This window comes from Phyllobates terribilis, unplaced genomic scaffold (assembly GCF_046119375.1).
Source record: "Phyllobates terribilis strain yellow unplaced genomic scaffold, ASM4611937v1 Scaffold_13__5_contigs__length_258822181, whole genome shotgun sequence".
In the NCBI taxonomy this organism is placed as follows: Eukaryota; Metazoa; Chordata; class Amphibia; order Anura; family Dendrobatidae; genus Phyllobates; species Phyllobates terribilis.
This window is the reverse complement of record NW_027362773.1, coordinates 111,150,300-111,275,633: the sequence shown is the minus strand read 5'-3', so window position 1 is coordinate 111,275,633 and position 125,334 is coordinate 111,150,300. Positions and strand designations below refer to the sequence as shown.

Here is a 125,334-nt window from a genome sequence, read left to right as displayed (position 1 = left end):
AAAAATAACAAAGGTTCGTCAGTAGGCCATCAGACAAAAGGAGCAATCATTCATTTTGGGTCGATTTTTTTTTTCTAGCATCCAGCTATTTTCTGGTACAAACTCCCTTGCTAGGATTTTGGCTTACAATTCACCAACGAGGTTCCCAGAGGTGAAAAAAAAGTAAATTTCCACTTTTTTGTAGTAATTACTGGTGAGTCTGGTTGGCTACTGTTTTGGGCAGTCTGTGGCATTTATTTGAAAATTGTTACTTGTGCACAGAATATCAGTATTACTTAAGCATTATATGGTAAAAACAATCAAAGACTAAAATGCATTATTGTATAGACAGTGTTAAATAGTATTTTTAAGCCATGTTTGATTATTTTGGGGGGGATTTTGTAGGGCGCTGTCTTTGGGGCACAGTAAAGCAGTATTGTGTAGGGTCTATATGGTACTGTCATACCTATGCAATGGCTATTGGGAAATATACAGAAAAGTAATAGAGTAATAGAGAGGGGGTTTTAGACAGATCTCTACAATCTGGACTGGGGAGAAAGCTTGTACAGTCTCATGGAGGGCAGATAAAACTGGCTATATATAAGAATGAAAGCACATGAAGGAGTAATAACTACAAAATTAGAGCTATGCTGATATATATATATATATGAGCTAATGAAGATCACTGTACTCTGGACACCAGGGTTCACATCCAGCCGATATTACTTGGAGAGAAAGAGGGCAATACTTAAAAATATTTGTGTTCTTTTGAAAATGGGGCAAGGGGAGAGGCTCCTGCTGTAGAGGGACATAGTTGTGCTGCAGAAGAGAATTTTTTAGCTGTTGCTTTTATTAACAATATGAGATAAACTATTAGAACATTAAATGGGTTATCATCACGTTTCATTCAAAATTTGGCCAATTCACACAGGCTTCACTGTAATACTATTACACTTACCATTCCAGTGCCACCCCTCCACTGCTCCCTATCAGGATTTGTTGATAGAGCCTCAATGGGGATGTCATGTCTTCGCATATGACCACTGCAGCCAATCCCTTAGCTTAACTGTAATGTGCTGTCTATGTCAGTATGACCTTTGAGCCCAGTGATTGGCTGTTGAAGTCACATGTTGTAGACAGGAAATCATCACTGCAACCTGTCAAAAACACCAGCAAAGAGCAGCTCTGGAGAAGCAAGGACAGCAGTAGCAGTAGGTAATGCTTATTTTATTATGTTGAAGCAAAGGCGGCTTTGGCTATAATTTTTTCATGAAACTGGACTATGGGTTTTGTATCCACTGCATATCACTCCTGTGTGCATGTACCATTTAGGTATTTGCACATCGCATTGATCTGTTGCAGAGTTTCCACAGTGGAAAAGTCTGGACACAGCAGGCGTGATGACATCTCAAGATCGTGGCTGCTGTGTGGAGACACACACAGCACAGACCGCAGTAGCTAATCGGGGAAATGGGGCTAGCTGAGCAGATAACTTTCTTGTTGTCAGTCCCATTGTTGGAGGGCCTCATAATGTGTGTGGGGGAACTGCGGCAGCATCAAACTGTGTTGAAGGGCTCTGTAGGGGCATCATACTGTGTTGGGGGCATCATACTGTATTGGAATATGTATTGGAAACATATAGGGGGAAATCATACTGTGCCTGGTAAATACAGGGGCCATCATACTGTGTTGGGGGCACTGTAAGGAATTATACTATGCTAGGGACATAGTAATGGCTTCATATTGCGTTGGATGGCACTTTAGGAACATCATATTGCGTTGGATGGCACTTTAGGAACATCATATTGTGTTGGGGGCATTATACTGTATTGGGAACATACAGGGGAACATTATACTGTGTTGAATGGCACTATAAGGGCATCATACTGTGTTGGGGACACTGTGGGGCATCATACTGTGTTGGGTACATACAGGGTGAAATTATATTGTGTTGAAGGGCACTATAGGGGCATCATACAATGTTGGGGGCACAGTGGGGCATCATACTGTGCTGGGGACATGCAGGCAGCATTATACTGTGTTGGGGGCATCATACTATGCTGGGGACATAGTAAAGGCTTCATACTGTATTAGAGGGCACTTTAGGGGCATCATACTGTGTTGGGGGCATAGAGGGTTTATTATGCTGTATTGAGGACACTGTGAAGCATTATATTGTGCTAGGGATATAGTAGGGGCTTCATACTATGTTGTGGCCATTGTAGAGGCAAAGCATTTTTGGGTGCCTCATACTGTATGGGGTCCATTAAAGGGATATCATATGAGTGAAAACACTGAGAGGCTTCAGTGGTTTCTATGTGCATGTCCCTCTCACTGTGATTGTGCGTATGTCCCGTGACCCCCACCACATTATTTATATATATTTGGAGGGGGTCAAGTTAGACTTTAGCTATGGGGCCCCATTATTCCCCTTAAAGAGTCCCGAGTCCTTAGTCAGGTTCAAGTAAAGTTTATAAATCCGCCTTCTATTCCTTAAATTCATGAAGCCTCAGGTTGAGATCTAGTTTGGATCTTCGGTGGAATGTCGTACCCGCTAATCGTAAAATTCCGTGGGAAATCCTTGCAGCGTCTGACCTTCATTTTGGTGTATAAAATATTAGTTCTATAAAATCTGCAGCTTAATCTCCCCGCCTTTACTCCTCTACCTTATAGGTTGTCACATTCCTTTCTTATAGTGACTGAATAAACAAACCCATTGACGCTCACATGTGAGTCACGCATCATCACACGCCCAGACACTTCAAATTGAGCCTGAAGGGTTACAAAAAGGATTTTTATTGTGGTCAGCATTTTACATAAGATTTACAGTACAGATTTGGAATACACAATATGGGGGGGCTCCGAGTGCTGCAATTTACGACTTTCCATTTTTCATCTGTGTAAGGCTACGTTCCCATGATGAGTATTTCACGAGTTTTTGATGTTGAAGATTTTCTGCACTTATTTGGTAAATTATTTATTTGCATTTTATTGCGTTTTTGACATTGATTTTTTTGTGATGTCATGTTTTAAATAAAGTTGCTTTGTTTTACTTTTATACTTCCTGAGTTTTGGCTTTGACAAAACTTTATTGACGCAGTCATGTGCGGATTACATGCTTTTTTTTACCTGCTGATTTTCCGCATCTAATGCAATTCTATGGGGAAAATCTGCACATAAAACGCTGATTGACAAAAAGGTTGGTACATTATACAATTATTTAATCATTTCTGAGGCTTCTAACCCATGATATAGAAGGTCTTTAAGGAGCAGTTATTTAAAAGGGTTGTTCAGCCATGAGAAAAAAAAAACACCCAAAATAAAAACACTGCACTTTATTTTTTCAGTTTGGACAAGCATGGCACTGCTGCAGCCAATCACTGCTTGCCTTTAATCACAGCAACAGTTAATGAATAGCTGCAGTGGTCATGTCTGCTGAGACCCAGCAGAAAGGATGAAGACCTGCCCGGGACCCTGCAGCACAGTATCAGTGGAAATCAGTAAGGTGACTATTTTATTCAAAAGCGTTATGGATGTTTATTTTTTTAAGTAGATCTCTTATTAGATTTCACAATAGAAACTGCATACTTCGGTAAAGAGTTATATATGAGACCCGATGAGGCTGGTGTACTTACTTTGAAAATATACAGTGGGGGGGGATAAGTATTTGATCCCTTGCTGTTTTTGTAAGTTTGCCCACTGACAAAGACATGAACAGTCTATAATTTTAAGGTTAGGCTAATTTTAACATTGAGTGATAGAATATCCCCCAAAAAAATCAAGAAAATCACATTGTATAAATTCAATAAATTTATTTGCATTTTGCAGTGAGAAATAAGTATTTCATCCCCTACAAACCATTGAGTTCTGGCTCCTACACACCAGTGAGACGCTCCTAATCAACTCGTTACCTGAATTAAAGACAGCTGTCTTACATAGTCACCTGTATAAAAGACTGCTGTCCACAGACTCAATTAATCAGTCAGACTCTAACCTCTACAACATGGGTAAGACCAAAGAGCTTTCTAAGGATGTCAGGGACAAGATCATAGACCTGCACAAAGCTGGAATGGGCTACAAAACCATAAGTAAGACGCTGGGTAAGGAGACAACTGCTGGTGCAGTAGTAAGAAAATGGAAGAAATACAAAATGACTGTCAATCAACATCGATCTGGGGCACCATGCAAAATCTCACCTCGTGGGGTATCCTTGATCATGAGGAAGGTGAGAGATCAGCCTAAAACTACACGCGGGATCTTGTTAATGATCTCAATGCAGCTGGGACCACAGTCACCAAGAAAACCATTGGTAACACATTACGCCTTAAAGGTTTAAAATCCTGCAGTGCCCGCAAGGTCCCCCTGCTCAAGAAGGCACATGTGCAGACCCGTCTGAAGTTTGCCAATGAACACCTGGAGGATTCTGTTAGTTATTGGGAGAAGGTGCTGTGGTCATATGAGACAAAAATTGAGCTCTTTGGCATTAACTCAACTCACCGTGTTTGGAGGAAGAAGAAGGATGCATACAACCCTAAGAACATCGTCCCAACCGTGAAGCATGGTGGGGGAAACATTATACTTTGGGGGTGCTTTACTGCAAAGGGGACATGACGACTGCACCGTACTGAAGGGAAGATGGATGGGGTCATGTATCGCAAGATTTTGGCCAACAACCTCCTTCCCTCACCAAGAGCATTAAAGATGGGTCGTGGCTGGGTCTTCCAGCAAGACAATAACCCAAAACATACAGCCAAGGCAACAAAGGAGTGGCTCAAAAAGAAGCACAGTAGGGTCATGGAGTGGCCTAGCCAGTCTCCAGACCTTAATCCCATAGAAAACTTATGGAGGGAGTTGAAGCGCAGAGTTGTCAAGCGACAGCCTCAAAATCTGAATGATTTAGAGATGATCTGCAAAGAGGAGTGGACCAAAACTACTCCTGACATGTGCGCAAACCTCAACATCAACTACTAAAAACGTCTGACTGCTGTGCTAGCCAACAAGGGTTTTGCCACCAAGTATTAAGTGTTGTTTGCCAGAGGGATAAAATACTTATTTCTCACTGCAAAACGCTAAAAAAATTATCTAAATTATACAATGTGATTTTCTTGATTTTTTGGGGGATATTCTATCTCTCAATGTTAAAATTAACCTACCTTTAAAATTATAGGCTGTTCATGTCTTTGTCAGAGGGCAAACTTACAAAAACAGCAAGGGATCAAATACTTATTTCCCCCACTGTATGTAAATAAAATAATAAAGATTATAATAATAAATATTTGTATACTCCTTTTGTGATAGTTTCCCTGCCCAATATTAAAATAAGCATAATAATAGTCCAGCCCTGTCTTGTGTATGTTTGTTTATTTTAGGATTGCATGACTATATCGGACATGGGCTTTCAAAGTAAGTACACCAGCCTCATCAGTTTCAAGGATGAACAATGTATGTAGTAGGTATTGGTGGCAGATCCACTTTACAGATATTTCAGGGCTGGACAACCCCTTTATATGTAAAAGACCTAGGTAGAATCAAGTATGAGTGATTACGTATGGTTGTCTATGAGCATATAGCTAAAGAAAACTTATTTTTAAAAGGGGTTAGCATCAGTATTAGTAGTGGTTACAATTGTAAAAACAATTAACTTTCTTGATAAAAAAAAAAAATCCTCTCCAGTCTCAAGTACAGCGGGCTTTTTTTCAGTATGCACTTTATCTAGGTTATCAGCCACCTCTGCAGGGGTAGCTGAGCATGTGCAGTGCTTACAAGTGCTGTTCTAAATCTGGCCAGACTCGATGGAGCACACAATTTGGCCAGTTTCAGTCCCTCGCACTCCTCCAATGCTTCAGAGCCAAAGCTACCATTGCTTGGAGCATGGAAAAGTGCACAGTATCAGCCAGCGGTGCTGTCTGAACTGTCAAGTCTTCAGTAAGATTTAATTGAACAACCCTTGAAGCAAAATAAACTAAAAAAACTTTTACTTCATGCCTAGAGTAGACCATAACTCGTTTTTTTTTCTTAGATGTTCTTTGATTCTCTCTGTCATCCACTGGCCCCTCGGGCTCTACAGCAGGTATTACGTATTCTCATCATAAATTTCTGTACAGTCTATACCATAAGTCTCTTAAATATATGGCACATTAAAGAGGAATAGACCACAAAAGTATACAATCCTCCTTTAATTGTAGTTTATAAGAGTTGTGAAAAAACTTGGTGTTTATTAATAAGGTATGCATTAAATGGATGTGGACAGCACAATGGTTTTGCAGCACTTTAATGCAAATCCCAGTAAGGACAACATCTGCAAGGAGTTTGTGTGGGTTTCCGTAGGGTTCTTATTTCCTCCCAACACTCCAAAGACAAACTGATAGGGAATATAGATTGTGAGCACCAATGGGGACAGCGATGATAATATATTTGTGTATTACTTGGGTCTGTGATAAAACTAATTGCAGTTTAATGGAACTACTACCCAAGAAGAAAGGTATCTTCAAGCCAGGGAAGCTCAGGGACGGTAACGGTATCTTCAGGCCAGGGCCACCCAGGGGCGGTAACGGTATCTTCAGGCCAGGGACGCTCAGGGGCGGTAACGGTATCTTCAGGCCAGGGACGCTCAGGGGCGGTAACGGTATCTTCAGGCCAGGGAAGCTCAGGGGCGGTAACGGCATCTTCAGGCCAGGGAAGCTCAGGGGCGGTAACGGCATCTTCAGGCCAGGGAAGCTCAGGGGCGGTAACGGCATCTTCAGGCCAGGGAAGCTCAGGGGCGGTAACGGCATCTTCAGGCCAGGGAAGCTCAGGGGCGGTAACGGCATCTTCAGGCCAGGGAATCTCAGGGGCGGTAACGGTATCTTCAGGCCAGGGACACTCAGGGGTGCTGCGTCTCTGAACTTACCAATCAAGTCACTCAGCACCTTCCACAGCATCGATTTTCGGGTGTCTTGGTAACATCACTGGTTAATCAACCACTGGATCAAAAAACCTCATTGGGCCAAGTTTAGTACTATCCAATTCTTAGCCAGTGAAAACTTAGACTAGACTGTGTTAAAATACTCCATATTTATCAGATTTACCAGACCACATGAACCGCCAAGTGTACACCCCCCTATTAGCTGGCTTACTTAGTGTGGCCAAAATTATATGTTGTGTCGCACATTAGGTCACACCCCTTTCCCAGTAAACCACTAAACTTTAGGCGTTGACATACCCGATTTTGAGCTGAGTGTCGGATCATAATCAGCAATGCAAGTCTATGGAAAACATTGGACCGCACATATGATGCTAGAGTGCTGTCCGATTTTCACTGACAGACTGGAGAAGGTGGGAGAGAGAAAAAAACAAACAAACACTGATTCCCCCCCCCCCCCCCCTGATCAGCCTGATCTGCATAAATCGGACATTTTTTCTTAGATCAGAGAATACGAGAAGAGGGGTCTACACCTGCCCTTACAAAGCACGAAAACTGTCTAACATACTAAATGTGAAAAAAATAACTTCTGTCAGGGAGTGTATTACCCCACCCCCTCCAAGAAAATTATGTCGCTTATCCATGTTATGTAAATAAAAGCTTATAACCTGATGCTAAATTCATCCATTGGTTTTATAAATTACTATTTTGAAAGCTGAAACCCTCCCAAAATTTGGTTTAGGAAATAATAAGAAAATAAGTTGGCATCAATGCTGAAATATTGATCATTTAATCAAACACAGAATGGTCAGATTTTGGCAAGACAAAAGTTTTGTCGCCTGGTCATATAATCCTAGTTTACATCCTCACCAGTGCTCAGTAAATGATCGATTAATTAGTGGGTGTGTATAAAAAGAAACCCAGCACCCTGCGACCTTCACTTGAACTGCAACTTGAGCTCTGACAACATGCCAAACATCCACCCTGCGACCAAAGCCTTGATTATCAAGAGGCTGAAGACCAGATCCACTGCAGAGGTGGCTGCCACCTTTAATGTGTCTCAGCGTCAAGTACAAAGAATTAAAAAAAGATTAGAAGAGACTGGAGATGTGTTTGACAAGCTGAGGTCCGGCAGACCCCACAAGACAACTGCTCAGGAGGAACGTTTGTTGGTTAGAAAATCCAAAGCAAGTCCCTCTTCCACTGCAGCAGAGCTCCAACAGGCCTGGTCACCTCAAGTCCCTGTGTCAACTAGAACAGTTTGTAGGATTCTGTCTCGAAATGGCCTCCATGGTCGAATCAGTGCCCAGAAGCCAACACTAAACAAAAGGCAAATAAAAACCCGTGTGGCATTTGCAAAGTCCCACAGCCTGCTAAACAGGTGGACACAGGAAAAGTGTCAGAAGGTGGATTTCTCTGATGAATCTTCAGTAGAATTACACCACAGCCGCCGCAAATACTGCAGGAGACCTACTGGAGCCCGTATGGATCCAAAATACACCCAGAAAAGTTACATTTGGTGGTGGAAAGATCATGGTCTGGGGTTACATTCAGTATGGGGGTGTGCGAAACATCTGCAAGGTGGAAGGCAATATTAATAGCCTAAAATATCAAGAAGTATTAGCTACCTCTTACATTCCAAATCATAAAAGGGGTCAAATTCAGCAGCAGGATGGTGCTCCATCTCATACATCCATCTCTACAACAAAGTTCCTCCAGGCAAAGAAGATCAAGGTGCTCAAGGACTGGCCAGCCCAGTCACCAGACATGAACATCATTCAGCATGTTTGGGGTAGGATGAAGGAGGAAGCTTGGAAGACAAAACCAAAGAATCTAGATGAACTCTGGGAGGCATGTAAGACGGCATTCTCTGCTATTCCTGATGACTTCATTAATAAATTGTATGAATCATTGTTGAACCGCATGGATTCAGTCCTTCAAGCTCATGGAAGTCACACAAAATATTAAATATGACTCTACTAGCACCACAACTTCATTCACCAATGTTATGCAACATATATTTGTATTTTAAGATAATTATTTGTTAGAATATCACATTACTTTCTGTGGGCGACAAAACTTATGTCTTGCCAAAATCTGACCATTCTGTGTTCATTAAATGATCAATATTTCAGCATTGTTGCCAATTTATTTTCTTAACCTAAACCAAATTTGGGAGGGTTTCAGCTTTCAAAAGAGTAATTTATAAAAACAATGGATGAATTTAACGTCCGGTTATAAGCTTTCATTTACATAACATGGATAAGCGACTTCTGTCAGGGAGTGTATAGAAATGCACTGGGAGTTTTTATTTTTCACTACTGCCTGTGGCATATAAGTGGTTGGACAACATGAATAGGCCCCCTCCCCTCCTTGTCCTCTCATTAGCTTATCATTACAGGAGGTGCAAACCTGAACGAGAGAGATTTTCCAGCTCCAAAGTCTGGGTCCCCATTGATTTGTTATGGGGTTCGGGTTCAGGTACAGTTCTGGCACCTGAACCGAAATTTAGACTAAAGTTCGGTTGAACCCGAACTTCCACGGGTCCGCTCATCCCTACTTATATCATATCATTGCTGCCAGGAGCTTGCCGAATACTACTCCACCCACCCACCTCTGGCATCATGCCACTGCTACCTTGAATGAATGATGATGCTGATTTATTAAGGTGCGTTTTTGAAGTTCTTTTTTTCTTTTATTCTGTGGAGTTTTTGGAGCAGAAACTCTGCAAAATTTTTCTAAGAGAAAAAAGAAAACCTCAGTTTGTAACCCCCCCTTAAGACTTTGCTAAATTAAGAAACTTGCTAGTTAATATTTTCTTAACTGTGGAATAAGCTGTTAGCTGTTTCTTAGCTGTGGAATAATTTCACAAAAAAAAAAAAATATATATATATATATATTTATAGCCAAAAAAGGGTCATTTGCCAAAAGACTTTATTGTCTACTAAATTAATGGATATAAAAAAATACATTTATTTTGTGCAAAAAAAAAAAAGTATATAGGAAAATATTTATATACTATATCTGAAAACTTCTGTTCATTCACCACTGTCCAGCCACACAGAGTGTCCTAGTTGAAGCTCTATAAATCCATTAGCACACAATTCACACCATTCACTCCACACACCTCAATGCTAGATTAATTCCCAACATGAACACAGCGCTCTAACTCTGCACATTACATTCTATGGTGATCGCCACGTTGTAGAGGATCGCTCTTCAGCCGCGCCGCAGTCAGAGTGAGGCCGCGCTCATTTCCCTGCCCTTCTCACTGAGTATTTGCCTTTCTGCAGTTGTGAAACGTAGATCTTTGTTTTGCTGCTGTCTCCTCGCCTCAGCCAGACTTCTCCTGTGCTTACTGCTGTGATCACCGCCCTGCAGACAAGAGGAGCGCATCAAAAAGAGAAATGCAAACCAAAAGACCCACAACACACTCCGGGGCATAGGAACACTTTACTTTTTTATATAGTAAAGTTTTTTTTTTTTTTTTTACTTTAGTTAATATTAGAATGAAAGGTAATAACCTAATGTGACTGCTGAAAAGTCAGCTGTACAAAACAGGAGGTGTCTAAACTTTTTTCCCTTTCTATATTAAATAAATGTCTATTAATATGTAATAAATATATAAAAAGGGTGTATATATATGTTTTTCTTTTAATTACTAATATATATATATATATATATATATATATATATATAATTAGTAATTAAAAGAAAAAATAACTAAAATTATATATCTCTATAGAATATATATATATATATATATATATATATATATATATATATATATATATATATATATATATATATATATATATATATATATATAATATATATTTATATTTTGTATACACTGCTCAAAAAAAAAATAAAGGGAACACTTAAACAACAGAATATAACTCCAAGTAAATCAAACTTCTGTGAAATCAAACTGTCCACTTAGGAAGCAACACTGATTGACAATCAATTTCACATGCTGTTGTCCAAATGTAATAGACAATAGATGGAAATTATTGGCAATTATCAAGACCCACTCAATAAAGGAGTGGTTCTTCAGGTGGGGACCACAGACCACATCTCAGTACCAATGCTTTCTGGCTGATGTTTTGGTCACTTTTGAATGTTGGTTGTGCTTTCACACTCAAGGTAGCATGAGACGGACTCTACAACCCACAGAAGTTGCTCAGGTAGTGCAGCTCATCCAGGATGGCACATCAATGTGAGCTGTGGCAAGAAGGTTTGCGGTGTCTGACAGCGTAGTGTCCAGAGGCTGGAGGCACTACCAGGAGACAGGCCAGTACACCAGGAGACGTGGAGGGGGCCGTAGGAGGGCAACAACCCAGCAGCAGGACCGCTACCTCCACCTTTGTGCAAGGAGGAACAGGAGCAGCACTGCCAGAGCCCTGCAAAATGACCTCCAGCAGGCCACAAATGTGCATGTGTCTGCACAAACAGTTAGAAACTGACTCCATGAGGGTGGTATGAGGGCTCGACGTTCACAGATGGGGGTTGTGCTCACAGCCCAATACCGTGCAGGACGCTTGGCATTTGCCACAGAACACCAGGATTGGCACAGTCGCCACTGGCGCCCTGTGCTCTTCACAGATGAAAGCAGGTTCACACTGAGCACATGTGACAGAGTCTGGAGACGCCGTGGAGAGCGATCTGCTGCCTGCAACATCCTTCAGCATGACCGGTTTGGCAGTGGGTCAGTAATGGTGTGGGGTGGCATTTCTTTGAAGGGCGCACAGCCCTCCATGTGCTCGCCAGAGGTAGCCTGACTGCCATTAGGTACCGAGATGACATCCTCAGACCCCTTGTGAAGCCATATGCTGGTACCGTTGGCTCTGGGTTCCTCCTAATGCAGAACAATGCCAGACCTCATGTGGCTGGAGTGTCAGCAGTTCCTGCAAGATGAAGGCATTGAGGCTATGGACTGGTCCGCCCGTTCCCCAGACCTGAATCCGATTGAGCATATCTGGGACATCACGTCTTGCTCCATCCACAATGTCACGTTGCACCACAGACTGACCAGGAGTTGGCGGATGCTTAAGTCCAGGTCTGGGAGGAGATCCCACAGGAGACCATCCGCAACCTCATCAGGAGCATGCCCAGGCATTGTAGGGAGGTCATACAGGCACGTGGAGGCCACACACAATACTGAACCTCATTTTGATTTGTTTTAAGGACATTACATCAAAGATGGATCCGCCTGTAGTGTGTTTTTCCCACTTTAATTTTGGGGGTGACTCCAAATCCAGGCCTCCGTTGGTTAATAAATTTGATTTCCATTGATGATTTTTGTGTGATTTTGTTGTCAGCACATTCAGCTTTGTACAGAAGTATTCAATGAGAATATTTCATTCATTCAGATCTAGGATGTGTTATTTGAGTGTTCCCTTTATTTTTTTGAGCAGTGTATAATAAAAGTTATAAAATTATAGCTGCACCAATTTTCATGAAAACAGCTTGTTAGTGATGCACACTGCATCACTAACAACGCTATGGGGGCAGTCTAGAGGGCAGCTAGGACGTGACAGGTTCCCTTTAACAAGCCAATTCGAAAGCTTTGAAAAGGCATTGTGCATTATGGAGCCTTTAGTTTCTCAAACTGTTTAGAATTTATATTTGTTTTACATTGAAACCTAACAACAAACCAAGCAAAAAAGTGACTGCCTCAAGAAAAGAAACAGAATTCCTTACTGTGAAGGTGGTTCATCTTTCATGTCAAGAATAATGGCTTCTCCCTTGGTAAAGCTTTCTCCTTCATAATACAGGCAGCCGTCTTCACAACGAGCACTAAAATGCTGCTTTTCACCTTTTATTCCTAAGATGACCAAGAAAACAAACAAACCTTTAATAAAAGTAAAATATATTAAAGTAACAACTGTTTAAAGCAGTAAAGAGGGATCTCCTTCTACTCCAATATGCTGGAATTCACCGGCCTCATCACAACAGACATGGGTGGCATTTAAATTTTGTCACCAATGTTTCATAATGTTGCATGAGATCGTCAAGTTCTACTATAGTTCTCAAAGACATTGGCTTTCTGTGCCACAAACACAAGGAGTTTGCTAAGGCTTCCTCTGCCAGTCAGCACAATACATATAGGAAGGGAGCATATACTGGGGTCCTGCCCATATCCACCCCCCACATAGATAATCAGTCATTCACAAACCCTTGGTACTATCAGGGTTAATGCACATTTGTTGTGGAAAGTTCTTGCAATAGTCCTTTCGTCAGAAACCTCCCCATACAGATACAAGGAAGCAATCGTAGAAATTTCCGAAACACAAAAACTTGGGAATTCACCTTTAGGTTTGTCCTTACATTTTATGTTATTTTCACCTATTTCTCAGGTGTCGTTATATTAAGGAAAAAAAAATTGCTGCAGATCTAGCAGTTCTCTGAATGCTGAGACCTGTATAACCCCAACCCACACCACAGATTGCCAGCTTTGTGTGTACACTGTGCATAGGCAGAAAAGCTGCCAATCAGTGCCGGGAGCACAGAGATCACATCTAGTCCTCTAGTGATAATCTCTTGCTGATATAACAAGTGATTTTATCTAGACTGCAGCAAGCAGCACAGTAAGTGACACATCGCTGGAATCAAGGTCTCTGTCCCTAAATTATGCTGCACTCAGATGGGCAGAGCAAATATCTGATGACAGATTCCCCTTAAAAGATTTGTGACATAACTATCAAAAGGACTCCGCTCGATGTTTAGAAATGAAGACTGAGCTCAGGTCAGTAGCACCATGTCACACGTTTCCTTACCGTCAGATTTTCGCTTTTGTGGGGAAACGGATGCTTTGGCCTGAGAAGGAAGCAAAAAAAAAAACAAAAAAAACCAAAGTGAATCCAAACAACAGACCTTTACATGCATAATAATGGGAAAACACATAAGAAGAAAAATGGAGGTGTTAAGAAAGTCTATGACCTCCATTGCAATGTTCAAAGTTCCGGGATAAGAGAAAGAAAGAGACAGAGCAAAAGTTTTCTGCCTCAAAAGTTTGGGTCCTCACCGTTTTCAATGGGGTTCGGGTTCTGGTTGAAGTTCTGGTACAAAAAAAATAAACTTTGGAATAAAGTTCGGGTAGGGGTTTTTATGGACAACGCTGAGGTTGTGAAACTCCCATTACGGCGGTTTAGTAACTTAAATACTGGAGAGAATAGTGGCGGTAGGGCCTCCTTCAAAAATGATCAATCCTGTATTTTTTCACACTTGCCACAGGGATTTTTTTTTTTTGTAAACGTATATTTCCCATCTGTTCGGGAAGAGTTTTCAGCAGGCGCCTTATCAAAGGCAGGAATACAATGACACCTCTATACACAGCAATCACAATAGGCAATGTCACAGCACCCCCTCCCTTCACAATGACCTTTGCACACGCTCATTAAATGCTTCAATAGAAAGGACAGAGTCCGGCCCACTGTGGCTATGTACATGTGTTATTTCCTGAAACATCAGGAAGATAGATTTAAAAAAAAAAAAAAAAAAAAAAAAACACATCCAGTAGCAGGTGTGAAAATGGCTATATTTCTATCCATTCAACACAAAAAATTTTTTCATTTTCTGATGACAATCTCTTTAGGTGGGTGGGTAAGAAGTAAAATCTGCACTGTAATTGCATTTCGCTTCCCGGCAGACCTGTATTTCTCCAGGTTTCTCAGCCAAGTAAATCCTACTAGACAGGATCCCAGCGCAGGGTCCCGTGACCCCACAGCTTCTCTCCTGTCCATATCAGACTTGATGTTGAAAAAGTAATAGCTGAAGGGTACGACATCTGTCATAGCAAACATGTCAGGCCATTACTGAGCATTCACAGACTTAGATCACTTGATAAAAGTTATTATTTTTTTTGTTTTACTTTTTTGGGGGCATCAACTGAAAAACAGCAGTTTTGGCATTCCCGCCCTATACAGCATTTTCCATATAGGTTAAATTTGATATTAAATAGTTTGAACTTTGGAGACTATTCTTTAGAGGAGGCAGGACAGTGATGAGATTTTTTTCATTTTTTTTGTACTCAAATGAGGATTTTTTTTTACATACACCCTATAATGCTCGCATGAGGGTATAGTTTAAAAAAAAAAAAAAAAAAAAAAAGATCCTAGTTACTTACCGGTAACGGGATTTTACAGAGCCCATGACAGCACCACCTGAGAGAGGGTATCCGCCCACCAAGGACAGGAACCTACTGAATAAAAAGGCGGTACCTCTCCTCCGCATCAGTTTTGTTTCAGAGCATGAGAGGGCCTCCGAAGACAGGTTAATACATAACCACCACCTCAACATATGTACTAAACACCTTAAAAAAAGTGCACACCACAGTGATAAAGGGGAGGGAATTAATAGGGTGCTGTCATGGGCTCTGTAAAATCCCGTTACCGGTAAGTAACTAGGATCTTTTCCCCTTCTCCCATGACAGCACCACCTGAGAGATTTATAGAGATCAAATACCAGAGGGAGGGATCACCGCTTGCAACACCCTTCTACCAAAGGACAGATCAGTAGAAGAGGAAAGGTCAAGACGGTAATGTTTGTAAAATGTAGCGGGGGATGACCAAGTTGCCGCCTTACATATAATGTCGATGGGCACATCCGCCTTCTCAGCCCAGGAAGCAGCTACCGCTCTGGTGGAATGGGCCTTCAGGTTCTCAGGAACCGGCAGATTGCTAGAAGAGTAGGCTAAGGTAATAGTATCCCTGACCCATCTAGCTATGGTCCCCCTTGTAACCTTAAGTCCTTTCCTAGCCCCCTGAAAGGATATAAATAAAGCGTCACTCTTTCTCCAGGCTTTTGTCACTTCCAAATACTGGACTAACACCCTCTTAACATCTAAGGTGTGAAGCTTATGTTCCTCAGAATCCCTAGGATTAGGATAGAAGGAAGGGAGAGTGATTACTTGCGTCCTATGGAACTTGGAGGCTACCTTTGGAAGATAGGCCGGGTCTGGTCTTAAGATTACTCTATCCATACATACTTGAGTGAATGGATGGTTAACGGATAGTGCGTGTAAGTCACTGACTCTACGAGCTGATGTCAGGGCCACCAATAGCGCAGTCTTTAAAGTTAAGATTTTTTCTGAAACCTTCTCTAAGGGCTCGAAGGGAGGTTTGGTTAATGCTTCCAGAACTAAATTAAGGTCCCAAGGAGGCATTCTTGGAACAGGAATAGGTCTGGATCTATGACAGGCTTTAATAAATCTAATGATCCATCTATTTGCTGCCAAGTCATAATTATACAGTGCCCCCAGAGCCGATACCTGTACCTTAAGAGTACTGGTGGCTAGTCCCATGTTTAACCCCTTCTGGAGAAATTCTAGTATGGCCTCAATAGGAATCCTCCCTTTGGCAGACTGACCCGAGGTAGACAAGAACTTAGCCCAGGTTCTACCATAGATTCTAGTTGTTATCTGCTTTCTACTTGCTAGAAGGGTAGTAACAAGATCCGGAGAAAACCCCCTTTGCGTCAATAGCGACCTCTCAAAATCCAAGCAGTCAAATGCAGGCCCGCTCTTTGGGGATGACAGACTGGGCCCTGCCTGAGGAGATCCGGGATGTCCGGAAGAACCCATGGATCTGCTTGGGACATTCTCTTCATCCAAGTGAACCATGGTCTCTTGGGCCAGAACGGGGCGATCAATATAACCCTCGCCCGTTCCTCTCGGATCTTCCTCAGGATAGTAGGGATCAGTACTAAAGGGGGAAAAGGCATAAGCTAGAGTGAAATCCCACTGAATCTGCAGTGCGTCCACCGCAAACGCCCCCTCTTTTGGATTCAGGGAGCAAAAGGTTTCGGTCTTCCGATTGTGTCTGTTTGCAAACAGATCTATCTGGGGCTGTCCCCACCGATCCACAATCTGCTGAAAAACGGCTGGATTCAACTCCCACTCTCCTTGTTTCAAGATGTGACGACTCAAGAAATCGGCCTTTATGTTTTCTTCCCCTTTTATATGCAGTGCCGAGAGCGTAACCAGCCGACTCTCGGCAAACCTGAAGATCTGATCCGCTATTAACATCAGAGGGAGAGACCTGGTACCCCCCTGATGATTGATGTAGGCGACTGTTGATCTGTTGTCTGACATTATCCTGACGTGAGGACCCTGAAGAACAGAACTGAATTCTTTTAGCGCGTTTCTGGCTGCCAACAGCTCTTTCATGTTGGAAGAGAGACTTGTCTCGCTGTCCGACCAGAGGCCTTGTACAGAACGATCCCTTAGGTGAGCTCCCCAACCTTCCGCACTTGCGTCTGTTGTAATTGTATCCGACACCTGGAAGGTCCAAGGAACCCCCAAAGATAGGTTGACCGGAGATGTCCACCAGTCCAGGGAGTTGATCACAACATCTGGAAGAGATATTTTCCCATTCAGGCGACCTTTGAGCCGCCTGTCCGCTGCCAGAATCTCCTGTTGAAGACATCTGGAATGGTGCTGGGCCCACTGAACCGCCGGGATGCAAGACGTCATTGTACCCAACAGAGACATTGCACTCCTCAGGGTCATGGTCGGATTGCTGACAACCTGAGATGTTAGGGATCTGATCTTCAGTTTCTTTTCCTCTGGCAGAAGACAGATTTGGTTTTCTGAGTCCAGAATGAGACCCAGGAAAGACTGAACCCTCTTTGGTTCCAGCCTTGACTTCTCCAGATTTAACAGCCAACCTAGGCGTCTTAGACTGGCCATGACGTCCGCCAGGGCTAGAGCACAGAGTTGACTTGATCTGCCCACTACTAAGAAGTCGTCCAGATAAGGGATGACCAAAATATCTCTTTCCCTCAAGTGCGCTGTGACATCCAGAATGATTTTTGTGAAGACTCTCGGCGCCATGGAAATGCCAAAGGGAAGAGCTGCGAACTGAAAATGCCTTACGTGCCTGCCGAATTGTACAGCTACTCTTAGAAACTGTTGATGATCTGGCAAAATCGGGACGTGGTAGTAGGCATCCTTCAGATCGAGGACGCACATAAAACAGTCCGGAAATAACATCTTTATGGCCGATTTTATTGTTTCCATCTTGAAAGGCCTGTAGATTAAATGGTCGTTCAGTCTCTTTAAGTTCGCAATGGTCCTGAAGGAGCAGTCTGGCTTCTTTATTAGGAAGAGGGTCGAATAGAATCCTCTTCCTTGCTCGGGTGCAGGTGTTTCCACCAGAACTTCTTTCATGAGCAGAGAGAGAACTTCCTGCTGTAAGGCTATCTGTTCCGCTAAACCTCTGGGGGCTGATATTTTGACAGTGTTCTTGGGCCTGCTTTTGAACTCTAATGTGAGCCCCCTCCTGATTATCCCTAAGATCCAAGAATTGGATGAAATTTCCTTCCAGGCAGGCAGGAAGTGGGACAATCTTCCCCCCCACCTGGGGGGGGGACTGTCACTTAGGGGCTTTCTTATTCTCGGAGGAGGGACCCCCAAACATGAAGCCTCTGCTATACGGCTTTCGGTCTTTCCAGCTACCTTGGTCTCTGGGAGCTTTACTGCGGCTGTATTTTCTCTTCCGAAAGGAACTGTTAAATCGGGAACCAGACACCGTGGGAAATCCATGTTTTTTGTCTGCGGCTTTATCTAGGATGTCATCTAGACCTTTGCCGAACAAGAAGTCCCCCTCACAAGGGATTGAGCACAGTTTAGACTTTGACTGCACATCTCCTGGCCAGCTCTTGAGCCATAGCGCCCTACGGGCTGCATTAGAGAGGTTTGCAGACCGGGCAGCCAGCCTAACTGAATCTGCCGATGCATCTGCCAGGAATGCAGCCGCTCCCTGCACAAGAGGAAGGTCTGATAGAATTTTCTCCCTGGACACATTCCCCCTGATCTGGTCTTCCAATTGTTGAAGCCAGATCATCATAGATCTAGCAGTGCAGGTCGCTGCTACTGCCGGTTTAAGGGCCCCTGCTGACGACTCCCAGGTTTGCTTAAGGAAGGACTCCGCTTTTTTATCCAGCGGGTCTTTTAAGGCTCCTAAATCCTCAAAGGGCAGAGTGGATTTTTTTAAAGATTTTGAAATGGCCACGTCAATCTTAGGGGTTTTGTCCCATTTAGCCGCATCCTCATCCTCAAAGGGGTACCTCCGCTTGGAGGATGACGGCAGCTGACCCTTCCTCTCCGGTTTCTTCCATTCCCTTTCTATCAGAGATTTAATCCTGTCATTGACCGGGAATGAGCGTCTCCTCCTTTGGTCTAAGCCCCCGAACAGAACATCCTGGACTGTTCTGGGCACTTTGGTATCGGTAATACCCATAGTCCCTCTGACGGCTTTAACTACTCTCTCAGTATTATCAACCGAAAAACAAGGTCTGCCCCCCCCATCATCATCCGAAGACTCCGATGACGATGAGGAGTGATTAGAGGAGGAAGGCAGTTCTCTCGTAAAACGGGACTCCACTGATTCCTCTGATTCTGAAGAAACTAGTTTTCGCTTCTTCTTTTTGAGTGAGGTTAAGCCTCTTAAAGACTCTCTGACCTCTGTCTGGATTAGATCCTTTAATTCTAAAGAAAACCTGGGGGACTCCTCTGCAATGGTTTTCTGAATACAGTCCGAGCATAGGTTTTTGGCATAGAAGGTGGGAAGACCGATTTTGCATAAAGCACACTCCCTGTTTTTACTTTTAGCACTACACTTCTTTGCCTCCTGCCCCAAGAAATAAAAGGAGAAGAAGGAGGAAAAGAGAGAGAGAGAGAAGAGCACATTATTCAAGGTGAGACTTTCACGAAGATCATTCACCACACTGCCGTTCAGACTAGGGTACCGGAGGCGGTGGTTGCCGTTCACATGAGGGCTCCCATCTGGCGGAGGTGGACTGACGAAGTCTTTTCTGACCAGTCTTGCCGGAACTCGTACGCCCCTCACTGCTGTGACTTTGTCGATGGGAAGATTCCCGTTCCATTTGTTTGAGCTGCTTGCGCTGCTTTGATGGCTGTGGCTGCTGCTGTACTTCCTGTGGCGGTGACAGCTGCTGCCCAGGTGACTGCGGTTCCTCATCCATCATGGCGGGGATGCAGACACCGCCATCCTGATTGCTCCCCATCCTTAAAAGCAGTAGGGCTCCACCTCCTTTAGGCTCCTCCCCTTCCGGCAGCGTGCTCATCTCAAATCTCTTTTTTTTTTTTTTAAATTTTTTTAGCCAGCTGGCACGCTACCCGCAGATCCACCTGCCTCTGCGCGTGCGCAGCCCAGCGGCACCCGGCGCGCTTGCAGCGGGATGACAGCTTCCCACCCGCGCATGCGCAGACCCGGTTTCCGGCGCACTCCGTGATAGGGCGCGTCAGCACCCCGCGCGTGCGCAGCCCGGACTTCCGGCGCGCTCCGTCACAGGGTGCGACGCGACCCCCACGTGCGCAGCCCGGAAGACCTGCCGGCCGGCGCGCTCAGTTAGTCTTTGCGAGGCGCAGACCCGGCCGCAGGCCCCGGCGCACGCGGGGAGGAATCCAAAAAAACAGCACCTCCTCCCCACCCGCAGACCCGGGCAGCAGCCAGACGGGCTGGAAACAGGGACCATCTGCTGCTTCCACGGCCTCCAGGCCGCACCGTCCATAATCCAGGTACGTGAGGTACCACCTGGTGAGGCTCCCATCAGGGACAGGAACCAAAACTGATGCGGAGGAGAGGTACCGCCTTTTTATTCAGTAGGTTCCTGTCCTTGGTGGGCGGATACCCTCTCTCAGGTGGTGCTGTCATGGGAGAAGGGGAAAAAAGTGTTCATTATGTTCCCAGGATCGGTCATCTAATACAAAGGGTTATCACATTTGCATGGATGAGTGTTATGTGCAGCAACATTCCCTGCACATATAGATTACAGACCGGATCAGTTACCTTCTTGATAGCCGTCCAGTCCTCCAGGATATCCAAATCCCGCAGCATGTATACAATATAAGGACCTAGTGTAACAGTCAAGGAGAACTACATCTTTACATAGAGATCAGAAATGAACAGCGATGTTAGCAGAGCGTTTATACAATGAGCCAAAATAGAAATATCTGTAACTTTAACCACTGCTGCCAATCACTGGAACCAGCAGTCTTCTACCAACTATATCTTCTTCACTATTGACCGCAGTGAACCGCCACGGAAGTGAAGGCCTGTCGACATGGATACCAAGGTGTCCTTCCTCAACCCAACATATCCCTAGATGTATAGTACAAGATGTTAAAACACGTAATTAAAAGAATAAAATAAAAAAAGTCACTCCCCCACTCAAAAAAAAAGTCTAAATAAATTTGATAATGCAGCATCTGTAAAAGCCCGGCCCTTCAAAGCATTAAGTTAGCTGACCATGACCAATAAAGTAAAAAAAACAAACAAAAGAAACAGAAAAGACACACAGACAACCTTAAAAAAGGTTAGGCTGAATTCACACATCCGTAATGCTCTCCAGGCCCCAACTCAACAGCCTCCATTTGTGGCTATCAAATTTGGGTCTGGATCCCCACAGCCAGCACCATGGTCCATATATACAGGCGCTTGACGCACCCTTATCTCTGTAGAGCAGTTCAGTAGGTATTTATTTCCTCACTTCTTTCTTGATTGACGGCCCTGGCTTTACAGGGGGCAGGGGAGGATGTAGATTGATGGAAAGGGAGCACTGAACGATTCAGCCACCACGTCAAGGGTGCACCGAGCGCCTGTGTTTGGTTTGAACAGTCATTTTGTGCTGACGCAAAACAAATGATGTAGATGGGTCAGGATTCTGCCATCACACACTATTACTGTTCCAGCAAAACTAGATAAACTTACAATATACGGCAGATCATGTAAAGGATACCAGAAACCAATGGGACCCTCCTCTTCTTCTCAGATCGGAATGAATCCCATTTTCTGCGGCTTCGTTTTGACCTTAATTCTTCATCCCACCACTCTAATGAATGAAAAACATGCAAGCTGTTTATGCTGGGTGAAGACTATGCTGCCCCATAGGATGAGAAACCTCTTTAGTTTATTTTCTAATGCAATTTTCTCTCCGTTTTTCTTACTGTTTAACTATTGAAGCGCTAGCAGTTAGCATCCATCAATGGAAAATCTGCTGGCCTGGCACGAGCCGGCATTCTCCACATAAAGTAGCATTATAGCACATGCCCTTCCCGATTCCTCCAGAGTGACAGCACCCACAAGTGTCGGATACATGTGGGAACTGTACAAGTAAGCATTAGTGTATCTTACAAAAAAAATCAGTGTACAATATAAGGCGGTATTTACACAATATACTCTGATGAGGTTTCATACCGGATGAAATGTCGATGCTCTGCCGATCTTCCTCCAGCCTCTGGATCCGCTCTAGAAGCTCACACTGCATGTTATCGAACAGCAGGATCTTCTCACTCTGGAAACAGCAAAATACATGTGTAAATGAACGATATAACAGTGAATATGATATTCTAGTAATGAAGGTTTTATTAGCAGTGCGAGATGTGTAACAGAAGAGAAGAACTGAGCTTTGTCTCTAAACAAACACGTTAGCAGCTGCAGCTCTCACAGCTCTGCTGGCCAGTGAGATGGAAGCTGAGAGGAACCTGCAGATGTGTCAGTTATAATCACACACAGCTCTGCAGTGAGATCAGGAGAGCTGACTGTCAGTCATTACATGTCTCACACTGGTAATGCTCCCTTTCATTTATAAGCAGCTCTGGAGGCTGATTCTCAGAGAGATCCATGTCCGGCCCATAGATCTTAACAGCTCATTTACATATAATAAAAACATGCATTTCTCTGGAATAAGACATCAGATCACAGATATCAAGGTATCACTTTATTCAGCTTCCTATGACCTACATGAGGATAGAGATGGCTTAGGAGGGCTGATCCTACTGACAGATTCCCTTTAACTCAAATTGAACAAACCAATAGACAGAAGAAAATTAAACGTTAAGGGTAAGTGCACAAAACACAATACAAAGAATGAACCTAATGCACAGCAGTGTCAAAAGCACTTGTACATATGGTCAGTCTTTGGTCACCTCTTTCAATCGCTTCAAGATGCGAAAGCCATGAAGTGTCTGAAAGTGACTTGACCGTTCTTCCGTTTGACAGGCGGAAGAAAAAAGGAAAAAAAAAAGACCTTCAGGAAAAGAAACCACTGGTGATTTTCAGAAGTCTTTGTTTTGAGAAACTCAGCAGGTCCACCAGCATCTTAAAGGGAACCTGTCAGCATGATTTTGCCAAGTAAGCTACAGGCATCATCATGTTGAAGCTGCTTCACTGATTAATATGATACCTGAGGTGAAGAAACCCGCCTTGTGTAATCAGTGTTTGCAGCTTTGAGTTAATGATATGCTCGTGTTACGGGGCAGTCCTATAGGCAGGTCTCATCTTGTGCTCTAGGCCAGATCAGCAAGAAAATACCTGCCCACGGGCCCGCCCCGAAGCACAAGTATATTCAGAGAGACTCAGGCAGACCCTGGCTGGCTGTCTGTCTCTATGATGAGGAACATACTTGTGCTTCGGGGAAGGCCCGTGTTTTCTGTCTGATCTGGCCTAGAGCGCAAGATGAGACCAGCCTACAGGCCCGCCCCGGAGCACGAGTATATCATTAACTCAAAACTGAAAACACTGATTACACAAGAACCACAAGACTGATTTCTTCACTTCAGGTATCATTTTAATCAGTGCAGCAGCCCGAACATGACACTGCCTGTAGTTTACTTAGCAAAATCCTGCTGACAGGTTCCCTTTAAAAAGACTTTGGGGTGGTTCAAAGATTTTTGCTACATTTCTTGTAATTAAAAAAATTAAAAGTTGCATTTTTTTTTTTTGCCACAGCACGAAGTTATGCAAACAAATGCAATTTCTGGCACTTTCAAGCCATTCTCCCTTTCCCCCAGCTCTGTCTAAATGCGAAGAGCTGGGGTGACCCCTGCCCATAGGGTATTTGCAGAGAACCCTGTGGAAGTGGAGGAAACAGAAAGGCAGAAGACTTCCTTACCTCTAAATGTTGCTTTGCACCCTGCAGTTCACATTCATATCGGTTTTTGATGACATCCAAACAAAATCCCTTATAGATGCCTAAAATAAGAGACAGACATGACTCCTGGAGAAATCTGTCCAGTGGTGGCAGCGACCGCACCAGAATGGAAATAAGATGCTACCTGCCACTTCAATGCGGATTTTCATGTTCTTCTGTAAGTCTGCAAGAGGACTGATGTACTCCAAAGCTTTTCCGGACGTCACCTCTTCCAATTTGGCTTTTAGCTGGCTTAATCGTTCCTTAAATAATCTGGAGACAATATATTTCAGTAGAATACATCCATCCATATCTCAGTCATGGTAATACATTGCAAATCCAAGGGGGTTAATAAACTAACGTAGAACAATATTCAAGCTCTGGGAATAATCAAAACTAATCCTAATCTGCAGTAGGACTCTGTATAGATTCTGTATGGACAAAAGTCTGTCTACGATCAGCTTAAGGCCACGTTCAGTATTTTACACCAGTATTTATAAGCCAAAACAAGGAGTTGAACAATCAGAGGAAAAGTCTAATAGAAACACGTCATCGCTTCTGCATTTATCACCCACTCCTGGTTTTGGCTTATAAATTATCAGTATTTCTAGTTTTTTTTATTTTATTTTTTTTTTTAAACTCACTTTTCCTTCAGTTCTGAGAACTGTTTTTCCAGATGGCACATCTCATCAAGACACTCATTTCTACGACGTTCACAATCCAAGTCATCCATATCTGTTAAAAGGAAAGATTGCAATAACCGGTCTCATACAATGCACCAGATTTCATTGACACAAATAAAAAAAAAAATATCCTAATGCCAAGACGTCTAATAATTATATTATTTGTATATTAAATTATTTTTTTCTGAAGAGTTTTCAGGGCACAGCATCCAAGTTTTTAAGGAGTGTTTGGAAAGTTTCTGTTTCTGCTCCAAAACCCTAGGATAGGTGTGTGCGTGCACCTTTTAAATTTTTTCCCTCCAGTTTAATTTTTTTTTTTTTAACTACATATTTGACCAGGGCAGAAATGGAACTTAAAGACATATGTTATCGGGGATTAATAAAAATGGAGTTTCCGTCTGTAATCTTCATTTTTTTTTCTGATGACCACCGATAAGAAGTTTGCATAAAGATCCAATTTTCTTATTTTTCTCTAGGGTGGGTGAGAGTTCAGGATGCACTTATTTCCTCCTATTCCAAAGCCTTTTTCCTCTTCCCTCCTTGAGACTCTAGATACTTAGCCCCCTCTCCACCATGTGTAAATGTGTACAACTCCCTCCCGGCTGCCATTTCTTGTATTAAGTAACCAGGAAAGCAGTCACAACCAGGAGCAGAATCTCTGATGGATTTGGAACATCTTTTTATAAAGCAGAAGTTTCCAGCCAGATATACAGAAGTACAACGTAATAAATAACATGGCAAACACAGACCAGAGCTCTCCTCCTCGGAGTCCGACTGACTGACACTGTCCTCCCGCTCACTGTCCACTTCATCTTGCCCGTTCATTTCTGTAGCTGAATCTGCTTCAGGATCCATTATGAGAGAATAAATTCTGTTCTCTTCTGGGGGGGTATAAAGGAAAAAAAAAAGGCTTTTATTACAAACATTTCTCATTTTTTATGAGACCTTTAACAAGAGACTGAAATTTTCAAAAATTACCTTTAGATCAGATACAGAGTTTACAAATATATATTTAATCACAAAGATGCCCTAATCTACAAGTACCGGCCTCGGGCACAGCGCCATCGGCTCCATTATGTGATAGACGTAGGAAAGTTTTCAGAAAAGTCGTGTGAAGCCAGACCTTAACCCCCCCCCCTTTCACTGTGCAGTAAGGGGGTGACACAGGAGACTCCTGTGTTGAACATAATCCAAAAGTGGAGTGGCACTCCCACACCTGCCAATCAGGGCAGGGCAACCCCCACAGATATAAAAAGTATATTAGTAAATTCCACTTACTTACCTTTGCTCCCTGGTCTATGACATTTCTGTCAATAGAACCTTAACTGCTACACGGACAATAAAAGGAAGGAAAATGTATATTTACAATATGGTCACCCCCCCCCCCCCCCAACACCTTCCCCAAGGAAGTATATAAAAAAAATAATAATGAATGTTTCCACTATCTGTACACCAATGCCATAACTAAGCAACTAGATAGAAGCCTGGATGTATCACTATTTGTGCAGGTCTTATGTTCGGCCGTCTTTTGTGTTTTGTTTTCTACAGAAAACCCGAATAAAAATATCTGATATTAACGAAAAATAATCTGCAGTATTTGGGGAGAGTGTCACTTCCCCATCCCTAAACAAATGTCCTTGTGCTCCCATGGAGAGAACCACCCGTCTGCGGTGCTCCAGGGGACCACATGAACCCCCCTCCTCTCCTGTGTGTAATCAGACAGGGGGAGAGCAGGTGCTGGGACGTCCTTGATGCTTTTTTAAGGTTAGTCGTAATTCTACCGAGCGATAAGAATCAGTAGCGCTCCATTGTGATCAGGGTGTTTAAAGGGAATCTCTCACCAGTTTTTTTTGCTCTGAGAGCAACATGATGTAGGGGCAGAGACCCTGATTCCAGTGATGTGTCACTTACTGGGCTGCTTGCTGTAGTTTTGAAGAAATGTTTCATAACCCCGCCCACACCTCTGATTGGCAGTGTCCTGTGTATACTGTGCATAGGCAGAAAGCTGCCAATCAGTGGTGGGGGTTATACAGAGCTGATGAATATGAAGGACTACATGGCAGCGGGTTACTAGTCCTCAAGTGATAATCCCCTGCTGATAAAACTGATTTTATGAAAAAACTACAGCCAGCAGCCCAGGAAGTGATATATCGCTGGAATCAGGGTCTCTGCTCTGACGTCATGCTGCTCTCAGACTACAGACAAATACCTGCTGACAGATTGGTCTTTGGGACTCTTCGGGCCTGGGTGTGACCCCAGATCCTGCACCCTCTGTATTTCCCCCTGGTAACACACAGAAGGGCACAGACACTATTTTGGGGTCACATCTGGAGCGGTTCCCATTGTCATACACGCATCCAGGCCCCAGGAACCTGCAGACTCCCTGCAGTCCTGCCTGGGAAACCCAGCACGCTCCCTTATACAGACCCCCCCCCCCCCCCCCCCTCTCCTGAGTAACCCCATGCCCCTGCAGGTGGCCAGCCCCCCCGATACCACCTGAGGTCTCCACACCGTGGCAAGAGGTCAGCGTGGACCGGTCCAGCACAACCGACCCGTGGCTGCTCCTCGCCCGCCACACACTCACCTGTGCCCGTTACTCGCCGCCTTCTCCCGTTTCATTCACTTTTCTCGCTTCCTTTAGTTTGGCCGTGACGTCATCACACTGTTGCCTTCCTCCACATCGCTTCTCTCTGACCGACGTGAGACTGAGCCAATCAGAGAAAAGCGCGCAGAGCGGGCAGCCAATCATGCACGAAGGGGGCGGGACATCTGTAAGACCCCGCCTCTAGTGTAAAATAAACACTGCGTCCAATCGTAATAAAGGAAATCATAGAGTTCTGCAGTGCGGCTAGAACGCCCACAGAGCGGTGCATTGTGGGATACGGAATCAAGCTTGAAGTCTTCCTGTGCTGCGTCCCTGAGCAGATTGTGGTGACAGTGAGCACATGGTACAGCTAAGTTCACACCTGCTTTTGTGCTTGAACACAGAACAGCAAATGGAATGTCCGAACACAAGTGTGAACAGAGCCTTACAAGGAAGAGGTCACGTCCTTTTGTCATTCATCTATACCAGCTCAATCCTCCACATAAATCCAAGTTTCCTGTGCCGAGAACAAAAAATGCATACCGCAGGTGTGAACAGAGCCTTACAGACTAAACATTGAATTGCCAGTATTGATTTATAAAGCGACAGGAATTAAAAAACTTTACGTAACGGTGTATTCCCATCTCCAAGATGCTATCCCAATATGTGGTAGGTGTAATAATAATAATAATATTAGCTAATACCCCCAATTAGAAATGTAGTATAGTTCTTCTGATTATACCAGGTGCAGGGCGTTGCAGCAGGTCAGGTATCCATGGTTACAGCCACTCATCTAGTGACAGTTAGTAGTGGTCGTAACCACAGATACCTAAGCTCCTACAATGCCCTGAACATGCGGTAAGCAACATAGCTAATCAGAAGAACTACATTTCTAATATTATTACACCTACGACATACTGGGATAGGATCGTGGAGATGGGAATATCCCTTTAATGTACCGCTAAATCAGGGATTTTATGAACTGCCCCCTCTGTTAGCGATCAATAACGTATGTACAACGTGCGCATTAAAATTCTTCCCGTCTGCCGTCTTCTGCAGTTTCCAGCGCAGCGCTAAACCTCTCCTGCATCATGTGACAACAGCTGTGACCTCCCGACGCACGCTGTGTCGTCTTGCTAAATTTAAGTCTATGAGACTCAGAACAAGGCTCTCATCAGCTTACAGTAACAAAGGAGCTAACTGTCCGAGGTGTGAGCCCAAAAGAGAACGACCTGCAGCCATACGATGCAGGAGAGGCAGTGGAGCAGCGCAAGAAACGGCAGCTGCTCTTTCAGCACACATTACTGATATTATTGCCTCTTCTGTAAACTAATAAAAAAAACAAAATCGCTCAGGTGCAAATTTAAAGTGATCATTCAGGATTAGGTTACATTTTTTCATATTAAAAATAGTAAGGGCAGGATGCCAAGCACTGTACATTAGGGGGAAAAAAAGGGCGCTGGCACTGTAATAAGCATTTCTGGGCACTATTACGGAATTTTGGTTCCCTACAATAAATTCTCGAGAAAGCAAGATCGGGTGAAATAAACAAACACTTCACTAAAAAATGATTTATCTATGTGAATCCAAAAGGAAAAAGAAAAAACAGAAAACTGGAAATGCAGAATGGCACCCATTGGCTTGACAAAGGACCATGTAGGTGTGAGACATGTTGCCTGGGAGCGCAGCGGATATTTCTTTTCTGCATTTTTATTTTTTGTGCTGTTGTGTTCAACCATTTTTTGTGCCTTTTATTCTTCTGGATCAATAAAGCAATTGTTCTAAGAAGATGTGAGTGCCGGCTATTGTTTGGACTGTTAGTAGCAGCCATAGCTTATGGTTGTGTACAACTCAGAGGATACATGGGGCAGTAATACATGCGAGTGTAAATGGATTATAATGTTTTTTTTTTTTTCTATAAGAAAAAAATAAAAACAATGAAACAGCTTGCAGAAAACAGTTATCCCTTCCATACAATTGTGTAACGTGCTGTGGTTTTCTATAAGCTGTAAACGCAACTGGATCACATTTTACAAACAAGAAGGTGATTATTAAAAATCAAGCAAAGAAACCCCACAAACTAGATTGAGCTTTTTTTTTTTTTTATTATAGCTCCAAATACTGCAAGTATACCGACAAGAAGGAGAAAAGACAGGAAAAAATAAAAGAGAATAAATATACAGAAGGATAACAGAAGTTCAGCTGTGGTAAAGCAGGAAAATGAGATGTTTCAGGTGAGTGATCGTACAATACAGAAAAGAGCAACGGGCAATACTTATATTAAAGGGGACTCTGATCACAGATTGACTGTTCAAACCAAGCACAGGCGCTCGGTGCATCATGGTGCAGCCAATCATTTATATACACCTTCCTGCTGCTTGGTTTCTATTTATTTCAACCCTTCTCTCGCTCTATGAAGCCAGAGCTGTCAAAGAAGAGGAGGTGGAGATTGTGGGAAAACAAGCAGGTGGGAAGGTGTATATAAATGATTGGCTCCGCCATGAAGCATTGAGCGGTAGGACTTAGTCTGAACAGTCATTCTGCGCTGGCGGAGTCCCTTTTAAAAAAAAAAAAAAAAAAAAAAAGTATATTCCCACTTTCTGTGTTGTGTGCGGCAGTTATCCTTCCTTCACTATTGGGTTCTTGGTGTATGAATACAGGGAGGGCCGACAGTCATTTATCAGGCTAGGCCTGTTTCCCGAGGCAGTGACGGACCGCCGGCGGCTCTCCCGGAGTGTTCAGTTCAGTAAATGTTTTAGTTGTATGTAACCGGTCTAACACTGAAAACTTTCTTTAAAAAAAAAAAGAAAACTTTTTATAGAGAGTAGGAACAAGGAAGACCCATTCTCCTAAAAAATGACTGATGACCAGACTTCAGGAATACTGGAGGAGGATGATCTGACTGATAAATGCAGTCTCAGATTCTCAGTAGTCGCACACATCAATAAATAAAAAGGTATATTACGTCACATTGGAGGGGTGGCGGGGTCGCTAGATTTGCTAGATGTAGACCCATCGCACAATTCTAAAAAAATACAGAGTCCATGACCTACATCTCCCACTCATCACACAATCCAGGTCATCAATACTATTAACAGCGTCTGCTGGAATCGGGGTACTTCATCTTCAGCTCCTCCTTGAAGCCCCTGTAGAGTAAGCGGTTTCTTTTGTTCTCCTCCTCTTTCTGACTGTGGAAGTCTCCGGGAAGCTTATGACCTTTATGAAGCAAAAATGCAGAGTCCAGGACCGCAAAGGAGAAGCCGGCCATATTCAGCTCACAAGCCTACAGGAAAAAAAGCAAAGATACTGTCAGAGCTCATGACCGTATTTTTTTTTAAAGATGAGATGATCGAAAAACACCAATTTTGACAGTTTAAATTTTCTGTATAGCATAGGAGAGAATTAATCATTTCACAGATTAGACAGCTATGCAGGCGGTGATGCCAAATTATTTTTTTAATTTACTTTTAAATTGGGGAAACGGAGAGCGGTTTAGACTTTTATATATCTTTAAAAACGGTTTTCAACTAACTTGCATTTTTTTTTTTTTATTAATAAAATCTCCCTAGAGAAATTGATCCTGTGGTCTTTATATACTGTAGTATATAACACAGGGTGGGCTTCATGGGAGTACAAGGATAACGGCATCTGGAGCCTTCAGTAGACAACCCCCCCCCCCCCAACAACGCAGACCGATCACAACTAATTCAACGCCGCTGTGATAAAATGACAGCAGCACCAAAATGGTTAAATGACAGCAATTAATGTCACCTCTGGTTGCTGTTATAAGAAGTCGGTGCTGGCTGTATAACACAGCTGGCACCAGGTTTGTATGGCATCCTCTTCATACTCCTGCACCTAATCTAGGATGCACTCTAACATCTTAGATTGGGAAGAAGCCCACTACTGGGAAGCCCACACAATAGGTCATAAATATTAGATTAGTTGGGGTCACACAGGTGGCACCCCCACAATCAGCAGTTATTAGCTCCAGCGATGGCTGGATGTATACCGTGTACTTAGCGAACAGCACAGCTCCGTTCAATGTATAGTAGCCAGCTCTGGGCACTGGATCTCAGATCACATTCAGGTGAATAGGAGCTGACCTGCAGTACCTGGCAGCAGCCACTACACGGTGTGCAGCGCTGTTTTGCTCCACTCCATACACCCTTTACATCTGGCAATTGCCAGAGGTATCAGCTGTCGGACCCCCATTAAACATATATTGAGGACCTACCCTAAGGGCATCACAGTAGTGGACACTCCCTTCAACTTGCCCCCAAACAGAAACCACAGTGTTTATAAAATCTATCTGAACCTTACCTGACTGATCCTGTTAAATCCGTACTGCTTGAACCTCTCGTCGTAGGCTGGCACATCCTTACTCCCGATATAGAACGGTTCCCAGGGATCTCTCCACTCCACCACATAGGCAACCGCCAGTCTGCCAGAAGTGTCCTTCTCCGGTAGGTTTAGCCAGACTGAATAGTTAGTAGGTGCTTGGCATCGTGGGCACAACTCCTCATAAAACGCTCGCACTTCTCCCACCTGATACAGTCGCAGCAATTCCTCCTTGGTGCCAGGCAGCCGCCTAGTATGTCTAATTTCAAAGGCTGGCACCACAAATACCAGGTGAGGATCAACCCCCTGAGCGGCCAGATCTAAAAAGCCTGATCTCAGCCCCTGACTGGGCACCATATCGATATCGAGCACCAGTACAAAGGCTGCATTGCCCGTTCCGCCCCTGGCGACGTTTCGTAGCAGGTTGTTGGGGTAAGATGTGTTCCCTGCATAGTTTATTATATTTGTGCCCAGATTCGCTGCCTTGGCGAAGACGGCCTGACAGGTCTGAAGATGGGCAAACTCAGCTGCATCATCTTGTTCCGAGAAGACGGCTGAATCTCCGGACTGGCACACCAGATGGACGGATACCCTCTGCCTCACTGACGGGCACAGCTGGGCAAGGGTATAGGTCAGCACAGTGGCTAGTTTCACCTGGGCACCGCTAGATGCAAACAGCGCTAATGAGATCCGACCATCCCACCGCTGTACCAGCTCCTGCAGATGCCACAGGTTACTCAGGCTGGCGTGAGACGCCAACGCCAAATCTTTAGACTGCGCAGCTTCACGGGCCAAAAGATGGCGATAAATGCGGTACTGTCCCCCGGTATCTAGGACGCCACCGGACGCCAGCACTGCTTTCAGGTGGTCCTTCTGCTCCCGCTGCCATCTTGGCTCTGCCCGGGGTGTGCCCGCCAGTACTGGGTGGGCAGAGCGCTGCTGCTGCTGTCCATGGAGGTTAGAAAGAAGCGAGAGGTAGAGGAGCTGGAGGAGCGCGACGAGGAGGAGGGCGACTAGGACCACACGGAAAAAGGAGCAACGCACCGCAGTTGGCATTGCCCCTTTTTTGGGGGGTGGGGGGTTTGAGTCCCACTTATGGTGTAAAATCAACCCCTGTCCTTGTAGAAAGAGACTGACAGCTGGTGGGGTGCACCCATCACACTGCTCTGCACCCAGCACTGCAAGAGAGGCCAGGAACAGCGCCCCCTGCGGCCACCACCACTCAGGACCTGCTCCCCCTGCGGCCACCACCACTCAGGACCGGCCGCACTCACACTTCACCCTGCAGCCCCCTCTCATCACACCTCACCGTGACGCCTCCAGCTGCAGTCATTCGCATCTGAGTGAGAACTACACGCCGACGTGCTGACGTACACGAGATGCTCCGCCCACGACCCATCATGCCCCAGCAGGAAGGGAAGAATCATCTGCGCATGTTATCGTTAAATTCAGAGCGCCCTCTGCTGTCCCGAAAGAGAAAGCGCAAGATAAAGGCGTGTAGAATGGCTGGGAATCTACAGCTGGACGGAGCATAGGAAGCAATAGAGGAGAATAGAAGGAAGCGGCCGATTACACCACTGGCTGAGGGTGAGTGCGTGACTACAGACACAGCTATGTGAGAGAAGGAGAAGCTGTGCTGAACTCATCAGACGAGGTGGCCGAGTGGTTAAGGCGATGGACTGCTAATCCATTGTGCTCTGCACGCGTGGGTTCGAATCCCATCCTCGTCGAGTTCTTTTATATTTCCTTTTTTTTTTTTTTTTTTTAGAATTAGTCTTTTTTCATATGGGTAAAAACCATTAATGACGGTAGCAGCGGCCCTTATTGCACCCACTGGACTGGAGATACACAGTGATTTGGGGACGACACTCGCCCTTACTGCTGCATCACAGCGTAATGTTAGTATATGGGGGAACATCGTGACCTGAAAGTTATAAAAAAGATAATAGATTTTTTTGCAATAGCGCCAACTGCCATTTTATTCACTGACATTGCATGATTTTGTCCTGGAGCCTTCTCGGAGCAGTCTCTGCACACTGGCCTCATCCACATCCCGTCTGTGAGCCCATAATTACAGGTACTGGTCCAGAGCATAAATCCAACCACACTAGCGCATTAACCACACTAGCGCATTAACCACACTAGCGCATTAACCACACTAGCGCATTAACCACACTAGCGCATTCGCTTATTTTTTTCCATGCAAACCTGCGCTCCCTAACACATGATGCAGTTGGTCCATATGTGTGGCCGTGCTCTACGACCGGGGGGATAGTGTTCCCCAAAGCCAAGATCAGCGCCTGCCATCATGGAGACGAATAGCCAGAAAATAATGGGGTTAGGGGTTCGCTCACATCGGCGTATAAATACGCGGAGTGCAATGTGATAAAAAAAAAAAATTGCATTGCGCTCGCACCAATGTTATTCAATGAGGCAGTGCTCATCAGAAGTTTTTCCTCAGCTGGAATCGGGCAAAGGTAAAGCAGACAGCTGTGAGCTGATATTATCAGGCTGGGAAGGTCCATGGTTCCCCGCCTAAAAATACCAGTCTGCAGCCGCCCCAGAAGTGGCGCATCACAGTAGCTCTTCCCGATTGCACTGGTGCGGTGGCAATCGGGGTAAGCGTAGTTGGGGTTGATGTCAGCTGTGAATTGTCCAAAACCACAGCTGGCATCTAGCCCTGGTGTTACTAATTGAGAGGTGTCTATCAGACACCCCCATTACCAACCCAGTAATAAAAAGAAAAAAAAAAATACTTTATTTAAAAAAAAACACTCCCGACTCTTTCCCCACAGCGATACCAAACTTGTATCCTTTATTTTTATATTTTAGTGAAAGAAAAAAATGAGGTCAGCACGCTGGTGAGACGTCGGGCAGGTAAAGCGCTCTATGGATGAGCTGAAGAAATATGCTTTTATTTTAGATGACAGGGCCAGGGGAAGGGCACATAAAGGGGCAATGGAGGACATTATGGGGCAATTGGCAGATTGTGATAGGGGGCATAGTATAGCAAGGGGCAGTGGGGACAATATGCAGAGAGGCATTGTTGGGGAGATAGGGAAAGAGGCAGTTTGGGGTGATGTTATAGAGAGGGACAGTGTGGCGGTTTATTATATAGAGGGGGTATATTATGGAGAGGGGCAGTGTGGGGGGTTTATTATGGAGTGGGGCAGTGTAGGGGTATATTATGGAGGGGCTGTGAGGGTAGACATTATGGAGAGGGGCAGTATGGGGGAGTATATTATAGAGGGGCAGTATGGGGGAGTATATTATGGAGAGGGGCAGAGTAGGGTTATATTATGGAGGGGCTTTGAGGGTGGACATTATGGAGAGGGGCAGTATGGGCGGGGACATATTATAGAGGGGCAGTGTGGGGGATATTATTGAGAGGGGCAATATGAGGGGGATATTTTATGCAGGAAGCATAATGATGGGCAATTATTTATGGGGCAGTATAATGATACTTTTATTTTTAAGGGCACCGTGTTGGGAAGTGCTGTTGAAGACCAAGAAGAGGGATGTCTGCAGAGACAAACTTTGGGCACAGAACCTCATCATGGCGTCTGGACAAAATGGAGAAGAAAAGATCGACTTCAATCAGAACAGGTACCTGGATGTAAATATGTCATACTGCCTGCGACTCATCAGTACCGTGGTGCCTGTATTATGAGGAGGATTTGGCGAGTTTCTGCTCCAAAAACTCTGTTTAAGTTAGCGTGTGTTCACGCTAATTTTTTTTGTTAGCAGAAACTCTCAAAAACTTGGTTCTGGGGATGTATTAATGTACTAACTGTTGTTCTGGTGATGTATTCATGTAATTACCCCTTTACATTTTTTTGAAGCCCTTGGGATTGGTTCAATATGGCAATGTGGTCCTTGGACCAAAAAATTTTGCACACCCCTGGTGTAAGCAGGGCTATGGAGTCGGTAAGCTATACCTCCAACTCCACAGCCCTGTCTCACTGCTGAGCGTGTACATAAAGTGCAGCACACATTTATCTCAACTAAAAGCCAAGATCCTTAGATCAGGAACAGAACAGACATTTATAGGATATTTCATAACTTTCCCAAATTCTTATGAAAAGATTTACAGCACATCCGGCATTGTACTACTGAACCCAATTTATTATAGATTGTAGGAGTCTGTCCATTTTATACCCACTGTGACTCCACCAAAATAGACAATGACTTCACTCCACAGCCCTGGGTGTAAGGTCTTATTTTTTTGCATGGTGAGGTGGTGTTTTTACTAGTATCATTTTGGGAAACCTAATACATTTTATTAACTTTTTTCATTTCATTTTTTAAGGAGGTGCGAAAATGAAAAACATTTTTTTATTTCATTCATCTTGTTGGTTATTTTAGATTTTCAAAAACCGGACTTTTACAGATACAATGATGCCAAGTGTGTGTGTGTGTGTGTGTGTGTGTGTGTGTGTGTGTGTGTGTGTGTGTGTGTGTGTGTGTGTGTGTGCGTGTGCGTGTGCGTGTGCGTGTGTGCGTGTGCGTACACACACTTATTTTTTTTTATTCATTTTCAGTTGGAGAAAAGGTAGTATCTCAATCTTTTATGTGCTGTGTTAATAAAAAAAAGTTAATATTTTTAATAACTTTTTCATGCAACCTTTTTTTTATTATTAGTCATCACTAGAATCGGAAACCATTTGATCGCTTGTACTATATAGTGTTATACTTCAATATTTTAAGTATATAGTAAAAATAATCTCCTATTCCACAGGATATTACAGGAGGGATAGAGCGGCACGCAGAGCATTTCTTCCCGTCACAACAGAGGGTGCGTTATCGGTCACACGATAGATCCGGTAGAGCAGGATGAAGGGTCCCCATATCATTAGCCCTTATTTTTTTTTTCTACTTTTGTTTTTTTCCTATTAATCTTTGAAGAATCACTTGCATTTTATTATTATAGCGCCATTTATTCCATGGCGCTTTACATGTGAGAAAGGGGGTATACATACAAGAACAATTACAATAATCTTGAACACAATGTGACGGCAACTGGTCGAGGAGGAGCGAGGACCCTGCCAGTGAGGGCTCACAATCTACAAGGGATGGGTGAGGATACAGTAGGTGAGGGTAGAGCTGGTCGCGCAGCAGTATGGTGGAGCGAGGGTTACTGCATGTTGTAGGCTTGTAGGAAGAGGTGGGTCTCCAGCTTCCTTTTGAAGGTTTCCACAGTAGGCAGTAGAGTTCCAGAGTAAGGGGGATGCACGGGAGAAGTCTTGTATACGATTGTGGGAAGAGGAGATAAGACGCACTGCTTTGCATCGAAACGCGTATGTTTTTAATGTGTGGACTGTGACTTAATTGATTTTATACTATTCGAAGCTATGAAATAAATGAAAAATTGATTTTTTATGGACTTATAGCGCTAGATTTATTCCTTTCTAAGTTCTGAAAACTTGCCGCACAGCAGGATCCGTGCGCTCCAGGAGGTGGTGAGCAGACATTAACTTTTTTTGTATGTTTTTAAACTATTTTATCAGTCCTTTTTCTTGTACGTGGAATAATTAGACGTGTGAATGAGGCCTCATCAATACAATACTACAGATGTCAATGAGCATGTAATCTTAATGACTTGTGTGCAGCTGTCAGGCATGAATTCCCCACCCATGTAGCAGAAGGCATCCCTGAACGTCATAGCTCTTACTCCTATATACGTCTGCAGATCACTATACCAGGTCTGGCCCGGCTGGATGTGTTGATAAGACCGTATCCTATGATAAGTTACTCAGCTCTTACGTATAACCCATTTTACTGATAAAAACAAGCGTACAGCTAAGAATTTGCATTATGTAATCTGTTAGGAAACGATGAAGCTATAGAATAAGAGACGCCTCATACTACTTTTTCTCCCTGATATGTGGAGAAAGGCAGCATCATTTTGCACCGCTGACTACATGTCTAGTACGACTACAAAGCTAACACAAGCATGTGCTCTCAGCAATTCCTCTCTTAACTTCTCCTGGGTGGAAACGTCTGAGAGACGCTGATCTCCTCCTCCAAATGTGCATGCTGCAGCTTGTCCAATATTAAAAAATTCATAAAATACGCAGCGACAAGTTCTACAGTGTCCGGACCATCCCTGCAAAGAATAAGATGATTATTTTGACTTTTGATCTTACAACCTGTGCGGCCTGCAGATCTAGACGTTACAGGATGGAATTACTCAACGGTTGTTTTAAAAATCATACAATGAAACTGGTTTATCACAAAAAAAATGTTTTATTTATATAAAAATAAACTGATAAAATGTTCCCCCCCCCCAACTTTTGAGCATTTAACATAAAATAATAAATGCAAAAATGAAGTTGTTAATCCGCTTTGTAACAGCAACATCCTATGATACAGAGTAGTATCCCATACACTGGTGACTGAAGCTCCACTACATTGTATTATATACCCGGGTCGATGGTACTGAAGTGCTCCATGTAAAAAGTCATGGAAGTATCTCCTCTACCCTGGACCTCCATCTACTCCACTGACACGCATCTATAAGGTTCAATCTCGTGAATCCTACATGTAACAGGGACATGACATATGTACTTGTGTTGATTTGGGTGAGACCAGAGCCATCTAATATAACAGGATAAGATAAAAAGTATAATATTAAGCATTTTACACACAATATATGAATGTTGCATCAATACTACAGCAGCAGTAAATGGAAAGGAGCTTATAATACAAGCGTTGGAAAGTACTTATATATTCATTAACAACTACCCATCACTATTCAGTGTGTTCCCTTTCCAACCCGACAACTAAAAAAAAAAAGTCCTAAAAATAAAATTGGATTTGCTCCCTTTAAAATCCTATAAATAAAATTAGCTAAAGTAATAAAGATAAAAATGTACATTTTACAAGTTTATTGCTAAAAACTTTAAATAGAGCTGCAAGTGTGCAGGGAGATATAGATCCTGTATCAGAGGGAACAGGGTGAAGATATATTCTTGTGTAGCCCCCATCAGACTTGGGCCGCATTCACATTCATCATAGGCAGCGATTTCTGGACCGACCCTGACCAACAAGCTGAACCAATAATTTCAGTCATAGTTCAGGTCTGGTGATGCGTAGTCTGTCCGGAAATTGCCATTTGTACACGGGACATGTGGATCCGGCTTCAAGGTGGATTTACAGGGCAGTATCTGTAAGCAGTGTGTCCACAACCTGGAAGAAGTACGTACGTCATAAAATCTCACGTGTCACCCTGGTACTGTAAAACGCAGTGCTATGAGTAGGGTACATCTACATGGGATGAAAACTGAGCAGAAAAAAATGAAAAAAAAAAAAAATCTACTGTGAATCCATGGCAAAAACTTGCACGCAGATTTTGCTGAAATTTTTTCATGGATTTCACAGGTCAACTTCTGCGCTGATTTTTCTCGCAATGTATAGATGGAGTTTGGCACAATCTCATCTCATTTTGTTGCTACTGTATTTAAGTTTGGAAAATAAAGACGTAAAATCAGCAGATTATCCATCCTGTGTGAACATTCCCAGCACACATCCCCAGGTCACTTGCTTACACTTTTTCCCGTAGAACTAATCTCTATTGACACCAAAAATAGATTCATGTGGACCATTTAAGACCTGGAAGATGAGAGAACCAACTCTGCAAGACGTTCTGATCAATTGTGGTCATTTTGATCCCGGACACCGACATTGTGACTCATGGTCAATCAGCTACAATAGTAGCAGACAGGATAAAGTTCTTCTCATACAATTTCTAGAGCAATTCTTGAGAAGGAAATGGTATTTGATCATCTGATGCTTTTTTTCAAGCACGTTTTGTGATAAAAAGTCTATAGATAATATACAATTTAGCAGACTGTAGTTTCCAAGATGCTACATGCGCATTCCTATTTTCAATATTACACCTAAAAAAATAACCCCAAAAAATGGCTTCAGGTCTGAATTTGTGAACAAAAATAGTTTAAAGGGGTATTCTCATCTCCAAGATCCTATCCCAATATTTAATATATGTAATAATAATAGCAAATACCTCCAATTAAAAATGTAGTATAGTTTTTCTGATAAGCTATGTCGCTTACTCCATGTGCTGGGCATTGCAGTAATGGTCGTAACCATGGATACCTAAGGTAACAGCTAACTGTCACTATGAGTGATCATAACCATGGATACCTAAGCTACTGCAATGCCCTGCACATGGGGCATGTGAAGTAGCTTATCTCAAGGGCTATACTACATTTGTAACTGGAGGTATTTGCGAATATTATATATTATTATACCTACTACATATTGGGATAGGATCTTGGAGATGGGAATACCACTTTAAGGATAGTCTTCTTATGTATAAAAATGTAGCAGCAATGATCATTAAAGATGAGAGACAATAAACTGAAAAGAAGTAAAATAAAGGAAAAAAACAAAAAAAATAAAACAAACACTATAAGAAAGCAGTAAACAGCCGAGATCAGTGCAGATTTCTCCCTTGCAGGACACGACTGAGGGTCAGGATAGGAGGACTATTGTATCTGTAGATGGAGATTCAAGTCTTCTACTTATAAAAGTACTTTGAAGCCGAAGGATAACCCCGCTCCTACTGACAGTCCCAATGCCAAGAAGAAGGTCATGAGGGCCCCTGTAGTTTCACTCTCGTGTTTTAATACTTTCCTGGAAAAGAAACAAAGGTTGTATATATGTCGTATGTAAAGATGCCTCATCCCAACAAGTTATTCAAATATTTTCATTATTCTTTGTGCAGCAATTCCTCCCTTGAAGACCAATGGAAAACCTGTGATCATCAGCAAGTTTACAGTGACTGGGGATGTGCACAGGGAGGAAGCACAGAGACATTGCTGACTCCACACAGAAGTAATCTGAGCAACCTGTGACTTTGGCCAGAGACGCTGGATTACATTATAATACACACAATCCACTATATGACTCAATGCTCTCATACAGTACTCCAAGCCTGTGTGGGGGGCCAGTGTCAGCACCTGGAACATTACGGATTACAAGAATGTCAACAAAGCACAAACTAGGTGAATAGGGAGAAATGTTAAAAGGCAGAATCTGTGTGTGCAATGGTCTATCCATCTTGAGCCTGTATGGGAGCCTCAGGATGGTGCTTTGCAGGTGGAGTGGGCAAGCGCTGAGTAAGCTGTGGGACAGATACAGCTCTGCATCATGGTAAATATAGGCATAGAGGGAAACAATAACACTCTACAAGGACAGCTGCAGGGTGCTGAAGTGGTGTTAAACAATGAAAACAATATTAACAGTATGTTTGGACTCATTACTGGGACGTTGTTTTTCATTACTCATTTAAATGAGCCAATAATCGTGATCAATTTTTCAGTTGTATAAACATGACAGCGATCTCTCCACAAATAAGCAAAGCACTTGTTCATGCCAGCAATAAAAAAAAAAAAAATCAACAGTCCTTTGTAAACAGGACATGTGCTGCCGGTTTACAATTGTTCTGTGTGCGCACATAGGATTCGGGTCGACCTGTCCGGACAGGCTATTAAAAAACTGCCCATTGGCTTGCATGTAGCAGATTGTCACTTGTTTATCCGCCACAGTCGACTCAAAGTAAATAGGACTTTATTTGAAGGGCTTATCCAACTTTCATATATGTATATATATTAAAATAAACATTTCTCATCTTCCCCCGTTAACCTACAGTAGCATTAAGGTTTTCGTCAGCCCTCTTGATGCAATAATGGCATCATGGCTGCGGTCACTAAGTAGCCCTAATGCCAGTAGTTCAGCACATGACTGCAGTAGCCACACACTGGCTGAAGTGGTCACATACTGATCTCTTTTGCAAAGGCAGGAAGGTCTGCCAGAGTACTAATGCTGGATTACTGGGAAAAGAAGAAGCGCGTACATGTTATTTTATACTAGTAGTAGTTCTTGGAAAGACATTTGATAACTGTACAGCAAGTGCTGTGCTGCCTGTCCCAACTACAGGTGCATCTCACAAAATTAGAATATCATCAAAAAGTTAATTTATTTCAGTTCTTCAATACAAAAAGTGACACTCATATATTATATAGAGTCATTACAGAGTGATCTATTCCAAGTCTTTATTTCTGTTAATGTTGAAAATTATGGATTACAGCCAATGAGAACACAAAAGCCATTATCTCAGTAAATTAGAATACTTTATAACAACAGCTTGAAAAATGATTTTAAAATCCGAAATGTTGGCCTACTGAAATGTACGTTCAGTAAATGCCCTCAATACTTGGTCGAGGCTCCTTTTGCATCAATTACTGCATCAATCCGGCAATGTGGCATGGAGGCGATCAGCCTGTGGCACTGCTGAGGTGTTATGGAAGCCCAGGTGGCTTTGATAGCAGCCTTCAGCTCGTCTGCATTGTTGGGTCTGGTGTCTCTCATCTTCCTCTTGACAATACCCCATAGATTATAATAGATTCTCTATGGGGTTAAGGTCAGGCGAGTTTGCTGCCAATCAAGCACAGTGATACTGTTGTGTGTAAACCAGGTATTGGCACTTTGGGCAGTGTGGACAGGGGCCAAGTCCTGCTGGAGAATGACATTTCCATCTCCAAAAAGCTTGTCGGCAGAGGGAAGCATGAAGTGCTGTAAAATGTCCTGGTAGACGGCTGCGCTGACTTTGGTCTTGATAAAACACAGTGGACCTACACCAGCAGATGACATGGCTCCCCAAACCATCACTGATTGTGGAAACTTCACACTAGACCTCCAGCAGCTTGGATTGTGTCCTCTCCACTCTTCCTCCAGACTCTAAGACCTTGATTTCCAAATGAAATGCAAAATTTACTTTGCATTCACTTAGTGTCAATCACTGCCTTTTGGACATCTGTCAAGTCAGCAGTCTTTCCTATGATTGTGGAACCTACTGAAACAGACTAAAGGACCCTTTTAAACGCTTAGGAAGCATTTGCAGGTGTTTTTGTTAATTATTTAAATTTACTGAGATAACGAGTTTTGTGTTTTCATTGGTTGTAAGCCATAATCATCAACATTAACAGAAATAAACACTTGAAATAGATCACTCTGTTTGTAATGACTCTATATAATATACTAGATGGTGGCCCGATTCTAACGCATCGGTTATTCTAGCATATGTCTTCCGACCCTCCTTTATAATGCCCCATGCAGGAAGTCACATCCCCCGTATATAATGCCCCATGCAGGATGTCACCTCTCCCCCCATATAATGCCCCATGTAGGATGTCACCTCTTCCCCCCCATATAATGCCCCATGCAGGATGTCAACTCTTCCCCCCCATATAATGCCCCATGCAGGATGTCAACTCTCCCCCCCATATAATGCCCCATGCAGGATGTCACCTCTCCCCCCATATAATGCCCCATGCAGGATGTCACCTCTCCCCCCATATAATGCCCCATGCAGGATGTCACCTCTCCCCCCATATAATGCCCCATGCAGGATGTCACCTCTTCCCCCCATATAATGCCCCATGTAGGATGTCACCTCTTCCCCCCCATATAATGCCCCATGTAGGATGTGACTTCTCCCCCCATATAATGCCCCATGCAGGATGTGACCTCTCCCCCCATATAATGCCCCATGCAGGATGTCACCTCTCCCCCATATAATGCCCTATGTAGGATGTTACCTCTCCCCCCCCATATAATGCCCCATGTAGGATGTGACCTCTCCCCCCATATAATGCCCCATGCAGGATGTCACCTCTCCCCCATATAATGCCCCATGCAGGATGTCACCTCTCCCCCATATAATGCCCCATGTAGGATGTCACCTCTCCCCCCCCATATAATGCCCCATGTAGGATGTCACCTCTCCCCCCCATATAATGCCCCATGCAGGAAGTCATATTCCCTGTATATCCATCCTCCCATAGTGCCCCATGCAGGTCCCCTATGGCCCCATACAAAAAAAAAAAATCCAATACTCCCCTCCCTTCTCAGCTGCTTCTCTGGACTCTGGCATGTTGACGCTGTGACCGGTCAGGAGAGAGCGCGGTGTAAAGACGTCACCGCGCCCTCTGACCTGACACGTCACAGAGCATCAGCGGAAGACACAGGAGCTGCTGCGGAGGCACGGGGAGGGGTAAGTATGACGCCGGTGCCGGGGTCCTGATCGAGCGGGGGGAGGGACGGGAGGAGAGGGGAAGGACGGGAGGAGAGGGGACGGGAGAGGAGAGGAGAGGAGGGGAGGGGAGGGGTAAGTATGACGCCGGGTGCCGGGGTCCTGATCGAGCGGGGGGAGGGACGGGAGAGGAGGGGAGGGAAGAGGAGAGGAGGGGAGGGGTGTCACACTTGTCCTCGGGAGATAAGCGGCCGTAGCAGCTGATCTCCCGACGATAGCCGCATGTAGGTCAGCGGCGCTTGCGGTCGGGGGACTTATGCTGCGAGTAGCCGGCTGCATCGCCGCTGACCTCCGTGCCGCACATGAGCCGCTAACGCCCGCCATGTTTTTCAGAAATGCCGCATCGCTGATTGGCCGCGGCCGGACCAATCAGCGACCCGGGATTTCCAGGACAGACAGACAGACAGGATAAGACAATTATATAGTAGATGAGTTTCACTTTTTGGATTGAAGAACTGAAATAAATTAACTTTTTGATGACATTCTAATTTTGTGAGACGCACCTGTATCTTTCACAGTGAGCTGAATCTGGGACAAAATAGACAGGAACAGTGCCTGACTGGCCCCACTGACTTATAATGGGGTACATCATTTAACTAGACAACAAAGAGCTAAATGCATAGAGATCTGAACAGCACAGAAAAAAGCATGTTAGAAATGTTACAAAATGAAAAAATTGAAAATAAAATGAAAAAAATGTAATTCATGTGGTTCTATTTTTTTCATGTTTTAAAAACAAACTTTTAATAATTGCACATAAATGCACGAAAGCAACTTTTTTTTAAAAGTCTATATTAACCCCTTTACCCCCGAGGGTGGTTTGCACGTTAATGACTAGGCTAATTTTTACAATTCTGACCACTGTCACTTTATAAAGTAATTACCCTGGAACGCTTCAACGGATCCCCCTGATTCTGAGAATGTTTTTTCGTGACATATTGTACTTCATGATAGTGGTAAAATTTCTTCGATATCACTTGTGTTTATTTGTGAAAAAATGGAAATTTGGCGAAAATTTAGCAATTTTCAAAATTTGAATTTTTATGCCCTTAAATCAGAGAGATACAGTACAGACCAAAAGTTTGGACACACCTTCTCATTTAAAGATTTTTCAGTATTTTCATGACTATGAAAATTGCACATTCACACTGAAGGCATCAAAACTATGAATTAACACATGTGGAATTATATACTTAACAAAAAAGTGTGAAACAACTGAAAATATGTCTTATATTCTAGGTTCTTCAAAGTAGCCACCTTTTGCTTTGATGACTGCTTTGCACACTCTTGGCATTCTCTTGATGAGCTTCAAGAGGTAGTCACCGGAAATGGTCTTCCAACAATCTTGAAGGACGCCATGTTGCATTTGGGGAGCCCCTGATGTGCCTAAACAGTGGAAACCCCCCACAAGTGACACCATTTTGGAAACTAGACCCCTCAGGGAACTTATCTAGATGTGTGGTGAGCACCTTGAACCCCCAGGTGCTTCACAGAAGTTTAGAACATTGAGCCGTAAAAATAAAATGTTCACATTTTTCCCACAAAAATGTTTTTCAGCCCCCAGTTTTGCATTTTCATAAGGGTAACAGGAGAAATTGCACCATGCAGTTTGTTGTGCAATTTCTCCTGAGTAAGCCGATACCCCATATGTGGGGGAAAAACACTGTTTGGGCGCACGGCAGGGTTCAGAAGGGAAGGAGCGCCATTTGACTTTTTGAATGTAAAATTTACTTGAATACTTCAACCCCATCACAACCCTAACCCTAGAGTTTATTTTTTACGCCGTTCCTCGTGCGGTATAAGTGATTATTCTTCGGGTCGGTGCGATTACAGTGATACCAGAATCATATCAGGATTGACAGCTGTCACACACAAAAAGACGCATTTTTTTGCAAAATCCAGTTTTTGCATCTCCATATTTTTGAGAGCTATAATTTTTCCATATTTTGGCCAACAGTCATGTGACGGCTCGTTTTTTGCGGGATGAGTTGACGTTTTTATTGGTACCATTTTCAGGCACATGACTTTTTTTTATCACTTTCTATTCCGATTTTTGGGAGGCAGAATAAACAAAAACCAGCAATTCCAGAATTTTTTTTTATGTTTTTTTTTTTTTAATGCTGTTCCGCGTGTGGTAAAATTGATAAGGCAGCGTTATTCTTCGGGTCAGTACGTTTATAGCAATACTACATTTATATAGTTTTTCTATGTTTTGGCGCTTTTGCACAATAAAAGCTATTTTATAGAAAAAAATATTTTTTTGCATCGCTTTATTCTGAGAGCTATAACTTTTTTATTTTTTGGCTGATGGAGCTGTATGGCGGCTTGTTTTTTGTGGGACAAGATGACGTTTTCAACGGTGCCATTTTTATTTATATTCGTCTTTTCGATCGCGTGTTATTTCATTTTTTGTTTGGCGGTATGATGATAAAGCATTGTTTTTTGCTTCGTTTTTTATTTATTTTTTTTACCGTGTTCACTAAAGGGGTTAACTAGTGGGACAGTTTTATAGGTCAGGTCGTTCTGGACGCGGCGATACCAAATATGTGTACTTTTATTGGTTTTTTTTTTTTCATAATATGGGTACATTATATTTTTACTTTTGGTGTTTTTTTTTTTTAAATATTTTTACAATTTTTTTTCTCAATTTTTTAACACTTTTTGGACTTTTATTCTGTGTCCCATTCTGGGACTTTCACTTTTTTATTCTGATCACCTGTATAGCACAGGAATGCAGCACCATTCCTGTGCTATACAGGCTGTCAGTGCTGCACAGGGAGAAGATAGTTTGGTCATGCACTGCGCATGACCAAAGAATCTTCCTGCTGTCTGGTGACCCGGATATTCTCATGACGACATCGGGTCGTCATGGCAACATCCGGGAAGCCGCGGCAGACAGTGCTGGAGGCCGGAAGAGGAGGTGAGTATTCCGATCACCTCCTCTTGCCACCGCAATGCTGCGATCGACTTCGATCGCAGCATTGCGGGGGTTAATGTGCCGGGAGCGGTGCGGGACCGCTCCCTGCACACAGTACCGGGTGTCAGCTCTGACTATCAGCTGACACCCGGCAGTGATCGCCCCGCGCGATTGCCATATGACCTAATAGTACGTCATTGGTCCAATCGGCCCAGGTCACCAAGACGTACTATTAGGTCATACGTCAGAAAAGGGTTAAAAATATAAAATCAAGAATCCTTGAAATGTTCATGATAGGTCTAATATTGGACTCGTACTACTTGTTCTTTTCAATAGGCACATGGATAGGCAGCAATAGACTGGTTCTGACATTAAAGGGGTCTCTGACATCATGTCCTCCCTCTATCTGAAAGTGAATCTCTCCGAAATTGATTCTCTCCAAAACTGAACTTCTCGTGTTTCCTCCCTCTACTAACCTAGCTATACCCGATACTGCAATTTCCTTGGCTGGTTCTACCATAACTCCTCAGCAGCATGCTCGCTGTCTTGGGATCATATTTGACACAGAAATTTCCTTTATTCCCTATATCTGATCACTCATCCGCTCTTGTCACTTGCACTTTAAAACCATATACAGAATCCGACCTTTTGTCACCTTTGAAATTGCAAAAAATCTTACTGTCACTCTTATTCATTCTCGTCTGTACTATTGCAACTCTCTACTGATCAGTCTCCCTCTAACCAAACTTTCTCCTTTCCAATCCGTCATGAATGAAGCAGCCAGGGTCGTATTTCAGTCCAGCCGCTTCACCGATGCCTCCACCCTGTGCCAGTCATTACACTGGTTGCCCATCCGCTACAGAATACAATACGAACGTATCTCTCTCACCCACAAAGCTTTCCACAGTTCTGCAACACCCTATATCTCCTCCCTCATCTCTATCACCCTACCTGTGCCCTCCGTTCTGTAACTGATCCAAGACTAAATTCCTCCATAATCCAAACCTCACACCTCCATCTCCAAGACTTCTCTCGTGCTGCACCAGTGTTCTGGAATGCACTACCCCAGATGATCCGACTAATACCTGGCCCCCATGTTTTTAAGCGTGCTTTAAAAACACATCTTTAGACAGGCCTATCACCTCAACTCACTAACCTAACTCGCCCCTGTTCCCTCCTATTCATCTGTCTTCACATCCTACACGCACCCAATAGCACAATGGTAACTGCACTTAGACAGATACCCGCTGATGACCGGGTCTAGTGTAAGGCCTAGTGGCCAGTGTGAAAATTGTGAGTTTTTTTTAATAATAATAATAATAAATTAAAATAATGATATGAAAAAAAATCATGAAAAACATAAAAAAAAAATAAATTAAACAGATTTAAATAGGTCATTTTCTGATGACACGTTCCCTTTAAAAGATCTCTGTGTTACTAAAGACAATTGCTCCTACATAACACCATTTTGAAGTTAAGTCTTCAGAATATCATATAGTGTAAAACGAAACTTAGTTTGCTAAATTTTACTTACGTGGGTGCCAGACACATGGGGAGAGATACAAAGTAGCCATTGCTGACAGAGAAGAAGACCATGAAGATGATAAACCAGGCATCACTGTAGAAGAAGTTGTAGAGGTACGTGCGGTCGGAAATGTTACAAAACATAAAGAGAGGTACAAATATTGAGCGGCTCGCAGCGAGTAAAGGCAGGTATTTACAATCAGGACCCGGCTGAGGAAAGAGAAGAGACAATCAAACAAGTTACATAGTAATAGATTTTAATCAGCAACTATTCACTAAATTACTAGTCATTTATAAGATCTGCGTATTTGATATCGACTTGGATACAGCAAAACATTATTTTTATGTAATTGGCAATCATGACTTGGCTCTATTCTTTGCCTAGAGAGTTTCCAGCCATGCGAAAGGGCGCAGTCTGAAGGTTCCATGTAAGCAGGCGTCCTCCCTTGATCACAAGGGAGATAAAAGATTCCTAGCAGTACAATGTTTCACTCTTAAAGGCCCATATATTTATTTATTTTTTTACGGCCTTCATCTTAATCTCGAATCATGCCAACTTGATAGATGAACAATCTGTAGGAAGATTGATGTTCTGCGAGCCCAGATAGGTCCACCAGGGTCTTCTCCACCATTATTTTGATAGTATCAAGCCATCGGGTTGCTGGTCTTCCTCTTCTCCTTGTTCCTTCTATTCTTCAGCCTATGATGTCCTTCTCCAGTGATTGCTCTCTTCGTATGATATGTCATAAGCAGCCAAGTCGTAGCTTAGTGATCCTTGATTTGAGTGACATGTCTGGCTTGATTTGTTCCAAAATTGATCTGTTTGTTCTTCTTGCCATCCATGGTATTGAAAACATCATTCTCCAGCATCACATATCAAAGGCATTGATTCTTCTTATTTCTTTATCGTCCAGGTTTCGCATCCATACGTTACTACAGAAAAGACCAAACTATGTACGAGTCGTGTGTTTGACACCAGTGAAATGTTCCTCGATTTGAAGACCTTGTCCAATGGTTTCATTGTTGATTGGCCCAGAGCTATTCTATTGACTTCCGATGTCGTCGCTGCATCTTGAGAGATCATCGATCTGAGTAGGTTGAAGACTTTTACAACTTCCAGTTAGGTTGAATACTTTTACAACTTCCAGTTTGTCGTCATCCATCTCAAATGTGTCCAGGTCGTACCAGGCAGTAGTCAATATCTTTGTCTTCTTTGTACTGAGTAGCAGTCCCAAGTTCAAGTTTCCATCTTGACACTCTGTGATGAGTCCAAAGTACCATAAACATTAGGCTAATGTCGGCTGAACCTGCCAATATCAATCGTGTTTAGCAGATGGTCTAATGTGTATGGGGTGCCAGCCGACTGACGGTAGGGAGAGAAGTCGTCGTGCATGTCCAATTTCGGACTGTTGATTGCATTGTTCACAAAAAACGTGTCAGTTGGCGGCTTTCTTGTAGAGAACACAGAAGCGCTTGGCCAAGTAGGAAAGTTGGATGAGATGGCCATCAGCCGAGCGATCACGATAAATAAGCAGTCTGATATAGAATATACTCCATTTATCGCTTAACAATGCAGGAATGGCATACATTTGTCTCCGAGAAAAACTATATACTGAAGCATTTGACAAAGAGCTGGATAAAAGTCAGCCAATAAAAAAGAGAGATGTGTATGAGGTCGACTGAAAATAGGATCCTCACGGACATAAGCAGCAGCCAAAAATGGTCTATCAGCACTTTATACAAAAGGGAGATGGGAATAAACAGGGGCCATGCTAAGCATATTTCTTAGTCAGGAGAAATATCAGTCGGTTGAACGTGTGGTCAGCCGAAAGTCATCTGGCCAGGTTACATTTCACAAACAATAACTCCTTTGCTGCTGCATTCACCTAATGGTATGTGCACAGAGGGACCTGCCTGAGAAAGCGCAAAAAAATATAACGCAAAAATAGCAATGTAAAAACGACTTGTTGTTCATATATTCCATTTTTTCTAGCTTCTTTTAACCAACCAGGCTTCCAAAGCCGAAAAAAGAAGTGACCTGACCATTTTTTTCTGGCTGCTTCTGCTTTGAAGCTACTCATTATTAATACATACAATAAAAAAGAAATAAGAAAAGCAAAAGATGTCAAAATATGGCAAAATATTCCTGAAGCAACTTTTGTAGGAAAAACTCAACGGGTACGCTGGCGTCTAAAAGGCGCTATGTGCATATACCCGAAGGAGTCTTTCTAGGTGGAGCAACAATTAAGAATTCAATAGGGGTAAGGGTGGGAGAGGGGGGCGCTTTTCCTTTGTTATTACAAATAGGATGAAAAGATTTAAATTTATGGATCAACACTCACCCACAAGGTTTTTGTAGTAATACTGCGTCCAATCCAGTCCATGATATTAAAAATCAAGAAGCAGCTAACAGGAGTGAAGAACTTTTCTACAATATACAGTAGCAAAAACACGAGATGAAAAGATCAAATCAGAATATAAAAGCTTAAATGAATAAGAAGAGAAAAAAAACAAAACAAATGACACTCACTCCAGCCTTCATTTTCACTATGGCTAATGACTTTTGCTGTGATTGCAGGGAATACAGATAGGGTTACCCCAAATGTGATCACAATAGTTAGAGCCATCACCCAAATCTGCAGGAAAAAGATAAAAAAAAAAAAAATTTTGCATCAGAAAAATTAATAACTCATTTTAGAGGCAGCATTTCCAAAACGGAGTTTTCACTGCATGAAAGAAACGAGCTCATGTTTTTGTGATTTGCAATGCAGAGGTTTCCAATACTAAAATCAATGTTTTTTTTTTATAGGTTTACACCAGGACTTTCACATTATAAAATCATGTAGGCTACTATTCGAGTATGTTATGGTGAAAAGACGCATCGACGACAGCCGTGTATAGCTGTAATACAGGCTATACAGCAGAATCGTCATTTCTCCTGCCTCTACTATAAACTTGTTTTATGGGGTAAGGAGAATAAGCAGACAACAGACGCATGTAGATTTACAACCATGGATAAAAAGCCTTAGGTCAGGAAACACACAAACAGGTTTCTTTTAAGCCAAAACCAGTAGTGGATGGAGCAGGAAGGAGAGATACAGAGCTTTCTTTTATGTTTCCCATTCCTTTTGAATCCACTCCTGGCTCCGGCTTATAAAAATGCCTTGGCTTTCTTCCACTGCAGCTTTTCATACCATTTTTTTTTTTTAAGTCAAAGCCAAAAGCTGATGCAAAAGGAATTAAAAATATAAAGAAAGGACGTCAAGTACTTCCTGCGGCATTAATTACTGACTACTGTTAACACCTTAGTGACAGAGCCAATTTTTGCCTTGAAAGTGAATCGGTCATGTCCCCAAACGCTATTAACCTGCGGATATGGGGTTAAACTGTAGGTTAGTAGCCGTGCGACTGCCGTTCTGAAGGCCTGGCTACTGTCAGGAAATGAACTTTATTCCCGTTCACTCCCTTTTAATGACCAAGCCTCATTTTTCACGTCTGCCATGTGTCACTTTTTATGGTAATAATTCTGGAATGCTTCAACATTTCCCAATGAGTTTTCTTTGCAATAATACTGGAAATGAAAGCAAAACAGGAATCTGGAGAATGACATTTTGAAATAACACTGTTCACTTATGAAATTGTAAGAATTTCTTACTTATTAGGGTGTACAGTAACTTGTAATAGATGGATGACTAGCGAATTTATTACTTGTAGAATCTAAAATTAATCAATCATATTTTTTTTTTTTATTTAACCGAATTTTTAAAAAATAAAAGTAAAAATATTATAACTTGAAGGGGTATTCCCATCTCCAAGATGCTATCCCAATATGTAGTAGGTGTAATAACAATAATATTAGCAAATACATCCAATTAGAAATGTAGTACAGTTCTTCTGATTTGCTATGTCTCTTTCCTCATGTGCAGGCATTGCAGGATCTTAGGTATCCATGGTTACGACCACTAGCAACTAGCTAACTGTCACTGTATGAGTGGTCGTTACCTTGGATACCTAAGGTCCTGCAATGCCCTGCACATGGGGTAAGGGATACAGAGAATCAGAAAAACTATACTACATTGCTAATTGGAGGTATTTGCTAATATTATTATTATTATTATTATTATTAAATCTAATACATATTGGGATAGGATCTTGGAGATTAAAATACCGCTTTAATAATCTATCAGCAACAATAAATTAACTTAGCATTGAAGAGTTCACATCTTATGATTACATTTGAACACGAACAATGACAAAATAAGACGAGACAATGACACATAGGAAAGGGGGAATTAATCATATTTCCCAATCATTTGTTCTGCCACGTCATCAAAAGGCTAAAAAAATTACTGAAAATTTCTTTTCACTTAGATACACTAGAGTGATGCCAACTTTTACACACAATAAAGAACTTAAAGAAGCACTCCCCTGAAATGTTTTATGCCCTAAACCTATATACATATATATGTAGTGTAAGTGCAGTGATATACTCGCTGATCGCCATTTTCCCCATTTTTAGCGTCGCTTTGATCTTTTTCTCACTACAATTCCAATTCGCTGGATCATACCCTGGTCCGTGTAAGGGTAGGAAGTTGTTTTTACAATGTAAGCCTCATTCTGATGTTCCATAGACTTACATTGTTAGGCTATATTCACACGTTCAGTATTATACATCAGTATTTTTAAGCCAAAATCAGGAGTGAAACAATCAGAGGAAACGTTTAATAGAAACACGTCACCACGTCTTTATTTTTCACCCTCTCCTGGTTTTGTCTTACAAATACTGAGGGAAAATACTGAAGGTGTGAACGTGACCTAAGAGAGACATTCGGCTCATGCAGAGACCGCAGTGTGATCCGGCAAGTTGGAAAAGTGACATGATCAGGAAGAGGACTGAAGCGGCGCTGGAAACTGGAGAAATTGGCAAATATATTACCGCACTTGCACTTCATTAACAGAGGCTGAGGGAATAAAACATTTCTTTAAGAAAAATGGTAAAAGAGGCATCAAAATCCAAATGCTGATTATAATGCATGAAACAGACTCATCTGAATATCTTAAAGAACAAAATGTTCTTACCTTATTGAAAACAATCCAGACAGATACGCTTTGCTTCTGCTCGCCAACACCTCCAGACTCTGCATCCTTTAATAGAAGAACAGCTTTCTTCTGTCCTGCCGCGTCTCCGTTTTCCTCTCCTTATAAGAGAGATAATATTTTAGCATTCATAGACTTCACCAGCAATGTGTCTGTGCTGATAGAATAGGCCTGTACCTTGGTGTAACAGCTCAGTTTTTGTCTCGAGCTCATAGGACTTTGAATTGTTAGTGTTGGACTTGGAGAGATAATGTTGTGCAAAATCCTGAATTAAAGAAAATAAAATAAAGAAAAGTAAAATAAAAATGATTTGTTACTACACAGACAACAGGTTAGAGACAGCATGAAGTGCTAAATTGAAAAGCACTTGCATTATTATCTCAAAATGATTGAAAATTAGATTTGCGTTCAAAATACAATGTGTTCCAAATTATTATGCAAATAATATTTTCTCAGATTTTCCCAAATTACCTATATGAATTGCAGTCATTGTAATTTTCCAGTCAAATAACTATTAGAGTACAATTGAAAGGTTTTTGTACAAACTGCCTATGATAACAGTATATTAAAAAAATAAAAAACTCAAACTGCACTCAAAATGCATGTTCCAAATTATTATGCACAGCAGAGTTTTCAACCTTTTCATTTTAATAAAGAACAAAAAAATGGTCATTTTTGCAATTATAAGCATTAGCAGGTTATTACAAACTGAAATCAAACAGTTTTCACCTCAAAACTTTATTCTAGGTGATGTTACATTTACACATAGGACCCCTTGTTCGAAAGGAGCTTCTGAACTCTCTCATCCATTGAATGTCAGGTTTTGGATGGTTTCTGCTTCAATTGTTTTGCATGAGGACAGAATACCCTCCCAGAGCTGTTGCTTAGATGTGAACTGCCTCCCGCCATCATAGACACTCCTTTTGATGATGCTCCAGAGGTTCTCAATGGGGTTGAGGTCAGGGGAGCATGGGTGCCACACCATAAGTTTGTCCCCTTTTATGCCCATAGCAGCCAGAGATGCAGATGTGTTATATGCAGCATGAGACGGGGCATTATCATGCATGAAAATGATCTTGCTGCGGAATGCACGGTTCTTCTTCTTGAACCATGGAAGGAAGTGCTGTTTGAGAAACTCAACATACATTATGGAGTTCATCTTTACCCCTTCAGGGATCCTAAAAGGGCCGACAATCTCTCTCCCCATGATTCCAGCCCAAAACATTACTCCACCTCCTCCTTGTTAGCGCCGTAGCCGTGTTTGCATGGGGTGTCCATCAACCAGCCATCCTCCACTCCATCCATCTGGACCATCGAGATCATTTCATGCATGATAATGCCCCGTCTCATGCTGCACATAACACATCTGCATCTCTGGCTGCTATGGGCATAAAAGGGGACAAACTTATGGTGTGGCACCCATGCTCCCCTGACCTCAACCCCATTGAGAACCTCTGGAGCATCATCAAACGGAGTGTCTATGATGGCGGGAGGCACTTCACATCTAAGCAACAGCTCTGGGAGGGTATTCTGTCCTCATGCAAAACAATTAAAGCAGAAACCATCCAAAACCTGACAAATTCAATGGACGAGAGAGTTCAGAACCTCCTTTCGAACAAGCGGTCCTATGTGCAAATGTAACATCACCTAGAATAAAGTTTTGAGTTGAAAACTGTTTGATTTCAGTTTGTAATAACCTGCTAATGCTTATAATTTCAAAAATGACCATTTTTTTGTTCTTTATTAAAATGAAAAGGTTGAAAACTCTGCTGTGCATAATAATTTGGAACATGCATTTTGAGTGCAGTTTGAGTTTTTTATTTTTTAAAAAATATACTGTTATCATAGGCAGTTTGTACAAAAACCTTTCAATTGTCCTCTAATAGTTATTTGACTGGAAAATTACAATGACTGCAATTCATATAGGTAATTTGGGAAAATCTGAGAAAATATTATTTGCATAATAATTTGGAACACTGTGTAGAAAAACATTTGCTTAGTGGTTTAAAAGGGGGTTCTCCAGGCACCACATACATATGCATAGTGTTAGGGTTCCCCTCTATTGCCAGCTCAAATAATCATGTATGTGATGTGCATGCTGGCGGTCTTGTGCTGACTACCTTCTCATCCGCTGTTCTCACTAGAACATTGAGAGAAGCAGGAAAAGTTGTTAGTCGGCACTTGATCGCCATTATGTGGCATGTGACGATCGTTCAAGATTGCAATAGTATTGTATAACACATGGTCAGCATTGGGTAATCTGCAGTCACACACTGCAGACATTTATGTTTAGCCTGAAAAAATAAAAAAAAAAAAAAAAACCTTTAAATGATTTATAATGTAATACTTGCCATACGATAAAGTAGGAAATAACAGGCGATGGAGATAAAGGTCCCAACACAAGGAGTGACAAAATACCAGAGGGCTGTGGTGCGGTGATCTGCCCCACCTAGGATGAAAGAAAGAAAGTGGTAAAGAATACGAAGGGATCTTTCCTTAAATAATTTACACAGTAGGGAGTGAGAGTAGAAAACCCATCTGCTCAAGACAGATGGTTAAACATAACATATAGGCAAACACGACAAATGTACAGTGGGTACGGAAAGTATTCAGACCCCTTTAAATTTTCACTCTTTGTTTCATTGCAGCCATTTGGTAAATTCTAAAAAGTTAATTTTTTTCTCATTAAAGTACACTCTGCACCCCATCTTGACTGAGAAAAAAACAGAAATGTAGAAATTTTTGCAAATTTATTAAAAAAGAAAAGCTGAAATATCACATGGTCATAAGTATTCAGACCCTTTGCTCAGTATTGAGTAGAAGCACCCTTTTGAGCTAGTACAGTCATGAGTCTTCTTGGGAATGATGCAACAAGTTTTTCACACCTGGATTTGGGGATCCTCTGCCATTCTTCCTTGCAGATCCTCTCCAGTTGCGTCAGGTTGGATGGTGAACGTTGGTGGACAGCCATTTTCAGGTCTCTCCAGAGATGCTCAATTGGGTTTAGGTCAGGGCTCTGGCTGCGCCAGTCAAGAATGGTCACAGAGTTGTTCTGAAGCCACTCCTTTGTTATTTTAGCTGTGTGCTTATGGTCATTGTCTTGTTGGAAGGTGAACCTTCAGCCAAGTCTGAGATCCAGAGCACTCTGGAAGAGGTTTTCATCCAGGATATCTCTGTACTTGGCCGCATTCATGTTTCCTTCAGTTGCAACCAGTCTTCCTGTCCCTGCAGCTGAAAAACACCCCCATAGCATAATACGGCCACCACCATGTTTAACTGTTTGGATTGTATTGGGCAGGAGATGAGAAGTGACTGGTTTTCTCCACACATACCACTTAGAACTTTTTGGTGACAATTCTATCTTCGTCTCATCAGACCAGAGACTCTTATTTCTCATAGTCTGGGAGTCCTTCATGTGTTTTTGAGCAAACTCTATGCGGGCTTTCATATGTCTTGCACTGAGGAGAGGCTTCTGTCGGGCCACTCTGCCATAAAGGCCCGACTGGTGGAGGGCTGCAGTGATAGTTGACTTTGTAGAACTTTCTCCCATCTCTCTACTGCATCTCTGGAGCTCAGCCACAGTGATCTTGGGGTTCTTCTTTACCTCTCTCACCAAGGTTCTTCTCCCACGATTGCTCAGTTTGGCTGGATGGCCAGTTCTAAGACTTCTGTAGGTCCCAAACTTCTTCCATTTAAGGATTATGGAGGCCACTGTGCTCTTAGGAACCTTGAGTAATGCAGAAATTCTTTTGTAACCTTAGCCAGATCTGTGCCTTGTCACAATTCTGTCTCTGAGCTCCTTGGGCAGTTCCTTTGAGCTCATGATTCTCATTTGGTCTGACATGCACTGTGAGCTGTGAGGTCTTATATAGACAGGTGTGTGCCTTTCCAAATCAAGTCCTATCAGTTTAATTAAACACAGCTGGACTCCAATGACCGAGTAGAACCATCTCAAGGAGGATCACAAGGAAATGGACAGCATGTGACTTAAATATGAGTGTCTGAGCAAAGGGTGTGAATACTTATGACCATGTGATATTTCAGTTTTTCTCTTTTAATTTGCAAAAATTTCTACATTTCTGTTTTTTTTTTCAGTCAAGATGGGGTGCAGAGTGTACTTTAATGAGAAAAAAATATGAACTTTTTAGAATTTACCAAATGGCTGTAATGAAACAAAGAGTGAGAAATGTAAATGGGTCTGAATACTTTCCATACCCACTGTATGTCCAAGTTAGTAAAATTCATTGAGAAGCTTTGCTATCCTAATCATGAAATATTCTCTTGTACTGACCAAAAGTAGCCATGGCATCAGGGCTGTGGAGTCAGTAAGCCAAACCTGCGATTCAGACTCCTCAATTTCCCTTACACCGACTGACTCCACGACTCCGACTCCCACATATATTGCTTATATTTAAGTGAAAAATTTATTGAAGTACAATGTGAACATCAGACATTTAATCATTTTGATGATACAATAATCAAGATATTTAGATAGAACATAATATATATTTATTGGAATACAACTTTAGAACACAAAAAACTAATAAATTGTAACTATGTAATACACTATTTAATATCGATTACACATTATAATATATATATATATATATATATATATATATATATATATATATATATATATATATATATATATATATATATATATATATAACACTATGTAATAAACTATGCAAGTGGCAAAAAACAGTTTTCAACGAAAACATACTAAATAACATTTGTGCAGTCTATGAATTTGTTCTGAGAAATAGTATCGCCTCCATCAGATCCTCCTTCATAGATTACCTCAAATCTGACCTAATAATTTTAAGGCTAGAGAACAACCTCTCTACACTAACTTGGGTTGGAGGCAAAGCCGTAACCACATGGGCAACATCTCTAACAATTTCCGGGTATAAACGAATTGCCTCATGCACAGTTAGTTTTGATGAACGGTTGAATTTTTCTATTTCTTTGAGAGCAAGTGAAACATTTTGCTGAAATATGGTCAATCAGCTTGCTATAGGAGAAGGAGTGAAATCTTTTTCCTTGCGGCAACGCTTTGCCTGCTCCATGTCATCCAAATACTTGTCAAAGTCAAACTCCTCATCTGATGAGGATGAAGATATGGCAGCAGTGGCAGTGTCAGGACCCAAGTCCTCTTGCGCCTGGCAGTCCTCCTGTAGGCCACTCATCCTAACTGCTACCTCAGTCAGAGCTTCTTTTCCTTTAGTAACTTCAGTAAGCTGTTGATCATCAAGCAGTATACGATGACTTGGGTCCACAAACAGCAGCCAGAAAATTTTTTATTTTCCTAATAGCTGTGTCTCTCTCCGTTTCATTGAAGCAGAAATGCCATCTTCGATTAAACCTCCTCTTTGGGACAGGCAAAATAGCAAGTTCTTCCACTCTCTTATGAAAATGCCAGGAGTTAAATCCTCAGCTTGTAATTTTTTAGTCACGGTAAATGGGTGATTAAGCAATTTCTTCAATTCTGCCACCTGTGTCCATTGACCTTCATTTAGGGTTACCTGAGGGTTCGCCATATCTATAAGAAACGGTTTTAGTTCAAGCAATCGCTCAATCGTTAAATAAGTGCTGCCCCACAGAGTGGCTTGATCGACAGTTGCCCCTTTCCCAGCACGTCTCTTCAAGATGGAATCAATTTTAGGGGTTCTTGCGGCAATAACCAATTTCCTCACTTTTCCAATCAGATTTCCAGCATGTCCCTCTTGCAGACTATCTCTTATTGCCAGCTGCAGCGTGTGCACAACACAGCGCATGTGATGAATATGAAAGTGTTTTGAAGCAGCTTCAACAAGATCATCTATTTCTAAAGTATAATTTTGCTGTTCTTCTGTTGTAATATCTGTTTGTTCCTCAGTTACATGAACAGCACTGTGGCCTTCCATCTCAAACATACTGAATCCTAAATTTTCTTCTAGCTGTTGTTTCTTCTAGCTGTTGTTCATTACTCTCATTCATCAGTTTAATTGTACTTATCATGTTTGAAGCATTGTCCGTTACAATAGCAAGAACCTGTTCTTTTTTGAGTTTGTAATCTTGCAGAACTTTTTCCACTAAGGCCTGGAGAAACTGGCTGGTGTGATGAGCTTTAGTATCTTTTACTGCCAGTGTCTTGGTAACAATTTCTTTGTTGTCATAAATAGATGGATAGATAGAGGGTTGGATAGATAGATGAATACATGGAGGGATAGATAGAGTGTGATAGACAGATGACAGCTATAGACAGCACATTGCACATATCGCACATATAGTTCACACATTGTACAGAGAGCACATAATAATCACCTACAATATTAGCATTAGTTACCTTCCTGTGACAGAGATGAGCAGTAGTACTTTCACTTTCTCCAGCTCGGGGCCCAGGAATCGGATCCTGTGCAGGGCAGGCACCCCTCCTCTTTCTGAAGACGGCAGAAGACAGGACAGAGGAGGGGAGATTGCCCCCTGCAGTCTGGAGCCGCTGCAGGATGGGAGCACTGCAGAATACAAGTGAGTTTTGATAGGTGTGTGCCCCTACTTCTGGGGGGGGCAGCTGCCCCCCCTGCCCCTCGCTGGCTACGGCCATGATTCACACTCAGCGTTTTTGCGGATCCATTTTTTGCAGTAAAATGCAGCGACTTTGGGCATCCCAGCAAAGTCAATGGGTTTCAAGATATGACAGACACATCGTTTTGTGAGGATCCGTTTTTGGGCTCAAAAACGGATCCTCACAAAGAATGAGCATGTCAGTTTGTGTGGCATTTTTCTAATCTGCTTTTGCTATTGAAAACATTATCTATGAGCTCAAAAACCTTTCAGGTGATGCGGTTTTTTAAAAAGCTGATCTGCTTTTGCAGCTGAAAAACGTATCCTCAAAAAACGCAGCAAAAACACTGTGTGAATGTAGCCTTAGATCAGGAATAGAACAGCCATTTATAGGACATTTTATAATTTTCCCAAATTCCTATGAAAAAATATTCAGCACATTCTGCATTGAACTACTGTACCCAATTTATTATATATTTTAGGAGTCGGAGTCGGTCCATTTTATACTGACTCCGACTCCACCAAAATGAGCACCGACTCTGACTCCACGACTGACTCCACAGCCCTGCATGGCATCTAGCGACTAAGTTTTGCAAGACACCACTGCAACCGCTCAAAACACCGCTGCAACTGCTCAAGACGCCACTGCAACCGCTCAGGAGGTACAAGTTTCCACTGTGACCGTTCAAGACGCCACAGCAACCGCTCAAGACACCACTGCGACCGCTCAAGACACCACTGTGACCACTCAAGAGGTGTGAGACATTGCTGTGACCCCTCAACAAGTGCAAGTTGCCACTGTGACCGCTCAAGACACCACTGTGACCACTCAAGAGGTGTGAGACATTGCTGTGACCCCTCAACAAGTGCAAGTTGCCACTGTGACCGCTCAAGACACCACTGTGACCGCTCAAGAGGCGTAAGACATCATTAGGACCGCTCAAGAGGCACAAGACACCGCTGTGATCCTTAGAGGTAAGTCACCGCTTTGACTACTATTATAGAAAGCGCTCCTTTATAACTATTGCATTCAGTGGGCATGCAAACCTGTAACTAATACAGTGCCTACAAGTAGTATTCAACCCCCTGCAGATTTAGCTGGTTTGATAAGATGCAAATAAGTTAGAGCCTTCAAACTGCAAACGAGAGTAGGTTTTATGAACAGAAGCATAAATCTTACAAACCAAAAAGTTATGTTGCTCAGTTGAATTTTATTAAATTTTAAACATAAAAGTGTGGGTCAATTATTATACAACCCCTATGTTTAATATTTTGTGGAATAACCCTTGTTTGCAATTACAGCTAATAATCGTCTTTTATAAGACCTGATCAGGCCGGCACAGGTCTGTGGAGTTATCTTGGCCCACTCCTCCATGCAGATCTTCTCCAAGTTATCTAGGTTCTTTGGGTGTCTCATGTGGACTTTATTCTTGAGCTCCTTCCACAAGTTTTCAATTGGGTTAAGGTCAGGAGACTGACTAGGCCACTCCAACACCTTGACTTTTTCCCTCTTGAACCAGGCCTTGGTTTTCTTGGCTGTGTGCTTTGGGTCGTTGTCTTGTTGGAAGATGAAATTACGACCCATCTTAAGATCCTTGATGGAGGAGCGGAGGTTCTTGGCCAAAATCTTCAGGTAGGCCGTGCTATCCATCTTCCCATGGATGCGGACCAGATGGCCAGGCCCCTTGGCAGAGAAACAGCCCCACAGCATGATGCTGCCACCACCATGCTTGACTGTAGGGATGGTATTCTTGGGGTCGTATGCAGTGCCATCCAGTCTCCAAACGTCACGTGTGTGGTTGGCACCAAAGATCTCGATCTTGGTCTCATCAGACCATAGAACCTTGAACCAGTCTGTCTCAGAGTCCTCCAAGTGATCATGAGCAAACTGTAGACGAGCCTTGACATGACGCTTTGAAAGTAAAGGTACCTTACGGGCTCGTCTGGAACGGAGACCATTGCGGTGGAGTACGTTACTTATGGTATTGACTGAAACCAATGTCCCCACTGCCATGAGATCTTCCCGGAGCTCCTTCCTTGTTGTCCTTGGGTTAGCCTTGACTCTTCGGACAAGCCTGGCCTCGGCACGGGAGGACACTTTCAAAGGCTGTCCTGGCCGTGGAAGGCTAACAGTAGTTCCATAAGCCTTCCACTTACGGATGATGCTCCCAACAGTGGAGACAGGTAGGCCCAACTCCTTGGAAAGGGTTTTGTACCCCTTGCCAGCCTTGTGACCCTCCACGATCTTGTCTCTGATGGCCTTGGAATGCTCCTTTGTCTTTCCCATGTTGACCATGTCTGAGTGCTGTTCACAAGTTTGGGGAGGGTCTTAAATAGTCAGAAAAGGCTGGCAAAAGAGATCTTTAATCCACACATGTGAAGCTCATTATTCTTGGTGCCTGAACTACTTCTTAATACTTTTGGGAGACCAAACAGAATTCTTGTGGTTTGAGGGGTTGAATAATAAATGACACTCTGAATTAACTTTTAACGTTTTTTATATAAAAAAATAAAAATAAAAAAATAAATAAATTTGCTGCAGTGCATTTCCCACTTCCAGGCTGATCTACAGTACAAATGTCACAATGCCAAGTTAATTCCGCATGTGTCAACCAGCTAAATCTGCAGGGAGTTGAATACTACTTGTAGGCACTGTATGTGAAGGCAGGCGAACACATTCTTGTCGCAGAGCTATTACTAGATACAATTTTCTTTCCAGTTTATTTCCTTAAAATAGAATAAAAATGCACGTTGGTCCACAACACAAGATATGAAGATTTCTTTGATAAACTATTTTCCATTTCAAATCACATCTAAGGCATCAAAGTTGCCTCACATCATGTGAGCCCTCGGCTGTGCTAATACTAGCACTTCTAGACCTGGGTAAAAATTTGTCCATAAACTTTATCAGTCTTATTTACACATACAAGAATGTAGAAAACTTTAAGACCTGTTCTACCACATGTTCCAAGTAACAGGCAAGTGCTATTCACACGCGGCCATGACTCATTAGCAGAACATTCAGATTTACGATGGCCAAATAACTTACAAAGTCACCGCTTCTTCTTCACAAAGGAGGCACAACTGTTGAAAATGTAGACATGTATTGGATGAAATTCTGGATAATTGTCTATTTATAATACAATTATGAAGGGAGATGATTGAGGCCAGCATCAAGTTGACACAAACTTTTGTGGCCGCTGTTGTGTTGTGGATGAGATTTTAACAGATCTTATTTATTTTCTGTGGAAAACCTACAGCGTAGATAATGGTCAGCTTAAAACTCACAAATTTCCAATGCAGATTTCAGCATTTGCAATGCAAACAATGATGCCTGCAGGATTACTCTAATAACAGCAGGACAAACTAATTTCTGTATGTAAACGAGACCCCAAGAGTACCCAGGTGGTCCAGGGGGGGCGACAAACCAACCTACAGCCTCCCCCATTGATGGCTCCAGCATTGGGCTGAAATTTCCAACGCTGTGAATAGGCCAAAAGCATCAGACAAGCTCCTTCTAACTTCATAGTACTATAAAAACAGAAACGCCCTTTACCAAACAGCTTTTAACTTTTTTTCCATTAAAACTTTTACTTTCATCAAATATAAAGATGGATAAATCCTTCTTTCAGATGTGCACTAATGAATGGTGTGACATCCTGAATATACATCCTTGAAGCTGACTTTTTACAATGACACCATGTAAAAAGCCTCGCCCTTTTGTTTGACATGGAAGATAAAGAGGTAAAGGAAACAAACACAACTACAAAGTGAGAAATTGTGAACTCCAGTAACCTCAGGCTGACATTAATGTACATACACACGTACCCGGGTGACTTTATATTAAGGTGTAGTAAGCCCACCTAATGGGACATTGAAAAAAAACACACCTGCCCACAAATACAGAACAGTTTTTATTCAGTCTTTTTAACTTTTGAGCTACTTATTGAATTAAAACAGATTAACCGAAATATCCGCCTGGAGAACACTAGTCAATGTGTTTGTTTTGCGGAACCAAAAGATAAAGAACAAAACATGCACGAAAAGAGTAAAAGGAACAAGAAAAAGGGAATGATAATGTTGCACAACCTTCCCACACAAGCAGAAAAAATTCTAAAAATATCAATATGGTCAGCAAATACATATGCAGAATATGAAACTGCAAGACTGCAAAAGGTGACTATAGATACAAAATAAAGAGGCTGGGATATTATAGCAGGTAATAGTGTATTATTAGAGCTCGTGCACATGACAGTATTTTGGGTCTGAGTGCGATCCGACAAAACATCAGATCGCACTCAGACAAATGTTATTCTATGCAACCTTTCACATTCAGACAGGTGTGTCTGCATGATTTGCAGCAGATATTCAGTTCGCACTCGGCCATGCAAGTCAATGAGTCCGAGGAAAAACAAAAATCAGACAGCACTCGTGGTCCAATTTTTACGGACTGACCAAATGGAGAAGACGGAGAAAAATTTTCCCATCTTCTCAACATAGAAAATCAGATCACACTATGATCACACACTGATCAAACTCTGATTAAACTAACATATGTATTAATGAAGTGGAGAGTATTTAAAGTGTCTAACAATAGGCTAATCTCATCCAATTTAAAAAAAAAATAAATCAAAATTTATTTAATTTAATTTAAAAGGAAATCATTAAATGTTCCCAGTAAAAAACAATCACAGAGTAGTGGCATCTATTTCTAAATAAACCTGTATACAATCAATAAGCCACATAAGAACCCAGGGGTTAAAGCAAGTCAGGAAAGGAGGTGGAAAGATAAACCTCAGTACTTTTCCTTACACTTTTTACCTATTAATGCCCCTACCTCGCTGCCGAGTACCTAGGATCATCTAGTGCGGACCAGGGCGAGACGAGACGCAGTGTAGTATTGGGGTGCCAACCTCCGCAGCAAGGTAAGGGCATTAATAGGTAAAATGTGTAAGGGAAAGTACTGAGGTTTATCTTTCCACTTCCTTTAACCCCTGGGTTCTTATGTGGCTTATTGATTGTATACAGGATTATTTAGAAATAGATGCCACTACTCTGTGATTATTGGTTTTGACTGGGAACATTTAATAGTTTCCTTTTAAATTAAAGGGGTATTCCCATCTCCAAGATTCTAGGTGTAATAATAATAATAATAATAATAATAATAATATTAGCAAATACTTCCAATTAGAAATGTAGTATAGTATTGTTGATTCGCTATGTTTCTTTCCTCATGTGCAGGCATTGCAGGACCTTAGGTATCCATGATTACGACCACTGATAAAGTGACAGTTAGCTAGCTGCTAGTGGTTGTAACCATGGATACATAAGGTCCTGCAATGCCAGCACATGAGGAAAGAGACATAGCGAATCAACAATACTATACTACATTTCTAATTGGAGGTATTTGCTAATATTATTACTATTACACCTACTACGTATTGGGATAGGATCTTGAAGATGGGAATACCCCTTTAAGGTAACAATAAAGTTTTGATATTTATAATCGGATATTAGTATATTGTCAGAGTGTGATTAGCATAATCTACCCGATTCTCTGCAACGAGAGAAAATATGGTTGTGTGACCCCAGCCTTATAGTGAGGACATAACTGTAAACTTCTATTGCAAACTAAGGACCACTAACCCAAAAAGTGCAAATGTAAAAATGTCCCTGGTAAGTAAGTGACAGCAGCTGGAAGGTCAGACTGGAGGACTTTAATGACAGGAATGAAGTACTAATACTATTGTTTCCAGAGAAAAGTTTTAGCTTTACAATAGTTAAAGAGGAGATAGACACTTACTGGACATGGAGAGGATCATAGCCAGTGCTGCAAAGGTGCCGGCCATTCCCTGCCCGCTGAGGAACATGCTGCTGTAATGCTGAGGGAAGAGGGTCAACAAGCCAAAAAGACTGCCTTGTAGAATGGCACAAAAGGCTGGAGAGAAAAAAAAGGAGTAATGAATGAGGAACACATATAAAACAATACAGACTTCCAGATATTGTATTTTCGTGTCAAAGAAAATCGTCATCAGACTTTGGATGTTGGAGACAGCCATAACAAGATATGTATATTTAATGGAGTCATAGATATATGTCTGCTGTATTCACAAGTAGAGCGTTCCCTTCTCCCTCAGAGTAGCTGCATGTAGTCATACAGAAATCCAGCAAAATGTCAATCCATGGCGAGCGGACTGAGGAGCGCTGCCATTAGGAATACAGTGGACGTATAACCAGTACTTGCTGATACTAATAGCCAAACAATGCAGTATCGACAGGACAGCGGAGATTTCCCCATATTGTGTTTATACAGGGAAGCATAACTTTATGCCTTATTGCAAGAAATTTTGCAAATCAATGCACTATACCTCTATATGTTATATCAAAAAATCCATTAGATACTGCCCACATTTATGTTTGCACCCTATATGGCACAGAGCTTGTTGCATTTTACTTTTATTCATTCCTCAAACTTATTAAAGGGAATACATCATTTATTTCACCAAGGTCAGCATGAATCAGAGTCTGGCTGAAAGATTTGAGCCAGGGATGTCTTTTACTGAAACACCGCGGCATTTCACTGAAAACATAGTCTGACAAGCCAGTCGGAGACTATAGGAAGAGACAAGACTGGTCCGGATGATGTCCCCATCCGGCACGCCAGTTAATCAATAGGTCTCTCCCATTTGTATACATACCTGTTTAATCAGCTGGGGCTGGACGGGGTCTTCATTGGACTAGTGAGGTATTGGTTCTCTTTATAGTCCCCGGCTTTCCCCGAAATGCGACAGCGTTTCAGAGTAAAACGGTCAGACTGATTCATGCTGCCTGTGGTTCGGGCAGCATGAATCTAGTGGCAGGTTCTCTTGTAATTTTCCATAAAAGCCTAAAAACTACCATTAAATGTAAACACGTCTTCCTATACTATAGTCATTATTACATTTACTAGGGAGCTATTAACTATAGCCAAAAATCTGGCATTGACTGTAAATATCTTAAAGGATAGTCAGTCACATATTATTATATAAAAATATAAAAAAAAAAAGGGACAACAATGAATAAAAAAGTAAAAAATACTCTATTTCAGGTCAATTATCATCTCATATCTGCGGACAGAGCACAAAAAAGTTTAAGTTTTACAGTCTGTGACGCTTTTAACTTTCAAAAGTTTAAAACGAAAAATATCTTCCCTTGACATATGCTAATAATGTACAGATCAAACGCTGTATTATAATGACATATAAAATATCTGTGGCTAATAGAAAAAGAAAAAAAAAAAAGTCCTATAGTTACCATTAATAAACCAAATGGTGGTCATGGTCAGATCGAAGAAACTTTGGGCACCCATCTCAACTTTAACCAGGACTGCGGTGAAAATAAAGAGGGACAAGATAGCAAATATGCTGCCTGCTATCCGCACTCTCTCTGGGATCCTAGGAGAAATTTAGAACAAGTTATGACTTCATATCAGAACTAGACCATCACTCCCGTACATAAATGCACTGCTAAACTGTAACACTACATTTACAAATGAGTTACAGACCTAAAAAAAAAAATCAAAATGAAAACATTAAATATTCTGTAAAAGTTCCCCTTTATCAGTGCTGGACAAGTCCCAGGAGGCAGAGCAAACATGACAAGAAATTTGCTATTGCTGCCAAATTCCTGCGCTCTAGATATCTGTGTCCCCTATTCTCAAACATGGTGAAATCTACAATGAGTTGGGATGAGCGGACCCGTTGCAAATTTTCTTTTCCTTTAATTTTAGGTCTCATTTATCAAGAGCATCAGAAAAAAAATGTTTGTTTTTTTTTGTTGCCAAAAGCAATCAGAAAGACATCCATTTTTTGCTGCTGTAATCAAAAAAAGTGTAACTGCATCAGTCCCTAGTTACATTTTTAGTATGTCCACTAGATTAGGAAGTCGTCTTCCCAAACAGGTTTTGCTTAAAAAAAAGAAAAAAGTTTCACCGTAATTATCACTGTAATTAAAATCCAATTAAAAAAACAAAACAACAATAACAAGATTGCCCATGTGACATCAGACACCAAAGGTCTCACCATTGATAGATAAAGGAGTTAAGTAGTGTACAAAGCAATAGAGGCAGCTGTGCTAAGAGGGTCATCCAATTGTTGAAGTTAAACTCATCTTTGCAAGGTGCCGTTTCATTGTGTGCAGAGTCAAATGAATGATTGTTGTTAGAGGAAATTTCAATCACTTGGGGGGTCTCTGTACACAGACGAGTCTGAAAATACTGAGAAAGGAACATCTATGTTAGAAGAAGACACAAACCTGATTAATAACTAATAGACCCAATAAAACATCAGTTTCAGTCCTGCTGAAATCCTAGGGTTCGACCAACATTGTGTGGTCACCTTAAGGCCAACAATGTGTGGTCACCTTAAGGCCACATCCATGAATCATGATCCAAGTACTGATAATAATGCAGACTGGTCACGCTTCTCCTGACTCAGTCGACACACGGCCTGGTACGTACATCACGATCCATACTTGGACTGTGATTCAAGGATATCAGAAACCAGCCTTAGTTCCCCATCTCAAGTCAACACATGCATTACTCCTTTAGTCCGTTGTCATAGTAATTTTTTAAAAGGCTGGAGAACACGGAGTAAATTTATAAAAAATACTTCAAGCAGAAGACTATAGTTGGACTGGTAGCCATGGTCTCATTTCTCAGTGCCAAACTCTGAGCTACCACACCATCTAATGCATTTTTATCACAATCACCTATGTGCTCTTCCAGCGTCATATGCAGAATTGTTGCCAAATATTTAGAAGATATAAACAGGTCAGATAAGCTTTCCTTCTCTAAATTAATTTTGTGCATTCAGCATAAAATGAATACTTGTATTTTTGGGAACATAATCTTACACCGACATAAATAATTTCTAATCTAAAAAAAAAGTCAAATATGTGTTAATTAAAAATGATTCTCCTTAGTTTGGGGATTCTGTTGCCCTTTATTTGATATTTAAGAATTTAAAGCCGGGTCTGCAATTCCATCAGAATTGACGGCAAATATAGATCTGTATGACGGATCTGGATGGGGCTTTACTTATTAAATGCAGATGTGAAAAAATGTATGCCATTTGTGCAATGATCAGTGGTAGAATTTAACAAGAATTTTACATACATTCGGGCGTATATATATGTTTTACTTACAGGAATTGCAGTGATGAAGAAATTCCAGGGTAGTAAAGTCCCAAGGCCTAAGATAAGGAATATAATTGTGACAAAGTGGAATCTGTAAAGGAAAGAGGAAATGTTATTGATAGGATTGGTTCAGTATAGCCCATGAACATAATAGGGTGTCTTCCTCAGTAAAATCTTATACGTAAAGATGTATGGAAGGAATACTGATGTATTTTACAGCACATAGAGACGTATACAAGCTAAGTCCTGAACGCTGCCAGGTCTAAACCAGAATATATATAATGTAGTCCCTGGCTGACTTTCCGCAATGACACAGGGGACCATGAGACACATTGTACAGAGGGAACAGGAATGAAATGTATAGCATTTCCAAAGAAGGCTGACAAGCAGGAGCAAATGTCAGGCATATAATCTTTACAATGCAGAGACAAGCAAAACTGGTAATACCAGAAGCTGATAAACACACATCATGACAGACAGCGTGGCAGGACTGGGAGAAATAATCTATTATGGGTGTGAGGTTTGTGGACACCGTGATAAAAAAAAAAGGGTACAAGACACGGAAGGGGTTAACCTACACAGCATGGCGAACAGTGAGACAGCTTTATAAAAAGGAGAGAAGGAAAAATAAGAAAAGACAAAATGGCCCAAAACGGCTGCTTACTCACTTGTCTTGAGGTTCATCCTTGCGAGACATCCTGCGTTCTGTGCTCTTCCAATGCCCTCCTCGACTCTTTTCTAGTAAACTGTGTAGACTGTCGGGAGAGGAGGAGAAATAGTCACGTGGATATTTCCTAAAGCCTGAGAGTGAGAACAGGCTGAGCTGTGACCAGTCCCTCCCCATGGTTTTCCCTTATATATAATCCTGCTCTCTTGCTGCTACAGCTTCTTTTCTTGTTTTATTTGCCGCCTTTCTTTACTATCCTGATCTATTCCTTTTGTATATCATCTGCGGACTGTCAAAGCCCTTAATTCTGACCTCTAGGATCCTGTAAAACCATTAATTCTGTTCTTAAAGTCCTGTACTAGACCACCCCCATCCTCAGTGTCCACATGTCCCACACCCATATGTAGTGCATGTCCAGCCCTCTCCCTCCCAAACTATTGATCAATGGAAACCCATTAAAGGCAGCGTTATTCGATCTACACAACAAAGGAGGTAATACACAGTGGATGTGTACAGTGCAGGGCAGGACATCTGCAAGGACCTGGTGTATACTGTACACACACAAATAACAAAACCTAATGGAAAAGGAAGGACACCAATTTATAACAGATAATGTAACATTTAACATATGAAATAATGAGCGCATGGCAGATTACAATCCCTAACAGTATTGAGCAAAATATATTATTCCCATATTTTATTCCACTTATTCCCATCTTCATAAAGGAGTATAGCTGGACAGGGCCTGTAAATAGAAGAAATTTGGAAATTTAATGCTTATTAAAATTTTCAGCCGTTCTTGAGATATTAACACTTTTCTTTTGTTTACACTTCGTTGCCTTGGAGGCCGACCACTGCTGCTAGATAGCAGAACATGCACAGTAGTTACAAGCTCTTTTCTACTGAGCTTGTAAGCACCATTTTGAAGCAGGCCAGTATCGCTGGGGCATGCAGTTACCTCCTAATCCCGGCCAGCTTCAGCGCAGTGCTTACATACTAGACGGCAGCAGTGGTCGGTCTCCAAGGCAATGAGCTGTAAACAGAAAAAAAAAAACGTTAATATATACCTTAAGAACGGCTACAATTTTTAATAAGCAATAAATTGCAAAAGTGCTTGGTTTTACAATAACATCCATCTATGAAGAGGAGGCCAAATAATATTACAATAATATCCATCTATTTAAGAGGCCAAAGACATGCGAAAGTGAATCTTAAACCCTCCCAAACACAAGATATAGCTTTCTTGAGATATTAACACTTTTCTTTTGTTTACAATTCGTTGCCTTGGAGACCGACCACCGCTGCCAGACAGCAGAACATGCGCAGTAGTTACAAGCTCTTTTCTATTGAGCTTGTAAGCACCATTCTGAATCTGGCGAGGATCGCTGGAGAGCGCAGTTACCTCATAATCCCGACCAGCTTCAGCACAGTGCTTACATACTAGACGGCAGCAGTGGTCGGACTCCAAGGCAATGAGCTGTAAACAAAAAAAAAATGTTAATATCTTAAGAATGGCTAAAATTTTTAATAAGAAATAAATTGCAAAAGTGCTTGGTTTTATAACAATAACCATCTATGAAAATGTAAGAAACCCTTTAAGAGGCCATAGACTTGAGAAGGTGAACCTTACGCCCTCCCAAACACATGAGATAGCTGTCAGCTGAACAATGATTTGGCCAACAGCTCTCTCTCTCTTGACTCCTCCATATTCAGGATTCTTGGCTTGGTTGAACGTTCCTGTGGTCTCTAAGAGATGTTGTCAGCTGTAAGATTGTCTCTCCACCCAAACAAAAGGGTCGGCAGCGGGAGATCCAACAGGCCACATCTTGTGACATCAGGGAAGTCGGGAAACCCCAATACATATTAGACTGAAGGCAGATTCGGCCATTATGGGTGGGTTTGGCAGACTTTAGTCTAAGGTCTTCGGAAGGAGGGGGGGGGGAGCTTTTACTGGTTGATAGCTGACAGATTAGATCAGCCATTTCTTTGGGGCACTTAGTCGGAAAGACTGATTTCTTTATCTGGACACTTTAGCCATTAATTATAGAAGGTTTATTTTAATGCAAGAAATAATATAAATTAATAATAAATATTTAAGATAAGCCACATCTACTGTGGACCAACATGGTAAGTCACCATATCCTACACAAGTACTTCCATTATAACAAATGTCATTATTTTTTTATTTTTTTTTTAAGGGGGAAGGGGTGGAGCAGGCATTTCTTCTTTCATGGTTTTGTAAACCATAATAGTCAGCTGCTAGTGTTCAGGTGCCCATACACCTTATAAAGCCACCTGCCGATCTGACTCAGGAACGATTATGTAAGAGCATAGAACTGTAGCAGCTTAGCTACTGAAAGAACAAAAGGGTATGCTCTGCTTCCTTCACCTTGATCTGCTGCCCTCTGTTGTGCTCCACATTGGGTTTGGCAGGTTGCTCTGTGCAGCTCAGTGACATTATCTCCCTGGGCCTTTTAAGGCTCAAGATGACACACACCTGTGTCTTAGGATTGATATTCAAGACTTTCATTTGGAGTACTCCACCTTCGGTGCACACCGAGCTTTAGCTTGCTTCTATTCCTGCTGACTTTCATTTAATCTGTCCTACTGCTCCCAAGATTCCTGAATGCGCCACATCCTCGCTCCCCACATGCCATCCTGCCAGCTGCACCAATAACCGGGGTCTGTGTACCTACGAGGATCTGGGCCTTAGTGGGTCCATTTCACTAGGTGAGGCTTACACCGTCACATAATGTCCAATCAAAGGAAACCAGCTCAGACGAAATGTGAAGGATGCAGAGGTCACCTACAGATGTTGATCCCCCGAGATTGGTGGTGAACACAGCATTGAGTACCGATGATCATTGCTTATCTGGAAGGAGAGCATAGGATTTTTTTTTCTCTTACCCCACCTCTCGGCCTATTGACAACTTGAAACCCCCCTTTAATGTGCATGGGGTATTTGGACTATTGAGTGGGTTCAGTACATGGCACAGGAGCACAAGTAGAACTATCAGGAGACTAATCAGCAGACACCATTATAAATGCCAACGATTGTTAAGTAATTCCTGCATCCTCGTGTTGTGCATTTTATTCCTTCTTTCTGCAAGTCTGATGTTTGATTGCATATTATAAATGTTTGCAATGCTAACAAACAAGAGTAACAGTTTAAAGGGAATCTGTCACCCCTTTGGAGTTATCAGACCTCTACTATGGCCATACAGGGTATAGAAAAGTAAATCTATACATACCTGTATGGCCATAGTAGAGGTTTGATTGCAGAGAAAAGCGCTTTAATCAATTCTATTTTGAACAGGCTTGGCGTCCGGGGGACGCCAAGCAATCCCTGCCTATGTGCTTATTATTCCCCCAAATCCCCACCTATATGCTTAATTATCATATTCCCCACCTCCCCTGCACGTCACAGGGCCTTGTGACGTGCACTGTGCTCCCTGACTTCCCGGGCATGCGCAAAGCTCCGCTCACATTGAACACACTTTGCTCCCTCCTGGACCCGTACCAGTCTCTATGTGCTCAGCGCCGCAGGGTTCTATTGCGCAGGCGCCGGGGAGTCACTGTCACTTCCCGGAACCTGCGAAATAGAACCCTGCAGCGCAGAGCACAGGCAGACGGGGCCGGGATGAAGCAAATTCCCATGAGGATGGGAATTCAGTCAGATTACCTGCGGTGTTTCCAGTGTAAATGAAGTAGTACACAGGGTCTTGATTTCTAGGCGTCTGAATGCCTCTTCCGTTTTAGTATTTGTAGATCGCTTTTTGAAACCTGACAAACACTTTTAAAAGTAGCGTATAACGTGTAATTTTGTCATTATACACACCTAGAGATCAAAGATGTAAGGAAGGAGTAGCTCCACATGTCCATAGGTGTCGGAGGGCTGGAACATTAGACTAATGCTGTAACTATATCTATGGGGCCAGCAAGACTATCATAGGGTCATATGGACAATTCAGCAGAAAGGAGAAATACAGTATAACAGTAGCAGCAATGGCTCAATTATAGAAACTAATTATTCACGTACAAGTCTATATAACGATCCAAAACAAGTCACACAAATTCCAGAATGCTTTTCTGTAACACAGGTTACCAGTAATCCACATGTGCAGGAAATAGGGCCAGTCACAAGGATCAATGATCCCTTTGACAGCTGCATTTTCAGGAGGCCGATACTAGTTTACCCATGGTGAATGCACTCATGAGATTAAGCTGGCCGAGAGGCCTCTACGGAGGGGGGGGGTGTTGGTTAATGGAGCATAAGAGGCTGATTGCTAATTGGGGGAGTGCTCACTAAAGATACAGAACATGAAGTGAACACAAGCTGTTTTATACATTCTGCATGGGTCATGTATGATATGACATTACGACACCTACACACACTGTTTTTATGATTTTAATATGCATGGTTAAAGGCCACAAGTGGTGCTTTATAGAAGTGTTCTTAGTGGGAGTTTTTAAATATTTGTATATGTGAATTTCCTGGCATTTAAAAAAAAAAAAAAATCCAGCAAGAAAAAAAAATTCTCCGTTGTCAGCGGCAGTCATGTGACCACAAGTATGTGATTTGCATATTTCCGGCCACATCCCGACTAGCTGTGTCCGGCCTCACTCATTACACTTGCATTGAGTGAGGTCGTGCACGTCTAGTCGGCACGTGACCACATGTATGTGACGCACCCCCTGGGCCTGTGCTGTGCTGGGGAACCCGGAACCGGGCCTGTTGTAGGATGCTGGGGGTTGTAGTCTCCGTGTGGCGGTGACCCGGTCCGTGGCCAGGGTGGTCAAACCAGTGGCAGTCTTAATGTATAGCAAATGTCCGACTACGCCACCCGTGGATTGCGGTCAGTGGGGACCGCCGCTGCGCTGCCGACCGCTGAGGCTGATGTTGTTTGCGCAGCCGAGTATGGGATAACTCCCCACGGGAGAAGTATTGCCTCAGGGCAGCTAATGTGAGAGATGATGGGAGTGATGGTGTGAGGGTCCCAGTGCTAATGGTGCTGGTGCGGCAAGGAATCACAGAGACGTGAGGTGCAGTTCAGGGTCTTTACTGATGGTACAAGGCAGACCCTCCCGGGAGTACTGGCTAGTATAAGGGGCCTGGTCAGTCTGCGAGCAAGCAGGAGTTCCCTGGCCAGGTGGAGTTGTAGGCCTCCCCGTTTATCTGCAGTCTTCCTGGCTACCTTGCTGTCAGCGGTTACAAGTAGCCCACGTCCCTGAGTATACCGTGTGGTGCTCACCCGTATGGCTGGTGACTTGGGGCCTTCTGTTAGCCTCCGCTCCTGGATGGCGGCGCTGGTCCCTTCTTTGTGACTGAGCCTCCGGGCTTCTATGGCCAGAGGACCTGGAATCCCCTGCCGGTTGGTTTCTGCTGCTGGGTATATATCAGTCCCCACAGCCTCGGACTCCTGTGTCCGGTTTTAGTAACTTCAGCCAGGGCGAGCTATATCTCTGCTCACAGCCCCTGGCCTTCTGCCTCTGCTCCTACAGAGCTCCTGTTCTCACTTTCCCTCTCCAGGCTCTGACTCACTTAATCCCGCCCCAGACCCAGTTTATAAGGACGTTTACAGATAACTGGATCGATTTTTGCACAAAAATAACTTAAAGTTTCCATTTAAATAGTAATATATTTAATTTTTAAAGAAAGCATTTATATCAGTAAGTGAATCTTAATCTCAGACTAGTGGCTGGGTACAGTCAGCAGAACAGCATTTTCGGTTTCCCATTTCCTATGTAAACAGCAAGTATGACTATTACTTCTGTTGAAATCTCCATTAGTTTCTATGTAACATCTGTGTAATAAAAAAAAAACCACCAGAAAACTTCCACGTGTATCAAAGAAAAAAAAGCTCAGTTACCATCGCTCACCCATAAGGTGACGTGAAGTGTCTCGCCCCTAGCAAACTGCCTCTCCGTACAATACTGCATTCATATAAAAGCCCAAGCATACAGAGCTCTATTTATACAGAACGATTCCAGAAATGTCTCTTGTAGAGATCTAAGACCCACACTTCAATTTTTTTAATGTTTTGTGTATCTTCAGGGCATCATGCACACAGCATATGCCATTAAAATCAGGTCAGATGCTTTTTTTCTATTTTTTAACTTTGTAAGAAACTACTTTGTGCACTTTTTTTTCTCACAATGGGAGTAAATAGCTATCCTAGGTCACTGTCTGCACGTGGTAAATGCCGGAGCTTTCATTGGAGGTTTGTGTCAGGGAATACTCAGAATCTTTATTAGCGATTGTGCACATGACCGTATTTTCGATCCAAGTGCAATCCGACAAAACATCAGATCAAACTTGGACCAATGTTATTCTAAGCAATTGTGCACATGTCTGATATTTTCCTCGGATCAAGTTGGACCAAAGAAAAATAATATCAGCTTGGCCGAGCTGGATCCAATTATCGGATAGCACTCGGCCACAATGAGTCTGTGGAAAACATTGGACGGCACTCGAATGACATCTGAATGCAGCCCAATTTTCATAGACTAACAGAATGGAGAAATTCCCCCCTTCCCCATCTTCTCCTCATCCGAGAAAATCAGATCACACTCTGATCAGAGTATAATTAGCATAATTGGCCCGATTCTCTCAAATGAGATAAAATTTGCTTGTGTGACCCTAGCCATATTGTTACTATGGGTCTAACTGGTGTCACGACATCACCCCTTAGTATGTCTGGGATGCAGTTACTGACGGTTCAGCCGTCCAATCTGGTGCAGAGGCGTGCTGAACTGTCGATGTTTTGATTGACACCTTGGCCATCCAATCTGAGCCTGGGAGGTGCTGGTCTGTCTCCAGGTGTTACCTTTCCCAGGTAATTGCCCAGCTACTTAGCTGGGCTTCAACTAAGTGTGCTATGTTTGCTCTGTGCCTAGTGTTTTGCTTGTTAATCTTTCGTTGTCTGACTTTGGACCCCGTTCTGACCCTTTATCTGTTTAACCCGTTTGTTTTGATTTGCTATCCTCCTGGTATTTTGACCTCGGACCATGACCTGAATACGCCTTTGTCTGTTCCCTGTTTATGACGTAGCCTCCTGGCTTTTAACCTCGGACTACTTGACTACATTGACTCATGGTTTGTTCGCGAGAAGTGACTCAGTGTCACAACTGGCCCCTAAGGTCTGCAACACTGCTCAATCATATGCCATCTTATGGGAGAATTCTCCCCCAGCAGGCATAGGCTCCAGACATACTTATAGGGACTGTGTGTGACACCTCCATAAAGTGCACATGGCAATGATGTGTGTATGGACTTTTTATCACTGTACATTTTTTTGTTTTTTCTCCTCGATTACCTCCTGATAGAAACAATATTTGCCTATTTGAAGGGAGGCTATCATCTATCCATAGTATGTATGATTGCTGGGAGGGGGTGGAGGGGTAAATCTGACCGCTGGGCCCCCAATTGTTCATCCACCATGTGCATCCAACTGCTCCATTCACTCTAAGGACTCTAGCCCCCCTGATCTAGTGATAAGCAGGGAACCCAGAAATCATACATTTGTCACCTATCCCGAGCGTTACTAATAAACGTATCTAGTGGGAAATCAGCTTTAAACACAACAGTAGCAAAAAAACTGCCACATGCAAACCAACGCTAAAAAAAAGAGAACAAAGTGACAGAATGCAGTAAATAGATTGAGCAAAGAACGCAGGAAGAATATAGATGATGTGCACGGGAAGGAAAGCGAACAATTTATGGCTCTGGTGAATGGAGATAGAAATTGCAGTGGGATCTATAAATAGAGGAGAAAAAAAGCAGCCACATCCCAATGTGAAGAAAAAATATAGAGAAAGAAGTAGCTCCTTCAAGTCGTCCATTATCTATTTTTGGTTAGTAGAAAGCAGAATAACTAAATCTGATACGTTACTCAATAATCGTTATATCCTGGTAATTTCACCAATGCAGAGAGCGGTGGATCCTTACACAAAGCTGGAGCGAATCCGCCATACTGTGCATCCATTAACCCCTTCACCACCTTTGGTTTTTCAGTTTTCATTTTTTGCTTCCCTTCTTCCCAAAGCCATAACTTTTTTACTTTTCTGTCATTATGGCCCCATGAGGACTTGTTTTTTTTGTGGGACAAGTTGTACTTTTGAATGACACCATTGGTTGCACCATATAGTGTACTGGAAAAAGGGAAAAAAAAATTCCAAATGCAGTGAAATTGCGGAACAAAAGAAGTGCAATTCCACAATTTGTTTTTTTCACCATGTTCTCTAAATGCTAAAACTGACCGCTGAGCTGACGTTTTTATTGATACCATTTCTTCTTGCAATATTGCGGCAACCAAAAAAAAAGTAATTCTGGCGTTTTAATTTTTTTTCTCTTTACGTCATTTACCGATTGGGTTATTTTTATAAATTGATAGATAAGACGATTCGGAAGGTGGTGATACCAAATATGCATATTTTTTAATGTTTTATTTTGAGTGGGGCACGGGGGGGGTGATTTGAACTTTTATATTTTTAAAAACATTTTTTACACTTTTTACTGGCTTCAATAGTCTCTATGGGAGACTAGAAGCTGTGATCATCTGATTGCCTGTGCAACACACAGCAGGGCTCCAGCTCTGTTATGTGTTGCAGAAATGCTCATCTATGAATGCCGACCAATGGGCGGCGCTCAAAGCAGATCGACTGACAACCACATGGGTCTCCTTCAGACCCCGGATTGTCATGCCAACCCATCGGCACCCAGCAATCATGTGACGGTCGCGCCGATGGACGGGGTTTGTGATGCGCTTCTGGCGCGGCCATGTTAAATGACTCCATTGGAGTTTGACAGCAGCATTTAACATGTTAACAGCTGCGGATGGATTGCGATTCCACCCGCGGCTGTTAGTGGCACACGACAGCTGATCAGATCGGCTGTCATGTGCCGGGAAAGATGCGAGCTCAGCGCCGGAGCCCGCATCAAAGGGAGGGAGCCTGGACTTACCCATACATCCAAGGTCATAAAGGGGTTAAAAAGAAAAGCGTGAAATACTTACAAGTATTTGTACCTAGTAACCCCAATGAATGTCTTGTAATGATGAACAAAGCACTCCTGACAGATCCAAGGGAAAAGTTACAGTCTATAACCGTCTTGAAGGGGTGGTCTCCAAACCCCTTGATAAACTGATCACAGAATGACCATGTTATCTGTGTAGTACTGGGCAGCACCAAAGAAAAGTAGTAACATTACATGTAGCTGTGTGTTTACCATGATACAGTATTGTGATGTTGATCCCTTCTTTCGCAAATTATCACCAGCGACTTTAGTCAATGGCACAAGAGAAATGGTAATAAAAAGTATATCATCTGGGACTAACAAAAACTGTAATTACTTTTTATTCTAAATTACATGTATTTTTGTAATATAACTTTCAGAGCTCGTTTAGATTAAAGGGGTTATCCAGGAATTTGCTTATTTTCCCCAATGGGGCTAAGAACTTACAAGCAGGTAGTTGCCCATTGCATTTAATAAAGGAGTTGTTCAATCCAAGGCCACGTTCACATGTTCAGTATTTTACATCAGGAGTGAAACAATCAGAGAGAAAGTATAAGGCTTCCGGTGCGGATTTAATGCGTTTCTGTGGCGGTATTTCCGGCATGGAAGAGCATTACAGTGTGTCCGATATTTCTTAATGATAATCCGCATGTGCTGTGCACATGCTGCGGAAATTTCCGCTGCGGATTATCATTGCGGAAAAACCATTTATTGTGCAATTTCACGGCGAAATTGCCGCCATTGACTTGCATTGAACCGCATAATATCCACATGTGTACATGTGGATGTTATGCGATTCAATGCACGGATGGTACCTGGGTCTGGAGAAGAGGAGACTCTCCTCCAACCCGGATACCATAGTACCTGCAAGTTAAAAAAGAAAAAAAATATTCATACACACCTCTCCGGCGGCCCCCGGTCTGCTCCAGGCGGCGTCCTCTCTCCTTGGCGGCCCGCGGTGTATTGGCAGGACCTGTGGTGACGTCATTTAGTCAGCTGATGGTCACGCGACAACCGCGGACGTCAGCGGTCAGGTGATGGTCGTGTGACCATCAGCTCGCTAAATGACATCACCGCAGGTTCTGCCAATACAACGCGGGCCACCAAGGAGAGAGGACGCTGCCTGGAGCAGACCGGGGGCTGCCGGAGAGGTGTGTATGAATATTTTTTTTTATTTTAGAATTCTTTTTTGTGTAACTATAGCTGCATTATTTTAACCCCTTCATGACTGGAGCAATTTTCGTTTTTTGCTCCCCTTCTTCCCAGAGCCAGAACTTTTTTATTTTTCATTCAATATGGCCATGTGAGGGCTTATTTTTTGCGGGACGAGTTGTACTTTTAAACGGCATCACTGGTTTTACCATATCGTGTACTGGAAAACGGGGAAAAAAATCCAAGTGCGGTGAAATTGCAAAAAAAAAAATGCAATTCCATAGTTTTATTTTTTTGGTTTTTTACCACGTTCACTGAATGCTAAAACGGACCTGCCATTATTATTCTCCAGGTTATTAAGAGTTCGTAGACACCAAACATGTATAGGTCCTTTTTAATTTAAGTGATGAAAAAAAATCCAAAGTTTGCTTTAAAAAAAAAAAAAAAATGGCGCCATTTTCCAAGACCCGTAGCGTCTCCATTTTTCATAATCTGGGGGTGAATGAGGGCTTATTTTTTGTACGCCAAGCTGAAGTTTTTATTGATACCATTTCGGGATATATCCGATGTTTTCATCGCCCGTTATTGCATTTTACTGCAATGTTGCAGCGACCAAAATAACGTAATTCTGGCATTTGGAATTTTTTTCTCGTTACGCCGTTTACCGATCGGATTAATTCTTTTTTTATATTGATAGATCGGGCGATTCTGAACACGGCGATACCAAATATGTGTATGTGGGATTTTTATTATTATTATTATTTTATTTTGAATGGGGCAAAAGGGGGTTGATTTAAACTTTTATATTTTTTTATTTCTTTAATATTTTTAAAAACATTTTTTTTACTTTCTGCATGCTTCAATGGTCTCCATAGGAGACTAGAAGCTCAAGTTTTCTGATTGCTTCTACTGCATACAGGCGACGAGCAGATCGCCTGTATGCAGGAGAAATGCTCCTGTGCTATGAGCGCCGACCACTAGGTGGCACTCATAGCAATCTTTTCATGACAACCACAGGGGTCTGCTGCAGACCCCGGGTTGCCATGCCCACCCATCAGTGACCCGTGATCACGTGACAGCCTCACTGATGGGCGGGGCTAAGGCAGCGCTTCCGGAGCGGTTAAATACCGCTGTCAAAGACTGACATCGGCATTTAACTGGTTAACAGCCACGGGGGGATCGTGATTCCACCCGCGGCTGTTGCGGGCACATGTCAGCTGTAATAATCAGCTGACATGTGCCCAGTTCAGTGCAGGCTCACCGCCGGAGCCCCCGCTGAACAGGCCTTTCCGATGTGGTGCGTACTATTACTGACCACGTCGGAAAGGGGTTAAGCAGAAATCTCGGTCACACAACATAAATCCATGCTAGTTGCATGGATTTATATTGTGTGACCAACTTGTCAAGCCCTTTTTCAAGTGATGCTCAAAATCGCTTGGAAAAGCGCTTGAAAAAACACATGCATAAACGCATGTAAAAACACTTAAAAAATGCATGTAAAATCTGAATAATTTTTTTCTGCTACGGAGAGGAAAAAACTCAGGAAATTTCTGCTTTAAATCTGCATCGTGGGCACATACCCTAATAGAAACACATCACCACTTTTGCATCTTTTCCCATCTGGTCACATAATCGCATGTGTATGATTTGCAGACTTGTCGACTAGTCTCACCCGGCTTCTATCAACAGAGAAGAATGGAGAGAAATGCAGGAGTCTCATCAGCAGGTATGCAAATGACATACATGCGGTCTGGTGATCGCCTTCGCAGGGGAATACCGGTGAATCACAGTGAGCGCATGGTGCACTTACACATTATGCAGACTTTTCATCTGAGACCGGACAATCCTCTTTAACACAGGAAAGTGTATTTGGTCACGTAAATTTTTTTTCAGGGGGTGTCCGTCCTTCTTATAAAATTCTTCACTCTATGGTGACTGCAGACTTCTGAATCCCGACAGCGTGCCCACCACATGCTGCAGGATTCTCCGGTGTTGCCGGCGAAAGAGCGAACACCACATGCTGACCTGACAATTCCTTTATTTTCTTAGATACAAATATGACTGACAAAACAGAAGAGAACTCGTCCAGTTTTTCTATGTACGTCCCCAATCATAGTGTATCCTCATAGGTCAACCGTCCTCGCTGTGGGAACAGAGACGCGCCATCCCTTCTCTAGGGAAGTGACTGATCTGTGTTCCATAAAGAGACTGGCGGACCCCTGGGGTTATGAGTAATATAGGATAAAACATGAGGGAGAGAAAGATTGAGAAAAAGAGAAAGGGAGAGAGAAAAAGAAAGATCTAAAGATAGAGCTAAAGAGAGAACAAGGAGCGAGAGAGAGAACAAGGAGCGAGAGAGAGAACAAGGAGCGAGAGAGAGAACAAGGAGCGAGAGAGAGAACAAGGAGCGAGAGAGAGAACAAGGAGCGAGAGAGAGAACAAGGAGCGAGAGAGAGAACAAGGAGCGAGAGAGAACAAGGAGAGAAAAAAAGAGGAATAGAGATAAAAAAAGAGAAGAAAAAAGAGACAAAGATAGAGCTAAAAAGATAAGAGAAAATGAGAAAGAGAGGGAGAAAAAGAGAGAAGAGACAAAGAAAGAGAGACCAGAGCGAGAAAAGACAAAGACGGGAAGAGAGAAAAAAACGAGAAAGATGTAGAAAAAGAGAAAGGGAGAGAGAAAAGAGAGCTAAAAAGAGAAAACAAGAGAGAGAAAGAAAAGAGAAGGAGTGAGAGTAAAAAAAGAGACTAAGAGAAAAGGAGAAAAAAACGAGACAAAGAAAGACAGAAAAAAGAGGAGAAAAAAATTGAGAAAAGGAGAAAGAAAGAACTGAGAGAAAAAGAAGTCGAGAGTGCGAGAGAGAAGAGGGAAAAAAGAGAGCACACCCCCTCCTCCTCGCTGCCATCCTCACACTTCCATGATGAATGGCGGATGGTCCTTACTGGTGAGGATGGTCCTTACTGGTGAACATGGAGGATGACCAGTGACAGCCCGCAATGGATGGAGAAACCTCCTGCGCCCGGCCCAGCACTCACCTGCTCTCTCCTCACAAGCTCCGCACCATGTGCTTGTGCTTCTTCCCACACACTTATCCTCCCGCCCCATCCATAGATGACTGTGCCGCCAGCAGCCACCACGGAGCAGCGTTGTAATCTGAGCCGTGACGGCCGCCATGGCAGCGCCGGCTCCTACTTACATTATATTACCTCAGAAGTGACCGGAGAGGACACGGGACGCGCGCGGGGTCGGAGGCGTCTCTGCTGCTCGGCGACAAATTAGCGGGAAGAAAAGGCGCGATGGAATTCCCGCGTAATAGCGTCACCTCACAGCGACGAGGAGGCGCGGACACCGCAGCTGAGGTGACATCTGTCGAGGGGTTTTTCACGTTCATTTTTTTTCTTACATGTCTAAATATTATTTCGTTTCTCCTCCATGTCCAGGTGATTTTTTTTTTCCTCACAGTTTTTGCTCTTTTACCTCTTTAAGAACTTTTTTTTTTATTTTCCTGTCAACACCATGTGTGTGTTATGTTTTAGTTGTAGTTCTGAATGATGCCATTTATTATACTGTACAAAGTTCTAAAAAATATGGGAAAAAATTCCGTGAGGTAACACGGTGAAAAAGACCCAACTCCATCATTGTTTTCGTGTGGGGTTTCTTATCGTTTTCTCTTCCGCTCTATCAAGGGGGGGGCGTCATGGCCGACGTCATACTGATTGATAGCCGGTTCAGCCTAACCCGGCGGGGATCCGAGCAGAAGCAGGAGAATCGCCGACAGAAGCGGTCACCGCAAGACCCCTGCCGGTAAATACTCAGCCCTATAGAAAAAACAATCCCAAATAACCCCTTTAGGCTGCGTGCCCACTATGCGTTTTTCAAGCGTTTTTGCCGTGGAATTTCCGGAGCGAAAACGCTTGGTAAGACGTGCCCCATGTTCCCCAATGATAATCCGCATGTGCTGTGCACATGCTGCGGAAATTTCCGCTGCGGATTATCATTGCGGAAAAATACGCAGCATGTCCATTAATTTTGCCGACACGCAGCGTAATCGCCGCCATTGACTTGCATTGAATCGCTTAATATCCGTGTCAGCACATTTGTACACACGGATATTATGCGTTTCAATGTGCAGATGGTACCCGGGTGTGGAGGAGAGGAAACTCTCATCCAGACCTGGGTACCATAGAAACTGTAAAAAAAAAAAGAATTTAAAATAAAAAATAAACATTATACTTACCTTCCGATGTCCCGCCGGTGTTTTCTCCCCTTCGTCTGGTCTGCTCTATGGGTCGCGGTGTTGTGAAGGACCTGCCATGCCGTCATTGAGTCATGTGACCTGACACATGACTCAATGATGTCACCGCAGGTCCTTCATACCACCGCGAGCAGTGCAAGACACCGGACGCAGCAGAGAAAACACCGGGAGGACATCGGAAGGTAAGTATAATGTTTATTTTTTTACCATTCTTATTCTTTTTTTTTTTTAACTAACTTGGTCACACTACTATAAATCCATGCCGGTTGCATGGATTTATATAGTGTGAACAAGTTATCAAGCACTTTTCCAAGTGATGCTAAAATCGCTTGGAAAAGCACTTGACAACCCGCATGCAAAGACGCTTGACAAACGCTTCTACCTGGCAGGAAAAACGCATGTAAAATCCACATGCATTTTTCCTGCCAGGGAGAAGCGGAAAAAATATGCAGCATTTCTGCATCTTGGGCACATAGCCTTAAATGGTGTCGGTGATTGTGGCATGTAAGGGGTTAAGCAGCAGAGATCGCTGCTATTAGAGCCGGTTGCTGGGGGTATAACACAGTCGACATTTGCTCTTTAGGTCCAGCAAAGCGGATGGGATTTATAGAGATCTCGTGCCCTACAGTGTCTTGTGAAAGTATTTGGCCCCCTTGAACTTTTCTACCTTTTGCCACATTTCTGGCTTCAAACATAAAGATATAACATTCTAATTTTTGGGGGAAGAATCAACAAGTGGGACACAATCATGAAGTGTAACAAAATTTATTGGATATTTTAAACTTTTTTAAAAAATTAAAAACTGAAAAGTGGGGCGTGCAATATTATTCAGCCCCTTTACTTCTCACTCTAGAACAGGGGTCTCAAACTCAGCTGGGCGTATGGGCCGCACACGGAAAAACATTTAATTTAGGGGGCCGCATTATTTGCATGACAAAGTGACATTTTTAGTGATACCATTTTATTTTCTATACACCTTTTGAACTGGTCCTCATCTTGCAGACATGGTCCCCCATACTAAACACTACTCCAAAAGCATAAATAATGCATACTGGCTAGAGAAAGAATATATCATATCTCCCCATCTGATCAGAATAGACAAAAATATGCAGTGGGTCCCCAATCATGACACCTAAGCTTGGAAAAAATTCCAAATACCACTTGCAAATATAAAATACCAATTCTTGATTAACAAATAGTAAAATAGTGATTAGAAAATCATTCACAGATAATCACAAAAGTTTAAAAATATTTTCAAGAGGAAAAGGATGAAACAAAGAGTCGGTCACACAGGGACAGCATTAGTATCAGTTTTTTAGTAATAGTAGGTAGTGACAATAGAATCTCCCATACTAACTACTAGAGCTGGCCATATAGGAAAATCATACCTTGAATGCCATAACCGTGAATGTCCATAAATCGACCCACAAATATGGCTCACAAGAGTTTATTGGCCATTATGGAGAGAAAGGTAAAAATATACTTGCACTATTAATTACACCAATCCAAATCATAAAGCTTACCCATCAGGAGTGTAGCTGAGTTCTGTCCCGTGCCACCAGTAACGCCCCGACGCGCGTTTCGCACACCCAGTGCTTTCTCAAGGGGAGTGTGATCACTCCCCCATACTGCAGACATGGTCCCCCATATTGCAGACATGGTCCCCCATCCAGGTCCCCCATATTGCAGACATGGTCCCCCATCCAGGTCCCCCATATTGCAGACATGGTCCCCCATCCAGGTCCCCCATATTGCAAACATGGTCCCCCATATTGCAGACATGGTACCCCATCCAGACTCCCATATTGCAGACATGGTCCCCCATCCAGGTCCCCCATATTGCAGACATGGTGCCCCATATTGCAGACATGGTCTCCCATCCAGGTCCCCCATATTGCAGACATGGTCTCCCATCCAGGTCCCCCATATTGCAGACATGGTCCCCCATATTGCAGACATGGTCCCCCATCCAGGTCCCCCATATTACAGACATGGTCCCCCATCCAAGTCCCCCATATTGCAGACATGGTCCCCATATTGCAGACATGGTCTCCCATCCATGTCCCCCATATTGCAGACATGGTCCCCCATATTGCAGACATGGTCCCCTATCTAGGTCCCCCATATTGCAGACATGGTCCCCCATCTAGGTCCCCCATATTGCAGACATGGTCTCCCATCCAGGTCCCCCATATTGCAGACATGGTCTCCCATCCAGGTCCCCCATATTGCAGACATGGTCCCCCATATTGCAGACATGGTCCCCCATCCAGGTCCCCCATATTACAGACATGGTCCCCCATCCAGGTCCCCCATATTGCAGACATGGTCCCCATATTGCAGACATGGTCTCCCATCCATGTCCCCCATATTGCAGACATGGTCCCCCATATTGCAGACATGGTCCCCTATCTAGGTCCCCCATATTGCAGACATGGTCCCCCATCTAGGTCCCCCATATTGCAGACATGGTGCCCCATATTGCAGACATGGTCCCTCATATTGCAGACATGGTCCCCCATATTACAGACATGGTCCCCCATCCAGGTCCCCCCATATTACAGACATGGTCCCCCATATTACAGACATGGTCCCCCATCCAGGTCCCCCATATTACAGACATGGTCCCCCATCCTGGTCTCCCATATTACAGACATGGTCCCCCATCCTGGTCCTTATCTTGCAGACATGGTCCCCAATCCTGGTCCTTATCTTGCAGACATGTCCCCAATCCAGGTTCCCCCCATACTGCTGTCAGGGTCCCCGTCCCCCCATACTTTGGTCAGGGTCCCCGTCCCCCCATACTTTGGTCAGGGTCCCCGTCCCCCCATACTTTGGTCAGGGTCCCCGTCCCCCCATACTGCGGTCAGGGTCCCGGTCCCCCCATACTGCGGTCAGGGTCCCGGTCCCCCCATACTGCGGTCAGGGTCCCGGTCCCCCCATACTGCGGTCAGGGTCCCCGTCCCCCCCCCCATACTGCGCACAGTGCCCCCCTGTGCTGTATTTCACATGACAGAAAAAAAAAAAAAAAAAAAAAAAAGATTCTCACCTGTCCTCTGTTCCCTCAGCGTCCTTTATGCACCTGTGGCCCGCAGGCACATAGACCCCATAACGATCGCGGCTCTCTCCAGCAGCCGACGACATCAGCGCTGTAGTGCAGTGTATTGCCACGCAGAGACCGGCTCTCTGCACAGCAATACCAGTGTCAGCCGCCGGCCTATCAGAGGCCAGCAGCTGACATCTGCGCATGGCCGTGACGTCATACGCCGCTGCGCTGGGACGCAGAGGTCAGCGGCTGACACTGGTATTGCTGTGCAGAGAGCCGGTCTCTGCGCGGCAATACACTGGACTACAGCGCTGATGGCGGCTGGAGAGAGCCGCGATCGTTACGGGGTCTGTGCCTGCGGGCCGCAAGAAGCAGCCGGAGGGGCCGCATGCGGGCCGTGTGTTTGAGACCCCTGCTCTAGAAGTTCAGTGAGGATCTCTGAATGATCCAATGTTGTCCTAAATGACTGTTAATGATAAATATAATCCACCTGTGTGTAATCAAGTCTCCGTATAAATGCACCTGCTCTGTGATAGTCTCAGGTTTCTGTTTCAAGTGCAGAGAGCATCATGAAGACCAAGGAACACACCAGGCAGGTCGACTTTCCCTCTATAAAAATGACGCAGGTGCCCACGCCGGTTTTTTATTTTTTAATTTTAGGCTCTGTGCCCACAATCCGGACATAGCAGCGGTTTGGACGTATATTTTTTGCTGCGTCCAAAACATTGCATTCTATTGAATGCAGGTAAATCCACATGTGTTCACTGAACACATTATTTACCTCATTCAATACATTCTAGTTGTCAAATTTCTGTTGCAGAGATTAGTGACTCCGCAAGAGAATTTGACATGCTGCGGTCCTGAAAGGCGCGCCACATGTCAGTGTCCACGGGTGATCCGCAGCCTCTGATGCACACGTAGTGGACATAGGATTTCTAGAGATCCCATCCATTCTGCTGTAACATCTGGACGCTGCGGGTTTGATGCTGTTTAAACACGCAACGTCAAACCTGCAGCGGCTCCTGACCGTGGCCACGTACCCAAACACACCCACAGCATGTCAATTTCTGTAGCGGACACGCTAGTCTCCGCTGCAGATTTTGACCAATTGAAGTGTCATTATATGCGGTGGATTCACATGTACCGACAACAAAAGTGCAGTATTAGAACACCGTGTTTTGGACGCTGCAAAAATATGCTGCGTCCAAAGCGCTGCTTGTTGCTGTTCGTGGCGACGAAGCGCTATGAGCTGTTAATAATGGCCAGGGACCATGTTTGCGTATTGAACCCTTTCTAGGTGAAAAATAGCAGCTCACAGCTGCCCCAGAAATTACATGAATGGAAATGCTAATGACATTGGGCGAATGGTATTAGCTGACACCTAGCTCTTTTGTTTGGTAAGGACAAGGTGTCAATCAGACCCTTTCATCACCAAGCCTAATTAAAGTAAAGAGTTAAATAAACACACCGAAACAGAGCAAACACTTTATTTGAAATACAACAGACACATTCTTTAATCATTTAAATTAACCAATATACTCACCCCAGTTCTGATGGTAATCCAAGGGGTTTAAGCAATATCCCACCAAATAACTTTATTTAGCTCCAAAAAGCATTCATTGATGTATGAAAACGCTTAAAAAAAAACGCGCCAAAACTGCACGTTTTTTCCACAGTGTTTTTCCTGCCAAAGAGATGCCGAAAAGCTCAGGAAATTTCTGCTTCAAATCCTGAACGTGCGCACATAGCCCAAAGTTTGGTCAAAGCCAAATACCAGGAAGTGTAAAAAGTCAGTCCGTGGAAATTAGACTGCACTTAGATGTCATCCGAGTGCAGCCCATTGATTTCCATGCACTCATAAGTTGCATGGCCGAGTGCGATACAAATATTAGATCAAACTCGGGCACGCAGCAAATTTTTCCCCGGAACGGCTCAGTCTGAGTAAAGAATCTGACATGTGCATGGCCCCATAGACTAAAATTGAAAAAAACACAAAATTTGAGCTTGGTTAAGTTGGTATACAGGCAGCACAAAAATGCATGTTTCACAATGGCCATGAATCTGGAAAACCTACAAGAAGCAAAATAAATATAAACCCTGCTGTAAATAAATAAAAAGCCCGAGCGGGTTCACCTTGTCGATGGTAGGATTGCTTATATACTATTTTTGATCAAAAACAGTGTTACTAAGAACCCTATATACTAAAATTGGTCTGAGTGGTATCCGATGCTTTGTCGAGTCGTACTTGGACTGAAAATATAGCCATGTGCACGAGCCCTTACAGGATTTGCTTTTATCCCCTTCAGTAAACTACATGTATGGAGTGTGCTGAGGAGCCCATTATTCTGTATGGAGGACTATGTGGGGCCCATTATTCTGTATGGAGGACTATGTGGGGCCCATTATTCTGTATGGAGGACTATGTGGGGCCCATTATTCTGTATGGAGGAATATGTGGGGCCCATTATTCTGTATGGAGGACTATGTGGGGCCCATTATTCAGTATGGAGGACTATGTGGGGCCCATTATTCAGTATGGAGGACTATGTGGGGCCCATTATTCAGTATGGAGGACTATGTGGGGCCCATTATTCAGTATGGAGGACTATGTGGGGCCCATTATTCAGTATGGAGGACTATGTGGGGCCCATTATTCAGTATGGAGGACTATGTGGGGCCCATTATTCAGTATGGAGGACTATGTGGGGCCCATTATTCAGTATGGAGGACTATGTGGGGCCCATTATTCAGTATGGAGGACTATGTGGGGCCCATTATTCAGTATGGAGGACTATGTGGGGCCCATTATTCAGTATGGAGGACTATGGGGGGCCCATTATTCAGTATGGAGGACTATGGGGGGCCCATTATTCAGTATGGAGGACTATGGGGGGCCCATTATTCAGTATGGAGGACTATGGGGGGCCCATTATTCAGTATGGAGGACTATGGGGGGCCCATTATTCAGTATGGAGGACTATGGGGGGCCCATTATTCAGTATGGAGGACTATGGGGGGCCCATTATTCAGTATGGAGGACTATGGGGGGCCCATTATTCTGTATGGAGGACTATGGGGGGCCCATTATTCTGTATGGAGGACTATGTGGGGCCCATTATTCTGTATACTGGTTGGCCTACAACTTTGTCAGAGTTTTTCATTTTGGCCCTCTGTGTGTTTGAGTTTGACATGCCTGCCTTAGATGGAGCTGTCAATCATGAGGTCATATGTACACCTAAATGGTACCAATAAAAACTGCTTACTATTCGTTCTGAAAAAACAACAAACATTTTTATATTTTTTTAAGTAGTAAAAAATATATAATATGTACAGTGGGTACGGAAAGTATTCAGACCCCTTTACATTTTTCACTCTTTGTTTCATTACAGCTATTTGGATGCCATGGCTACTTTTGGTCAGTACAAGAGAATATTTCATGATTAGGATAGCAAAGCTTCTCAATGAACTTTACTAACTTGGACATACAGTGGGTATGGAAAGTATTCAGACCCCTTTACATTTCTCACTCTGTTTCATTGCAGCCATTTGGTAAATTCTAAAAAGTTCATTTTTTCTCATTAAAGTACACTCTGCACCCCATCTTGACTGAAAAAAAAACAGAAATGTAGAAATGTTTGCAAATTTTTTAAAAAAATCAAAACTGAAATATCACATGGTCATAAGTATTCAGACCCTTAGCTCAGACACTCATATTTAAGTCACATGCTGTCCATTTCCTTGTGATCCTCCTTGAGATGGTTCTACTTCTTCATTGGGGTCCAGCTGTGTTTAATTAAACTGATAGGACTTGATTTGGAAAGGCACACACCTGTCTATAAAAGACCTCACAGTGCATGTCCGACCAAATGAGAATCATGAGCTCAAAGGAGCAGCCCAAGGAGCTCAGAGACAGAATTGTGGCAAGGCAGAGATCTGGCCAAGGTTGCAAAATAATTTCTACATTAATCAAGGTTCCTAAGAGCACAGTGGCCTCCACAATCTTTAAATGAAAGAAGTTTGGGACCACCAGAAGTCTTCCTAGACCTGGCCATCCAACCAAACTGAGCAATCGTGGGAGAAGAGCCTTGGTGAGAGAGGTAAAGAAGAACCCCAAGATCACTGTGGCTGAGCTCCAGAGATGCAGTAGGGAGATGGGAGAAAGTCCCACAAAGTCAACTATCACTGCAGCCCTCCACCAGTCGGGCCTTTTTGGCAGAGTGGCCCGATGGAAGCCTCTCCTCAGTGCAAGACATATGAAAGCCCGCATAGAGTTTGCTCAAAAACACATGAAGGACTCCCAGACAATGAGAAATAAGATTCTCTGGTCTGATAAGATGAAAATAGAACTTTTTGATGATAATTCTAAGCGGTAAAAAAACACCCCCATAGCATGATGCTGCCACGGGAGTGTTTTTCAGCTGCAGGGACAGGACGACTGGTTGCAATTGAAGGAAACATAAGTGCTGTCAAGTACAGAGATATCCTGCATGAAAACCTCTTCCAGAGTGCTCTGGACCTCAGACTTGGTCGAAGGTTCACCTTCCAACAGGACAATGACCCTAAGCACACAGCTAAAATAACAAGAGTGGCTTCAGAACAACTCTGTGACCATTCTTGACTGGCCCAGCCAGAGCCCTGACCTAAACCCAATTGAGCATCTCTGGAGAGACCTGAAAATGGCTGTCCACCAACTTTCACCTCTAACCTGATGGAACTGGAGAGGATCTGCAAGGACGAATGGCAGAGGATCCCCAAATCCAGGTGTGAAAAACTTGGAGTAGCCCATTTAGCCAACCCCACAGAAGAGCTGCTGTAGCAAAGATAGTTTTAAAAAAACATACATACTTACAGTGCCATGTAGTTGAAGATGAAATGATCTCTAAAAGGTCTAAAGTTAAAGATGACACATTTCCTGTGTATTTTAGGCAACAAAATATATACTTTCATCTTTTACATTTTAAAAATGACAAAAAGGAAAAGGGGCTGATGCAAAAGTTTGGGCACCCTGCATGTTCAGTACCTAGTAGCACCTAGTAGCACCCCCTTTTGAAAGTAACATTCTGTAATCACTTTTTGTAGCCAGACAAGAGTCTTTCAATTCTTGTTTGAGGGATTTTCTTCCATTTTTCCTTGGAAAATTCTTCCAGTTCTGTGAGATTCCTGGGGCATCTTGTATGCACTGCTATTTTGAGGTCTAGCCACAGATTTTCATTGATGGGGGACTGATGATTGATGACTGATTGATGATTTCATTGATCAGGGGACTGTGAGGGCCATTGTAAAACCTTCAGCTTGCGCTTTTCGGGGTCGTCTATTGTGGATTTTGATGTGTGTTTAGAATCATCATTATCTATTTGTAGAAGCCATCCTCTTTTCAACTTCAGATTTTTTTTTTTACAGGTGGTGTTATGCTTTCATCAAGAATTTGTTGACATACATTCCTTTGGAAAGCCACCTGGCGAAACATCCGTTGGAGTCCTGGGTTTGTTTTTACATGGTACTTTTTCCCTAATATATGTTATGTAGTTTTTATGATATTTGCTGAGGTGTCTGTATATGATTATTTATTTATTTATTACCGTATTTTTCAGACTATAAGACGCACCGGACCATAAGACGCACCTAGGTTTTCGAGGTGGAAAATAGTGAAAAAAAAAAACTTTTGACTCATTCTGCCCATGGATTGCGACAGCTGATACATTCTGCCTGATCCACGGGCAGCATGCATCAGACACTGGATGTACGACGTAAGGCTGATATGGTATGTTTCAGTCTTCCGTCTGAAATGCTGCGGCAGAGGAAAACATACCTTACTTTGGCTTCTCCTCTCCTGCTGTTAATGACTGACTGGTCTCTAACTGTACACACACTCAGGAAGAAACGCTGAAAAACAAACGTGGCTGAAGTCATACAGCCAGTATGCTGCCTGATCCACTGGCGGCTTGTATCATGTACTGGCTGTATGACTTCAGCCACGTATGGTATGTCCTCTTTAAAATCCCACAGGTATTGTGTTGCCTTTGAGGGGCACTATAACTCCCAGTATATCCTGCAGCTCTTATGCCATGCTGGGAGTTATAGTTTACCATACATTTGTCATGTGGTTGCTCCGAGGAGAACTACAACTCCCAGCAAGTCCTTCAGCTCTTATGGCATGCTGGGAGTTATAGTTCACCACAGGAGTGGTACAATGTTTAATGACATGTGCTTTTTCACTTTACTTTATATTTTACTTCTACGTTATAATGCTTGCCTCTTATTCTGGACCCACAATAGGCAGGGAGCGAGGTCACACTGGCAGGGGGCTGCGGCAGCAGAGGCGGCTGGGGTTGCGGAGGGATCTGGGCCTGTGGCTGCGGAGGGGGCTGGGGCTGCGGAGGGGGCTGGGGCTGTGGCAGCGGAGGTGGAGGGGCTGCGGAGGGGGCTGGGACTGTGGCAGCGGGAGGGGGCTGGGACTGTGGCAGCGGGAGGGGGTTGGGACTGTGGCAGCGGGCTGTGACTGGCAGTGGGCTGTGGCAGCAGAAGGGGCTGGGGCAGCGGAGACGGCTGGGGCAGCGGAGGCGACTGGGGCAGTGGGAGGGGGCTGTGGCAGCGGAGGCGGAGCTGTGGCAGCGGAGACGGCTGGGGCAGCGGAGGCGACTGGGGTTGTGGCAGCGGGAGGTGGCTGTGGCAGGAGGTGGCTGTGGCAGCTGAGGGGCCTGTGGCTGTATGAGCAGAGGGGGCTGGGGCAGCGGAGGAGGCTGTGGCAGCTGAGGCAACTGGAGCTGCGTCTGGGGCTGAGACAGCTGGGGCTGTGGCAGCGGAGGCGGCTGGGGTTGTGGCAGCGGGATGGGGCTGGGACTGTCCCAGCGGATGGGGCTGTAGCAGGAGGTGGCTGTGGCAGCAGAGGGGGCTGTGGCTGTATGAGTGGAGGGGGCTGTGGCAGCGGAGGCTTCTGGAGCTGGGGTTGTGGCTGCGGGAGGGGGCTGGGACTGTGGCTGCGGGAGGGGGTTGGGACTGTGGCTGCGGGCTGTGACTGGCAGCTGTGGCAGCAGAAGGGGCTGTGGCTGTTGTCAGCGGAGGCGGCTGTGGCTGCAGAGGTGGCTGGGGCAGCGGAGGCGGGTGGGGTTGTGGCAGCTGGAGGGGGCTGTGGCAGCGTAGGCGGCTGGGGTTGTGGCAGCTGGAGGGGGCTGGGACTGTGGCTGCGGGAGGGGGTTGGGGCTGTGCCTGCGGAGGTGGCTGGGGCAGCGGAGGCAGCTGGGGCTGTGGCAGCGGAGGCGGCTGGGGTTGTGGCAGCGGGATGGGGCTGGGACTGTCCCAGCGGATGGGGCTGTAGCAGGAGGTGGCTGTGGCAGCAGAGGGGGCTGTGGCTGTATGAGTGGAGGGGGCTGTGGCAGCGGAGGCTTCTGGAGCTGGGGTTGTGGCTGCGGGAGGGGGCTGGGACTGTGGCTGCGGGAGGGGGTTGGGACTGTGGCTGCGGGCTGTGACTGGCAGCTGTGGCTGCAGAGGTGGCTGGGGCAGCGGAGGCGGGTGGGGTTGTGGCAGCGGGAGGGGGCTGTGGCAGCGTAGGCGGCTGGGGTTGTGGCAGCTGGAGGGGGCTGGGACTGTGGCTGCGGGAGGGGGTTGAGGCTGTGCCTGCGGAGGTGGCTGGGGCAGCGGAGGCAGCTGGGGCTGTGGCAGCGGAGGCGGCTGGGGCTGTGGCTGGAGGGGGCTGGGGCTGTGGCAACGGGAGGGGGCTGGGGCAGCGGATGAGGCTGGGGCAGCGGAGGCGGCTGGGGTTGTGGCAGCGGGAGGGGGCTGTGGCAGCGGAGGCGGCTGGGGCTGTGGCAGCGGGAGAGGGCTGTATGAGCGGAGGGGGCTGTGGCTGTATGAGCGGAGGGGGCTGTGGCAGTGGCTGGGGCTGTGGCGGCGGAGGGAGCTGTGGCAGCGGAGGCGGCTGGGGCTGTGGCAGCAGAGGGCGCTGGGGCTGTGGCAGCGGAGGCGGCTGGGGCTGTGGCAGCGGAGGGAGCTGGGGCTGTGGCAATGGAGGCGGCTGGGGCTGTGGCTGCGGAGGGAGCTGGGGCTGCGGAGGGGGCTGGGGCTGTGGCGGTAGGGGGCTGGGGCTGTGACAGCAGAGGGGGCTGTGGCAGCAGAGGTGGCTGGAGGTGGCTGTGGCAGCGGAGGCGGCTGGGGTTGTGGCAGCGGGAGGGGGCAGGGACTGTGGTACCGGAGGGAGCTGTGGCAGCGGAGGCGGCTGGGGTTGTGGCAGCTGGAGGGGGCAGGGACTGTGGCAGCGGAGGGGGCTTTGGCAGGAGGCGGCTGGGGTTGTGGCAGCGGGAGGGGGCTGGGACTGTCCCAGCGGAGAGGGCTGTGGCTGTGGCAGCAGAGGGGACTGTTGCTGGAGGGGGCTGTGGCTGTATGAGCGGAGCGGGCGGGGGCTGTGGCAGAGGAGGGGCCTGTGGTGGCGATGGAGCTGTTACCCAGTAATGAGTGGCGGCAGCAGCTTGGTTGTGGGCACAGCCATGAATTCACTATGGCCGCACTAGACATTAGAAGGTGGGCGGTCTCTCATCCAGATCGCGCGCTGCAGTGATGTTGCAAAGAGGCAGGGCCGGGCATGACTGCGCGCTGTGCTGTTCTGTGTTGCCCCGGCCCTGCCTCTTAGTAACGTCACTGCAGAGCGCGATCTGGACGAGGGACCGCCCACCACCTGATGTCTAGCGTGGACGTAGTGAATTCATGGCTGCGCCCACAAACATGCTGCTGCCGCCGCTCGTTACTGGGTAACACCATTCCATCGCCACCCCAGCTGCCCCCACATCACAAAACTGTACATTCGGACCATAAGACGCACTCCCATTTCTCCCCATAATTTGGGGGGGAAAGTGCATCTTATGGTCCGAAAAATACGGTAATCCATTTGGATTTCTTTCCTGATATGTATTTATTTATTGACCCTGCTGCTATATTCATATTTGGACTTATAACTTGACTCAGGGAAATTATCATATGTTTATTATAACCACTTCCTATACATTTCCCTGTGCATTATTTGATTCTCTCTGTATGTTACACTATCCCCTTGGTTAATATATTTTTTATTTTTATGCATTAATAAAAATGTGTTCTATTGAACATTCTAGTGTCTATTCACATTTCTTAGTAGGATCTATGCAACTACACTGCTCAAAAAAATAAAGGGAACACATCCTAGATCTGAATGAATGAAATATTCTCATTGAATACTTTGTTCTGTACAAAGTTGAATGTGCTGACAACAAAATCACACAAAAATCATCAATGGAAATCAAATTTATTAACCAATGGAGGCCTGGATTTGGAGTCACCCCCAAAATTAAAGTAGAAAAACACACTACAGGCTGATCCAACTTTGATGTAAAGTCCTTAAAACAAGTCAAAATGAGGCTCAGTATTGTGTGTGGCCTCCACGTGCCTGTATGACCTCCCTACAACGCCTGGGCATGCTCCTGATGAGGTTGCAGATGGTCTCCTGTGGGATCTCCTCCCAGACCTGGACTAAAGCATCCGCCAACTCCTGGTCAGTCTGTGGTGCAACGTGACGTTGGTGGTTTGAGCGAGACATGATGTCCTCGATGTGCTCAATCGGATTCAGGTCTAGGGAAGGGGCGGGCCAGTCCATAGCTTCAATGCCTTCATCTTGCAGGAACTGCTGACACACTCCAGCCACATGAGGTCTGGCATTGTCCTGCATTAAGAGGAACCCAGGGCCAACCGCACCAGCATATGGTCTCACAAGGGGTCTGAGAATCTCATCTCAGTACCTAATGGCAGTCAGGCTACCTCTGGCGAGCACATGGAGGGCGGTGTGTTACCCTCCAAAGAAATGCCACCCCACACCATTACTGACCCACTGCCAAACCGGCCATGCTGAAGGATGTTGCAGGCAGCAGATCGCTCTCCACGGCGTCTCCAGACTATCACGTCTGTCACATGTGCTCAGTGTGAACCTGCTTTCATCTGTGAAGAGCACAGGGCGCCAGTGGCGACTTTGCCAATCCTGGTGTTCTGTGGCAAATGTCAAGCATCCTGCACGGTGTTGGGCTGTGAGCACAACCCCCATCTGTGGACGTCAGGCCCTCATACCACCCTAATGGACTTTGTTTCTAGCCATTTGTGCAGACACATGCACATTTGTGGCCTGCTGGAGGTCATTTTGCAGGGCTCTGGCAGTGTTCCTCCTTGCACAAAGGCGGAGGTAGCGGTCCTGCTGCTGGGTTGTTGCCCTCCTACGGCCCCCTCCACGTCTCCTGGTGTACTGGCCTATCTCCTGGTAGCGCCTCCAGCCTCTGGACACTACGCTGACGGACACAGCAAACCTTCTTGCCACAGCTCACATTGATGTGCCATCCTGGAGGAGATCCCACAGGGGACCATTCGCAACCTCATCAGGAGCATGCCCAGGCGTTGTAGGGAGGTCATACAGGCACATGGAGGCCACACACAATACTGAGACTCATTTTGACTTGTTTTAAGGACATTACATCAAAGTTGGATCAGCCTGTAGTGTGTTTTTCCACTTTAATTTTGGGGGTGACTCCAAATCCAGGCCTCCATTGGTTAATAAATTTGATTTCCATTGATGATTTTTGTGTGATTTTGTCAGCACATTCAACTTTGTACAGAACAAAGTATTCAATGAGAATATTTCATTTATTCAGATCTAGTATGTGTTATTTGAGTGTTCCCTTTATTTTTTTGAGCAGTGTATATAGTGGATATTCACACATGTAATATGTATTGAACAAAAAATAAGCTTTCATTGATGTGTTTTTTATGTCTTTTTTAGTACAGAAAAGCTTTGATTCTGTGCTTGAAATTTTTTACTAGCGTTTTTTTTTATGTATTTTCTTTTCAAGCTCTTATAGATGCACAGTGGGCATGAGTTTTTCCGAAATCACATCCACTTTGATTGGACAGTTAAACGCAGCTGATTTTCTGCACAAAAAAACGCAGCGGAAAAAAACTCCGCATTTACACTATTGTGGAAACATGCTCTAAGGGTGATGAGTGATGTACGGTCCTTGAAATATTTTTGCTATCTGGATAGACAATGATTCTGATGTTGTAACCTCATAAACTGACTATTACACCGTAAAAATTATAAATATGTATCTCGCCTTCATATACAGGCAGCCGTTTGGTCATTTTAGTGGTGGATGATTTAGCCACGATCAAAGGATTTACTGGGTTTTGTACGTCTGGTGTTTTGTGCTGACTGGTGCCAAGGTGCACAAGTGTAAGGAATTTGATTACTCAGTGGCTGCTCTCCCCTATTGTTCGGATGACTTCCACTTACAAAGGGAGAGATTGACTATACAAACAATTCCCTAATATACAATGATGAAGAGTGTGAGCATATTTCTTAATTATGTACACAGCTTTGATCACAGTACAGCCATATATAATACTGTTTGGCTCTGCCCAGGAATGTATCCATTAACCCCTTTTCCTGCCCTAGAACACCTGGTGATGCCATCCCAGGCGAAACTGGAGTCATATGAAGAAACCTGTTACAGGACTTTGTGTCTGTTTCAAGATTGTTTTGTGTCGTGTCCGCCTTTTATTGTTTCACTAAATGCTCTTCCAGACTGAGTGTTTGGGTGAGCCATGATCAAACGACGAGGAGTTAAATGTCCGCTTTAACTATTGCTTGTCATACATTTTGCTAAAGTGTAGTATCCCTGTATTAAAAGAATGAAATATTTTGCAAACACATTTGATCTTGACCTGATTGAACATTCTTTCAATTTACCCAAAATTGAAAGAGCCACAAACAGCAACTTAAGACAACTGCAGTAAAGGTTATTTATAATAGCCTGAAACAGTTAATGCAATATGTTTGTTAAACCCTTTGAATAGACATCCACAGGGTGAGTAATAAATATCCACACTACTGGTATCAAGGCTCCCATCGCTAAGTGGTAATGCCACTAAGGTTTGTTCTGCCAGGTTGTAAATAAAGATCAGTAGCGCTTCAGGAAGCTCAGAGCTGGATCAGCAGAGGTCGAGAGGAGGTTGAGTAGTGGTGATTTTGTGATTTCTGGTATTGACAGCCATTTTTGCATATTTTTTTTTTAATTTGGATTTTGATTACTTAGTTTAAAACACATGGAGGCAATATACAGATGTTACACTTGGAAATATAGTATGGGTATGTGTAATCTGTAGATTTTTGTTGCAGAAATTTCTGCCATTTCTTGGCAGGAAAAAAGCAGCGGAAAATAGTTGCGTTTTTGCTGCAGATTTTTTTCCCCCACATTAGTATGGGTGAAATCTGCAGCAAAAACGCTAAAAGAATTAACATCCTGCAGATTTAAATCTACACCAAATTTGCAAGTCAAAAATAAGAAACGTGCATCAGACTTCAGGATTCTCATTCACTTTGCAGGCATCAGGAAACCCTTCAGGTTTTGTGACAAATCTGCGCAGAAAAAAATGAGTCAAAACGTGACATCTGCAATGTTTGCACAGGCCCCTTACTATATATGTGTCTCCTCTTCCTTCCTCAGATGAGTATATTCCACGGATAGCAAAAATAAAGAAACCAAATATCAGCTGACCGGTATAGGAAATCCATGAATATGGGTGCGGTGTAAGGAAACTTCAAGCTGGTTCCTGAGTAATGTGAGCCATGGAGAGAGGAGGAAGAAGTCCAGCAACCGCAGAAAAATAGGAAAACATTATGTACTAAAACATAACATTTATTACGTAAGTTAAAACCAGGGATAAAAATAAATCCACATGAGGGGAAAAAATGTTTCCTTTTTTCTGTGGTTGCTGGACTTCTTCCTCCTCTCAGACTAGTTCCCTGGATCAACGTCCCATCACAGAATCTAGTGCCCATAATCTGTCCTTATATTTTTCAAGAAAGGCATCGAGACCTCTCTCTACGTTTACACAAGGGTGAAAAAAAAAGAAATTTCATCCAGAAAAAAATTGGGTGATTTTTCATCTGTATTGTCATCTATCTACATGGCACTCTTTTTTTTTTGTACATCAACAGTGAATAAAATTTGTAAAGCCGAAAGCATTTTCCCAATGTTAATAATGGCAATGTATTTGTAAAATATCGAATGCTACATGTGTAAGGGGGAAGACCGGGGTGTAAGTACTTTCAGAACAAGGGATCCGGAACTGCCGGGGCCGTACCTCTGGTTGCAGGGGGAAGACAAACTGCGAGCACATGAGTCAGGTGACTGGGAAGCTGGGGGCGTGTCCAGAATGAGAGCTGGGAGGTCAGGTGACCGGGAAACTGGTGGCGTGGCTAGAGAAAGGGGGAGACAAGGACTTTTGCGCGGGAAAGCGGCAGGAGCGTCCCACTCAGGAGAGCAGTGTGAGAGGCTCCTGGCTCCAGTACTTGGAGCAAGATCCGAGTGCAGTGGACCAGAGGAGTCAAGCCGACTAGAGGGAGAAGAGACGCAGGTTCCGTGGAGCCGAGCACGTGCGGTGCCGTGTTATGGACTAGGGGCTCAGCGGGTAAAACCGGAGACCGCCCCTGCCGCTAGAAGACAGAGCATTGTTTGGGCGGGGAAGCCTGAAGAAATCAACACCGGCATCAGCTGGCAGCTGCCTTGTGGAGGATAAGAGTCAGCTAAGTGTAAAACTGCCGATTACAACCGGTTCGACTCTGCTACATCTAGTTAAACTGTGAACTGTCAGTTATAGACTTTTACCTGCTACTTCCCTTGTTTTTCCCCTGTTACTCCCTGCGTGGAGATTGACCCTGTTGTCATAAACCTCCCCTGTTTATTAACCTTGTATTGGCTGCTCTGTGTTTCTATGTCACTGCATCTAAAGTAGCCGTGTTACACATGGTTGATCCATATGGAATCCATTTTTTTTTTTTGTGCACACGTAGACTTGAATAGGCGAGTATCAACCGAAAAACATGTCTGCATTCAGTCCATGTGCAAAAACAGTCAAATAAATAGTCTAGTTTAATATCAATGGTCCTAGATCTGTCCATGTGAAGTCAGTTTTTTCCATGGACAACACTCGGACCGAAAATACGGATGTGTGAACATGGCCTAAAGGAGAAAATAAGCTCTATGATCCGTGAACAATTCCAGACGTCCTTTTCTAATTGATTTCAACAAGTTGTATTTAGTTCAGTGGAATAGAGAATATTTTTTTCTGTCAATGAACATGTGTCACGCAAGTCAAGATCTAAACATTTATTAACATTATGATCTACTAAAATATAAAATTATTTCTTTTTAAAAATGCCAGAATCGCATTTTTTTTTTATTACTTCACCTACTCCCACAAAAGATAAAAAGTCAAATATACCGCCCAAAAAACTACATCTAGTCTCGCAAATAAACAAGCCCTTATACAATTCCGTCAACCAGTAAATAACAAAGGTATGACCCTGCTCTTTGTTAAACATAGAAAAATCACTATGTAAATTTGGTATTACCATAATCGTATTGGCCGGTGTAATAAAGTTATCATATAAATTTTACTGCAAAATGAACTGTAAGACCAAAACAATAAACAATGTCTCAATTGCTTGGTGGAGAATTCAAGCCCCATCTTACGCCAACCTTTCACATTATAAAATTAAATGGTACCATTATGTATTAGGTGCCAATACAGTGAGGGAGCATGAGAAGAATACATTTCCAGATGAGAACTTCATCAGGAAATAACTTTTTTTTAATCATTTTGTAACGTGTCAAACATAAAAATAAATCTGTAAAGTGGAGGTACCATAAGTTGGGTAGGGGCTAAGATTTTGTCTTCAACTGCAATACTAACAAGAAGAAATATCTAAAATGTGCAGGTGTGGAATATCAGGCAATTACTAGAGTGTACCACTTTCTAAATTAGTATGTAAATTGGATTTAAGTGTCATAAAGATGTAATTTTTTTTTTTCAAATAGTTACGAATCGTGGTTTTGTGCTCCCACCTGGGAATGGAGCAGGTCCGGTACTACGCTACTCCGGTCACAAGCGCCACCATTGTCCTGACCCTGGAGGCGTAGTTACCACTTGTGAAGGGAAACTGTCCCAATCTTGTGGAGCAACGAGTTCTGGTGTTGTGGAATGTTTGAGGACACGAGATGCCGTGACATTCACTGATTTCTCTGCCCGTGGGAGATGGGACGCTGTCTTCCCTGGTTACCAAGATATGCAGGACGCTGTATTGTTTGGCACTAAGCAATGGTGGGATTTTGTCCAGTCTGCTGTTAAAGCTAGTAGGGAGTGTCTGTCTGGGGATGATTGGGAGGTAATCAACACCTGATCATTAGGCGAGCTATATAATCCTGCTCCCTGCTCAGTCCTTTGCTGTTTATTGCAGTTCCCTATGTGCTTGGTGGTGAGTGGTTCTAGCATTAGGTTTTGCTAACTTAGAGGGGTTGTCTCATTTTCTCTTTTGGTTACACTTCCTGGGGTTCTTGCAGAGGTACCCACCTGGTCCTTGACTAGATACCAGCCGCATTACCAGACACCAGCTGTCCGGCGACAGTGGGCCTGGGAAGGGCTCTGCCAAAGTCCCCCTTCCATTTACTGGGTGATGGGTGAAGAGTATTCCTGGCCCTCACAGACTCGCATAGCTGGGCAGCTTGCGCTAAGTGCGTCTGTGGCTGCGCCTTTGCTGGTTTGATGCCAGTCTTACTAGGTCCCTCTGTGAATGCATAACACAAATAAAGTCATGGATGATATTGTGTCTCAGGGCTGTTTGGATCACTGAAATCAACCTCACACATCTGTGATAAGTAGTTTGCCAGGTGAGCCCAATTAAAGGAAAACTACTTAAGAAGGACGTTCCACAATATTAAGCAGATCAAGGGTTTCAAGAGATATGAAAAAGGACCTCTCTGCTGCCAAAAAGCGTCAAATAGTGCAATTCCTTGGACAAGGTATGATGACATTAGATATTTCTTGAAAACTTAAGCATGATCATCGTAAGGTGAAGAGATTTTTGGTCGATACTAAGCACAGACGGGTTCGTACAGTTAAAGGCATAATGAGGAAGGTTTTTGCCAGATTAAGAGGGCAGCTGCTAAAATACTATTACAAAGCAGCAAACAGTTATTTGAAGCTGCTGGTGCCTCTGGAGTCCAACGATCCTCAAGGTGTAGGATCCTCCAAAGGCTCGCAGTTGTGTATAAATCTACTATTCGGCCACACCTAAACATTGCTCACAAGCAGAAAAGGAAACATACACGAGGACTAATTTTGAAACAGTCTTGTTTTACTGTTGAGTGCCGTGTATCCCTGTATGGTACAGATGGGTGGAGTAGTGGATGGTTGGTGGATGGCCACCATGTCCAAACAACGCTGCGATGTCAGCAAGGAGATGGCGGAGTCATGTGTCGTCCCATAATCATGGGGAGAAAGCTGATAGGCCCCTTTCGGGTCCCCCGATGATGTGAAAATAATCTTGACAAAGTATAGAGTTTCTGACTGACCACTTTCTTCCATGGTACAAAAAGAAGAACCGTGCCATCTGTAGCATAATCATCTGCATGTATGACAATGTACCACTCCATTCTGCAAAGAATACCTCTGAGTCATTGGCTGCTATATGCATAAAAGGAGAGAAACTCATGGCGTGGCCACCATCCTCTCCTGACCTCAACCCTATTGAGAACTTTTGGAGTATCTTCAAGCAAAAGATCTATGAGGGTGGAAGGCTGTTAATACCAAAACAGCAGCTCTTTGAGGCTATTCTGACAACCTGCAAAGAAGTTCAAGCAGAAACTATCCAAAAACAATGAATGCAAGAATTGTGAAGGTGATATAAATGAAGGGTCCTATTTTAAAATGTAACCTGACTTGTTAAGATGTTTTTGGTTGAAAAATCTTTTGATTTCTGTAAATGTGGCCTCTTAATGCTGCAAATTCAACAAATTACTATTTTTAGTTCTTTACAACGTATAGAAACTCTGTTGTGCAGAATAATTTCGAACAGTGCATTATGAGTTTTAGTTATCATTGGGAGGTGTGTCCAATAAAATTTGATTTACACTTTAATAGTTGATGATTTTAAAATTATACTGACTCTTTTGCATCGACCATTTAGGAAAATCAGAGGAAAATAGCCTTGACATAATAATTTGGAAAAAGGTGTATAAGATCCAGTTACAAGATGAAATTCTCTTCTTTCTGAAAAGTATGAGATGACTAGCCTCAAATTTTCTTCAGGGAAAAATAGAAAAACAGGATCATTGTTATTACTCTTTTTTTGTAAAAGCATCTTATCTGACTATAATAAATCCTGAAATACCTAAACAAATAGTCTGTAAAATGTTTGAAATGGAATATCTAAAATCAAACACCCATTGTTTGATCTAAGAGCCTATTACTACTCCGATTCATAACATTTATCTAGAATTTATCTGCTGGTTCAGGCACATTAAAGGAGTTGTCCACTACTTGGGCAACAACTTCTCATTCCTCATGTTGGCCCAGGTAAAATAAAAGCACCTATACTCACTTCCGGTGTTGATGTCGTTCCAGAGGTGTCGGCACTCGCATTCCTGGGGTTCATGTAAGGTTGTTATGCTACATAAACCCTGAATCCAATCAGCACCGGCTTTACTATCCCACCTTCCGAAATATTGAACATCAACAGGAAGTCAGAGCTGCCGCTGCTCTCTGACTTTCTCTTGATGTTCAATTTGTCCGAAGGTGGCGACAGTGACGCCAGCACTGATTGGGCGCAGGGCTTGTGTGACATAAGAACCTCACATGAATCCCGGGAACGCGAGTGCCGACACCCCTGGAGCGGCGCCGGCACAGGAGGTGAGTATAAACAAAAGCGGGTTTATTTTCGTTTGTTGGTTATTTTCTTTTCATATATCTGTAGCATATAAGTTATTTTAGCATTTTTGCAGCATTTTACACCCATTCAAATGAATGAGGAAAAAACCCGTAAATAACGCACTTAAAAATAGCAGGAAAAAAATGCACATTTTATGCATTTTTCCTGTAGAAAAATCTGCTGCAAATAGTCAATGTGTGCATATACTCTAACATATTTATGGTTGATCTGATATACGGTATATATAGTCAATGTAACAAGGGTTGTCCAGGATTTTAAGAAAAACAACTCTAACAGAATGGAATGCTATAAAAAAAAAAAACAATAACGCTGGACTATTTCAGAGAAAAATGTACCTGGCTGCAATCCTGCACCCATGCTCTGATTCATGCTGCCCGCTGTTTGGTTAGTTTTTTTTTAAATATCTTGGAATAGACTTGTAAGTCTTACCGTGAATGCACTGCAGTTTGTGTTACATTTAACGACACCATGTGAAAGCAGCATTTATAAGACCTAATTGTAGGTCATCTTTCAGGTTATTGCGACATCAGAGAGACTTTGGAAGAGAAGCTCTTAATAATTAATTCTCTTGAATTTATATGATGACATAATTATCATTTAAAAGGTTTATTTAGATGCAAATGTCAAGTCGACAGCTAATATTTTCAGAAGGAGCCAGATAATACAGGATTGGACTTGGAACATTGAGTTTGTGGTTGTTGCATTTTTCTGAATTCCTTAAGGGGATGACATTCCAAGTTTTATTTAGCAACTGCTGGTCACATCACTGTGAACTGGATGAAAAATAAGCATTGCTCCTGTTCGGTGCTTTCACAATGAACGATTATTGTGAACAAGCATTCAGAGGAAATGCTTATTTCACGATAATCGTATAGTTTAAAAAGGAGTCCAATCACCCGATAAACGTTTGTCAGGTTAAAGAATCTTTTGTGCTGCAGAAAAGAATCATTGTTCTCGGTTGCGCATTGTCCTGTGTAAAAAGGACTCGTGCTGCCGAGAACAATGGCAGCCAAAGTGCACTGAGTGGTTAGTCTATTACTAATTGTTCAGCTCCCGCGTCAAAAACGGCGGTCGGCCTGTGTAAATTGGCTATTACACTATTGCCTAATAGAGTAGTTGAGGCAGACAATAGCCAGACAACACCAAACATACAGGAAAACTAGTTTAGGCTCGCAGTATTGCACTTGCATGCATAAAAAATTACATATTTTTAAAACTGATGGAGAATTATGTTCAAGATATATATATATATATATATATATATATATTTATATATACAGTACAGACCAAAAGTTTGGACACACCTTCTCATTTAAAGATTTTTCTGTATATTCATGACTATGAAAATTGTACATTCATACTGAAGGCATCAAAACTATGAATTAACACATGTGGAATTATATACTTAACAAAAAAGTGTGAAACAACTGAAAATATGTCTTATATTCTAGGTTCTTCAAAGTAGCCACCTTTTGCTTTGATGACTGCTTTGCACACTCTTGGCATTCTCTTGATGAGCTTCAAGAGGTCACCGGAAATGGTCTTCCAACAATCTTGAAGGAGTTCCCAGAGATGCTTAGCACTTGTTGGCCCTTTTGCCTTCACTCTGCGGTCCAGCTCACCCCAAACCATCTCGATTGGGTTCAGGTCTGGTGACTGTGGAGGCCAGGTCATCTGGCGTAGCACCCCATCACTCTCCCTTTTGGGCAAATAGCCCTTACACAGTCTGGAGGTGTGTTTGGGGTCATTTTTCTGTTGAAAAATAAATGATGGTCCAACTAAACGCAAACCGGATGGAATAGCATGCCGTGCTGGTTCAGTATGTCTTCAATTTTGAATAAATCCCCAACAGTGTCACCAGCAAAGCACCCCCACATCATCACACCTCCTCCTCCATGCTTCACGGTGGGAACCAGGCATGTAGAGTCCATCCGTTCACCTTTTCTGCGTCGCACAAAGACACGGTGGTTGGAACCAAATATCTCAAATTTGGACTCATCAGACCAAAGCACAGATTTCCACTGGTCTAATATCCATTCCTTGTGTTCTTTAGCCCAAACAAGTCTCTTCTGCTTGTTGCCTGTCCTTAGCAGTGGTTTCCTAGCAGCTATTTTACCATGAAGGCCTGATGCACAGTCTCCTCTTAACAGTTGTTGCAGAGATGTGTCTGCTGCTAGAACTCTGTGTGGCATTGACCTGATTTCTAATCTGAGCTGCTGTTAACCTGCGATTTCTGAGGCTGGTGACTTGGATAAACTTATCTTCAGAAGCAGAGGTGACTGTTGGTCTTCCTTCCCTGGGGCGGTCCTCATGTGAGCCAGTTTCTTTGTAGCGCTTGATGGTTTTTGCAACTGCACTTGGGGACACTTTCAAAGTTTGCCCAATTTTTCGGACTGACTGACCTTTGTTTCTTAAAGTAATGATGGCCACTCGTTTTTAGGAGAGAGATGGTTTGGAGTGAGCTGGACCGCCGAGTGAAGGCAAAAGGGCCAACAAGTGCTAAGCATCTCTGGGAACTTGTTACGGGTCCGGGTGGTGGAACCTCTGTGCCAAGGTGTAAGGAGGGACCCAGAGGGCCGTAACTAAGTATCACCCGAACCGACCCTGGTCGGACGGCGGCTAACGACTCCGTGACCAGGGAGGATCCGGGCAGAGTGACCAGGTGCTACTCTGGGGATGACCTTGTAAGAGAGCAGGTGGCTCCAACGGGTCTGATGGCTGGGACTGACCGGTATAGCAGATGGACACAACAGGCAGACAGAAGTCTCTGGATAGTTGACGGGTGGTCACGGAACGTGACGGCAGAGCAGGTTGAAGTCTCTAGGTAACAGACGGGTGGTCACGGCAAGTGACAGCAGGAGCCTCCAGGTAGGCTATGAGGTAACGGGCGAGTGCTCCCAGATGAGCGGGTTAGCAGGCACAGCAGGAAGAGGAGCGCAGGAGGACGCCGCGCAGGGAGCGGGGAGGTGAGAGGGACGGCGCCTCTGCCTGGCAGGGGGCAGAGATGCTGATGCTACCGTACCCCCCCCCCTTTACGCCCCCTCTTTTTTAGGCCATAAAGAAATTTTTCAAGGAGAAGCGGGGCATGGATGTTCTCCCTGGGTTCCCAAGTTCTCTCTTAACCTCTTGGTGGCCAGAATGTTCTCTACCTCAAAAACATCCTCAGCGGAAACCGGAGCAGGGGGAGTACCTGGATTGTTGGAAAAAGAATTAAAGACTACTGGTTTGAGGAGAGATACGTGGAAGGAGTTGGGAATCCGTAAGGTGACTGGGAGTTTTAGCTTGTAGGCCACTGGATTGATTTGTTTAAGGACTTCAAATGGACCGATGAACCGAGGACTCAACTTGTAGGAGGGTATTTTGAGCCGAACATGTTTGGAGGAGAGCCAAACCTTGTCTCCCGGACGGAATTGAGGCGGGTCCAGACGTCTCTTGTCAGCATATCTCTTCATCCGCTCGGAGGACTGAAGAAGTGCGGACTTAGTACTCTCCCAAATGGTGGAAAATTCGCTGACCAGAGACTCCGCGGCAGGGTTGTCCACAGAAGCGGAGACGGGAAATGGAATCCGGGGATGTTGACCATAGACTATAAATAACGGAGACTTGGAAGATGAATCGCTCTCATGATTGTTGTAGGAGAATTCGGCCCATGGCAGGAGATCCACCCAATCAGTATGGTGAGCGTTAACAAAGTGCCGGAGGTAGCTGGTAAGGATCTGGTTGATCCGCTCCACTTGACCATTGGACTGTGGATGGTAAGCGGAGGAGAAATCCAGGGTGACATCCAGCAGCTTACACGTAGCTCTCCAGAAACGTGAGGTGAACTGAACCCCTCGATCCGACACGATGTGGAGGGGTAGGCCATGGAGACGGAAGATGTGAAGGAAGAAGTCCTTAGCCAGCTCTGATGCAGACGGGAGGCCAGGCAGAGGGATGAAGTGGGACATTTTGGAAAAGCGGTCGGCGACCACCTAAATGACTGTACAACCGGCAGAGACAGAGAGATCTGTAATAAAGTCCATAGCAATGTGTTGCCACGGGGCATCAGGTACAGAAAGAGGCAGGAGCTGACCGGCTGGTAGGTGTCTGGGAACTTTATTGCGGGCACAGGACGAACAGGCTGAGACGAAGTCTACCACATCCTTGCGCAGGGTAGGCCACCAGTAATGCCGGGTGATGAGCAGGAAGGTCTTCTTTTGACCAGCATGGCTGGCTAATTTGGAGGAATGACCCCAGCGAAGAACCTTCTCACGATCTGGTACTGCTACAAGCGTCTTACCGGGTGGAAGACGAGACAGTTCCAAGGGAGCCACATTCATCACTTTGGAGGGGTCGATGATGTGCATAGGCTCCTCCTCTTGATCAGAGGACAGGAAGGATCGGGACAAGGTGTCGGCTTTAACATTCTTGTCCGCCGGGCGGAAATGTAGGACGAAGTCGAAGCGGGCGAAGAAGAAAGACCACCGGGCCTGGCGCGGGTTGAGTCTTTGGGCATTCTGGAGATATGCCAGGTTTTTGTGATCCGTATAGATGATCACCGGGTATAGAGCCCCTTCAAGCAGGTAGCACCACTCCTCCAGCGCTAATTTAACGGCTAACTGTTCTCAGTCTCCTATAGAGTAGTTGCGCTCAGAGGAGGAGAAGAGTTTGGAGAAGAAGCCGCAGGTTACCATTCTCCCGGAAGAAGACTTTTGGGTGAGCACCGCTCCGGCTCCGGAGGAGGAAGCATCAACCTCCAGGTAGAACTGTTTGTTGCTATCCGGACAGTGCAGCACTGGGGCAGAGGAGAAGGCTTGTTTTAAGGAAAGGAAGGCCTCCTCAGCTTCGGGCGACCATTCCTTGGGATTTGCTCCCTTACGGGTGAGCGCAGATACGGGAGCAGTCCGAGAAGAGAAGTGCGGGATGAAGAGACGATAGTAGTTGGCGAAGCCCAGGAATCGCTGAATCGCCTTCAACCCCTCCGGACGGGGCCACTTTAGGACAGCAGAGAGCTTCTCAGGATCCATTCGTAGGCCTGTCTGGGAGATAACATAGCCCAGGAATGGAAGAGAGGTCTGCTCGAAGAGGCACTTCTCGTATTTTGCATAGAGGTGGTTCTGCCTTAGCCTAAGCAGGAACTGACGAACATCCCTCCGGTGTGTGGGAAGATCCGGAGAGAAGACCAAGTTATCGTCCAGGTATACCACCACGCAGGAGTAAAGAAGATCACGGAAGATGTCATTGACCAATTCTTGGAAGACAGCGGGAGCATTGCAGAGACCGAAGGGCATCACACGATACTCATAGTGACCGTCCCGGGTATTGAATGCCGTCTTCCACTCATCTCCTTGACGGATTCGGACCAGGTTATATGCTCCACGAAGATCCAGTTTGGAAAAGATCCTGGCGCCCTTAAGGCGATCAAACAACTCGGAGATGAGCGGCAGGGGATATTTGTTCTTTACCGTGATCTGATTGAGTCCTCTATAATCAATACAGGGGCGTAGCGAACCATCCTTCTGTTATGTTCTGCTACCAGAGCTAAGGAAAGAGAGGAGATCTGTCCCTACGATAGAACTCAGCTGAATCCCTACGATGTAACAGGGAACCTGATCCTGCGATCAGACCTGCTAAAGTCCTAAGCTAGTCTGTACGGAGACCTATAGATGTGGGGAAGGAATCCCTACAAGTACTAAGGACTGGGAGGAAAATGGGACACCTCCTAACAGAAATAGTAGCAGACAGACGAACAAACAAAATATATACAACATAGAGGTCCGTAGACCAAGCAAACTAACAGAGTTAGATACAGAGCACAGGCTAGCTAGAAAGTAGTTATACAATGAAGTCCAGCAAAGCCAGAAGGGCGGAGCAGGATTAAATAGGCCAACAAGGTCATGTGACCAGCAAAGGAAAAAACCTAAGAGCAAGGTTCTAACAGTACCCCCCCTTCTAAGAGGATCCTCCAGATCCCCTAGGACCAGGCTTATCAGGAAATCTCCTGTGAAACGCTCTGATAAGTCTGGACGCGGAAACATCATCTGACCTCACCCAAGAGTTATCCTCGGGTCCGAAACCTTTCCAGGCCACAAGATACTGCAAACTACCTCTATACCGTCTAGAGTTAAGGATGCGAGAAATTTCATATTCCCCGTCCTCCACCACCGGAGGAACAGAGGCAGAGGCGTCACCATCCGACACAACAGCTTTTTTTAACAGAGAGACATGAAATACCGGATTAATTCTCCAGGAGGTAGGAACCTCCAACCTAACAGCAGATTGGTTGACAACCTGAAGCACCTTAAAGGGCCCTACAAACTTGGGACCCAATTTCTTAGAAGGAATCCTCAACCGCAGATTCCTAGAGGACAACCAGACCATGTCACCAACAGCGAACAAAACCTCCTGTCGTTTCCTATCAAAGTAGTCTTTAGATTTTCTGTTGGCCTCCTGAAGATTACCACGCACATCCGTCCAAACTCTCTCCAAATCACCGGAAAAATTCTCCTCCTCAGGCACGGCAGATCCCAACTTGGAGAACGACCCAAACGACGGATGTCTCCCAGAACAACAAAAAAAAGGCGAACAACCAGCAGAAGAAGATGTATGATTGTTCAGAGCAAATTCAGCAAGTGGCAGAAACTCAGACCACCCCTCTTGATTGTCTGCCACAAAACAACGCAAGAACTGCTCAACATCCTGGTTTTTCCTTTCTGTCTGGCCATTAGATTCAGGATGATATCCGGACGAGAACGACAAATGAACTCCCAACCTGTCACAAAAGGCACGCCAAAAACGAGCCACGAACTGAGGACCCCTATCAGAAACAATGTCAGTAGGAACGCCATGAAGTCTGACAATTTCCTTGACAAAGGCCTTAGCGAGAGTTTTAGCGCAGGGCAGTTTGACGAAGGGAACCAAGTGACACATCTTGCTAAAACGGTCCACGACCACCCAGATGACAGTAAAACCCTCAGAGGGGGGAAGGTCAGTTATAAAGTCCATAGCCAAATGTGTCCAAGGAGCACTGGGAACCTCCAAAGGACAAAGCAACCCCGCAGCAGGAGTATGTGAGGACTTAGATCTAGCACATATAGTACATTGACGCACCCACTTAATGACTTACTTCTGCCATCCAGGCCACCAAAAACTGCGACCCACCAGTCTCTTGGTCTCAGAGATTCCGGGATGACCTGCCAACCGAGATTCGTGACACTCAACAAACAAATCTCTCCTAAAGGTCCCAGGCACAAACAACCTCCCATGAGGAGTGTTAGATGGGGCATTCTCCTGTGCTTTAAGAATCTCATCTTCCAAAACGGAGTCCAAAGCAGCTATCACAACACCTTCTTGTAAAATGTTCTCCTCTTTCTCAGCACCGACTATGGGAGAAAAACTGCGAGACAAGGCATCCGCCTTAACATTCTTAGTACCAGGGATGTAAGTAACGGAGAAATTAAACCGCGAGAAAAACAGTGCCCACCTAGCCTGACGGGCATTCAGGCGCTTGGCAGCATCAAGATATATCAGATTTTTATGATCCGTAAGAACCTGAACGGGAAATTCCGCACCTTCCAAGAAGTGGCGCCAGTGTTCAAATGCGAGTTTAATAGCCAATAATTCCCGATTACCAATATTGTAATTCAGTTCAGTCTCCGAAAATTTTTTTGAAAAAAAGGCACAGGGATGTAATCCATCCCCGTTATCCTGAGACAATACTGCGCCAACCCCCACAGAGGAAGCATCAACCTCGACCAAAAACGGCTTAGTCACATCAGGCTGCATAAGGATGGGAGCAGAGGTGAACCTCTCCTTGAGATACACAAAAGCTTCAATGGCCTCAGAAGACCACTGAACCGCATCAGCACCTTTCCTGGTGAGATCGGTCAGAGGTTTGACAATACTAGAAAAATTTTTTATGAATTTTCTGTAATAATTGGCGAAACCCAAAAACCTCTGTATCGATTTCAAACCAATAGGCCTAGGCCATTCCTGTACAGCTTGAACTTTAACCGGGTCTATCTCAAAACCTTCGCTGGAGATAATGTAACCCAAAAAACTAATTCTCTGTACAGCGAACTCACATTTCTCCAGCTTAGCAAAAAGCGAATTGTCCATTAATAACTGTAATACCTCACGTACGCTCCGCCAATGAGACTCCAGATCCGGCGAATAAATCAAAATGTCATCCAAATACACAACCACATTTTTGCCGATAAAAGGTCTAAGGATGTCATTAATAAGATTCTGAAAAAATGCAGGAGCATTAGTAAGACCAAAAGGCATAACCAGGTTCTCAAAATGACCCACAGGAGTGTTAAAAGCAGTCTTCCATTCGTCACCCTCCTTCATGCGCAACAGATTGTATGCCCCCTTAAGGTCAATTTTAGAGAACCACTTGGCCCCCATTAACTGGTTAAACAGATCAGGAATCAATGGCAGTGGGTAAGGATTGCGTACAGTAATTTTGTTAATCTCACGAAAATCCAGACAAGGACGTAAACCGCCGTCCTTTTTTTTTACAAAAAAAAATCCAACCGCCACAGGAGACTTAGAGGGCCTAATGTGACCGGCGGCCAAACTTGTCTGTATGTATTCCTCCAAAGCCTTCCTCTCAGGAATAGTAAGGTTAAATAAACGACTTTTAGGAAGAGTCGCTCCAGGGACAAATTCAATAGAACAATCATAGTCTCTATGGGGAGGCAAAACCTGCGATTCCTTCTCAGAAAAAACTCTCCAAAAATCCTGAATAGGAACAGGCAATTCTCCCCTATCCAAAGCTGCAATACGCCCGTTACAACACTTGTCATAACATTTATGGCTCCAGGATTTAATTTCACTGGTAGACCAATCCAGTACAGGATTGTGAAATTTTAACCAGGGCAATCCCAATATTACTGGAGAAGGCAAGTTATTCAAAACTACCAAATCCAATTTCTCATGGTGAACACCATTAATAGTGAGAGGAAATTCACAGACCTTGAGAGTAATATTCTTCAAAGGGGAACCATCCACAGAAACCACAGCAATGGGGGATGATAAAGGTTCGGGTTTTAAATTGAGTCTTTCCAAGAATCCCCCATCAATAACATTCAGAGTAGACCCACAATCAACAAACACCCGAAATTCCATTAATTTTTCCTGAGCAATCGTGGAAGCAGCTAAAAATACACCCTTGGAATTTAAACAGGCAATACGGGCATGACTGACCATTTTTTTTTCTTTCTTCATACGAAGCTCACAGCCTTTAATCAAATGACCAGATTTTCCGCAATAGAAACACAAGCCTTCAGAAAATCGACGGTCTTTTTCTTGAGAGCGAGGTGCCACCGATCCAATCTCCATTGGTTCACCACTGTTAGTACACACATTCTCATAACCAGAAACTGACATAGCAGAGGATTTGCTCTCATTAACCCTTGCACGCAGTCTCCTATTCACCCGTATAGCTAATTGCATAGCCTGTTGCAAATCTTCAGGTGTAGGATAAGCAATTAGCAGGTCTTTAACCCTTTCATTGAGCCCAGCAAGAAATAGACTTTTCAGAGCAGAATCGTTCCACCCTGTTTGAGTAGACCAACGACGGAAATGAGTACAATATTTTTCCACATTACCTGATCCCTGTTTCAAACGTCTCAACTCAGTCTCAGCTGATGCGACACGGTCAGGATCATCATATAATAGTCCCAAAGCAGAAAAAAAACTATCCACTGATCTGAAGCTTGTATCACTAGGTTGCAAAGAAAAGGCCCACTCCTGAGGCTCTTTGCGCAAAAGTGACATTATGAACCCTATGCGCTGGGATTCATCCCCAGAGGACTTGGGTCTCAAACGAAAATACAATAAGCAAGCATTTTTAAATGAAAAAAATTCTCGGTGTTCACCAAAAAATAAATCCGGCAAACATACCTTAGGCTCCAAGAAATGTGCTCCAGGACAGTTACTCACGTGCTGACGGAGCTCGGCCACCTCCAGAGAGAGTCCCTGCAGGCGATGAGCCAAATCCTGAACCGACACCATGATGGAACAGAAAAATCTTTCCTTAGAGAATTTGCAGGCTGGACTTACTGTTATGTTCTGCTACCAGAGCTAAGGAAAGAGAGGAGATCTGTCCCTACGATAGAACTCAGCTGAATCCCTACGATGTAACAGGAAACCTGATCCTGCGATCAGACCTGCTAAAGTCCTAAGCTAGTCTGTACGGAGACCTATAGATGTGGGGAAGGAATCCCTACAAGTACTAAGGACTGGGAGGAAAATGGGACACCTCCTAACAGAAATAGTAGCAGACAGACGAACAAACAAAATATATACAACATAGAGGTCCGTAGACCAAGCAAACTAACAGAGTTAGATACAGAGCACAGGCTAGCTAGAAAGTAGTTATACAATGAAGTCCAGCAAAGCCAGAAGGGCGGAGCAGGATTAAATAGGCCAACAAGGTCATGTGACCAGCAAAGGAAAAAACCTAAGAGCAAGGTTCTAACACCTTCTTTTTGACAAAGAAGAATCCGGCTCCAGCCGGGGAGATAGATTTCCGGATGAATCCCCTAGCCAGATTCTCCTCAATGTACTCAGACATGGCCCGGGTTTCGGCCGCCGACAACGGGTAAATACGCCCACGGGGTGGAATGGCGCCAGGTACCAGGTCGATCCGGCAATCATATGGCCTATGAGGTGGCAGTGTCTCTGCTTCCTTTTTATCGAAGACATCCGCGTAGGACCAGTAGGGAGCCGGTAGACCGGGTAAATTAGCTGGGGTAGGTGGAGGACGAGTCGGGCGAACCGGAATCAGGCAGGTCCTATGGCAGTCCTGCCCCCATCGGAGTACTTCACCGGATTGCCAGTTCAGCACGGGTTCATGTGTCTGGAGCCAGGGTAGACCTAGCAATAGGGAGTGAGAGAGTCCGGACAGCACATGGAAGGAGATTTTCTCTGAGTGCAGCATTCCCACCTGCAGGGTTAGGGGCTCAGTGACGAGCAGGATGGTCACCGGAAGGAGTCTTCCATCCACGGAGGCGACAGATAATGGTTCAGCCAGAGGTTTGGTGGGAATCCGGTATCTCTCTACCAGGGATTGGGAAATGAGGTTTCCAGCAGCTCCAGAATCCAGGTGAGCAATTTCAAAGTGACGGTTTTCACCCCAGGAGATAGAGACGGACAAAGTCAGGGTTGGAGAGGGCTTACTTTTGCCTAGGACGATCTCTCCGAGCGGTCCTAGACACTGGCTTTTCCCGGCTTCTCCGGGCAGGAATGGATGAAGTGCTCCTTACAGCCACAATAGAAACAGCTTCCCTCGGCTCGGCGTGACTCTTGGCGAGATTTGACCATCTTGGTCTGGTCGATCTGCATAGGTTCGGGCGAGTATGCCCGGGGAGTGACTGGTTGAGAGGCAGGTCTCTGGAAAGTAGGAGCAAGGCAGGAAAACTCTCTGTCCCGAGTAGTCTCTTTGGTGCATTCTCGGAACCGGATGTCGATCCGGGTAGCTAGTGACACCAGGTCATCCAGGGTGATAGGAATGTCCCGACCGGCTAGCTCATCCTTAATCCGACCGGAAAGACCCTCCCAGAAGACGGATACCAGAGCCTCGTTATCCCAGGCAAGCTCAGAAGCTAGGGTACGGAACCGTATGGCATATTGGCCCACGGTGAGACTCCCTTGGCGGAGACGTAGCAGAGAGGAGGCTGAAGAGGTTTTTCGCCCTGGTTCATCGAAGACTCTCCGGAAAGCAGTGAGGAAAGACGACAGGTCGGACACCAGGGGATCCCCTCTTTCCCACAGGGGATTTAGCCATGCCAGTGCCTCCCCAGTGAGATGGGACATGATGAAAGCCACCTTGGCCTGGTCGGAGATGACCTGGTATGCCAAGAGTTCAAAGTGTAGTGTGCACTGGTTTATGAAACCCCGGGCTAAAGCGGGGTCGCCAGCAAAACGTGGAGGTGCCAGGAGCAGAGGTCCATAGCCGGGTGCCATAATGGGACTGGATTGCGGTGCCGCAGGAACAGGCATCACTGGACCGGAGATAGACACAGACTAGTCAGACAATGCGCCTAGGCGAGAGTTAACAGACCGTAGAAAGGACAGGACCGATTCCTGTTGAGCTCTCTGACGTAAGACTTCCTGGTGCAGGTCGAAGATTGCGGAGGCCTGGGGGCCACCGGGTTCCATGGCCCGAGCAAACTGTTACGGGTCCGGGTGGTCGAACCTCTGTGCCGAGGTGCAAGGAGGGACCGAGAGGGGCGTAACTAAGTATCAACCCGAACCGACCCTGGTCGGACGGCGGCTAACGACTCCGTGACCAGGGAGGATCCGGGCAGAGGGACCAGGTGCTACTCTGCGGACGACCTTGTAAGAGAGCAGGTGGCTCCCACGGGTCAGATGGCTGGGAATGACCAGTATAGCTTATGGACACAACAGGCAGACAGAAGTCTCTGGATAGTTGACGGGTGGTCACGGAACGTGACGGCAGAGCAGGTTGAACTCTCTAGGTAACAGACAGGTGGTCACGGCAAGTGACAGCAGGAGCCTCCAGGTAGGCTATGAGGTAACGGGCGAGTGCTCCCAGGTGAGCGGGCTAGCAGGCACGGCAGGTAGCAGGCAGGTAACGGGCAGGAACAGGTAGGTAACAGGCGAGTGCTCCCAGGTGAGCGGGCTAGCAGGCACGGCAGGTAGCTGGCAGGTAACTGGCAGGTGCTTCCTGGTAAGCAGGCGGACTTGCCCATAGACACACTGGCGGGTAGAACGGAAGGCTTACTGTCGGGCTGGAGAGTAGTCAGACTGGCGGACTAGAACAGTAGTCAGGCTGGAAACTGGACCTGAGGGCTGAAGCAGAGGTAAGTATACTGTGCAACAACTTTTGCTCGGTCACCTCCATTTTGGAGGAGGTGCCTTATATATGGGAGGTCCTCCGGCAATTGGCCGGGGATTCCTTAGGACAGCGCGCGCGGCCCCTTTAAGAGAGGGGGAGCGCGCGCGCCCTAAGCACAGTGCCAGGGAAGCTGCGCGTGCCGGCAGCAGCAGGAAGAGGAGCGCAGGAGGACGTCGCGCAGGGAGGTGAGAGGGACGGTGTCTCTGCCTGGCAGGGGGCAGAGACGCCGATGCTACAGAACTCCTTCAAGATTGTTGGAAGACCATTTCCGGTGACTACCTCTTGAAGCTCATCAAGAGATTGCCAAGAGTGTGCAAAGCAGTCATCAAAGCAAAAGGTGGCTACTTTGAAGAACCTAGAATATAAGACATATTTTCAGTTGTTTCACACTTTATTGTTAAGTATATAATTCCACATGTGTTAATTCATAGTTTTGATGCCTTCAGTGTGAATGTACAATTTTCATAGTCATGAAAATACAGAAAAATCTTTAAATGAGAAGGTGTGTCCAAACTTTTGTTCTGTACTGTGTGTGTGTGTGTGTGTGTGTGTGTATATATATATATATACAGTACAGACCAAAAGTTTGGACACACCTCATTTAAATATTATTCTGTATTTTCATGACTATTAAAATTGTACATTCACACTGAAGGCATCAAAACTATGAATTAACACATGTGGAATTATATAGTTAACAATAAAGTGTGAAACAACTGAAAATATGTCTTATATTCTAGGTTCTTCAAAGTAGCCACCTTTTACTTTGATGACTGCTTTGCACACTCTTGGCATTCTCTTGATGAGCTTCAAGAGGTAGTCACCGGAAATGGTCTTCCAACAATCTTGAAGGAGTTCCCAGAGATGCTTAGCACTTGTTGGCCCTTTTGCCTTCACTCTGCGGTCCAGCTCACTCCAAACCATCTCGATTGGGTTCAGGTCTGGTGACTGTGGAGGCCAGGTCATCTGGCGTAGCACCCCATCACTCTCTTTCTTGGTCAAATAGCCCTTACACAGCCTGGAGGTGTGTTTGGGGTCATTGTCCTGTTGAAAAATAAATGATGGTCCAACTAAACGCAAACCGGATGGAATAGCATGCCGCTGCAAGATGCTGTGGTAGCCATGCTGGTTCAGTATGCCTTCAATTTTGAATAAATCCCCAACAGTGTCACCGGCAAAGCACCCCCACACCATCACACCTCCTCCTCCATGCTTCACGGTGGGAACTAGGCATGTAGAGTCCATCCGTTCACCTTTTCTGCGTCGCACAAAGACACGGTGGTTGGAACCAAAGATCTCAAATTTGGACTCATCAGACCAAAGCACAGATTTCCACTGGTCTAATGTCCATTCCTTGTGTTCTTTAGCCCAAACAAGTCTCTTCTGCTTGTTGCCTGTCCTTACCAGTGGTTTCCTAGCAGCTATTTTACCATGAAGGCCTGCTGCACAAAGTCTCCTCTTAACAGTTGTTGTAGAGATGTGTCTGCTGCTAGAACTCTGTGTGGCATTGACCTGGTCTCTAATCTGAGCTGCTGTTAACCTGCGATTTCTGAGGCTGGTGGCTCGGATAAACTTATCCTCAGAAGCAGAGGTGACTCTTGGTCTTCCTTTCCTGGGGCGGTCCTCATGTGAGCCAGTTTCTTTGTAGCGCTTGATGGTTTTTGCAACTGCACATTGGGACACTTTCAAAGTTTGCCCAACTTTTCGCACTGACTGACCTTCATTTCTTAAAGTAATGATGGCCACTCGTTTTTCTTTTCTTAGAATTTGTATTATGGCAAGAAAAAAGCAGCTAGCAGTCTATTCAGTATGACTATCAGCTGTGTATCCAACTGACTTCTGCACAACACAACTGATGGTCCCAACCCCATTTATAAGGCAAGAAATCCCACTTATTTTACCTGACAGGGCACACCTGTGAAGTGAAAACCATTTCCGGTGACTACCTCTTGAAGCTCATCAAGAGAATGCCAAGAGTGTGCAAAGCAGTCATCAACACAAAAGGTGGCTACTTTGAAGAACCTAGAATATAAGACATATTTTCAGTTGTTTCACACTTTTTTGTTAAGTATATAATTCCACATGTGTTAATTCATAGTTTTGATGCCTTCAGTGTGAATGTACAATTTTCAAAGTCATGAAAATACAGAAAAATCTTTAAATGAGAAGGTGTGTCCAAACTTTTGGTCTGTACTGTATATGTATATATATATGTATATATATATACACACACATACATACAGGGTGGTCCAAAAGTAGGTGGCCAGAAAATAATATTTATTTTGATTTATATATAAAATTATATTTAATAACGCAAGCATAACATTGACAATTAAATTTTATTCTGAACAATAATACAAAAGCCCTTAAATTTTATCAACGCAGGGGCTCAAACTGTTTTCCATTACAATTTGCACAGCTTTGAAGTCGCCTCTTACGCTTTGACAAACTTTTTTGCACAAGTCTCTTTGGGTATTCATTTCTTGAAATGCATCTCTTATGTAATTTTTCAAATCACTGACACTTTTTTGGTTTTTGACTATAAACTTTGTCCTTGAGTACTCCCCAAAAGAAAAAAAATCATTGGGGTCAAGTCTGGTGAACGTGCCGGCTAATCAAGTGGGCCTCTTCGGCCAATCCATTTATTAGGAAATGTTTCATCAAGATACTCGCGGACTACTCTTGAATAATGTGGCGGGGCCCCATCTTGTTGGAAATAAAGGTCATTTGAATTAGGCTGTTGCCGTAACTGGGGAACAACTTGATTCATTAGAATTTCGAGATACTTCTCTCCTGTGACTGTTCCATCAAAAAATATTGGTCCTAAAACACCAAAAGTTGAAATACCTCCCCAAACATTGACACCAGGCTCATTTAGTTGTGGCTCTAATGTTAAATGCATGTTCTCATTATACCAGTAAATACAATTATGTCTGTTAATGTGGCTGGATAATCTGAAAGAAGCTTCATCGCTCCACATAATGTTATCTAAAATTACTGGATTTTCTTCAATTTCGTTAAGCATAATCTCACTAAATTGCAGCCGTCTGTCTGGATCATCCTCCAATAAACCATGATTTAGACATGGACGATAAGCTTTCCACCCAATAGATTTCAGGATTCGCATGATAGAAGCTCGTGAAATTCCCAATTCCAAAGAGGCTTTTCTGGTGGACTTTTTTGGACTCTGAACAAATGTTTCAGCAACAAGTTGTTTATTATCTTCTGTACAGACTGTTTTGGGTCGACCAGTTTTTGGAGCATTAAGGATTGAGCCAGTGGCATTGAATTTGTCGCGAATGCGGTAAATGGTTTGTCTCTATGGGGCTTGAGTAGCAACTGTTTCAACCCAATTTGCTCTAACGGTTTCAACATTTTGAGATTTCCAATACTCTGTTAAAATCCATTTTCTTTGATCTGTATTTAAATTATTTGCCATTATGTGTTATCTGAATTATCTGAAAAGAAAACAGATTTGGGGAGATCAATCTGTGAAAACTAGATCTGTGAAACTGGCTCAGTTGCCCTTAGCAACCAATCAGATTCCACCTTTCATTTTCCAAAGAGTCTGAGGAATGAAAAGTGGAATCTGATTAGTTGCTAAGGGCAACTGAGCCAGTTTCACTTTACACCATGTTTACTAAATCTCCCCCTTCATAACCTTATTACACTTTCTGTCCACCTACTTTTGGACCACCCTGTATATATATAGGCAACCTAAGCAGTTTCCAGACTTTTTTACATTTTCCATCTTGCCCCGGACTCTTTAGTCTATGATCATAGAAATGTTAGCAAATTAGAGAGGGCAGAGGAGGAAGGGGAGAGCTGGTTTCTCGTGTCCAGTGATAGAAATGTGATGATATGAATCATTATGAATCATTTTCTTCTAAATCATATCTCAATAAATGACAGAATATATGCCATGTATGCTAAGAGGGCGTAAAAAAGGCCTGATAACATTAGGAGTAATGAGACTATGTTCACTTCACTGCATATTTATAATAACACAACAAAGTAACAATGAAAAATAGGACCTCATAAGTAATAAGGGGCATACCACTAACATTAGGACATTAGGTAAGCAAGAGAGGGACCATAAGTGTTTCAAATACCCCACAATAAAGCGTAGTTAGAACACAATATGTTGACTAAAAAAGGTGAATACTTTATTTGAATATTTAAAAAGACACATATAGTATAAAATGCGTGTGTAAACAGACATAACATGGGCATATGAGGCAACAGAGGGTAGATAGAGACACAGTTGGTATCAAATTTACACTGGACCTATAATAGGTCACATAGTCCAACCCATACAATCCATTGATCACAACAAAAGTGTGCAGGAAAAGTTATAGTAACATAAATCATATGACCTGTATCAGGTCAAATATAGACAATCATCAAAAATCCTGCGACACACAGGAAATACAAGTATCACATGGATAAGGTTAAATAAGACATACTTAGTGAAGGTAAAAGGATAACCAGCAGTGCCAGGGGAAGCCCCGACATGTGTTTCCGTACTCCCTCAGGGGGCAGTGGTGGTGTGTGTGGATACAGGGCCTCATATATATGAGCCCTATAAAGAGCAAGTGGGCACTGACCAATAGCGGCGCATGGCGCCGCACAGCAGCGGACATTGGTGACAGCTGCGCGGTCTCAGGTGGCGTCCAGGAAGAGGGGAACTCCCCCCCACTGACGTCACATGTTAGATATATAGAAAGAGGCCGGGGGAAAAAAGTGAGCTAAAACAGGGATAAAAAATAACAAACACACACTTAATAAAAGACGGATTTTGGTAAGACCTTACCTGTAAAATCCTTTTCAGCGAAGGAAGGAAGGGAGACACAGTCATTACTAGTGGGTAGGCGGAGCCCACATAGGATAGAACACCTCAGATTAAAAAAGAGTGTTGTCCGGCCCCTCCAGCTTGGGCTCCTCCTACTCCAGCTCTCCAGTCCGTACACAAGCTAAGGAAGAGCAAATATCACCAGCGGAGCAACATAACCCCTTCTGAAGAACTTCAGAGAAAAAACAAGAGACAGGTTATGCATATAACAGAAAAACCACACAGTCCCAGGTACTACTCACTGGACCTGACCACTGCGATGAGCTGGCAATGCTGGAACAGAGCCTTAGCGCGCCGACCTCAGCCCAGATAATCGCTATCAGAGAAGGGTCACGCTGCATCTGAAAACACAACAACACACTTCTGCCATGGGAGGGAGCTGTGTCTCCCTTCCTTCGCTGAAAAGGATTTTACAGGTAAGGTCTTACCAAAATCCGTCTTTCAGCAGCAGATGGAAGGAAGGGAGACACAGTCATTACTAGTGGGACGTCCCAAAGCAGTCCAAAAATTAAGGGTGGGAAAAAACCAACAGAGGCAGAATCCCAACAACCTAGAAAAATGCGCAACTAGCGCTAAATACAAGTTAACGATAACTTAAACTACAGCCGCCTGCAGGACCCTACGTCCTAAGGCTGCATCAGCGGAAGCACTGACGTCCACCTTATAAAACTTTGTAAAAGTGTGGACGGAGCGCCAGGTAGCCGCCCGGCAGAGTTGAGCTGCCGAGGCCCCTTGATGAAAAGCCCACGACGAACCCACAGCTCTCGTGGAGTGAGCTCGAATCTTAATTGGACAAGATTCGCCCTTGAGTCGGTAAGCCTCTAAAATGGCCGACCGAATCCATCGAGCTATAGTGTCCTTGGAAGCTCGTTGACCACGCCGACGACCTGCTGGAATCACAAACAGAGAGTCCGATTTCCGAAAACCTTGAGTAATAGACAAATAGAACTTCAAAGCCCGCACTAAATCCAATGAGTGCAAGGCCCGTTCCTTCGCATTCCTCGGTTCCGGACAGAGCGAGGGCAACACAATATCCTGGTTAACATGAAATTGCGACACCACCTTAGGTAGAAAGTCGCCCCGTGTGCGAAGCACCACGCGATCCGGGAGAAACTCCAGAAAAGGAGGCGAGCAAGAAAGAGCCGCCAGTTCAGAAACCCTTCTCAAAGAGGTGACTGCCACTAAAAAGGCAACCTTCCAAGAAAGCAAAGAAAGGCTAACGGAGTCCATAGGCTCAAAAGGCCCATGTTGAAGAGCCTCCAAGACCAGATTGAGCCGCCAAGGGGACACAAGCGCCTTCCGCGGCGGAAACTGACGGGTTACCCCGCGAAAAAAGGAACGAACGTCCCTACGCGAGGCGATAGCCTTCCGAAACAGCAAGGACAAAGCAGAAACCTGATCCCTCAGAGTGCTAACTGCCAAACCCTTGTCCAGGCCATACTGCAAAAAAGGCCAACAAATTGGGAATGGAAAAAATCCTCGGGTTCCTTGAAGAACCCGAACACCATGAAAAGAAGGCCTCCCAAGTCTTGTGATAGATCCTAGTAGTGGCAGGACCCCTGGCAGCTCGCAGAGTGGCAATGACTTCGGCTGAAAAACCTTGACGAGTCAAGATTTCGGTCTCAAGAGCCACGCCGTCAAACGCAGAGACTTCAGGTCCGGATGACGAACGGGCCCTTGGGTTAACAGGTCCGGGCGAAGAGGGAGAGGAAGTGGAGGCGCAGCCAGAAGCGACACCAGCGTCGAGAACCACGTCCTCCTTGGCCAGTCTGGGGCTACTAACATAGCCGGGACTCTTTCCAGTCTGATCCGACGCAACACCAGAGGAAGTAAGGATATCGGCGGGAACACATAGATTAGCTCGAATTGGTCCCACGGAGCCACCAGAGCATCCACCGCCACAGCCTTCGGGTCCTTGTACCTGGACATGAACGTCAGTAACTTGGTGTTGAACCTTGATGCCATCAAATCCACTTGAGGAGTTCCCCAACGGGAGCATAGCTGTGCAAAAATTTCTGGGTGAAGACTCCATTCTCCGGGATCCACCTTCTCGCGACTGAGGAAGTCCACCGTGATATTCTGAACTCCCGGAATGTGAATCGCAGAGATGGCTGGCACCTTGGCCTCGGCCCATACCAGGATCCGAGACACTTCCATCATGAGCCTGGAGCTCCTCGTTCCACCTTGATGGTTGATATACGCGACCGCCGTCGCGTTGTCTGTCTGCACTCGGACTGGCAGACCGTTTAAAGGGACCGTCCAGTGTTGGAGGCAAAGGATAATCGCCCTCAATTCCAGGATGTTGATCGGCAGGACAGACTCTTCCGACGACCATACTCCCTGAATCCAGAGATCGTTCCAGACACCCCCCCAGCCTGACAGGCTGGCATCGGTGGTTATGACCGACCACCTCGGAAGGAGGAAGGACTTCCCCAGGGATAACGCTTCCGGACGTAACCACCATTCTAGAGACTCTCGCACCCTGTGGGAGATGATGACACTGCGATCCAGCGAAGCCTGTGATCGATCCCAACGGTTCAGAATGAGCATTTGGAGAGTCCTGGAATGAAATTGGGCAAACGGAAGTGCCTCCATTGACGCCACCATCAAACCCAAAAGGCGCATACACCTTCGAAGGGACATTGCTGTCGAAGACTTCATAACCTGTACATGTCGAAGAAGACCTGCTTGCTTGTCTGGAGGCAGGGACACCACTGCTCGTACCGTGTCGAAATGCATCCCCAAAAACAGGATTGACTGCGACGGTTCCAGAGACGACTTCTTCCAATTGACCAGCCACCCGAAGTCCTCCAGGAGCTGAAGGGATAGATTGCGAGCCGTCACCGCCTCCTCCTTTGAGGACGCCACAATCAAAAGGTCGTCCAGGTAGGGAAGAACCGTAACCCCCTGT

The 125,334-nt window shown here is 44.0% G+C and overlaps 3 protein-coding genes, 2 long non-coding RNA genes and 1 other non-coding gene across 13 annotated transcripts; 3 read left to right on the top strand and 3 right to left on the bottom strand.

Moving 5' to 3' along the window:
- Positions 1–9,797: 9,797 nt before the first annotated feature.
- On the bottom strand, positions 9,798–27,237 carry BRMS1 (BRMS1 transcriptional repressor and anoikis regulator). The gene is made up of 11 exons (XM_073658424.1): positions 27,083–27,237; positions 25,248–25,379; positions 24,460–24,550; positions 23,961–24,088; positions 23,798–23,877; positions 22,102–22,198; positions 21,644–21,736; positions 20,695–20,759; positions 13,660–13,699; positions 12,584–12,707; positions 9,798–10,255 (listed from the first exon to the last, which is right to left on the bottom strand). The coding sequence occupies exons 2-11, from the start codon at positions 25,351–25,353 to the stop codon at positions 10,132–10,134; spliced, it is 948 nt and encodes a 315-aa protein (XP_073514525.1). The 5' UTR covers positions 25,354–25,379; positions 27,083–27,237; the 3' UTR covers positions 9,798–10,131.
- A 1,949-nt stretch (positions 27,238–29,186) lies between these two features.
- On the bottom strand, positions 29,187–32,806 carry B4GAT1 (beta-1,4-glucuronyltransferase 1). The gene is made up of 2 exons (XM_073658423.1): positions 31,406–32,806; positions 29,187–30,365 (listed from the first exon to the last, which is right to left on the bottom strand). Exons 1-2 carry the CDS (start codon positions 32,477–32,479, stop codon positions 30,174–30,176), a joined length of 1,266 nt encoding a protein of 421 aa, XP_073514524.1. The 5' UTR covers positions 32,480–32,806; the 3' UTR covers positions 29,187–30,173.
- LOC141173887 (uncharacterized) lies at positions 32,800–42,421 on the top strand. Of its 2 annotated transcripts, none has more exons than XR_012252703.1 (4): positions 32,800–33,010; positions 34,256–34,300; positions 34,901–35,029; positions 40,170–42,421. It is a non-coding gene; the product is annotated as an uncharacterized lncRNA (long non-coding RNA). The 2 variants fall into 2 exon arrangements; XR_012252704.1 differs by lacking the exon at positions 40,170–42,421 and adding an exon at positions 36,162–36,958.
- On the top strand, positions 33,072–33,153 carry TRNAS-GCU (transfer RNA serine (anticodon GCU)). The gene has a single exon. It is a non-coding gene; the product is annotated as a tRNA-Ser (tRNA).
- On the bottom strand, positions 39,192–82,973 carry SLC29A2 (solute carrier family 29 member 2). Of its 7 annotated transcripts, none has more exons than XM_073658421.1 (13): positions 82,826–82,973; positions 69,464–69,554; positions 68,809–68,890; positions 67,686–67,879; positions 66,919–67,058; positions 65,429–65,563; positions 55,428–55,525; positions 53,254–53,341; positions 53,059–53,177; positions 50,510–50,615; positions 50,322–50,407; positions 47,990–48,189; positions 39,192–40,078 (listed from the first exon to the last, which is right to left on the bottom strand). In XM_073658421.1, exons 2-13 carry the CDS (start codon positions 69,481–69,483, stop codon positions 39,967–39,969), a joined length of 1,380 nt encoding a protein of 459 aa, XP_073514522.1. In that variant the 5' UTR covers positions 69,484–69,554; positions 82,826–82,973; the 3' UTR covers positions 39,192–39,966. The 7 variants fall into 7 exon arrangements, with proteins under 7 accessions (XP_073514522.1, XP_073514518.1, XP_073514523.1 ...); XM_073658417.1 differs by having other exon boundaries at positions 69,468–69,554; XM_073658422.1 differs by having other exon boundaries at positions 82,836–82,953.
- LOC141173889 (uncharacterized) lies at positions 81,933–92,863 on the top strand. The gene is made up of 3 exons (XR_012252705.1): positions 81,933–82,988; positions 92,331–92,427; positions 92,522–92,863. It is a non-coding gene; the product is annotated as an uncharacterized lncRNA (long non-coding RNA).
- The last annotated feature ends 32,471 nt before the right edge of the window (positions 92,864–125,334 follow it).

Coding starts and splice junctions, on each gene's coding strand:
- BRMS1 (XM_073658424.1), bottom strand. CDS start 25,353: ATGGATCCTGAAGCAGATTCAGCTACAGAAATGAACGGGCAAGATGAA. Junction 23,878..23,960: donor AATCCGCATTGAAGTGGCAG/GTAGCATCTTAT, acceptor CTCTTATTTTAG/GCATCTATAAGGGATTTTGT. Junction 12,708..13,659: donor ACAAAAGCGAAAATCTGACG/GTAAGGAAACGT, acceptor TGGTCATCTTAG/GAATAAAAGGTGAAAAGCAG.
- B4GAT1 (XM_073658423.1), bottom strand. CDS start 32,479: ATGCCAACTGCGGTGCGTTGCTCCTTTTTCCGTGTGGTCCTAGTCGCC. Junction 30,366..31,405: donor GATTTAACAGGATCAGTCAG/GTAAGGTTCAGA, acceptor TTTTTCCTGTAG/GCTTGTGAGCTGAATATGGC.
- SLC29A2 (XM_073658417.1), bottom strand. CDS start 69,496: ATGTCTCGCAAGGATGAACCTCAAGACAA. Junction 55,526..65,428: donor TATGATCCTCTCCATGTCCA/GTAAGTGTCTAT, acceptor CTTTCATCCTAG/GTGGGGCAGATCACCGCACC. Junction 50,616..53,058: donor TCTGGATTGTTTTCAATAAG/GTAAGAACATTT, acceptor TTTTTCCTGCAG/ATTTGGGTGATGGCTCTAAC.